This window comes from Acomys russatus, chromosome 10 (genome assembly GCF_903995435.1).
Source record: "Acomys russatus chromosome 10, mAcoRus1.1, whole genome shotgun sequence".
In the NCBI taxonomy this organism is placed as follows: domain Eukaryota; kingdom Metazoa; phylum Chordata; class Mammalia; order Rodentia; family Muridae; genus Acomys; species Acomys russatus.
Genome location: NC_067146.1, coordinates 17,461,607 through 17,605,785, shown reverse-complemented (window position 1 = coordinate 17,605,785; position 144,179 = coordinate 17,461,607). Strand labels below are relative to the sequence as shown.

General features: G+C 41.5%; 3 protein-coding genes and 1 long non-coding RNA gene across 30 annotated transcripts; 3 read left to right on the top strand and 1 right to left on the bottom strand.

Moving 5' to 3' along the window:
- The first annotated feature begins 454 nt into the window (after positions 1-454).
- Positions 455-16,537, top strand: Asb15 (ankyrin repeat and SOCS box containing 15). The gene is made up of 9 exons (XM_051151857.1): positions 455-564; positions 2,196-2,248; positions 2,337-2,468; positions 3,914-4,072; positions 7,541-7,786; positions 9,285-9,456; positions 10,950-11,520; positions 12,298-12,451; positions 15,919-16,537. The coding sequence occupies exons 1-9, from the start codon at positions 458-460 to the stop codon at positions 16,089-16,091; spliced, it is 1,767 nt and encodes a 588-aa protein (XP_051007814.1). The 5' UTR covers positions 455-457; the 3' UTR covers positions 16,092-16,537.
- A 14,324-nt stretch (positions 16,538-30,861) lies between these two features.
- On the top strand, positions 30,862-39,243 carry Lmod2 (leiomodin 2). Its single transcript, XM_051151856.1, has 3 exons — positions 30,862-31,284; positions 36,802-38,157; positions 38,677-39,243. The coding sequence occupies exons 1-3, from the start codon at positions 31,012-31,014 to the stop codon at positions 38,701-38,703; spliced, it is 1,656 nt and encodes a 551-aa protein (XP_051007813.1). The 5' UTR covers positions 30,862-31,011; the 3' UTR covers positions 38,704-39,243.
- An 11,726-nt stretch (positions 39,244-50,969) lies between these two features.
- On the bottom strand, positions 50,970-103,147 carry Wasl (WASP like actin nucleation promoting factor). The gene is made up of 11 exons (XM_051151854.1): positions 102,774-103,147; positions 72,851-72,985; positions 71,096-71,182; positions 70,226-70,322; positions 66,469-66,492; positions 61,026-61,194; positions 59,953-59,995; positions 59,077-59,230; positions 54,411-54,928; positions 53,542-53,650; positions 50,970-51,618 (listed from the first exon to the last, which is right to left on the bottom strand). Exons 1-11 carry the CDS (start codon positions 102,879-102,881, stop codon positions 51,557-51,559), a joined length of 1,506 nt encoding a protein of 501 aa, XP_051007811.1. The 5' UTR covers positions 102,882-103,147; the 3' UTR covers positions 50,970-51,556.
- LOC127194460 (uncharacterized) lies at positions 93,443-94,577 on the top strand. 27 transcript variants are annotated; one of them, XR_007831279.1, is made up of 6 exons: positions 93,443-93,674; positions 93,715-93,834; positions 93,875-93,954; positions 93,995-94,054; positions 94,155-94,194; positions 94,452-94,541. It is a non-coding gene; the product is annotated as an uncharacterized LOC127194460 (long non-coding RNA). The 27 variants fall into 27 exon arrangements; XR_007831276.1 differs by lacking the exon at positions 94,155-94,194 and having other exon boundaries at positions 93,443-93,714; positions 93,755-93,834; positions 93,875-93,894; positions 93,935-94,054; positions 94,452-94,577; XR_007831277.1 differs by lacking the exon at positions 93,995-94,054 and having other exon boundaries at positions 93,875-93,974.
- Positions 103,148-144,179: the final 41,032 nt, after the last annotated feature.

Below are 144,179 nucleotides of genomic sequence, written 5' to 3'. Positions count from 1 at the left end.
GGTGATCCTCATCTCAAATGTGCAAACGATGTTACTCTGAGAGCAGCAGGCGCTGGCTGGTGAGGACTGTAGAGAGCAGGAGAGGGCCGCTGCTGACTGAGCCCTCTGCCTCTAGCTGAGTTCTAATGTTCTGGTGGGCTGTGTAAGATGATTGGCCCGAGATAGTAGTCGTCAGAAGCCCAACGAGAGGCAAGTGTCCTTCTGTAGCCAGTGCCGGGAAGTCCGAGTTAAACAGACACTGAAGGAGCAGGTAATCAGAGTTTCAACAGAACAGCTGAAGTTAACAGGATGACGCCTACATACACATGGGTTAAGATCGCAAGTGTTTGTCCGTATTTACCAAGGAAAGGTAAATATATCCCGGTTTTCGTTTTGCATTTGTTATGTTAATTGCACCTATTGTTCTGAATTCCTTGTGGAGAATAAGAAGTCACCTCTTTCAAAATTATTTGCAGGTATGGATATTCATGCTGACCCTAATGACGACCATCTTGCAAGTTACGGCATTCAGCTGTGCATTCAGGAATCCATTGAAGCGAGCCAGGCTGTATTCCATCCCGAAAGGTAGCAGTTGGACCAACTACCCTCAACGCTTACTTCCCCCACAACACGCGTACTCTTTTCTGGTCTAACAACTTTAAAATGTCAACTTTGCAGATATTTTAATAATCTGATCTACAAATACTCACCGTGTGTAGGAAATGGAAATTTCCCAAGTGGAAAATCCCCAGCTGAACTTGTTTGGAGATTGCTTTTATTCTAAATTAATGTTGAGTTAAGAAGGACAATGAATAGAGTTGGAAGACATTTGTGAGAGCAGTATAAAATAGACAGATTGACAGGGGGCTGTGCGTAACACATCCTGCTACCTTGTCAGCCAACCTTTGTGAGTAGACACACTAAAACATACATACAAATTACAAGCATAGTATCAATAGAATCTAAAACCACAAAAATAAATATGTTATATATGACACAATAAAAAAATAGACCTTGTTTTACCTTTACATTACATTCTCATGTTTAGAAATTTATAGTCTGGAACTTACTAGTGATTGTGAGTATACTCATTGCTATGAGATTATTGCTTTTGAGCTGTGTGCACAGTGCCCGTGTGTGTGTGTGTGTGTGTGTGTGTGTGTGTGTGTATACACATGTGCACCTGTGAGTGGATGGGTGGTTCTGTGTGTGGGGTGTTTGTACAGACACATGGGCATGTGTGCACATGACTCTAGGGAGGCCAGAGATCGATACTGACTGGCTTCTCTTGCTTTTCTGTTTATAGCAGGGTCTCTCACCGAGCTTGGAGTCTAGCTAGGTTGCCTAGCTGGGCAGGTCCCAGGCATCTGCCTGTCCCCACCTCCCAGTGCTGGGATTACAGGCGTGTGCTGGGATCTGAACTCGGATCCCTCCGCCTGTGCAGCCAGTCCTTTATGAGGAGACATCTCTCCAACTTTCCTCCTCTTGAACTTTTGAGACATATAATACTCTGGATTCTCTTCAGAGCACATAAATCTTTTAACTTTTAAAAGGGCACATGCTACATACAATGTATGGTCTTTGAACTTTTTCATAGCACTGAAGCCCGTGACAGATCCTCAGACCTGAGCACTCCCAACAGAGCACTCCGAACCCTGTAATGTTGGCAGGTGCTCCTGCCTAACACTGCTAATGCCTGCATTACACGTGCCTGTTGCCATTCAAGAAGCACAGGTGCCACATAATCGCTCTGTGAGCTTAACCCCTGACCTGCTGGGCCACTGAAATGGAGTACATTCAGTACATGTTCTGCCTGTTAATCGATTTTTGGTTAAATACTTGTAACATGCATGTGTGCCATAAACTCCCAAGTGCCTCTCAGCAGTTACTAGGACCCAGGTAACATTTACTGAACACATAGTTTTGAAAGTTGGAGGAGTCTTCCTACTGAACCTAGATGAAGAAACCACCACCCAGGAAGGCTAACACACTTACTTACCCCATTTGTATTTCTTAGAGGGACCCTCAAACCTTCTCAACCTTGTGATTTGCTCACTTCACTAGTAAACTCTGTGTCTGGCTCCTGAAAATTTTTGAAGTGAAGAAAATCTTCTATATGTTTTTTTTTTGTAATTTTATTATTACAGATATTTATAAAAACTCCTTAAACTACACCTCGAGTACAAATACGGCTTGTTTTTCTTCTTCTCTGCTAGGTTCGTGCCACTAAGTGATCAAAACAGAAAGCTTGTAGAGGCCATAAGGCGAGGTGAGTGGGCATCTGTTCCACAGTGGGGTGGAGCCGAGCACGCCCTGCGTCACGACCAGTGTGTAATGGGTCCACGTGTTTCCTGTAGGTCGCGTTCTTGAGCTCCAGAAGTGTGTGCAACATCAGTCTGCTCTGGATGAAGCCGATGAGAAAGGGTGGTTCCCGTTGCATGAGGCCGTTGTCCAACCCATTCAACAGATCCTTGAGACTGTTCTGGATGGTAAGAAAACTTAAAAAAAGAAAAAAGAAGAAAAAATACTAGAGCAAAAATGTAGACGTTATGGTGGTCCAAATGGGCATAAGACGCCAAAATAAAAGACAGAATAAAAGGCTAGCACAATCCGAGGCATCGGCAAGTTGGCTGTTGTACCCGTTCACCTAGGACTGCTGTGCAGGGTGGGAGAGAGGCACTGCTACCACATGGAACCGATAAGTGTTTCATAGGTCACAGCTTAGTTGATTCAAATAGGAAGTTTTTTGTTTTTGTTTTTTGTTTTTTTTTTCCTTTTAAAGGTTAATTTGAGGTGCTGGAGAGATGGCTCATCAGTTAAGAGCACTTGCCACTCTTACAAATGGTGTGAGTTTGGTTCCCAGAAACCACATCAGGCAGCTCACCAACACCTGTAGCTCCAGCTCTGGGGGATCTGACACCTTCTCCTGGCCTGAGGGGGCACCTGCTCACGTGTGGCATACATTCACATAGGCTCCCACATGTGCATAAGTAGAGAAATAAAAATAAAGGATTTCTAAATGTTAATTTAGAAAATGTTTATCTTTGACTATTCTTGATCTAGTTTCCAAGAGGATATATGTCATTATATATACATTATTTATATTTATTTATTACAATAAATAATGATTATCCTTATACTACGTTACTTTTTTATACTGTAAACATCACTGTCAACATGGTGTTATCTTACGTATTTTTCACATCTCCATATTTTATAGAACATATAAGAATGTCTTACCTTTTAAGCTTCAGTGTTACTTCCTACTTTTTAAAAGAAGATTTATTTATTTACTATTGTGTATATAGTGCTCTGCCTGCATATATACCTGCGGGCCAGAAGAGGGTGTCAGATCACATTATTGATGGTTGTGAGCCATCATGTGGTTGCTGGGATTTGAACTCAGGACCTCTGGAAGAGCAGCCACTGCTCTTGACCTCTGAGCCATCTCTCCAGCCCAGCTTCCTACTTTTTTTGCTTTGGGAGATGAGAAATACTTGATAAGTAGCTAGCCAATTAGAGAATTAAGTGGCCAGACTGACATATATAGGATGGCACTGATAGTTTTTCTTCTGTATCATAAGATATGCCTTATTTGACAAAACCAATCTCATATATAATTTATGTATTTAAAAGGGTTGGAAAGCAACTTCCAATGTATTTAGAAACGAGAACTAGTAACTCATTTTAAGGAAAACAAGTTCATGCGTAGGTGTTGGCTCTCCGGCTGTCAACTGGATTAGCAGGTCTATGTGTCTGCTAAGCATCACTGTCCTTTTGTAATCTTTTTATTGTATCTTCTCTTATTAATCAACTTAATATTAATCACTTTGCTCAATACTATGTGTATAATGTTAGGCGATTCTGATTTACATAAAATCACCTAAGCAGATAATGGTTTTTAACTTCTCAATAAAATGCCTTCACATCTCAGCATCCTATAAAAGACTCTGGGGATTCAAAACCAGTGATGGAGAGACACCCTTGACTCTGGCTGTCAAAGCTGGTCTGGTGGAAAATGTCAAGACGTTGCTGGAAAAGGGGGTCTGTCCAAACACCAAAAATGACAAAGGAGAGACACCTCTTCTGATTGGTAAATAATTTTTTTCTAGAACTTTTATAATTTTTAACAAACATAAATATCTAATAAGGATTTATTAGAAACTGCAGTGCAATGGCTAAAATTTTGCTACCTGAACATGTTCCCTTCCCCACCCTTTTCATGTTCCCAGCCCTATCCTACCCACCCATGAATTTCATTATCCTGTCCCACAAGGAGCATCATGAAAGAAGGCCGCATAGTTTAACTCTCAAATACAGAGTGCAGATAACTGGGAGGGACGTAAGTTAGTTCAGTGACACCAAAGGTGTCAACTCTAAAGAAATACCCTTGAGGTAGGGTCAAGTGGAAAGGGAGGGTTGTGTGTGTAACACTGTCAGAAGAAAGAGGAAGAAAGGGGAGACAGAAAGAAATACACGAATTTCACATCGGAATAGTCAAACAAGACTGAAGGCAAGAGAAAGGAGATCCCTTGGGAGGCACTGAGCTTGGTCCCCGTGAGGGCTTAGAGCAGTGACATTGTCCAGAAAGGACGGCAGATACAACTTGCTGTGCATCAACTTCTCAATCTTACATCCTCTGCTAGTGTTGAGTAAGAATCTGATGATGGGCCCTGTGATGGTAGTGGTGGTGGTGGTGATGGTGGCGGTGGTGGTGGCAGTGATGGTGGCAGTGGTGGTGGTGGTGGTGGTGAAGGCAGCTTCAGCCAAACATGCCTTTAACCCCACCACTTGAGAGGCAGAGGCAGGAGGATCTCTGAGTTCAAGGCCAGTCTACAGAGCAAGTTCCGGGACATTTAGGGTTACCCAAAGAAACCCTGTCTTGAAAAACTGAAAACAAACGAACAAACAAAAAGACTGAAGAAAAAAAAAGAGATGAGACTGACTGTATATAACCTAAAATAATCATTGCTTTTTTGAGGGATACAGGGGTGGAATAAGAATTTGAGGTTTGGTACCTGATTTATCTTGGCTGCGAGTCTGCACTAATAAGCTTCACATCCACACATAGGATAGTTGCCCAGGGACAGAGATGTCATGTGAAGCCAGATGCTTCGCTGGACATTTCGGGTACAAAGACATTGATTAATCTTTTGCTTCAAGATTGTAGGAGAGCTCGATAAACCTAAGTGGAAAATTAATGTAAATGCTACCATGACGGCACATACGTAACATAAATGAAGGAAATAAAAGAATTCATTGCATCTGTCAAAACTCTACAGGGACTTGATTCCCTGAACTGTCTTGAGCACTATGGCGACACCACCAACAGGACTTTTAAGTTTTACAAGAAATTGGTTCAGTCATATGAGTTTATCAAGTTTGCTCTTGGGCTACCTTGAAATTGCTACCCAAGGCTCATTTACTTGCAAAACAGAGATAAGAGGGGGAATATCCTTGGTCCATGTCACTCCCTCTTTAACATTTTTCTTGACTTAATTCTTCATCTTTGCGTGTGTTCATGAAGTATGTTCAGATGGCAAAAGTAAAATAACGCTAAATCTACCCAGGGCTCTTACTCTTGCTTGGCCATCTGGCTCTAACTTGCAATGCTTGAATTATCACAGCCATGTTAGCATTCCTTGATGAGTAGTGGGTATCAGATTTGTGGTCATCTGACACTTATTTTGGTGTTTTGATCTTGGATGGACCCCCTGCTCACCTTTCTTCTGCTGGGAAGGTATGTTTGCCCCAGGCAGCACAGTTAGTTGTGGAAGAAGCTCTGAGACCTGTTTCCCTTGGGGTCTCAGGTCCCATTTTCAGACATCTGTTTTCCATGACTGTAGAGGAATTTTAATTCAGAACAAGGCTGCTCTGGCAAGAGATCACATCCAAAGACCTTCTAGGTCTGCGTGATCCCAGTGGAACACAACTCATGTGTGCTTCATGAGTCAGAAAATCACTCTGCTGCTGCTATGTAAATTACTAATGAGACTCCTGTATTAAGAAAAAGAGAGAAAATGTCAAGATAGAAGTAAAAAGGGAAAGCAAGACAACCACAGATCTCCAAAGAAATCCTAAATAACACTAATCAATTCTAATTGAAATCTGAACTTCAGATTCATATGCTTTACATATAAATTCTAATAAAGCAATTGAAATCTGATTTTCAAATTATATAGAATTTATGTAAACCATACACAAAAGACTATGTATAACTGTATACATACATTTATATTTTATTATCAACTATAATAAACTAATAATACGCCTTATGGATTTAATTATTTTGGTTGATTATTGGTTTAGACTGTCTTCACAGGTTATCTGTAAAGAATGAGTCCCTACCATTGCTATTTTAACATTATTACATTATTACAAATTATTACATAGGTGAATTACAAATGTTAAGTAATTAAGTTGTAGATTCCCTGTGCACACTGTTGTTTTCATGAAGAATGGTTACTCTGGCCAATAGCAAGTTACAGAGGGAAGCAGAAAGGCAGTGTCTTAAAGGGAAGTGCCTCGTTGCATGAGATTGTTCTCCCCTAAAATTTAAAAACCTGAAACGGCAGCAGTTAAGATAAAAATCCAGCTCACTCGTCTCTGCCGTGACAGAAGCAAGGATGAGGTAACGCAGCACAATTAGTGCCACAGTGGCAGGCGAACAGTTCAGGGAGAGACATTTTTCAAGTAGAGGAGGAGAAGGAGGAAGAGGAGGAGGAAGAGGGGAGGAGGAGGAAGAGGAGGAGGGAAGGGGGAGAAGGAGGAGGAGGAAGAGGAGGAAGAAGAGGAGGAGGAGGAGATGGACTTCCCTGTGAGGCAGGGTCTAGTTCTTCCTCTGTCCATTGTCTGAAGCACAATCTGTTGACAAATACTATCTTTGGTGGGGGAAAATGATACTTGCCCTATAAAGGGCAGAAACCTGATGAATATTTATATGGGGCACCAGAGTCCTAGAAATGACACCAGTACTTAGAATAATTTATTGTACTCATATTTTACACTGGGCACTATACTAAATGGTTGACATACGTTATTTAATTTGTACGACCCTCTAGTACACTGTTCCCATATTTTGGAAAAGAGGTTGAAGTTTGGAATGACTACACACAAAATTATTTCTTTTTTTCCCGTTTTTTTTTTTTTTTGTTGTTGTTTTTTGTTTTTTGTTTTTTTTTTTAAGACAGGGTTTCTCTATTTAGCCCTGGCTGTCCTGGAACTCACTCTATAGACCAGGCCAGTCTTGAACTCAAGGAGATCTGCCTGCCTTTGCCTCCTGGGTACTGAGATTAAAGGCATGCGCCGCCACTGCCTGGCAGCAAAATTCTACCTTGATGATGAACATTTGTTGTGAAATCCTTACCCACTCTGAGTCCTAAAGACTTAGGCTCCACAAACAGAAATTTGAGCACAAGAAAGAGAGAGAAAGCACATGTGTAATACAATATCCTTTTATAGAAGAAATGGGATAGTTTTTTACCTATTTGGATATTCATCTAATTGCATGTAAAGTACTCAAGTTGACAAGGCAAACTTTGTGTTACCATTCCTGTTCAAGCTATAAAAAGGGGCTCCTATGACATAGTGTCTGCACTGATTAAGTACAACACCAGCCTTGACCAGCCCTGTGTCAAGCGATGGTCAGCAATGCATGAAGCCGCGAAGCAAGGCCGCAAAGACATCATAGCCCTGCTCCTGCACCACAGAGGCAATGTCCACCTGCGAGACGGCTTTGGAGTGACACCCTTAGGAGTTGCTGCTGAGTTCGGCCACTGTGATGTGTTAGAACATCTTATTCACAAAGGTATGTGAAGTGAGGTAATCTGTCCCGCTCTTTATCGCTTATGGGCATCCCCTTCTCTCCTAGATACCAGTGGGTGAGGCTTTATCCCAGCCCCACATCAAACCCCCGTCTCACCACCGAAGCTCTGTTCATTGTGACCCACAGAGATCTGCAGGACCAGCCCTGATTGCTTTCTCTGGAGACAGCATAGTTCCTGACAGATTTTGTGGGAAGGTTTTTGCTGTCATCTTTGCTGAATTTCCTCCACTTTTTCCACCTGTTGGTGTGTCAATCTCTCTTAACTGGGACCGAGAGAGGTCAGATTTACCTCTGTGTCTTCTGTCGCTTTCTTTCCCAAATCCAGCTGGCTGCAAAGTACTGAAGTCTCTCTTGTCTTCATGTTGCTGTCTGCCTACCTCCCTGGCCAGGTCCTTCCCACCTTCCCTGGACCAGTGTGATCATTTGCCAACTGTTCTTTAGGTTCCCGCTCGGCCTGTCAGCAAAGCCATACTATGCACCACAACTTAGTTCCTCTCACGCAAGTGCAACATCAATGACTCATTCTACTCAAAGCACTGCCGCAACTGCTTTTGATAATTAGAGCTGTTTTTCCAGGCTTACATTTCACTATTCTAACCCTCGGTATCTTACTCCGGGCAAGAGACAATATGGGTGTTCTCAGTCTTAATTTAGGTCGGATCCTTGCTCTCATTTGGAATAATACTCAGCAAAACTGAAAGTCAGTCTCTTGAGACAGTCTCATAAGTCCTTTCCTAAGTCTCTCCAACAGACGGTGCCTTTCCCCAGTCCTGAGACCTCAGAATGCTTCAACTATACAACGAGGGATAAAGAAACTAACTCAATTCCCAGCTCCTAGCTCCTACCTCCACCTACTTTTTATGAGGCACTTGTCTACTTACATGCTTAGGCCCCATAAGTGAACCACACGATCCCCAAAGGATCTTGTATGGATAAAAATTAGCATTTTTTGTGTTTCCCAATGTAACTTCATTGAATTGTCACATAACCCCTGGAAAACATGCTACATTAGTTTACAGATAAAGAAACAGAGACACATGAAAACCCTATTGCAGCGGATCAAAGATGGCTCTCTCCCCTCTATAGTGTGATTGCACTCAAGCCTCCACGCCAGTGCCCTGCATTATATGTTCTCTAGTTATAGCCCATCTCTTCTTTTCCACCTTTAGTTGGGCCTGTTCAGCTTAGGGCCACACACAGTGTCTACACCTCATAGATGTCCATTAACATTTGTTGAATTGAACGAATGCTACCTGTTATCATCAAATAAAAAAGACACATTTTGTGACTCCCTCTCCCTGAAACTTTGATAAAATGAAGCATGTTGCCTAGCTGTTAATGAAGCTATTAAAATGAAAAAACAAACAACTCAAAATTCTATACTGTTAAACTTTAATCAGAAAGGAAAATGACAGATTACTTTCACAGGCTCTCTTAACACTGCTCAGCCAGCTAAGCCACGTGTTTTACACACCGCCAGGTGGTGATGTGTTTGCTTTGGCGGATGACGGGGCATCTGTGCTATTCGAGGCAGCAGGAGGTGGAAACCCTGACTGCATTTCCCTCCTGCTGAAATACGGAGGAAGCGGCAATGTGCCTAACAGAGCAGGGCACCTTCCAATACACCGAGCTGCCTATGAGGGACATTACCTGTAAGTAAGATATTGAGGTGATTGCTTTAAAATTTTTTTAAAAAGCTAAGTTGTGTGTACAGTATAATCTCTCAATATGTGATACTTCCCAAATCTCAAAGGGAAATATTCACACATTTTGTATTTCAATGCTTGGAATTGATTTTGTAGCTTTTCCTCTTTCATTGTATAATGTTGATTTTCACAGAGTGAATTTATACTATAAAGTATTCCTTGTAGAGGAATAAAGTTGTAATTGAAAAATCTTCACCAACTGGCAAGTATATCTTTCTGTTTTAAAATAAAAATGGTTCAACAAATGGCTACAAAGTTTCTGAACACTTTGCCACTGCTGGAGGACTATAGTTTGAAATAATACTGTATTTTATTCCAGTTTTTTCCTAGCACTGCCAGGGTGTACACAATACTATAATGGTGAATATATTATTGAATAGAAAATATTCATTGTAACTTAAACTGAGCAGAATTTTCAACCACAGAATATGTTACAACCAACACGGTAATAGGAGTCTAGAGTCACAACATTAAACTATCCACCCAGAAAAGATGGTTTCAAGAAATTAAAAATGTCTTACAAGTTCAAAACCTTTGAGGTAACTAGGCCTTATTATTTCTGGTAGCCATATTGGCAAAGTTAAGGGACCAATGACGCATAATTGATGTGAAGTGACATGTTGTTAAAGTTTACCTGGATTTACTCCCAGCGTTCATAAATTCACACATGATAGCTCTGAATTAGGCCCAGGAGATCAAGTTATCCTTGCCTGTGGCTCTCGTGGGTGTCTAAACGGTGAGTGAAGTGTGAAATTGACAGGAATGTCTTTAGAAACATGAGCTAGGGACAGTTCTTTCATTTGGATGGATGCACATTGGTGGGACACTGAAGACCCCTCTTTTCCCTAAGAATTCACTTGTGAGCAGCAGAGGAGACAAGATGTACAGCAACAATATGAACACGTGGCTTAAGAGTCCGTGAAAAAGAAAGAATTAATAAGAATCAGAAGATTAAAGCTCTATCCCTCCCTTTCACAGGGAGCTTAGGACCTTGGACAAGTTATATTCCTTCTTAAGCCCTTATATTGTTCATCCTTAAGCGAGGAGGTTATTTAAGCTGTCCAAGGTCATTTGCCAAGCTCGCATGGTTTCTAGTGGTCAGGACTGTGCAGTGTATTTCTATGCCATCAGAGGCGCTTAACTGTCTTTGGCATTTTTGCAATTGCACCTGTTGAATATATATATATATATACCTTATTGTTGAGAGACAGAACTGTGTAAAGGCGGCAGAGTCCTGAGGACTCAATCCTAGAAGCAAACATGTAAGACCCAGGATGGTCCTTGGGAATTTTTAGAATGGGAAACTAAATTAAAACTCAATTAAACTATATTAAACAAAGTTAATTCATTTGTCTGAAGAGAACGTGTTATTCAATTATTGATATGTCTTTATAGAATGGGATATTTAAGGAGGTTTTGTTTGGTTGGTTTTGCTCTAGTGCTCTGAAATACCTTATCCCAGTAACATCCAAACACGCAATCCGGAAAAGCGGCCTCACTCCAGTTCACTCAGCAGCAGATGGACAGAACGCCCAGTGCCTGGAGCTGCTCATTGAGAACGGTTTTGACGTCAACGCCCTGCTTGCTGACCACATTTCCCAGAGCTACGACGACGAGAGAAAGACTGCGCTGTATTTCGCTGTCTCTAACAATGATATCCACTGCACGGAAGTCCTCCTGGCTGCAGGGGCGGACCCCAACCTAGATCCCCTCAACTGTCTACTTGTGGCAGTGAGGGCCAATAGACACGAAATCGTCCGGCTGCTTCTCTCCTACGGGGCTAACGTCAACTGCTATTTCATGCACGTGAATGACACTCGTTTCCCCAGCGCCATTCAGTACGCCCTGAACGATGAGCTTATGCTGAGGCTCCTGCTGAATAACGGCTACCAAGTGGAGCTGTGCTTCGACTGCATGCACGGTGACGTCTTTGGAAATTCATTCGCATGGCCCGAGACAGAGGAGGAGGGACTGCCGGGATGGACATCTTGCATAATAAAAGATAACCCGGTGAGTTGCATCCTTTTCCTTCTTCATTTTGGATCAGCACCCTAACTCATAATTGTCTCAAGTGCCTTTCAGTTTTTTTTTTTTTCAACCCTTTTGGTTTATTCATTGCCTGGCAAAATTCATCAAGAGTATGTTGTTTATCTTTTATTAATTTATAAAATGTCCACACTTCTTCCTGTTACTGATTCTTAGACATATACCATTGTAGTCATAAAATATCGTCAAAATGGCTTTAGTATTAAAGACATTAAGTCTTGTTTGATAGCTGAATCTATTCTGGAGGATATACCATGTTTAAGTAAAATACAGAATCTCCAGTTTAACTCATAAAATGTCACTCATTTAAGGATAGCACAGCAGGGGAAAATCTATTTTAATTTATGTGCTTCTTTTTTTTTTTTTTTTTTTTTAATTTTACTACGTATTACTATAGACAGATAAGCATAAAATGAACCAGGAAACAAGGATGTTTCTTTTCTTGGATTGGAAACAGAGCATCAAATAATGTAAAAATGCAGTTACTTGCCTGGTGAAATAGAGGGGCTAGTGAGAGGAGGGGCCTTCCGTATCATGTCCACTCTGATGGCAACAGAAGCATGACTGTGCCTGTGGTACTGTCAGCTCACACTGATAATTATGGCATCTCCTTTTCCTTTGTGTTCATCATAATCAGGAATATTTTCTTTAATGAAAAAATACTAAGAGTAACTTCTCACAGAAGTGCTGACTGTGTGCGCGCTATGTCAGAACACCACTGAGCTAACTCCTCTCCCTCAGTTCTGTGAGTTTATTACAGTTCCATGGATGAAGCACCTGGTGGGCAGCACGGTCCGGACACTCGTAGATTACATGGATTATGTCCCTCTGTGTGCTAAGCTGAAGTCGGTGCTAGAAGTACAGAGAGAATGGCCGGAAATCCGCCAAATAATAGGTAAGAACAAACACTTTCTTTACTTCCGGGTTTTGTTTATTTTGCTTGTGGGTATGTGCTGTGAGTGTGGTTACGAGTGTGTTTCTATCTTTAGGAAAACGTAACTGTTAGCAATGACCATAGCACTTCTCAGCATCCTCCTCACACGGAATTCGGGGTGGAAAAGCTAATTCCTACAAAAAATAAATAGTAAATGATGGCTGCAGGCCTGAGGAAGGGCGTGCCCGAGGAAGGGCATGCCTGAGAACGAACCTGGAGCACCAGCTCAGAGCAGGCGGGCAGCCAAGGGACACAGGGGCTCCCAGCACTGAGTCAGAAGACTCCATGAGCCAACTTGAAGAGACTCTCAGTGGCCAAACAGAACCACTCAAGTTTCAAAACCACAGTTGTTTCAATGAGTAACATAAATATGTCCAAAATGTTTACACATGTGACACCTTAAAACCTGATTGTAGGCAGAGGCAGGCGATCGCCATGAGTTCAAGGCCAGCCTGGTCTACATTAAAAAATAAATAAATAAATAAATAAAGGGTTTATAGAAAATCAACTTATTTTGAAATTTACTAAAAACATTTAAGCCACTTTTCTGCCTTGTTTATATGATTCATGTCTCAAGAAACCAAAAATAGATGAGGACACTCTCTTCATGAATGTCTCAAGTAATAAATGGCAATTTACATAACTGTCATTTTACACCCCAAATAAATGAATTTGTTTGTTACACCTTAGCCACTGCGGTTGCATATTATGGAGGTCCTACATGAGAGAAAATCATTTGCCAAAGAGATGAGGCATAAGTGTGATTGGTCTCTGGATTCTACTGCCACTTTCAAAGGGGAGAGGGGACAATGGGACATGGAGCTACACTCTGGCAATACATTCCAACCATGGGGAAACAGGCATCAGGGTTCTCCAATGATCATGTGACATGACAAAAATGAATAGAAAAAGAACTTGTAGATCATAAGGCACCTAAAGGGTATTAACTCTTTAATAACCTTTTAATCCCACAGCAGTAGCAAAGCCCCAAGGAAAGACATCTGAAGATGACTTCCGGCCTACATATGCACATATATGTTCACTTGAGCCGCCACAGGCAGGCAGGCGTGCACACACACACACACACACACACACACACACACTCACACTCACACTCACACACACACTCACACACACTCACACTCACACACTCACACACACACTCACACACACTCACACACACTCACACACACACACACACACACACCACAAAAGAAACATGAGGGATCAGTCACTTCAACGTTATATTTTATTATAAAACTTCAAATTACATTCTTTAAATATGAAAACAAAGTTAGCCTTGGTGGCATATACCTGAAATCCCAGCATTTGGAGGCCGAGGCAGGAAGGCCACCGTTTGTGTCAACCCTGTAGTTAGTGTAGGGACAGGTCACTTAGGTGAAGAAACTTCAAATGGGGTGATGGCTATACAAGTGTGAGTCGTGGTGGTTTGTGGGAGAAGGAGGAACGAAGGTCGCCAAGGCTGACGAAGTTCCGTTTTATAACCTGAGAGGCAAGTCAAGAGGCTCGTCTGCCTGATGCTTCTGATTCATGCGCCTAGGCGTGTCCGGAGTTAGTCTCACATTTAAGCTTTTCGAAGGCGAAATGCTTACGTGGTTTGGCAAATGAAAACACCAGCATAAATAAATTAATTTCCCCAAGTTGTAGGCACAGGGGATAACAGAGCCAGGGGCTGAGCCTTGTTTGTTCTACATGGTAACTCTGGCTTTTTCTGCAACAGTTTCTGTTGTTTCTGTCAGAAGTAGCACAGGCTTCTCTGGGAAATGAGAATAAACGGTCTGTGTATTTTTATGCAAATGAACTCCTAGTTGTAATGATTTTAGAAAGATATTCCAGGTAAGAGGGAAGTCAGGATGCCTTTCTGTTGTTTCAGTGGCTTATTTGCAGCCTGTCAGCTCATTGCTGTGAGCCTGGTAACCCACTGGATGTCAGAGTGTCTCCAGCTGTAGCGAAGGAGGTTTGACTGTCAAGGAACACAATAAAATTGTCATTTCATTAAAACATGGGAGGATGGCTGTTTTGAGCATAATATTTTTGCCTCATTTGTAGAAAATGTCCTAATTTATTTTTGAGATGGGATTTTTCTATGCATCCCAGTCTAGTCTGAAACTCTCTCTGTATCCCAGGCTGACCTCACACCTGTGACCTTCCTGCCTTGGCCTTCAAATCCTGGATTATAGGTATATGCCAGCAAAGCTAACTTTGTTTTAATATTTAAAGAATGTAATTTGAAATTTTATAATCAAATATAACAAAAATTTGGTCACTTTCAGCAAAGAAGTGACTGATCCCTCCCGTTCCTTTTTGTGGAGTGTGTGTGTGTGTGTGTGTGTGTGTGTGTGTGTGTACCCACCTGACTGTGGCAGCTCAAGTGAACATGTTTGTACATATTGTAGGCCAGAAGTTGACATCGGATGTCATTCCTCTGGGGTTTTCTGATTAGGTAGCTTAGCTGGCCAGTGAGCTTCCGGTATCTACCTGTTTAACCTCCCTAGTAGACTCAGGTCTTAATGCTTGCACAGCAAACATATTACTATGGAGCCGTTCCACTCCCCCTTCCCGCCCCCCCCTCAACATTTATTGAATGCTACAGTCCAGTGTATTAGAGATATTTTTGTAGTAGTTTATATGAGCCATTTAGCCTTCAGACAATCCTATGAAGTAGGTACTATTGTTGTCCCCCTTACATAAATGAGAATACTAATTATAGGGTAAAGCCACTGTGCAAGGTCACACAAAGTAACAGACAGGATCTTAATCCCAGCAGACAGAGTCTAGCGCCAACATTTACTTGTGTACTTGTATTGGGCTGCCCTCCAGTGGTTCTTTTTGTTGGCATAAAAACCATCCATGTTATATATACTTCTAATATAAAGTAATAATTTGAAAGATATATTTACATATCACCAGATACGTATATGTTAGTATCTTGTGTATCAGACACTGGAAACAGGCCTCAGATTGAATCATAAATGATTTGTGGAACCATCTAGCGATATTTCACTGATAATTTTATTCATCAGAAAAACTAGTAGAAAAGAGAGGAAATAAATATGTCTGTATAATATTTAGTTCCTTAAAAAAGAGAGAGAGAAATATGTGACCATTTGCTTTTTTTAAAATCAAATCAATTTGTTTATTTAACAAGCTGTTGCTGGACACTGATCAGGGGCCAGAGCAGGCGCTCCTGGCACGGATGCAGGTGGAGTCCCTGCCCTTGTGGGGCTGAGATCATGAGGAAAGGGCTGGACCGTTTAACTGAAGTGTGAACTGAGGTCAAAGCCTTCAGCTGCTAGTGGCTGTATTTTCAGAAAAACACTCTGCATGCTACTCTGAAACACTCTGTATCTCAGATGTGAAGCCAATAGGATCCTTCAATTTTGTGTTTGTTTCCCCATTTGTTTTAGAGAATCCTTGCTCACTAAAGCACCTGTGTCGGCTAAAAATTCGACGAGTTATGGGACTGCAGCGGCTCTGCCAGCCAGCCTCCGTGGAGAAGCTTCCTCTCCCAGCAGCGATTCAAAGATACTTATTATTTAAAGAATATGATCTCTATGGACAACAGCTAAAGTTAATATAACTTTAAAATTATATTTTAAAATGTGATTCCCTAGAGATGTCTTTGGAATCATTTTATATTCTTACGTGTACTTAAATCCACTGAGAATTTTGCAGTTGTGTCATGTCCCTATGGGAAGAGCATGCACACTCTTAAAGACTTTTGCATTTCTAAGATAAGTAATATCCTGTATATTAATTTCTATTGATTGTCTTCAGTTGTTACAAGTCTTCAAATTCTCCCTATCAACTGACTATCAATGATTGAGAGTCTATCCTTAAGCCAGGCACAGTGGCGTACACCTTTAATCCCAGCACTTTGGGAGGTACAGCCAGGCGGATCTCTGTGAGTTCAAGGCCAGCCTGGTCTACAAAGTGAGTCCAGGGCAGCCAAGTCTACACAGAGAAACCCTGTCTTGAAAAACCAAAAACTAAAAGTAGTCTAGGATTAGAAGGTAAATAACCACTCCTGCCTTGGCCCCGCACCCCCCTACACACACACACACACACACACACACACACACACACACACACACACACACACACCAGCTGCTGTCCTGTTCTGTTGTTAGGACCACTGCCTTAGAAGCGTTCATTTGTACTTGTAGATTCTCCCTGTAACCTGACCGCTCCTGCGCTCACAATCCCTGACTTCCTTGCCTCTAGGTTCTTCTAGAAACAACTTCCACCCCACCTTCCTATTGATTCTTGCAGCAACTGACTCCATTTCCTGTTCCATCCTTGGCTTTCTCCATACTGATCTCTCGATGTTGACCTCCTCCCTGGCCTCTCCGCCTCTGCTTCCTTATGCTGCTGTTCCTCTTCCTCCATCTTCTAAGGGATGTCCTCTGTCCTTTCCTGAGACACCGTGCTGTCTAGGAAGCTCCTCCATTCAGTTTGCTGGGGGCTGCAGCACTTCCAGCTGAGGTTCAACCTTTTGTCTCCTCTGCTTCTGACATTGACCTAATATTTGTAATTTAGCAGGTTCTCACGTGCTTCCTTCACCACACACTTTTCTCTTTAGTTGTGCAATTCAGTATTAACAGTCAATCCAGTTTCCAAATGAAAAAGCATCGACACCCCGCCCCCCTATTTTCTCACCCAGCATGCCGCTAACTCACCAAATGCCACTGGATTTCTTTCTTCAATGCATTTCCTCCTACTCCATCCCAGAAAGTTCACTATGCGTGTGACCCTATTCTTCCTCTTCCTGAAACACTACAGGGCTGCTCACCGGCTCCTCTGCCTTTCGTCTTCCCTGTCCTCTACTGAGTCTCTAACCGCAGCTCAGAATGGTCTTTCAGAGACTTTAATGTAGCTCATTTCCTTGCTGAAAATCACTCCCATTATTTTGCGATTAAAAATCCCCCGAGTTCTCACGTGACCTCTGTGCTTTAATTACCCCCTTCCCGTGTAGCCTGCCTGCATACCCCCATGCCCCCTGAGTTCTCACATGACTGCTGTGCTGTAACTGCCCCCTTCCTGTGTAGCCTGCCTGCACACCCCCATGCCGTGTAGCCTTCCTGCACACCCCATGCCGTTTTCAGCAGTGTCGGTGTTGAACCTCTTCTACAGTGATTCCCTAGGCTTTGTGGTTTTAGAAGACCAGAGGCTTTCATTTTACTAATTTTTAAAAAATGGCCATCTTTTTAAAGGATACCATCTATTATCCCCACCTCATTGTTAAAAGGGGTTATTCCTTAGAATGCTAGAATACAAGATGGTGGTGAGCTCACTCGTTACAATGGATTGATGCTAGCCTTGAAAAGACAGACCATGCTGGTGTCTGCTCCTCACTGAAAACCGGCATCTCACTGTGGTCCCCAGGCACATGGGCATCTTTGATGTGGCGACCACTGAGAACCAGGGCCTGTGTGCTTCCTTTGCCCTTTAACCTGAGGCTTTCTCTCCTCTCCTCCCTGCCCCTCCCCCACTGACTAACTGACCCTGACACAGCAGATCTTGGTTCAAGCTGTCCTTCCTCCGCATAGAGGCCACTCACTGCCCAGAGCTGTGCTGTTGTCGCAGTCTGTGCTGCACTAACTGGAAGTTCCGTGAGGGCAGGATCAGGTCTGCTTTATCTCCCTGTGTGTCCTCAGAGCCAAACACATTTCCTGGAATGTGAATGTTACACAAGAACCAGACTAAAATAATCAGTGACTTCATGGGGACATGATAGGCTTGAATTTCCGACTGGGTGTATAAACTTAGTAATTTAATTATTTAGATTGATTATTCTTTCATTTTAATAGTTATTTTTTATATTTATTTTATCATAAGAGTGATTTTTGGTAGTAAAATCTCACTAGTTTGCAAATTTTCTGAATTGTGTTTACTTTCAGTTATCTTTGAAAGATAAGTAAGTCTGGAAAAAAACTGTATAATTAAGGTTATAGTTTTAATGTATTTGGTTTCCTTGAGTATGTTTTTAATATAAATTATACCATAATGCATTTAATTTGAACTGTGATGTTTTATGTACAATGTTTCATAATTCCTGTGTTGCTTTCTTTATTGTGCTTAAAATTCATTGTTTCTTAAAATTTTACTCCAAATAAATGAGAAGTAGAATTGAAGGTGTAAGTCTGCTGTTTGATACTTCAGATATTAAATGTATTTGGGGTAAATAAGTACAAGAACTACTTGGATATAAAGATGTGAACCTGGTGCACGTGGTAAATGTCTTTAAAGTTGTTGCCTTCACTTTTTGAAAGGATAACATTTTTCTTAATTGGAATGATGCTCTATCTGAAACACATTGCGGTGCGGATTTTCCAACAATGTTTTTGCTGGATGGAAAGAGGAGTGAATTCCTGTCTAACTAGAGCTGTGTGTCTCCTCCTCTGTCACTTAATCTGGAAGAGGGCAACAGCTGTCCCCCACAGTCAGGCTAAGAAGCCAAGAACTCTACAGTGGTGCCAGTGTCTCCACTGTGACTGACAAGACGAGGCGTGCATGCCATCGCCCCATGATGCCCAGCGGTGTGTGGCTGCTTTAGTCACTGTAGCTCTTGCTTAGTGCCATTCAGAGAACCTGAGTGAGGAAGAGTGAAATGGTCTCTTATCTGAGTGGGTTCAGGGTTAGTATTTCTATAGACTGTAATCGATTCAACTTTCATTTCTGGTTAAACATATTCAACAGCTGCACTGATGCCATTTTCTTGAAGAATATGCTTTAATAATTTTAACTGATTATAGGACATATTTTCAGGCAAAAAAAGACAATATAGGAAATGAGAAAACCATTATTTAAATGTGAAATACTCCCTTCAACTGCAGGCTTTAAAAAAGGTTAATATGTGATCAGACAGCATGAAAATACGAGAGATTCATGACACAGAGAAAACAACCATTTAAAAAGTCATTGACCTTTTATTAGCTATTTTTATCCAAATTTGGGTTTTGAGCCCCATTATTTTTTCATATCCATCTACCTCCCAAATCATACGTTATTTAGAATATATAAAGTTTATATATGCTTCAACTTATTCATTAAAAATTAACATTACACATAAATATACATACAATACATGTATGGTGTATGAGCACCTAAGGCAACACTTCTGTACACATACACATTCTAATAAATCATACTGTTATAGTGCCATATTGTCATCAAACACAATCAGAAGCAAACTTGGGGAGGAAATGGTTTATTTTATCTTATAGCTTAAATCCCATTACCCAGGGAGTCAGGGAAGGAATTCAAGACAGGAACTTGAGGCAGAAGCCCTGAAAGAATGCTGCTTACTCGATTGCTCCTCATGGGCTGCTTAGCCTGAATTCTTATGTCATCCAGGACCACTTGCTCAGGGCTGACACCGCCCCCCAGACTGGGCCACATCAATCTGTAATCAAGTAAATGACTGACAGGCTCGCCTACAGGCTAATCTTTTTTTTTTTTTTTTCTTTTTTTTTTAATTAATTTTTTATTAATTTATTCTTGTTACATCTCAATGGTTATCCCATCCCTTGTATCCTCCCATTCTTCCCTCCCTCCCATTTCCCCCTTATTCTCCTCCCCTATGACTATTCCTGAGAGGGATCTCCTCCCCCTGTATATGCTCATAGGGTATCCTTACAGGAACATTTTGTTAATTGAGAGTTCCTCTTCCCAAGTGCCTCTAGTATGCATCAAGTTTACCAAAAGCTAACCAGTACATGGATATAATCCAGGAACATGTGCTTTGTATTAAGCAGTCATTTATTTAAGTGGACTAAGTCAAGCACAGAAAGACAAGAAGCACAGGGTCTCACCTAAATGCAGAATGTGAAACAGCAAAGCAGAAGCAGAAAGTAGTGATTACCAGAAATTGGTGGGTAAGAAAGCAGGTTGGGGATATCTCAAGTGATACCAAATATCAGTTAGACATGAAAAATGTGGGCTGGAGAGATGGCTTGGAAGTTAAGAGCATTGTCTATTCTTCCAAAGGTCGTGAGTTCAATTCCCAGCAACCACAAGGTGGCTCATACCATCCATAAGGAGATCTGGTGCCCTCTTCTGGTGGGCAAAATGCTGCATAAATATATAAATCTTAAAAATAAATAAATAAATCTTTAAATAATTTGAAAAAAAAAGAAAAATGTAAAATGCTTACTGTGCAGCACGGTAGTTGTCATTAGTGACAATGTGGTGAATACCTCTGTGTTAGCCATTTTCTCCTGTCTATAATGGGATATTTGAAAGTAGGCAAGTGAGGGAGGGAATGGCTTACTTTGGCTTATGGCTTGAGAGGGTTCCGTTCATCATGATGGAAGAGGCGTAGCCTCAGGAGCCCGAGGTTGCTTCCACATGTCTGTCTGAAGGAAGACAGAGGTGAGGGTTGAGAAGGCCGTTTGAACTCATCTACCTCCCTTTTGGCTTGTTTATTCACTCTGAACCCTGTCCCACGGGATAGAATCACAAATATTAGGGTGGGTCTTCCCTCCCTTGTTAATCTTCACTAGAAATACCCTTACAGTCAAGCCCTGAGGTGTATCTTCTGAGTGATTCTAAACCCAGACAAGTTGGCAAACAAAGATTACCCATCACCATGTAAAAGCTACCCAAAGAATCCTGGTGCTTATTCTGCCAAGATATGAGGAGAGAAGCGTCCCCCCTGCACCTGCACACTCATCTTCCAGGAAGCCATCCACTTCTCTACCACGACAGACTGTGGGAGAGTCCCAGATTCACGCTCACCTCCCACGAGGCAACCTGCCACCATGCCTGAATGTAGGAATACCTCTGAAAACCTGAAACTAAACTGCTTTAAACTTATTTCAATGCATCAATACTTCTACCCACTTTTGATGTGAGGATGCTAACATCTGCCTAGGCTTCTCTTTGACTCGCTGGGACCCCTCAACCTGGTGTTCTAGCACCGCACAGGGAGCGCTTGAGAAGCTGAAAGGGACTGCAGGCTGAAGGGTGTCCTAACAAAACCTAAATATCACTTATCTGAACGGTGTACATCTATGATCATCAGATATCTGCTCACAAGTACAAAAAAAAACCTTCTTACTCTGCAGCCAAAATGACAGCTTAAAGCAGGAGTGATGGTCCTCACTCGTAACTTCAGAACTTGTAAGGAGAGTTGTGAGTTTGAGATAAGCTAGGCTTGCTAAGTTCCAGGCTATCCTAAGTGATTGTGCTGTCTCTAAAATCCTAATTAAAACAATAAAATATTTAAAAATATATTTTAAAAATATATAAAAATAAAAAGTTAGCTAGGTGTGGTGGCGCACGCCTTTAATGCCAGCACTTGGGAGGCAGAGGCAGGTGGATCCCTGTGAGTTTGAGGCCAGGCTGGTCTACAAGAGTTGAGTCCAGGAAAGCCAGGGCTACACAGAGGAAACATCTCTTGAAAAACAAACAAAGAAGAAAAAGGGAGAAAAAAATGTTAGGGAAAAAATAAAGATAGTTTGAAAAATAACCAGTTCTTTTAAAGTAAATAATTTCAAAACATCTAAAATAACAGCTTTGCTAAGGGAGAACGAGAGCCCAAAGGTTACAGAAGATCGTGGTTTGTTTGTTTTACCGCCTCAGAGACATCATCATTTGTTCCATGAATGGGAATTAGACCTGGAGAAATACTCAACCCATTCTAGTACACCGAGAAAGACCGCCTCTGTCCAACACCCTTGTCTTCCTCTGTAGGTCACAGTTCACAGGGCACACCACATCACCTTTCCGTGCATGAATATCACAACTCTAAAAGCTGAGCAGGACAAGAGCCAGCTACCTCCACTCTATAGGATGAACTGGACCCTACAACTAGATAATGTTGTGAGGACCAGAAGTAAACCTACAGCCTAGAGCCTAGGCGCCCAGTGTACCACGCTTCCCCCGCAGCACAACGTTTAGCTCATCAAGAACAGGAGGCTCTCCATGAAGGATTCCCAAGCAGCAACAGCTCAAGGTCCTTCAGCAGGAAATACACAAAGTGGTGAAGAAAGTCCTCCGCCAGCATGCCCCCAGTGGGTGAATGCCCCGAACATAGGTGGAATGAAAAAAACAGGTCGTCACAGACTGTATGGTCATTTAAAATATTCAAATGTGTGTGACATACACAGGCAGAAAACATGTTAGTGGGTGTCTGGGTCTGTGTGCTATGAAGAGGGTTAATTGCAAATGGACATAAAGAATATTTGGGGATGAAAAGATATGTTCAGCACTTGTTTTTTGATGATGGTGACATAACTCAGTAAATTCATTTATTTCTTTCTTTAAAAGACAGTTAAGTTTAAACTTAGATGAGTTTTATAGTCCATACATCGCAACTGACAAAGTCACTTTAGGAGAAAGAACAGGAGGAACACATCTCCGACAGAGAAGGACTATTCACAGCCTGCTCGGGTGCCCCCGGGGAAACAGTGGAATCCTCTGCCTCGGACAGAGTGTTTGGCCCTTGCCTTGGCAGTGCATGATTTATTTGTTTTGTTGCTGCTCTACTGATAAGACCATGAGGGGCAGATGATGAGAGCCCTCAAGGGCAGCACGTGCCAGCTGCTCTGACCAATCCCATTAGTCCCCAGTCCCAGATCAACAGAGCCGGCTTTGCCAGCCTCTGGTCTTTTCATACTGGTTCTCAGAGGGCACTTACACACACACACACACACACACACACACACACACACACCAATATCCAAACATGTACAAATTGATGAGCTAAAAGGGTGGGTTTCCAGTCCTGTAAAGGATGTGAATTGGCAAAGAATTAAATAATAACCTTGAAAAACAGCTCCAGATAGGAAACCAGGGGAAATGGGCTTACATAAATGAGTGTTGCAGAGAAGAAGCAAAGACGTCAGAAGAACGTTGGAAAGAAAGGTCAGTCACAGCTGGGTCTGAAAATGCAGTGCTTTAGATTTTCCTGACAGAACTGCCAAAGAAAGAGCCCCAGTGTTTTTGAGGTGCATTCCCTTCGTGCCTGCACTTTGCTCTGAGCCTCCACCGCGCCCCCTCCTCTCTTGACAGCAGGCCCTAAGCACTTGAGCTGCTGTTTCTGGCAGGACTAGCTTCTAAAGGGAGGCTGTCCTGAAGTTGAGGAGGGAGATGCTTACGTATTTATGGTGTGGATAAACATTCCTAACATCACAAGGGAGCAAAGCTGCCTCTAATGGTCACACAATGCTCCAGGTTTCCCACCCGGGTGGCTGGGAAATCAACGAAAGTGCTTCTGCATTAGTGCTTCAGAGGGTGAGTATAAAACCTACTTCCTGTCTCGTAAGTGGAATCTCACACTCAAGGTCTGTGGTGGTGCACGCCTGTAATCCCAGCCCTCGGCAGGCAGAGTTCAGCCTGGTCTGCAAAGGGAGTCCAGGACAGCCATGGCTACCATTTTTGGATTTTTCTCCCCTCAATTTTATATTTTTATCGTCCTGGTTTTAACAGTTAGTTCATCTTTTCATTTGCATACATTACAATTATTTATGTATGTGTAAGTCAGATAAACACAGGATCAGCTATATGTGACCAACAACCACAGAGGCTCCATTGCAAAGTACATACTTTCATATTATGTGTCTTTCCTTTTGATACATTTTTAAATGTCGTACTAGTATCACTGGTGTGAGACGCAGTTTAAGAGTTATAGAACATAGTCATAGCTATCGCTTGCTAGCCGGATGAATGTAAAGATATTTTTAAATTCTCAGAACCGAACCAATTTTATCTTTTTGTTTTGGGTTTTGATTTTTTTTTTTTTTTTTTTTTTTTTTTTGGTTTGGTTTTTTTGTTTGTTTGGTTTGGTTTGGTTTGGTTTTGAGTTTTTTTTTTTTTTTTTTTTTTTTGGTTTTTCGAGACAGGGTCTCTCTGTGTAGCCTTGGCTGTCCTAGACTCGAGTTGTAGACTAGGCTGGCCTCGAACTCACAGCGATCCGCCTGCCTCTGCCTCTGGAGTGTTGGGTTTAAAGGCGTGCACCACCACACACGGCCCCAATTTTATCTTTTGTAAAACGGAATAAATCATATTTACCTCATCAAATGTTACCTCACACAGTGTTCGAATGCGCATTAGTAGAGCGAGATCATATACTGCCTGGCACACTGGCTGTATAAAGACCACTTTGTGAACTACAAATGTTATACAATCGTGAGATGTTATTATAAATAGCCCTAATAATTTTAAATTTGACTCACACTCTCCGCCACAAGTTGGCATAGCTGGAAGATTTGCTTGTCTGCCAAGCCTGAGAGGGCAGGCTCGATAAGGGAATCGCCGGTTCTCATCTGCTCCCTAGGGCCTGTCATTTGCTGTCTGTCCAGAGCTTGTCCAGTCCCTGACCTTCTCCCCTGGGAACCTCTCTCTAGTCTTCTGAGAGGCCTCAGTAAACAGACTGAGCAAATGAGCTTCTTGAGGAAGCTTAACTTCCTTAGGCGCTACCCCACTTGAGCCTTGTTACAAATGAGCTGCAACAAGTAAGGAAAGACAAGCCCCTCTGTGCCAGCTTCCTTTCAGGAGGTAGCTTTGCATCTACACATGGAAGGATTAGGTAAAACTTAAAATAATTAGAAAGCAGGCAAAACATCCTTGGCATTTGCGAGAGTTAAAGAATTTCCCATTTCCCCATGCGGACAAATGGCAATATAACATGATTTCTGTTCTTCTCAGTAACTTAGGAACAATTAAAAAAAAAAGATAGCCTGGCCTGGTGGCAGTTGCCTATACTCCCAGCTACATTGGAGGGTAATGCATAAGGCTCACAAGTTCAGAAGTTCAGAGTCCAGTGAGGCTGCAGAGTGATTTCAAGTCCAATATAGGAATCTTACTGAGATCCTATCTCAAAAAAAAAAAAAAAAAAGAAAGAAAGAAAGAAAAAAGACTGGTGTGTAGCTCTGGGGTAGGGTGGTTCTCGATGAACAGGGTCCTGGGCCTCAATTCACAGTATCATGATAGATAGATACATAGATACATAGGTAGAATTCACAGTATCACAATAGATAGAATTTACAGTATCATTAAAAATAAATAAGCACATTATCTAAGTTAATAAATCGATAAATAAATAAATAAATAATAAGGCATTCACGAAATGAACAAAAACTATTGTCCTGAGGTCAGACTGCCTCCTGGTCAGTTGGGCTGATTCTTAGCTGCGAATGACACACAGATGAAGGAACAGTGAGCCAAAAGCACAGCTTGTGGTGTGTGGTGGGCAGGTGGTCACTGTGCTGTGAGTGGGAAAGCTTCCTCTGAAGGCAGCTCTGGCAAACAAGCAGAGCCTAGGGCTGGGATGCAGCTCAGCGCAGCAGCGTTTGTCTGTCTAGCGTGCAAGAAGCCTTGGCTTTGATCACAGTTCAACAAAAAATAGTTCAGAAAAAAACAAAAAACCTTGAGTCATCTCGCATCTAGTAATTGTCATGATTTCTGTCATTTCTAAAAATCCATTTTCCCTTTCATGACAAATCACTCCTGTCCCACTGCTTTGTGGTGCTTGTTTAAAAATACTCCCTGAACACTTAATAACTGTGCAAAGCCTCGGAGACAGCCGGACACCATTCCTGCCTTCAGAGAAGCATTCTCTCTGCTAAAACCCAATTAAAACAAGGAACCCCCAAGTGCAATGCGCCTAGGAACCACTTTGTGGGACAGAGAGAATTCACCTGGCCTTACGCCTCCCCGCACACATGGGCCTGCGTGCAGCTCAAGAGGCAAAGGCAGAGGGGAGCGGTGCAGTGCTTAAAAAGCAGAGCAGCCCAGAGTGGCTCAAGGTCACCCCAGCGTGGCACAAGTGATCCAAGTGAGGCAGGAAAGGTGAGCAGCACACCTGGCTAAAGGTTCTGTCTGAAGAACAGTGGAAGGCACTCAGGGGTTTTAGGTAGAGAACGACCTGGTGAGCTTCGCATTCTTTTTTTGTTTTGTTTTATTTTTGTTTGTTTGGTTGGTTCGTTTTTCGAAACAGGGTTTCTCTGTGTAACAGTCCAGGCTATTCTGGACTCGCTTTGTAGACCAGGCTGGCCTCGAACTCACAGCGATCCTTCTGCCTCTGCCTCCCAAGTGCTGGGATTAAAGGCGTGCGCCACCACGCCCGGCTGAGACTCGTGTTCTTAAAAGGTCCCTCTGGCTTAAAAGGTCCCTGTGGAAGATGGAGACCAGAGGCAAAGGCGCGGGCAACAAGCAAAACGTGAAAGAGACTTTGTCCAGTGCTATCTCCAGGCAAGAGAATGAAAACAGCGTAGCCTCAAGTTTGAGACAAAGGGGTTGCCAAAATTAGAGCAGGGATTCGGAGGCCGTTAGAGCAGAGGGCCAAGACCTCGGCTGCACACCGCGACCCTGTGCGAGGAGCAGCTGGAGCACCCAGGCCCTAGCGAGCGGTGCCTGAGGACGTGTGAGCCGAACACTGGGGTGAAGAAGCTGCAAAGAGAGAAAAAACAAGAGGCTGGTTTGAGGCAGTTTGAGACCCTCAGAGACTGTACGGGTGTTTTCACAGGCTGTCCTTCACCTCAAAAGATTTTAGCTGAGCAGGATGACACATTGGTGTCCGTCTTGGACTTACGGGATTCCCCTGCACTTACTGAAATTCAGTGCTGTCTACATAGAAATGGGTCTTAGTTAGTAAACAGATATTTTATGTCATATAACACAAATAGTAAGTATAATTTAAAATTAAATTCACATAATGCATATCTTGAGCTGTTAGACATGTCTGTACCAACATTTTGAAATATGAACGGTTCCTGAAGTATTCCCTGAAAGCTGAGCTTAAAGTAGAGAGACAAATAAATTATACAGCATTTTAATACCTCTAAATAGTAGTCATCAATAGTACAGAAACCATCATCAAAATAGTCCTTCCATGAGGGGCTTTACCCTTCTGTGTTGTTAGGTGGAGGTAGGTCTATGCACAGGGATACTCAGAAGAGCACTGTTACTACCCTTTATGTGAGGAGTTCACACTGAAAAACAAAGAAAAGCGTAGAAGGAATATTTGTAAAGAGGAGGGGACTGGTGTGTTAAAAGTTTTTTTTTTTTAAATAAAACTGTGTTTGTTTCTCAGTTTCTATCTTAACCCAGCTTGCATTAAAATAATTGAGACTCTATCATATTTTTTATTTAATAATAAACTTCACAACACAATAACTGAGCAGTTATCACTCTATTCCTCACCCTCTAAGCTAATCTGGTTTCCTCCCAGCTTACATCCCAGAGATACCCGCACTTTGTAGCTTCCTTGATCCAGCTCCTCTCCTGATGTCACCTTGAGCCCTCCCATAGCTCATTTCCCCATTTCTTTTTCTAACTCCTCCTCCTCTGGCTGGCAGGAAGTACAGCCCTATTCTCTCTCCTGCTCAGTGACTGTAAACTGCTTTACCGGCAGCGGGCAGTGGCTGGGAATGACTGGGGAGCAGGTGAGACAAGAGATTCTCAGAACAAGAATTACAACCAGATATGGGGAAGCACAGAAATCAGCATCTGAATCACACAATAACCTTATGCCTACACTAGTGGTCAGGGGAGAGAAGAATACAAACAAAGCATAGTATATACATAGATGAAAATGTTAAACTGGGGGCTGGAGAGATGGCTCAGTGGTTAAGAGCACTCACTGCTCTTGCAAAGGACCTAGGTTCAGTTCCCGGTACCACATGGTGGCTCACAACTATATTTAAAAAAAGAGAGAGAGAGAGAGAGAATGTCATAATAAACTCCACCATGTGTATAATATATTGAAATAGAACACAACAAGCAAAGAAACAAAACCAGTTTGTGCTACAATGTATACACATTTTCTTCTCTTAAAAGCACTTTTTAAAAAGCACACTTGTGACTGTTTTTACGTAAAATGTCATTGTTAAACCAAGTAACTCATTTCACTTATCAGATTTAGATACCTATCATAGCTCAATGTCACTACCAAAACTCAAATCTATCCTTTACTTAACAAACTACCATGTGTTCCACAAAAGCATATACTACTGTCTCAAGATCACAACCAAACCAAACCCAGTGATGCTAATGCCCAACTTGCTCATCGCTCGACATGTTAATAAACCACAGGCACACTGAGCCTCAGGAATAGGAACACATAGTCTGTAGCTTCAAAACACAAATGTAATTTTAAAAAATTAATTAATCATTTATAGTTTCATTATTCTCTCTCTGGATGTCGTTTCTGGAAAGGGTTTGATTCTGAAGGTAGAACACTGAGTTAAAACACATTTAGCTGAACTATTCATGCAAGAGAGTGAAACAAGATAACCCACACTCCCTAGCTGCAGCTGCGCTACAAAGCTATAGGAAGTGAGATTACAGAATTATGGCAGACAGACAGACAGACACCAACATACCAGAATCTTCCAGACGTCTATCCTTACACCAATGTCAGTTACTTTTCCACAAAGATGCCAAGTAGTTTTCCAGAAAAGAACATCTTCTTGACAAATAGTGTTAAGAGTAGATATCTGTATATAGGAAGTGAAAACCTTACTTTCCACATGTACAAAAAGTTAGTCAAAATGAGCCATAAGCCTAAACCTAAAAAGCAAAATCTTATAAACTTTTGAGCAAAACACCGGAGTGAATCTCTATAGCCTGGGATTAGGAAATTGCTTTTTAATACAGACACCAAGAAACAACCAGCAGAATAAGAAATAATAAGGTGAACCTCATCAAAAAAACTTTTAAAAATCACTCCTCTAAAAACACTAAAAGACAAACCAAAGAATAAGAGAAAAAATATATAAATCATTTGTCTCATTGAAGTATTTGTTTCTCAAATATGCAGCCAACTCATAACTCGGTTAAAAAATTCAATAAGCACAAAACTTGGATATTTTCCCTAAGGCCATAAACACATGAAACTCAACATCATTAGTAACCAGAGAACCGAAGAGCACCATCTTGTTCTTATTAAAATGGCTGTGAGGAAAAATAAATAAACAAATAAAATGGCTGTGAGCAGGGAAACAAACAACAAAACAGGCGCTGTTAAGGAATCTGGAGCACATGCCACTGTTGGGAAGGTACAGGTGAGCCATTTTAGAATATGTTGCAAATTTCATCAAAAGTGAGTTTGCCCTGTAACCTATTGTTTCTACACAGAGCCGTAAAAACTGTGTGAGAATTCAAAGTATTTCAGGTAAGTGCTTGCAGCAGCTTCATGCATAGCCTGAGCCTAGAAATAACCCAAATAGTCCAGCAGCTGAATGCACGGCTATAATGCTGTGCATGTATTGAGATTACTACACTTTTATATATCTGCATTCTAAAATTAGTATGAAATTCTACAAACTCCATAAATATTAAAACAACTTCACAAGAATGGATGCATATGTATAACTGAAAATTAATATCTTGTCAGGCACAGAATGGCACACTTCTATGATCCCAGCACTTTGGGAGGCAGAGACAAGCAGATCTCTGTGAGTTTGAGGCCAGCCTGGTCTACAAAATGAGTTCCAGGATAGCCAAGGCTACACACAGAGAGAAACCCTGTCTCAAAAAACCAAACCAAAACAAAAATTAATGTCTTTCTAATTTTCAGCTCAGAAGCCACATGGCTTAAAATTACAGATCTTCTATTTCTTGGCTTGGTTTTTCCAGGCTAGTTACTTAACCTGTCAGGGGCCTGTGCTTGTCAGATATGAGCAATGATAATACTCCTCATAAGATTATAGGATTAAATAATATAAAACATGCAGCGTGCTTAGCGTTGGACTGTCGCAGTGGCAGTCTCAAAAGAATTGTAATAACCAGGTTTCTACTCACATACAGGAAGAAGGCAGCCATCTGGTGACGTGGGGGAAGACTCCTTGCACTCTTCCAGCATGCAGCCTTCAACACTTAATCTCTCAATCTTGACTGCCAAAATCTGTGAGGGCTGAACTGTTAGTCCAAAGCACAGACAGCTAGGGAGTTGTGTGGCAATGTACTACAAAGAACAGTAAATTATAAAATCTTGTTCTTATCAGAGCTCCTGTCCCCATCATATCACCCAGGATATGTTCACAGAAGAACCACACTAACTACCCACAGATATTGAGGGGTTGTTTCTCAACCTCTAAATTCATAATGAAAGAGTCCACTCACAGCCCCAGTGTCTGTGTGGCAAGACATTTTCAAAACAAAGCTTGCTTTCCTTTGTTTGAACACAAATTTGGGAGAACCATGTTGCCTCCTATCTGAAACACTCTGCCTGTCCTCACCAGCTATCTGGCTCGGCTAAATATGGCTCTGGCCACTGTGAGAATAATCCCCGCTGGTTCTGAGACCTCCATCCACCACCGATGTGACATTCTTTGTGTTCAAATGTCTAGCTGACGTCTGATGCTTAAAACAGCCCATGCTTTCACCCTCTCCACATTGTCACAGGCCTGCATCACCACTCTTAAAAGGCTCCCAGGGCCACTCCTCACAGCAGCTGCCGACCAGCCGTACGCTTGCCTCCCTCCCTGTCTGCCTCGGCTTGCCTTTAATGCCTGGCTCTTCAAGCTCTTGGAGTGTGTGACAAGGCCGGGACCATGTCTACCTTCGGCTACAGAAGGGGACTTAGTAAATATGAATCGATTGATGAGGATGAACTTCTGGCCTCCCTGTCAGCTGAGGAGTTGAAGGAGCTGGAGAGAGAGCTGGAAGACATTGAACCTGACCGAAATCTCCCTGTGGGGCTAAGGCAAAAGAGTCTGACGGAGAAAACCCCCACAGGGAACTTCAGCAGAGAGGCGCTGATGGCTTATTGGGAAAAGGAGTCTCAGAAACTTCTTGAGAAGGAACGCCTCGGGGAATGTGGAAAGGTAGGCTCTGAGGACTGTGCCCCAACTGTGCCCAGCATCCTTATCCCCACCCCAACTCCAATGTCTGCACCCCTCTTTTCTGTAGATTTCAAGCTTCATCGCTTTTGATTGTCTTATAACCCAACTGTATCCATTGAAATATTGTACCCAATTGAAATATTTCCCAGGCCAAGATAGGCTCACCAGTTTTGTAAGGAAAGAAAGAAAGAAAGAAACATCTCCATGAGGGTGGTTTTGTTTTTGTTTTTATTAAGATGGGAACCTGGAGAGGAAAATGTTTCACAACCAGAGTTTGGGTTTGAATGGGCTATCAAATTCTCAAATTGATGTTGCATAGCATGATCCTGATACATCTCTCTCTCTCTCTCTCTCTCTCTCTCTCTCTCTCTCTCTCTTTTCCCCCTTCAGCTAAATACATTTAGTCCCTGATTCTTTGATGGCAATAATGGCAGCAGTAAAATTGGTTTCATGTTTCCAATGCCCACACACCCAGGGCTGCAGGAAGAGTGTGGCCATGAGCTTCAAGGGCCCTTGAGTTGTTGCAGCCAAACATTTCTTCAGGGTCCTCTTTCCTTCTGTCTAGTCAGGGAGTTCAATCTCTTGTTTCCTTTGTGAGTCAAGAGCTCCCTCTCTTTGAGATTTATTTTTAACGAGTTCTAGAGTTTCCCCCAAAGAAAATGCGTGCTTCCGCATAGAATCCTAAACGATAAAACCCACCAAGGATCCAGCTAAGCCCGCATTTGCAGATCCATCTCTGAGAATCCTCCTACCTCTTGTTGGGAATTCTGAAGCTAGGAAACACACTTGTACTGCAGAACTCGGATCTAGGAAGCCTTTGTGTGCTGCCCAAGGAAGAGTCATTTTGAATTTCCTAATGAGTCATCACTGAAAGGAAGTTCAGAAGACTTTTCTCTGGGAAAGCCGTTACAGCTGTAGAATGTTAGTATAGGAAAGAAACCCCGAGTTCACGGAAGAAAACAGGCTGGGAACAGCTGTTTAGAATCCCATGAGCTCTGCTCAAATCACTTATAATCAGGAAGACTCGGGGTGGCCAGCTTTCTACAACACTAATCTGGGTGCTGTGGCGATGTTGGTGATAGCTGCCTGCACCACATTCGTAGCAAGACATGTGTGAGCCTTGTCCATGTCAGTCATTTCGGGAAGGGCCACTGGGGCCAAGCCAGGATCCTTCAAGGACACTATGGCTGCAGAAGTGAGGAACTAGAAAGGAGATGAGGAGAGGACACCCGTGACCAGTCAAGATTTGAGCTGGCCACTTCTTGCATGGCCATCAACTTAAGAGTTGGATTTGCTTTGCTTGGTTTTGGGTTTGGAGTGGAAATGAGAGTCGGAAGTCTGACGGAATTGAATCACATCTTACTAAAGAATTTTCTTCAAAATAAGGACACGACTGTCTGTAAGAAGCCAGGACATAGAGGCCCCTGCAACAGTAACAGGGCAAAGGCATTTTAATGTCATAATGTTATGATAGCAGAGGGGACCAAAGGGCAAAGCCCGTTGTCAGCTGTTGCGGAACCCCACCTCCCGCTGCCAAAGGCTTTGCTGACCCTGCCAGGAGCTTATCGGTCCAATTAGAGTGGCTGCCTTCTTTAGCAACTTTGATTCCCTTCTCGTCTGGTTAACTTTTCTCCCACGTCATTGTCCCAGCCAGCTGCCTCTGGGGTCACAAGGGTGCTGCTGAGCAGCAGCGGCTGACAGAGGGAGTAAATCCAGTGTTACTATTGGGGAAGACTCCCAAGCAGACAAAGGGAGAGGGGAGCAGGTGCTGTCTCAGTGATAATGGCACAGAGCGGTCCCATGAGGAGGAGCTTGGGGCTGGATGAGGGTGGTGGTGGGGCCAGGCTACTGGCTTTGTGAAGGTTTTAGAATATTCCATGTAGCACCTTGTGAGTGACAGCCTTTTTTTTCCCCCTCTCTGTCCATTCAGGTTGACACAGTGTGTACTGTCTCAGCTCTAGGTATCCTGGACATGTTCTCCTTACTAGTCCAGTTCTCCTTACTAGAATAGCTGCTGGGTCTATCTAAGGCACAGGTGCCAATGACTTTTCTCACATTATCTCATTTCATCTTACCTTTCGTCACTTGGGAGCTGAGACTAGGAGAACTAAGGAAATTATGTGAGGATAGCAGCTTGCCAGTCAAGCTGGAATTGAAGCTGGAGATGCTCGGCACAAAGGCCGTTTCTCAGACTTGCAGGTGCCTGGCCAGCAGGATGAGCGTCACCTGGTACTTCAGAAAGCACACACGCTAAGCCTCCCCAATGTCTGCAGATGAGAAACTCTTGGGATAGGGCCCAGCCAGCTGTGGCCTATGAGCTCCACCCGTCGATGAGGGCACATGTTAACATTAGAACTATAAGAATCCCTCAATCCCTTGAGACCCAGAAAGGTGTAGTGATTTATCTACAGACCAGGCCAGGGCCTGAAAGCCAAGCCTCTTGTTTCCTCTTAGATGCGATGGTGTTGCAGAGGTGGAAGAGGCTAGTTGTTGCTCTATTTACTCTCCCTAGTCACAAGCATTTGCCTTCTGTCTGCTTAGTGCCTCCCACCTCACCCTCTGTGCACACCTTTCCACCTCCAGTCCCCAAAGGATCGGCCCTAACTCCAAACCAGCCGGTATAGGAAGCATTGCCTACCCCCTCTCCGGCATAGGACTGATTCATAAAGGAGAAGGGATTGTCCCGGGGATCGTCCTACCTTCCTCCTCACCCCTGCTGTGATCTTTCTTCCGTGTGTTCCCCTCTTGAGGTGGCCAACAATCTTAGATTGTCCTGGACTCCTTTAGAAAATTCTTGCATCCTGGTAAGCCACCCAGACTCAGGCAAACATCCCGGGACACTTGGTCGGCCTTATCAGTATTTTCCTCTAGATATTGTCCTCACTAAGATGCTGTGAACCACTGTCAGTTTAGAGTATCTATCCAGTCAATAGTGTTTCCTGAGCCTCTATAACGTGCTAAGCGCTGTGCTAGGTGGAAAAAACAGATGCAGGCCAACACCCATTGTATAGTTATTGAGAAAATGGCAAACCAGCAGTTAAGGCGAAGAGCAGTAGCTTCTTGGGAGAAGTGTCATCGGACAGCATCTCAGGGACAAAGTCAGGAAGTGCTAAAGAAGGCCGCCAGGAAAAGGCATTGTCAGGTGTCACAGATGTATTTTGAAGGGGAACAGGCTTTGCAGAGAGATCCTGAAGATCTTCATACACTATAGGAGATGAGATTCCATGGCTATATAAAAGGCAGTATACCCTGGATTTGGAGGCAGGCTAGTACACACTCTCAGGTAGCTGATGGGAACTCCACTTATAAGAACTTACACAAAGCAGAGGGCCTTGGGGTGGGGGTGTCAGAACTCTGTCTTGCTGATCTATTTATCTCTTTGCAGGCTGTTTTGTAAAATTGAGTTATAACTCCCGTCCCTCCACCAACCCTTTGCCAGACAAACAGGCAGGCAGACAGACAGACAGACAGACACACACACACACACACACACACACACACTCTACCTTCCTCTCCTAATACATCAAGTAAACTGAGACTGGGCAGGTCACCCCAGGAGAGGGTGACCCTTTCCCAGGCCATCACTTGGTGCCTGCCACTCCAAACAAGTGAAGACTATTTTGTGACAGCAACTGGGCAGACAAACCTGGAGCCCAACATAGTGTTTTCCAAAGTTCCATCTGTCCACACGCCACAGACAACACCCCTTGAAGTTTAAAAAAAAAAAAAAAAAGTGCTTCTAATGCAGAGGAAAGAATTCAGGCTGTGGGGGCAGCAGCATCCACGGGACCTCAAAAAAGACAGTGAGAAAGGCTCACAAGAGAGAAAGGAAAATCAGACACACGCAGAGCTTCTAAGACCTTTTCTAATAAAAGATAACATGGAGATTAAGATGGAGATGAGAAAGCAGTCTTTTGGAAGTCTGAGCAGAGGGACTAGTGAACAGAAGTGACAAATGTAGAATCAAGTCTCATTTTGTTCTGTTGTTTTTTAGTTTTTTGTTTTGTTTTGTTTTGTTTTGTTTTTGTTTTTTTTTTAGACAGGGTTTCTCTGTGCAGCCTTGGCTGTCCTGGACTCCATTTTTAGGCCAGGCTGGCCTTGAACTCACAGAGATCCACCTGCCTCTGCCTCCCTGAGTGCTGGGATTAAAAGCCTGGCTTCGAATTCCATTTACCTGAAAGCCTTTTTGCAGTGGGTGCATGGTAAATAAGTTTAAGGCGCTGGACTGGGCAGGACTTGCAGCGAGCGTCTCTACCACTGTCTGCTAACGCGCACCGCTGGTTGGCATCTAGGGAGGTTGCCGTTCTGCAGGCCATGGCACTTTACCATGGCTTCCCTGGCGGTTCTGTTTGTTGTTTTTCCGGAAGGCACGTTTTGATCTGCTCTGGTCGGCAGCTCTCTGGGACTGTGCAGTTTCCACATTCTTGTGTTGGGTGTCATCCTACAACAAATGCCAGAGCAGCAAACCGAACCTGGTTCTCTACGTGGAGACAAACAGGACAGAGGGCACTTGGCTTGGCCACATCTAAAATTGACTTAAAACTCTGTTGCTCAGCTGTGTCCCCAGCGCTGGCTCTGCTCTTTGATAGAGTCTAAGTTGTCTAGGCTGACCTCGAACTCTCTATCCTAGACAAGCCTTGAACCCTCTTTCTCAACTTTCCAATTAGCCAGGATAGCAAGTGTGTACCAACAGGCCTGGTTAAATTTTGAGCATTAAGAAAAAGGAATTCACTGGCATATTGTTTATTTTTTGTTGTACGTATTTGGCTTGAAGAAATAGGAAAGATTGGTACATGGATTCTAGAAAGAGGCATGGATTTGCAAACAAAATGAGTCAAGAAGTCAACATGATAAAATTTTCTTGTTTTATTTTATTTTATTTATGAGGGCTCATACAGAGGTCAAAGGGTAACTTTGAGCAGTTAGTTCTTTCCTTTTACCTGTTTGTCGGACTGAGGGATTGGACTCCATCGGGCTTATGCCATTAGCACCTTTATCTGTCGAGACATCCTGCTAGGCCTACAATGTTGAAAAATTTATCCAGCATTTCCCAAAGCTGACACTCTGACTTACGTGTTCAAACTAGAAAAATGATCGCATATATTTTATTCAATAAATTTGGTAGAAGACAAATGCTTACAGAAAAACTGCTAGTAGTCATGTAACAAAATGTTGGCTTTGGTCACTTGAACTAGAGAGTCAGAAACAAGGGCTTGTGAGTTGTGTTCACGATAGACCTCTGTGGTACATGTGTTACTTTTATTTATTTATTACTGGTTATTTATTTTGAGTCAGGGTTTCTCTGTGTAGCCTTGGATGTCGTGGATTCACTTTGTAGACCAGGCTGGCCTCGAACTCACAGTGATCCACCTGCCTCTGTCTCCCGAGTGCTGGGATTACAGGTGTGCGCTACCATGCCCTGCTCATGTGTTACTTACTTTTGTACACTGATAAATGTGCTTCAGGTAAAAACCATAATGATGTCACTACACTCCTTAGGTTGCAGACGAAGACAAGGAAGAGAGTGAGGAAGAGCTAATCTTTACTGAGAGCAACAGTGAAGTCTCTGAGGAAGTGTGTACAGAGGAGGAAGAGGAGGAGGAGGAGGAAGAACAGGGATCTCAAGAGGAGGAGGAAGAGGACAGTGAGGAAGAGGAAACTACATCTGAAGCTACAAAGCATATGAATGGAACTGTAAGTTACAACAATGTTAATTCTGATAACTCAAAGCCAAAGACATTTAAAAGCCAAATAGAAAATATAAATTTGAGCAATGGCAACAGCGGAGGGACACATAGGAACACAGAGTCGCCAGCCGCCGCCATTCACCCTTGTGGAAATCCCACTGTTATTGAGGATGCTCTGGAAAAGATTAGAAGCAATGACCCCGACACCACAGAAGTTAATCTGAACAACATCGAGAACATCACCACCCAGACCCTGTCTCGGTTTGCCGAGGCTCTCAAGGAGAACACCGTAGTGAAGACGTTCAGCCTGGCCAACACGCGTGCTGACGACGCTGCCGCGACTGCCATTGCAGAGATGCTCAAGGCCAACGAGCACATCACCAGTGTGAACGTGGAGTCCAACTTCATCACGGGCAAGGGGATCCTGGCCATCATGAGAGCCCTGCAGCACAACACAGTGCTCACGGAGCTGCGCTTCCACAACCAGAGGCACATCATGGGCTCCCAGGTGGAGATGGAGATTGTCAAGCTGCTCAAGGAGAACACCACGCTGCTGCGGCTGGGCTACCATTTTGAGCTCCCAGGACCAAGAATGAGTATGACGAGTATCTTAACAAGGAATATGGATAAACAGAGGCAAAAACGCATGCAGGAGCAAAAACAGCAAGAGGGGTATGATGGAGGAGCTACGCTTAGGACCAAAGTCTGGCAAAGAGGGACGCCTGGTTCTTCTCCATACGCGTCCCCGAGGCAATCTCCCTGGTCGTCACCCAAAGTCTCCAAGAAAGTCCACACTGCGAGGAGCCGACCTCCATCTCCTGTGGCCCCGCCCCCACCCCCTCCCCCTCTTCCTCCCCATCTGCTGCCTCCTCCTCCTCCTCCCCCTGCTCCTCCACTCCCGGAGAAAAAGCTCATCACCAGAAACATTGCAGAAGTCATTAAACAACAGGAAAGTGCCCAGCGGGCTCTACAAAACGGACAGCGAAAGAAAAAAGGGAAAAAGGTTAAGAAACAGCCAAACAATATCCTAAAGGAAATAAAGAATTCTCTGAGGTCAGTGCAAGAGAAGAAAATGGAGGACAGCTCCCGGCCCTCCACCCCACAGAGGTCAGCGCATGAGAACCTCATGGAAGCCATTCGGGGGAGCAGCATAAGACAGCTACGGAGGGTAAGTCACCACAGGCCAGACTGTAAGGTCACACTTATTCAGTGAGTCAGCCTCCATTGATGGCGGCCATCAAAGTTGCCTCTCCAAATTCCTACTAATCTTGTAAATATTTGTGCATGTGACAGGAAGCATGCCAAGTATAAGCATTAGGGGTGGTTACACTGAGGTGAACAAACCCATTCCCAGTTGGGTCAGTACATTTGCACTTATTGCCTCAGCCAGGATCGTTTTACGATACTCCAACATATAAACATTCAGCTTTCCGTAATTAAAAAGCAACACAGGGTGTGTTATCTGCAGTCTAAAGGAATACATCACTTGTCAGAATTTTCACCACAGAACTGAAAGTGATTCACCACCAAATAGGCAACGTGGATGCCACACGGTGCTCATAACCTACGTTCATGTTCTTCTTAGGGGATGCTGCTAATGGCAACCCGATAGGGGCTGGTGATGATGACGGTGACGTACTTTAACATGCCAGCCGCGTCACTGAAAGGCAATTCCCTGTCTTTGTAGGTGGAAGTTCCTGATGCCCTGAGATAGAACGCCTTGTAGAAGAGGACCTGGAACTGTTTAGTGGTGTGACCTGAGGTGCATCGTGAGCTGCTTCCGAACTGCCTTCTTTAATTTGAAATATTCCCCCACTTCAAAGATAGTATCACTATGAAATTCCAATGGGAATTTTAAGAAGCAATCAGCATATTTCTTCTGTAAATATGAAAATAAACTTCTTTTTTTTATGTCGTGAGATTCATATGGGCAGAAGCCTCGCAAGATCTCTTTGCATCTCTGGTGTCTCAATTACTGAGCTTGAATCACTTAAAGAAATGTGGTATTATTTTTGTAATCCAAATAACCTTAAGGTTCTTTTTTCTTTTTTAAAGAGAAACTAATATTTTTCTGTGAGTTATTACATCTGCTGGGTATGTGTAATATTGCTAAATATTAAAGTCATTATGTTCTCACACCAAAAGGGTTCATGCCCTTAGCATTTGCTTGCTTTCTTCATACCCAAGAAAGTCTGGCCAAATCTCTCTCTGCAAGATTAAATTAAAGAGGCTGTTTGGGAAGTCTGGGACAGGTTTGGGAACAGATTCCCATGTGGCCATCTCCCTGGCTTCACTGATATGCAAACCAGATGGCAGCACCAACTCCTGCGTTTTCCTAAATCCAATGGACAGCCAGAAGTCTAATCATGTTGCTAATCAAGATTTTCAGGAGAGGACAATGTGGGATGCCAGGAAGTTTTGTAGTTGGAAAAAAAAAAGAATGCTCAGGCCACACTGGAAGGTAAAGACGGTGTCCGGGTGTGGTTGATGAAGAAGTGGCCGCTGTCCCCTGGGCGCTCCTCTAGGACATCCCGGCTTCTTATTCTTACCTGTTTCTTGCTCTCCCTCCTAGCCTTTGCTTTCTCCCTTCCTTTCCTTCCCCCATCCCATCTCTTCCTTTCTTTCCTCCTATATCCTTCCTTTGCTTCTTTCACTTCTTTTCATGCCCAAGACAAATGTGAGTGATGGTAACATCCACAGAAGTACGCTGTCCTAGGCTCATGTGTTCACAATCCCACCTCTCCCCTTATCACTCAAGAGGCATCTGAATCCAGTGAAGAGAAACACGCTTCCTGGCTCTCCTGCCCTCCATTCTCCTGATCCTCAAATTAACTCTGACTTGCGGTGTCACTAGTGTCCGGCAGGTTCTCCGAGACATCTGGTCAATCATGTTTTGCCCATCATGGGCAGAGCTTTTAACTCTTTCCAATCAAGAGGATTGTGCTGTGCTTAAGAACATCTCCAGCAATTGTTAGGATTACTTCTGTTTGAGGTGTTCTCTTAGCAGGAACAGCTGGAATCAGAATTTTCCAGAGGCTATGCACTTTGCCAGTGCGTGGGACTCAGATTAGAAGGCAGTAGATGAAGGTCATTTTCTGAACTAAGTTATTTTACGTGGACATTTCACAGCTTTAAGAGGTGCTGTCCCCGTCTGATAGGCGAGAAACAGGAGCAGAGGTGTGAAGCGGGGCATCGCCGACCGACCGCAGAGCGTGGGCTCCTGCACGCTGCTCCTCACTGCTTCCACGCAGAGGCTAGCCTCCTGATGGTCCTCACTCCCAGACGCTCCGTGCAAACTGCTGTTCCCTCTACTGGTGGCTTCACTATTTTTACCCTTTCTACTAGTGTGCAAAATCATGTTTTATTTAAGGTTAAAGGTGTGTGTATGTTTGTGTTGCTGTGCATATAAGTTCAGAAGAGAAAAACCAGACCTTTGTTTTTCCTGACCTTTGCTTGCAGAGACAGGCTCTAGTGCATCTAAGGTGAGGAGTGAGAGGGACAAGAGGAAAGGGTCCTAATTAACCATTTAACTAGCAAGACCACACACAGGACTCCCTAAAGGAGACGTGGAGAGCTGATAGTGTTTGTATTGCCAGAAGGTACTGACACTCTGAAGGCTGGATAACTCTTCTCCCCAGAAGCAGGAGTCTAGAAGACACGTTTCCTCTCTGCATTGCAAAAGGCTGCCTTGCTAGGTCTCTGTGAACCTTAGGAGGGTGCAGAGTGACTTACAAGGACTGTCACAAAAGCAGAATATAGACAGGGACGCTCATGGCTCAGCATCAAAGTTCAGAATAAAGACAAATGGCTGCACGGAGGTGGCACATGCCTTTAACCACAGCACTTGGGAGGCAGAGGCAGGCAGATTGGAGTTCAAGGCCAGCCTGGTCTAGACTGTGAGTCCGAGGACAGCCAAGGCTACACAGAGAAATCCTGTCTCAAAAAAAAAAAAAACAAAAACAAAAAAGCCAAGTATGGTAGTCAAGTATCCAGTGAGCACATTAGTAATGAAAAACAGTTGTAGAACATGTTCCATCAGGGTCCAGGCTGAGCGTTAGGACAACATCACACAACAGCCTGAAAACTCACAAAGCTGGTATGAAACCTAATTAGTTCATCATCTATAAAAAGCAATCCGCTCACTGAGGGAAAGACTGCCCAAGACCAGATGAAGGGTTTAGGTGATTTATGTGTGCACACTGATCTCTGAAAATACATCTAATCCTGATTTGAAATATGGCCCCAAACTCCAAGTCCTACTCTGCCTCTCAAGCAGCGCTCCGTGGCCGTAGGTGTTTAATAACTCTAGGTCAGCAAGATCTTGACTTAGCACCTCCCCTGAGATCTTTACTAGCAAGGAGAGAGAGGAGGCAGGAGGAACCCCCAGAGGTTCAAGTCCTCTTCCTAATAGTGCCCCTAATTAATATTATAACACTCCTTATCCCTGTCTTAATCGCTATAGCCTTTTTAACTTCAATTGAACGAAAAATTTTAGGATATATGCAACTACGAAAAGGGCCATGTCTACAGAGATGCCTCAAAGACCAGAGTAAGTCAGTATGTTCTCGTAAAGACTTCTTAAGGACTTCCTTTGTGAATAGGCCTTTCAGGTGCTGTGGGGGTGGGGGTTGGGGTGGGGTAGTAAAGTTAACAGTCTCTTCTTTCTGTGAGGGTCTCAATGCTTAAGATAGACTTTTATTTCTGTTAATCACCAAATAACATGGTATGAAAGGCTGAAGATTGCTCTGAAACTCAGAAATGGCGCCGACATCGATATTGACGCGCTTAAATTCCTCAAGTTATTTTTCAAGCACATCCAGACATTTTTCAAACACTGGGGTTAGGAACCAAGAAGTGAGAACCTGTGTGCCAGAGGCAGGAAGTGCTTACAGCATTCTTCACACTTAATACCCAATGGTTCTACACATGAGGTACTCCGCTCTGTGCTGGGGATAGCGCTGAGTCAGGAAGACCCTCTACAGCAAAGCTGTGAGAATCCCAAGGAAACCAGCTTTCAGGAGGGTCAAGCCCTTCTTTAGTTGACAAGTTGTTAAAAACAGGCGCTGGATGGCTTTTGTTGGTGAGGCACATTTTACCACAGACCCTTTGCCTAAAGCAGATATGCATGAAGGAGAGCTTCTCAGCCAGGATGGCAATTTGGATTTTTAAATATAGATGTTGCCAGGCTTAAAGCAAACAAACAAGCAAGCAAGCATACATCCAAAAGTCCAATGATGTGGGATGACATTTCAGTTTGAGGGTGGTATAGAAAAGTGGCCAGATATCAAGATTTAATGTTATTTATCCTGTCAAACAACAATTTGATGAAAAGTCATAGAGTTTAAGTGGATTTTCCCCACTTAAAGCTTTTCAGGGGTAGGGGGATAGTTCAGTTGGGAATGTGGTTTAGTACTCAGAGCCCACATCATAAGCCTGTTGTGGCCATCCCAGCACCAAGGGCAGGAAACAGGGAGACTCCTGAGCCTTGCCGGCCACCCATACCATCTGAACCAGCTAGTCCCAGGTCCCAGTGTGCTTCTAGGAAGACATTCACAACCGATGTGGGCATGCACAGATGACACCCAGAGCAAAAGAACCTGTCAGTGTTTGGGTTGTTCAAGAGCAAGTATCTTTGAGCTCCTTGTAGTATTTTGGTTCCTCGCCGTGGAAATGAGTACTGAAGAACGCCGTGAAAGGGAAGGAGGACAGCCACATCTCGGCACATTGTGTACCAGCTGAAAACAGGCCAGCTGTGTTCAACTCACCAACACAAAGTTGTCACGCTGGTGGAAAAGGATAACGGTTGAGGTGTAAGCTTAAAGGATTGGTCTCTAGTCCAAAACAGGGTAAAGCCTATGGGTGAGAGTGCCAGCAGGGACTCTGTATACACGTCACAGCCCTTCTCAGGGACTCCACCATGTGTGGCCAAGGGCGATGGTCAGGGAACTCGCAAGGAAGCTGTGCAGGCTCCACTAGTAGAGACAGGCTAGTACTTACAATTGGGAAATGAAAATCTTGTTCTCAAATGGCTAAGATCAAAAACTCAAGGGGCAGCACATGATGTAAGGGATGTGGAGAAAGGGAACCCTCCTCCATTGCTGGTGGGGGTGCAAACTTGTACTACCACTTTGGAAAAGTGGTGCTTCCTCAGAAAATTGGGAATATTGTTCTACCTCAAGACCCAGCTATACCACTCCTGGGAATATACTCAGAAGATGTTCCACCATACGAGGATTTATAATAGCCAGAATCTGGAAACAACTTAGATGTTCCTCAACCAAAGAATGGATAAAGAAACTGTGGTACATTTACACAATGGACTACTACTCAGCTATTAAAAACAAGGAAATCTTGAAACTTACAGGCAAATGGATGGAACTAGAAACGATCATCCTGAGTGACATAACCCTGACCCAGAAAGGCAGGTACAGTGTATACTAACTTATAAGCAGATATTAGCCACTAATACAGGATAACCACACTACAATCCACAGACTAAAGAAGCTAAATAACAAGGAGGACCCTAGGGAGGATGCTTAATTCTCACTCAGAAGGGCAAATAGAACAGACACTGGAAGCAGTTGAAGAGAAGGAACAGGACGGAAGCCTGTTATAGACGTTCTCTGAAGGACTCCACCCAGCAGGGGATCCAAGCAGATGCTGAGACTCACAGACAAACTTTGGGGTGGGGTGCAGAGTATTATGGAAGAGTTGGGGGACAGAAGGACCTGGAGGGGACAGGAGCTCCACAAGGAGACCAGTGGAGTTAACAAACCTGGGCAGAGGAGGGGGATGCTGCAGAGACTGATGCACCAACCAAGGACCATGCATGGTGAGGACCCAGACCCCCTGCGCAGATGTAGTAGGTAGGCACAGTCTCCTTGTGGGTCCTATAATATGGGAGTAGGGGCTACTTCGGACATGGACTCTGGTGCCCACTTGTTGATCACCTCCCCCTGGCAGGGAGCCCTGTCAGGCCGCAGAGGAAGAGGATGCAGGCAGTCCAGATGAGACTTGATAGGCTGAGGTCAGATGGTAGGGGAGGAGGGCTCCCGGTTTCTGAGGACTAGGGGAGGGAGGGAGCGGGTATGAGGGAGGAAGGGTGGGGCTGGGAACCAACAAGGGGGGCTACAATCAGGATGTAAAGTAAACAAATTAAAAAATTTTTATAAATTAAAAAAGAAGAGAAGCCATCCTGTGATAAACTACCTAATCTTTAAAGCCTTGAGGCTATTAAACAAATTTGCACTTGGGCTGGGCGTGGTGGCCCATGCCCTTAATCCCAGCACCCAGGAGGCAGAGGCTGGTGGATCGCTGTGAGTTCGAGGCCAGCCTGGTCTACAAAGTGAGTCTAGGACAGCCAAAGCTACACAGAGGGACCCTGTCTCAAAAAACCAAAACCAAAACCAAAAAACAAATTTGCACCTAAGGCAGAGGCTTTTGAGACTGGCTCTTCTGCACCAGTTTTTAGAAAATAACTTTGTTTCCAACTGAAACACTGTAATTACCTATAGGGTAATTACCCTAAGTAAATGCTTGGCAACAACATAAAAACTTTGTAGTCATATATTTAACTTTTAAAAATTAGGCTCCCAATTGAGAAGCATTCCAATCTAATTTCATCAGAGTAAGAGTAAGTCCTCACTGGCATGAGTACTAAATTTCTCTTCCTGAATGAAATCTGATGACCCATTACTCACTGTTACATAAACAGCAACAAATGGTCTAGAGTATAGAGTCACTTTAGGTTACAATTTTGCAAGTTGCCGTTTGTAAATTCACCCTAAAATAGTCCTCACTCAAGATAGGGTTTAGAGTGCCATTACCCAAGATTAAAAAGCAAAATAAATAAATAACAACAACAACAACAACAAAAATTAATGAAGCAAGAAGATTCAACTAGCAGCCAAAAGTTGTCCTTGGCCTAGATGCAGAGTTGGAAAATAAATTATACTAAAAGAAAGTCAGAAGAAAACCACATTTGTTTACACCTATTTGTGAACGTCTTCCAGGAAGTTACTTTAGCCTTCTACAGCTTCTGCTTTTCCAATACACCCCTAGTTCAGAGATGTCAGGCTACAAGAGACCAGTGGGCAGCAGAATACATCACTATAGGAGAATCTAGGCATATCAACATTTCTTCTCTGAGTGCTACCAAGAAGCTCCGGTGACTCTTCAGACACTCATAACACCTGACTGCAATCTCAAGCAGCTAAAACTTGGGATGGATTAGTCACTTTCCTACAGAGAATGTCCCTAGTAAAAACTGCTAAAAACAAAACAAACAAAAAACAAAACAAAAACAGGGCATGGTGGTGCATGCCTATAATCCCAGCACTCGGGAGGCAGAAGCAGGTGGATCTTTGTGAGTTCAAGGCTAGCCTGGTCTACAAAGTAAGCCCAGGACAGCCAGGACTACACAAAAACAAACACACACAAAAACAAAAACCAATCCAAAACAAACCCTACAAAACCCAAAATGAAACAAACCAAGATCACAGTCAAATTAAGTAACCGTTGGTTGAAACACAAAACCAAGCATCTCTGTAAAAACTGGTATTTAATTGCTAAAAAATATGAAATGAGTAAGAAATTCTTAAGATATACTGTCAGGGTTTACTTTAAATTCACAAGGAGGACTCTGAGGTGATTGCAAATAAATTCTTACGTAATCAATTATTAGGCATTTGGGATTACTCACACATGGCAGTTATCTAATCAGATACTTCAAATGGAAAAATGTTTAACTGTGATAGCGGAGTGAATGGGGGTCAGGGATGATCAGATCAAAGATCAAAATATTTAGAAAGGATAATTAAAAAATTAAAACACTATCCAGTCTAACCGTCTGGGTCCTTGTAACCTCGGAACTCGTGTTTGTCTGTGTCAGAGGCTTTGGTTTGGCTACGTGGCTAGGACATATTTTCCTTTCTGTTGAATTGTTTTGTTTTGAAAACAGAACATGGTGGCCTTTCCCTCAGATATTTCTGTCTACAAGAGCTCTGCAAACCTGGAAGCGTCTTCGTCTAGAGGTACTGAAGTAACAGGTTAGCCTCTTGCCTGGATCCTTACTGATAGTTAATGTCACTCGTGTCAAGGTCCCAAAGTGCTCAAGACCCAGCTATGCCCTCATCATTATTTAACTTTTGCAAATTTCGTTCACTTCGGCTAAAAACAGGACAATCTATAGCAAGAATGATCTTTGTTAATGTGAAACCAACCTATCAATGTGTATCTAATATTCAGGGTTAGTCATCTGGTTCTGACTTCACTAATGGATGTCTCTTTGTTGTTCTTGATCATGAGCCCACCTCCAGTCCTGGGTCAAGGCAATTCCCTAAATTACAAAAACCTGCTAAGAACCAGAAGCAATTAAAAAAAGGCTCCTCAGTAGACCTTTAATCCTAGCATTTGGAGGCTGGAGGCAGGAGGATCTCTGTGAGTTCAAGGGTGGCCTAGTCTATACAGGAGTTCCAGGACAGCTATCAAGAAGACTTAGTCTCACCTCCTTCGCATGCCACCTCCCCCACCCCCACTCCATGCACACAAAGGTCCACAGTGGGGGATTAGTATTATATATGGGCATATGATTTTCATCTATTATCGTATTATGGAGCAGTGGTTCTCAGCTCTGTAGGTCCCAACCCCTTCGGAGGGAAGGAGGATGTCAAATGACCTTTTCACAGGGCTTGTGTATCAAATATTTAATTATGATTCATAACAGTAGCAAAAGTATAGTTATTAAGTAGCAGCAAAATAATTTTATGGTTAGAGGCCACCACACGAGGAACTGTACTAAAGGGTCACAGCATTAGGAAGGTAGAGAACCACTACTGAAGAGGTTAGCTCATAAAGTGAGAGATTTTTATTCTTGTGTTTGTTTATAGTAACAGTAATCATTTTTAATAGCTTGCTTTATTGTAGGACATTAGGATACTAACACATGAATTTAAGAACATTTGTTGCTGGGTGGTGGTGCGCATGCCTTTAATCGGAGGCGGAGGCAGGTGGATCCCTATGAGTTCGAGGCCAGCCTGGTCCACAATGTGAGTCCAGGACAGGCAATGCTACGCAGAGAAACTCTCAAACATTTGTCTTTGATTTAAAAGACATTTCAGACACCTGTTAACTTATGAAGACACAGGAATGCGTTCTCATGTCTATTTCTTCCTATGTGTTATAAAGGGGGAAGGGGAAATGGAACACGAAGTAGATGGAGGAACTGTGCAGAGGGATAATGCAACACTAAAGGCCCTTTCAGAAAGGAAACCAACTACTACAGAAGCTTCCTTAAAAATACACATATGTAAAAGTAATTTAAATGGAGGTTATAAAGTGGGGGGCAGTACCCCAAGTAGATACCATATGCTGCTCCAAAACCAAATCCTACTACCAGTGTTAGTGCTTTTGAGTTGTTAACTAGGCTGCACAGACCTCCAAACATGATCAGCACTGCTCCCAGTGAACACTTTCCATGAGAGTAGTCCCTTTCACCTCATGCGTTTCTTTCAACATGATAAATACAATGCATGTCTTACTTCCCTGCTTCTCCTAACACACTTGAAGTGCACACAAGCAAATCACAATGTCCCTTCTCTCAGTAAAATAGGACATTGGGTTTAAATGTCCATGCTGTTCCTGGGCTCCTTGGAAGAACTCCCAGTCTTTGACAGTGCCTCTGTTGATTAAAAATTATTCAGATACTCTCTTTGCGAACTATTTTTCTTTCAGGTAAGTTGTGTAAGAGTTTACAGAATACTTACATTTAAGCAAAAACACTGCGTGTTAATGTGTACAAAGAAGCTAATGAAGCAATTTGGATGTACAATCAAAACTCAACTCACGTCAACCTCTAAGCACCGTGTGGTGACTACATGTCTGGGCAATGCAGGGTGACTGTCATCACTGAGCCAAAACACCACATGTTCCAGGCAAAGGCTGACTCCTCCAGCTTTTTTGAGCAGAGATAGGCACAGATGCTGGTAGCTTCTATCAACACTCAGTAGATGAGGTGAAATTTGTAGCCACAAACTTCTACAAATCTATAGAGTATTTGTCCCATCGTATTGGTAATGAGCTGCTACCAAATCTTTTTCTACTGACTTCTCAAACTTAAATTTCTTAAAAAAAAAAAATTAGTTTGATGAGTATGGTGTTTTCCTGCATGTATGTTTGTGCACCACATAAGAACCGGGTGCCTGAGGAGGCCAGAAAAGTTTGTCAGATCCCTTAGAACTAGAAATACAGATAGCTGTAAGCCTCCAAATGGGTGCTGGGAATTGAACCTGGTCTGTTAGAGCCAGTGCTCTAAACCTCTGCCATCTCTTCAGCCTCAACAATTTTTCTTTCTTTCTCTTTGTCTTTCTTTCTTTTTTAAGGCCTGAATTAAGTGACAAGAGATAAGGAGAGAAAACTGCTGTACAGTGTGTGAGATGTATGTCAAACAATGTAAAAGTTTTCAACTTTTCTGTAGAGGATTTCCTGTGCACTGTTCCTTATGGATATACTTGTCCTTCAAGAATCCCGTCCCTAAAGCAAGTCATTTAGGAATCTTCATCTACTTAGATACAACACAACAGGACAATTCTAAGGCACACTGCTCTTGTAACAATTATTTTAACAGTTTAATGCGTTAGTGTTCCCACTCGTATAACAAAAATGTCTTCCTACCACGAAGCCCTTGAGAGGCGTCCTACTGCATCCTGAGCTCCGGATTCCAAGCACAGCACAGCTGCGTCTTCAGACTCCCACTCCGGCCAGGTTCAGGGAAACAAAGTATTTTATTTATCAAAAACTAAGCTTCCGGTTTAAATGGGCATCACCTCTAATACCGTCTATTAAATGTCCCGCACTGTGAATGTTCTGTATATGCACTGTACCGCACACAGCAGGTGCTGAGCGGCCACCAGGTTTCCCAGACAACAGGCTGGATGAAGCACTCTTTTACTCACCACGCTTCCTTCACGGCACACTCTACCTCTCAGGGCATGCAGCGCTGGAAACCTCAGCCATCAGCCGGCACTGCTCCGCACTCGTGGCTAGCTAGACTCAATGATGAAAATTTTCAACTTGTTTTAATGTCTTAATAAACAAATAAGACACACTATTTTATACTATTTGGGTCAAATTAATTTTTATTATGTTCCATGATGAATTGCCACCAGTGCAATATCCTACTTACTATACATTTCAAAAAAATTCACATACTAAGCAAAATTTCAGTTGATAAATGGAACTGAATGATTGAGAATCTTAATGAATTTCATAATACAGTATGTGGCTAGCTGAAATTGTCTATCACATAGCACTTAGATGTAAAAGGCCTCATGCTAGTTTGTTAAATGCAAAGGCTAGCAGACAAGCATGCAGCAGGGTGTGTCCACGAGGCTTCCAGATGACACACAGGAATAGTGACACCCGTAATGCAAGGCGGAGGAGGGCGGAGACGCACAACTGACACCTTACTCAGTAGAATGGATTTAGTCTTCATGCCTGGACTGAATCCCACTGCTCCTGTAGTTTAGACTTCACACAAAAATAAAAAGCAAAGCGAACAAACAAAAACCCTTTTCTGTATGAAAAAGAATAAACTCAATTACCTTTGGCAAATAATATACCCACGTATATCCAACTCAAAGAACTAAGACGCTCTCTAAATGAACTCCTGGTCCAACATCAAATGGCCAAAATGTATGGGGCATTAGAATTGGCATTATCTCAAAGACATTTTTAGGAATTGAAAACATTTTAATAATGTCAAAGAGAAAAAGAATACAAAAGCCTGGTGTTATTTACGTAAAATAATTACTATTTACACATCTCCGAATTTTATGGGTAGTAGTTGTCCAGCCTCGTCCACCCCAATCTCACAAGAGCTCAAGGCACATGAAAATGACAGTAAGCAGAAAAGGGTTCCTAGCAGCAGAGAGCTCTGTTTCTACAGGAAACACCAAGCTGAGGATTTTTCCGATGTGCTTGAGTTACTCTTACAAGGAGGACAGCGTTCTCTGAATAACTTAACTGTCTCACTAGACCATTTAACTGCTTCGAGCGACTAAATCTTTTAAATTACTCCTGATGATAACTTGCATGGTCACTAGAGGTTATGTGATAAACTGGTTAAAATTCAAACCATATCTCGCAGGTCCAGCCTGTCAAGATCATGTCAATACTAGATTTTGGTCGGTATACTTCTAGATAGCATAATTTTTAGTTGGATAGTGTGACTATAATGAATACATTTGAAGCTACATTCTGCATACAACTCAATGTGAGAAAAATAGGTCTGTATTTAAATCAGATAATTGTCTACCTAAAATTTATTTAAAGAAGGTAGGTAAGATAATTTTCACTGTAAATAAGAAATGGCCACCTTTAGGCAAATTAGTGTACTATAAAGTGTCAAGGAAGCCCTAATTTTAACATACCATGTAGTATGCATAACAACTGTTCAGGCTGTAAAGTTTTATTTAAAAAAGTCTATCAAATCAGTTATGTATTCTAAGAAATTTGCCACTGGGGTGATCGATCTTTTAAGAAAAACGCAACTCTACACTTGATATCTGACAAAAATGTGGAAAAACCATCAAAGTAAAAACACAGCATATCTAAGTGTTTAGCATTTGTGCATACTTTTGCCAAAAAATCTGACTCTTGGTATTTCTGAATACAGCAATGCAAACAAACAGCAGCAAACACAGGTACCTGTGTTCCATTTTCGCACTGTTCTGGTATCTCTTTAAGTATGGGCTTGACAGCATTTGTTCAGCATGCACGAAACTACATCCAAAATGTTAACTTAAACTGTTTCGGGGAATGATTCCAAGTGTATAATTCCTTACTAACAGAGCCTGTCACATTTGCTATAGCATAAAAGTAACCTTGGTCAAGTACAGGTATGTGGGGGCTCATGAAGATGCCTGCCTGCAGAGGCCACTGCTTACCGATAGCAGGCAGCTCTGCAGCAGACGTGTGCTGCTGCTGTTTCTCCTCACTAGTGTCTCTGTAGTGAGTCTAAGCAAAACATATGAGCAGTATTTGAAAAACTGCGTCAGTGTAGTGGTGTCTAGAGAATTGTGCAATGTATCAGCTCCAACATTCATATGTGGCGTCATATTCAAAAGGAAGGGATAAAGAAACTAAAGCTTACATCACTTGAAAAAGAATGTAGTGCTATACTAAATTTTATTAAGAAAATTTAGGTACAGAAAAAGTAGGGTATGAAAATAGTGTTCTCCTTCTGGCATTCTAACTAAATTACATTAAGGTTTGTGTCAGTCTCACACATAATTAAACTCCCTTGTTGATGGAATCAAAATATTCACAAATCACGTGAGCATCCTGCTGTAAACTTGCACACAGTAACAGGGAGTAGCTTTGTATAGAATTATAACAAACCTTTACAGATTAAATGAGGTATTGCACAGATTAATTTAAAAAAAAAAAGCAAAAAAGGCAACAAAAATATACAGCAAATTGGTAGAACATTTACATGATAATTTTACAGATCAATAGACAGAAAGTAGTGTTTAGTATTTCACCTTAAAAATATATATATAATATATAGATTAGTCTTCCCACTCATCATCATCCTCAAAATCTTCTTCTTCATCATCATCTTCATCTTCATCTAAAGATAAACCCAAAACCAAAAGTTAAGCATAATAAATAAGATGGAAGTAATTCTTGAGTCATGTCTCCAACTAGCTAACTCCTGAAACAAACATTTAATTTCTAAAATACAGTTACTAAGATTGTATAAAATTAATCCAATAAAATCAATCTATAGACTTTGGATGGTGACCAAAGATGAGACCAGAAGATCCAAGATTTGGGTTTTAGCCCCTTAGTACCTATATAAAAGAGATTTCTTTCTTTCTTTTATTAATTTATTTAGATCATATCTCAACTGTTGTCCACTCACTTGTATCCTCCTGTTCCTCCCCCCCCCTAGGTCTGTGACAGAAGGTTATCTCCTTCCCCACGATATGGTCACAGCCTATCAAGTCTCACCCTGGTAGCCTGCTTATTCTTTCTCTGAGTGCCACAAGGCCTCCCCACCAACGGGACGTGGTCAAACATGGAGCACCAGAATTCATGTCTGAGTCCGTCCCCACTCTCCATTCAGCTGTGGAGAATGTCCTGACCATTGGCTAGATATGAATATGGGTTTAATGTTTACTGCATGCATTGTCTTTGGTTGGTGCAGTAGGTTGAGCAGACCCCCTAGGTCCAGAACTGCCTGTCATGATGATCTTCTTGTGGGTTTCTAGGACCCTCTGGATCCTTCTATTTCCCCACTCTCCCATGTAAAAGAGATTTCAATCAGTTTGTTTTTAATGAGGCAGATGAAGCTTGGGTTAGTTTTCTGAATTTCAGATTCTCGTGGTGCTTTCAAATTCTTTACAGAAATTGCAAACCTAGAACATTCTTTTCTCTTCCCACAATCTGCTTTTCTCCCTGGACTTTAGGTGCCCCATCTTAAAGACATCATCATTCTTTCAGGTGAGCAGGCACAAGCGTCATTCACGATTCCTTTTTCCTCTCCCTCCATCAGTCAAGTCTCTTCCTTTCTACCACAGTCCATGCCTCCAGGATTGCTGTTCTCCAGTAGACTCACCTCAGTGCAGATGAAGGAATACCCAAACTCTAACTTTAAGAGGCCTCTGTGACTGGATACTGCTGTCTGGACACATTCTGCACTCCCTCTGAAGCACCACACAGGGCGTGTTCAGACCCCTCTCTCCTGCTCTAAGTCCCCCTCCTTCCCTGTCTCTAGGACAATCATTTCCCTGTCTCGACCTCACACTTTTCCTCCATATTTCTGCATTTGAAGTAGCTCTTTGCTGTTCTGGGCTGGCTGTCTTATCAATTAGATCCCATTTAGAAACGCCTCTTGAAAGAGGCTTTTCCTGAACATTCTGTGTAACCCTTCCCCAGAATTGGTAACTGTCTGTTCCATTTCCCTTTCCTCATAATTCTACTATCTCAGTTTCTTAGACTGTCTATGAATTTATGTCTTCATACTAAAACACAAGCTCCACGAAAACTTGGTCTGTTGTGTACCAGAGGATCCTGAACAGCAGAGGAGTACTGCACAGTGTTCACTCGTCATTCTTTTAATGAATTCAGATTTTGGTATCATTCAATTCTTTTTTTTTTTTTTTTAAAGACACGGTTTCTCTGTGTATCCTTGGCTGTCCTAGACTCCCTTTGTAGACCAGGCTGGCCTTGAACTCAAAGAGATCCATATATCTTTGTTTCTGTGAGTGCTGAGATTACAGGTATGTACCACCACGCCTGGTTGAATTTATCTTTTTTTTTTTTTTTTAACAGTTTTTCTTCTAGTTTATGTATGGATATGGTGTCCTGATATCTATCAAGCTTTAGGCAGACCATTGGGAAAACAATGACTTAATATGCTGTAAAGCTCATACCAGTGAGCTACTCAATTAGCAGACAAAATGCTAACAAAGGAAAGCATAAAAATAGAAACTGCAGAGCTTCACATACAAAGGCACCCATACTCCCATTCCGACCATGCGAAGAGTACCTGAGGAATGAATGGCTTTGCTCCTTTTCTGCATGACTTCCATCAGTGCACCCACAATTCCTGAAGTGGGTGCAGGGGTTGGTGGTGTGGACTCTTGGCCATCAGACACCTTGGTGAAGAAAATTATCAAACTCAATTCTCTGGGGCTGGGGAGATGGCTCAGCAGGCAGAGTACTGCCAGGTAAGCACTGGGACCTGAGCTCCGGTCTCCTGCCCACACGGCAAGGTGAGATGCCTCCTTTCCATCTGAAGTGCACGGTGGGGAGTGTTCTCAACCGTTAGACAATGTACTTTCTCTACCAGAGAATCCAAACTTATACAACATCACTGTCGTAAATTCTAGAGTTGGAACCTCTTTCAGTTTTCTGTGGAGTCTGTTTTTTAAAATTATTTTTAATTTCAAAACATAAAGCTTTCGTGTTTAAGAGTATGCTTTCATCTTCATGCAGTTACTTGCTTGAACTTACCAAGATTACTGAAACTGCTTCCAAACAGGGCCATTTTAAGTTCCCCTTAGTTAAGTAGGTAGTTTATTTAAAGTATCTTTTATTTAAAGTCTGGCTTCTATCTATATGAAATTTAGACTAGACAAAGCTACCACAGAGTAATCAGATCAGTGCCTACTACTGAGAGGAAGCATAAGGTAGCTTTCTATGGTGACATATTTTACATTTTCATATTAAGTAAGGATTACACAACTACAAATGTTCATCCAAAATGTGAGCATTTCATTGTACACAGACAAACAATTAAAAAATCATAAAAAGCAAAAGAATAAGCTTCTAAAACAGACACCTTATAATGAGTTATGGCAAAACCCACAGTACTTAAAAAAAAAAAAATCAAGATAAAAAGGACACACTACGTACAGATTTCAGCTGAATGCCCTGTCGGATCTGGTCTAACAGCGCATCCCTCCCTGAGCAGGACACCGGCCGGCTATTCTGCTCCACCTTCTTTAGCTGAGCACCCTCTCTAATTTGATCCAAAAGGGCCGCTTTGTTTCCTGAAGGAGCTGGCACTTGATGTTCACCATCCGAAGGGAGGCCAGGGGGAGGTGGCGGCCCTGGGGGAGGTGGCGGTGGAGGAGGAGGTGGTGGTGCTGTGGACCCTGGCACACACAGAGGTGGAGGTGGTGGTGGGCCTGAAGGTGCGGAAGAGGGCAGCGCAGGGGGTGGAGGAGGGTACATCCTGTTTGGAGGGGGTGGAGGAACCGCAGCACCCGGCCTGGAAGGAGGTGGGGGTGGAGGTGCAGCAGTGGGAGCTCTTGAAGGGGGTGGGGGAGGAGCCCCTCTTCCACGGGCAGGGGGGGGAGGAGGGCCTGAGCTATGAGGAGGGGGAGGAGGCGGCGGAGGCCCTCCCCTTGAGGGTGGAGGAGGTGGTGGTGCTGAAATAAGAGCAGAGAAAAAAAAAATCAAAGCATAAACACATTAATAAAGCAATTTACTTTAACATACATAAACCCAGTACAAAGAGCAAAACTCTGCAACTGATTTTACAAAGAGCTGATATCTTACTATTTTCTTTAGAAAAATATTTAAAGATCACTTTCTGTTGTATTGACAGGAAACAACAGAATCTAGTTATGAAGACAAGGCTGGAGAGACAGACCAGGAGCTATATACACTGTGCTCACTCTTGCTGAGGATCCCAGTTGAGCCCCCAGCACCCACATCAGGCAGCTTACACTGCCTGTAACTTCAGCTCAGAGGCTCTGATTTCTTCAGGTCTCTGTAGGTGCCCACATGCAATTACAGGAAGGTTAAAAGCAAAATGATAGGACTCCTTGGTAAAACACCTTGCCTAACATGCCCTGGAGTTGATCTCCAGCATACACACACCACAGCATGCGCGTGCGCGCACACACACACACACAAACAACATACACAAATGTTTAAGAAAATCTGCTTCTACGTTACATAACAATGTAATTAAACACTTTGCCTATAAGCATTATCTTACATTTGACAATAATTAATTACATTTTGATAGTAATTGAGTACCTTCCCTTTAGAATGAAATACATTTATTTAGATTTTGTATAAAATAAATTTAGAAACAAATAAAATTTGTTAGCATAATTAAGAGTTAAGCCCAAACATAATGTATTCTTTTTCGAATGTAAAGTTTACATGTGTCCTTTTACTTTGTAAAATAGTGTTTACTGCTCAGCAGTTCTAGACACAGGATAAAGAGAGGGTGGTTGTTAGTTAAATGTTTAATTACTTATTTAAATTGGAATTGATTATTAAGAAACATATTTTTTTAACAAACTACAAAATTATACTGCAGTTATTAATAAAAAGTTATCACTACTCCAGTAGTGATATTTCCACTCAGTCTAGTTAAGTGAAGATGTAAGCTTTATTAGGAAAAAAAAAATCCAAAAGTACAGTAATATCAGAATATATTGGGGAATATGAGTAAATTCTTTAATGATTAAATCTTGTGTTTCTGAAGACTGATTTTACCAATGTCATACAATTCCACGTAACATTAGGCACCACATTGTTTCTCCATTTGTTTAAGGACTGATAAGAAAAGCTGACCTTCAGAGGTGCAGAGAGCTTAGAAGCCATGATAGCTGGGCACTTTGTCATGAAAAATGTACACAATATTGAGTAACATCACTCAGCCCACTGCTGCCAGCACCTGGCTCATTGCAATGCTGTAAGAGGAAAGGAGCTGGCACTTCTATTTTCTTTCGTTTTTTTACATTTTTATTTATTTTGTTTTATGTGTAAAGTGTTCTGCCTACATGGATGTTGTACACCACGCATGCCCGTGGAAACCAGAAGAGAGTGCTGGACCCTTGGAGCTGGAGTTAAGAGCTGTGAGCTGCCATGAGGGTGCTGGGCTCAAGCCTGAATCCTCTGGATGAGCAGGCAGTGTTCTTGCCTACTGAACCTGAAACTTCACTGCATTTCTAAAAATAAATAATCTATTATCAACCCTTACTTTGTATCATCTGTATTCAATCTAACACAGAAACACAGCACATCACACGGACAAATGTGACAGAATAACACAGAGAGTAGAGACCGCTGATGCACTGTTAGGACAGATGCACCAAGATGCTGGCCAAACAGGCACCAGTGTGAAGAACTTCAAGAGTCATCACAAACACCAGGAGGAAAATGGCAATTGTTATTTTTCAATTAGCAAAAGAGAAAAGTAATGAAGAAGAAATTATGATAGTTATAAAATGGATACTTTCAATATAGATTTAATATAATATATATATATATAAACATCCTTGATTAATCTACTAGAATACTGAATCTTACAGGAGAGAGAAAAAAAAACCTTGTGTTCATGGCACAGAAAAAAGCTCTGACATATTTGAAAATTATTTTTCAGGCTAGGTAACGGTGGTGCACATCTTTAATCCAGCACTCTGGAGGCAGAGCAGGCAGATTTTTGTGAGCCTGAGGCCAGCCTGGTGTACGAAGTTCCAGGCCAGCCAAGACTACAGTGAAATCCTGTCTTGAAAGACCAAAAAGAAAGAAAAAGAAAAAAAAAAAAGAAACAAACAAAAATCTTTATGCTGAAAACGTTAGTTGTCAAAGGCAGGACATATGAACTCTAGCTTCTCCAAGGTCAACACAGCAAATCATGCAGAACACCAAGCAGTGGCTCAGATGTGCTCCACGTACATACCACTCCACTGCGGTGGACCTGAAGAACAGACTGTTGTAAATTAACGGACTTAATGCTTAAGAGTTACGCACAGAGATACGATAGAAATCACAAATTTGTTTGTCTTCGTAAGTCTGATTCCATGACTTTATAAAATAAATAACAAAAGACTTAATCAAGTAGGCCAAGACAAATTTCATTAACTTCTCCATTTCTGTGTTCCATACTTCTGAATGTTATTTTTTGTATGTGTTCTGTCTAGAAAAAAATTGTTAGTTAGAAAAAAGTAAACCATTAATTTATCTTTTTTCTCTTAATTAAAAAAAAATTTTCCCCTCTGGGCTGGAGAGCCGGCTCACTGGCTGAGAGCCGGAGCTGCCTCAGGGGACCAGGCTCAGCTCCGAGCCTGTGTTTGGCAGCTCACAACTGGCTGATCAAACGTTGGTTCTCAGGGATCCAGTGCTCTCTTCTGGCTTCTACAAGCACTGCACTTACCACCAAAACCACTGCTACCCTTACCATACATAAGGACATAATTGCAAATAAATACAAACAAAATCTTTTAAAAATATTTTTTTTAACATAAATTTGGTGTATAACAGGTTCCACACTGAAAAAGTTTGGTTCTTGAGATAGAAAAATCTTTTATCTTGAAATTTGGTGACAATATCATTTTCAGTGTTTGTGACTTTTTGTTTTGGGGTTAACTCAATTAAAGAGAGGACTTGCCTAACTGTCTTTAAAATAGCTATTATAAAGTGAAAAATCACAGCAACCACAACCACAACAGCAAAACCAACAAAACCAATCCAGTTAGTATGATCAACTTTTCTTTAGGCATGAAAAACACAAGATAGCAATTCAGATGGTCCGATAAAGCTGAGTGAATTACACACTACCACAGAGCTGAGTAACCCTGAGCAGCGCCAGCAGGCATGGCAGAGAGACTTCCCTCACCTGGACAGAATAGTCATCAGGACTGTACAGCTTGTAAAATGGCATTGTATTCATAGTATGTTTTAAAATCTACACCATTTAAAGTGCAATTTTCTGCTAGTAAGACCAATTAGCACAATACTAGTTTCTATTGAACTAGCTGTGGAAGACAGCAGCAATATGACCTCTGAGTTGTTTGCTTCCACAGCTGGCTCTAAAGACGCTGAGACCTTACTATGAACAGGAGGAACATTTTCAACCAAAGATCAAATGAGCTTCAGCAGTTAAAAAGGAGACAAGTTTAAGTTAAATAACCATTTTCAAGTGACAATCAGATTCAAGAGCACAGGAGCTGGAGCTTTAACTCCGCTGCACTCGTGTGAGCACAAAGTGTAGAGAAACTGGGTTCCAAATGCAGATGGTGCTCCAGTGCTGACTGACTGCAAAGAACACCTGTCATCTCTGCACATGACTGTCCTAAGTGTTGGGAAGCAACCAGATCACAAAGTTCTTTAAAGTACCCAACTTCAAGGTTGTAAAACTATGAGCTCAGGAGCCAAGAGAAAGAATTATACTGTAGCCAAGACAAAGCAAAAATTATATTCTGAAAATGTTTTTATTACAGATTACATGGTGACTTTATACCAACAACTACGTCAAGTTTTTGCCTGTTTGTTTTAAAGATAGCTATGTGTCCCTTGAACTCCAGGGAGACTCAGAAATCTGCCTGCTGGGGTTAAAGGTCATCCTGCTATGTCTAGCATTTTGTTTTGTTGTTGTTGGTTTTGTTGTTTGTTAACATGAAAAATGATCAAAGATGTAGTGACACTGGGTCAAATTTGTCATTCGTAAATTCAAATACTCTGCCCAAGAAGGAGTGCATATTTGTCCATCATAAAGCTAATCTTAGAAAACCCAAAAGGAAAAAACAGTCAAGTACCAAAATAGACTAAAAGTTACCTTGCCTTCGGAGCTCATTTTTAACAGCTTCTACACCTCCTGTTTTTTCTATAAAGTCATAAATAACTTTTGATGTTTCTCTGTCTTTAAGCTGAGCCTCAGAGATCCCACACATATCAAAAAGATTCTTCAATTCTGGATCCAAATTATTTAGCTACAACAGAAAAGACAACTCCTAAATAGGCAATTCTGTTCCAAAAAGACATGGTAAAACTTATAATTTTTCTGTCCTTCTGAAGTTAGAGTCATAGACTTTTAGAATGGTTATGTAATTTAAATGTTAACAATAAATCTTCTTTTAATGGAAAGATAAAAACAAGAGGTTTTCTCTTCCGTGTCTTCAAAGAGGGCCTTCTGTTCACATTTTTACTAACATACTCAACACTAGAGCTTGTGCTCACCTCTTCCAATTTGTCCTAAGTAAGATGTAGCTTTAATCTTGAACTACCACACACAGTTTGAAAATATGAGGGCAAGGACCTATTGGTGCTATCACAGTACTAATCAACTGAGCGATGGTAATGCCTAAAAGAATAATAACCAGTTTAGAAACTGATTACATCTGTAACTAGATACTCAGAATTTGATTATACTATTTTTAAATAATTTGATAGTCTCCTGAAATTATTACTTAACAAAATTATTTTTTTCCTCTTTCATTCAAATCACATAAGGAATACAAACATTTTGTCTTAATGGGCTTGGCAACTGTGACAGAACGGTACTATGAATCCAAACCTCAGCAGCACTCATGAATAGCACATTCAAATTGTAATACATACTAGGTTTAAAAACTGTAAATAAATATCCAAGGATAAGCCACAGCATACCTATGTATTTTGAGTAACAGGAAATACAGCTTTAAAAGATACTTACATCAAAACCCGTGTTTGGATCCCATCCAACATGTCCAATGTGCCTAAAGTAGAAAAACAGAAAAAAAATTAGAAAAGTAGTGCATATGAGGGCTTGTGAAATATGCATAAAAATACTTGAAGTCTGTCATAGACAGCCCACATTCTTTTGCTTCTAAATAACTCTTGCAGGCATCTTCCATGCTATTCATACATCAAAGTGAAAAAAATGTTATGCTCAACAACTAGTTGAATAAAAAAAATTATATTTAATTTTTCTTTTCAGATGGGTAGAAAAATAACTGTCAGATTCATGGTCCAAGCCTGGCTTGGTAGTACATGCATGCCTAGACACTTGGAATTCCAGCCCAGCTTGGGCAACACAGAAGAGCCATACTGTCTCAAGAAACAAATAACATAAATACTCCTGAGGTATCTCTATTAAAAAGGGATGAACGTAGGTATTTCTCCCTGGAAGCCTGCTCCTTCGGAGCTCCTTCTCACTTTTTCCTAATCTACTCATTCTCTGTGTGCAAAACAGAAATTAAAAAACAAAGAAACAAAGCCCTGGTGGACATACGTGTCATTCCTGCTGTATTTTGAGCATTATGTGTCCCCTACAGGCTCACGTATCTGAACACGGTGTGCCCAGCTGGTGATGCCATGTTTGAGGAGTTTCTCACGGTGACAGGCTGAGGTTCACAGCCTGGCCTGGTCCTCTCTCCACCCCAAAGGCCAGGCTGGCCTCACTCCTGTGGCCATGCTTCTCCACCATGATGGCTGACCTCCCCTCTGGAAAAGTAAACCATAATAAGCTCTGTCTCCTCTAAGTTGATTTTTGTTGTAATATTCTAGCACAGAAACAGAAAAGTAACTATTACATAGAACCTCCCAAATTAAAATTTTAAAACAAGTTAAAATCAAGGATAGCACAGATTACATAAAAGGAATAAAGATCAACTTAGGTGTAGTAGTGGGGAGTCCCAGGGACTGCTCTGGAAGCTGAGGTGGAGGGGCCTAAATTTAAGGCCAGCCTAAGCAACACAGCAAGATCAGTTTGTTTGAAAGGACTAGAGTGCAGAAGAAGAGCCTTACTGGAAATTACTTGGCGTTCCAATGTCTGCCTTGGTTAATCTCTTCTTTTTAGCTTTTCCTTTCTTCTTTTCTTTGGTGTGGGAGATGTTGTTGACTTGTGAACCATAAAACCTATTTGTTGTGATTTCTGGATTTTTTATGTCAACTGTAGCCATGGGTAGATTGGGACCTACAAAGAGAGCCAAAATAGTTTAACAGACATACAATTTAAGAAACTAATTTTATAGAATAATAATTTATAATTTGCTGCATTTTATACAACTTATGCCTGCTTACTTTATCTTAAATCACATGAAGTACATTAATGTCTATAAAATTTAATTAACCTGGTCCTTTCAATTTCTTTTTTACTAAAATTCTGGTTAAATGATCTGTATCACAAAACAAAGGACATCCTTAATCTTCCCCCCCGCCCATCCCCCCAACCCCCCCACGACAAGGCTTCTTTGTATAGCCTTGGCTGTCCTTGAACTCACAGAGATCTGCCTGACTCTGCCTCCCCCAGTACTGGGATTACAGGCATGTACCACCATACCCAGTTGAAATCCTTAATCTTGTCTTCTTTGTTTCAACCTTATTTATCCATTTAAAAAAACACTTAAAAAAAAAAAACAGAAAGCATTTCTTACTGCCATCTCCTCCACGCTAGCGATTCAAGTGCCCGGGTCTGTTCCTACTAGTACATGTGTATGTTGGCTATCAAAAGGCACAAAGCCCTTCTGCAAAGATGTCATGGTAAAAATACCCAGGGCCGTCAGACATATCATTAGGAGTGGCACTAAGTGATGCATCCCACAACTTATAACTCACAAAGATTCTCTGAAGACATGAAAGTCTCAATGCGACACATTCAACTGAAGAGTTCTTATGAACTCCCAAACCTAAAGCCAACACACGTTCTCTGAACAGCCCATCTTAATACGCAATTCTCGGACAAAACCAAACTTCTTGAGTTCATTACATTAAAGACAATTTTTAAAATGTATTAAAATTTCACTAGTGCGGGTTTGAATGAAAATGGTCCCCACAGGCTCCTTTGTCTGAATACTTAGGCCTCCAGTTGGTGGAACTCTTTGGGAAGGATTAGAAGTTGTGTCGCTGACGGAAGGAGGAAGGAAGGCTTTGAGCGTTGAGAAGCCCCCGTCATGCCCAGTGAGCTCTCTCTCTGCCTGTTGCTTCAGGATCAAGGTGTACGCTCTCACTGCTGCTCCAGCATTGTGCTGGCCCACCTGCTGCCACACTCCTCACTGCGGTGTCACGGACACTAACCCTTTCTCTACAGTCATGAGCCCTGAATTAAAGAAATACCTTTTATATGCTGCCTGGGACGTGGTGTTTTATCACAGCGATAAAAATGTAATTAAGACAGAAAGCATCTTACCTGCCTAGTGGGGGCATAAACTTTGAAAGAGCTCTCACCATTCCCTGAATGTGCGCTCACTGTACCCAAACTTCATGCCAACAACAATTACACTGCATATAGCTTTTTTCATGGAGGGAGGGTCTGGACTCATGCTATAGGACATGTGCAAACACTGTGCACTGAATGTCTAATGAGGTTTTCTAACGAGCCTTTCCTTTAGACACCATGTACACAATCAGCCACCAGCAGATGCTGTCCACTGCTCATGGCACCAGCAGATGCTGCCCACTGCTCATGGCACCAGCAGATGCTGTCCACTGCTCAGGGCACCAGCAGATGCTGTCCACTGCTCAGGGCACCAGCAGATGCTGCCCACTGCTCAGGGCACCAGCAGATGCTGTCCACTGCTCAGGGCACCAGCAGATGCTGTCCACTGCTCATGGCACCAGCAGATGCTGTCCACTGCTCAGGGCACCAGCAGATGCTGCCCACTGCTCAGGGCACCAGCAGATGCTGTCCACTGCTCAGGGCACCAGACAGAGACCTACAGACTTCATCCCACGGGGTTATCTTGCTCGCCATCTCTTCACTGCATAGACATTTTTAAAAAGAAAACCTCTATGTTGCATCTCATGAGTTCTCCTAGTGAGTACCTAACCATGGAGGAAACCCCAACACAATCACAAAGCATCAAATAGAAATCCTAATAAATTATAGCAGTGGTCTTAACCTTCCCGAGGCTGCAGTCCTTCAGTACATACAGTTCCTCATGCTGTGGCGACCCCGACCATAAATTTATCTTCATTGCTATTTCATAACTATAAATTTGCCAGTTATAAATTGCAATGTAAATATTTTTGGAGACTGAGGTTTGCCAACAGGGTTGTGACCTACAGGCTAAGAACTGCAAAATTATAGACAAATACACAACAAATGATCATTTAATACCATTTAACTAAAATTCTTCAATTATGTAAAAAATCTCAACTGTAATGGAGTCATTAAAGCTATCTGAAAGCCTAGTTTACATCATATTTGGAAAAACAATTCATGTATTTTGAAGAAGGTTTAAGAATGAACACGAAGCCAGGAAGCCCAAACTTGGCTACATCTTAAGTTGAAGATCAAACTCGTCCAACAAGAACAACAACAACAAACAGACAGACAGACAGAAATGAGTGAGGAGGACAGGAAGACACAAGCTACACCTTCCTAATGCAAGACAACAAGGAAGTGGTTTTAAACATTCTCATGAACAACAGACATTCCATTTTCAGTTTAATCTTAATTTCAAAGCCAAAGGAACTCAAATTTCCATTTAATTATAATGAAAACAGAACTATACTAAGGTAAGAGGTGAAGAAGAGCTGGCACAGAGGCCTACCAGATCACACTTTAGGAATATATGTAATTTCTACATAAAGTTACACTTTGAAAAGGTGTGCTAGCTAACACATGAGGATCTGAGACCGCCAGCAGACAGAGCAAAGCACGGTTAAGGTAGTCACTGCCACCTAGCGGTGCCACATCAAAATGCAGTAAAGCTGTAACGTCAACGCTGCTGTCCACACAGCGCAAAGAGCAGAACTTGTGGGACTGAAAACAACAACAACAACAACACAGAAAGAAAGAAAGAAAGAAAGAAAGAAAGAAAGAAAGAAAGAAAAAAAGAAAAAGCCAGGCGTGGTGGCGCACGCCTTTAATCCCAGCACTCGGGAGGCAGAGGCAGGCGGATCGCTGTGTGTTTGAGGCCAACCTGGTCTACAAAGCGAGTCCAGGATAGCCAAGGCTACACAGAGAAGCCTTGTCTCAAAAACAAAACAAAACAAAAAAAATTTAAAATTCCCATACTATATCTCATTACTCACTACTATATATGTAATATATTAGCATACTCATATATTTTTATAAATTTAGAAGTATGAATATATTGGCAATATTGGCAGCATAATTTTGCCCTTTAACAATACCATAAAAAGCAATCAGGTTTCATGTGGGTCCCTAGTAAGAGGGGTGGGGGCTCTCTCTGACATGGACTCTCTTGTCAGCTTTTCAAACACTTCTCCCTGGTGGGACTGCCTTCCCACGCCACAATGAAAGAGGACATACTAGTCCTGATACGACTTGATGAGCAGGGTGGATGGGAAAGGGGGGGGGGCGGTGTCCCCTCTTCTGAGGAATAGGAGAGGAGGATGTGGGAGTGGGAGGGAGGGTAGAATTGGGAGGTGAGGCGGGATGGGGCTATGACCAAAGAGGCTAAAACTATAAAACTAAGGACTTAAAGCTAAGAGCATACTTAACCGCAGCACTCAGGCAGCAGAGGCTGGAGGGTCTCTCTGAGTTCAAGACCAGCCTGGTCTAGACTGTGAGGTCAAGAGCAGTCAGGCCTGTGCAGAAAGATTTGATCTAAAAATGCCACCCACCTACCCACCCACCCACCAAAAACAAGAACAATCCAATAAAGATGAGAAAGTTATGAGCAACTCAGTAGGAATATTAAAATTGTAGCCACTCACAGCAATTAGGGGCCTGACCACAAATACATGTTATATATATTGAAATAAATGTTTCCAAAATTTTTAAAATTCTGATTCATGTATCTATTATTTTAATATTTCAAGTGACTTTCTCCAAAATTAGATGGTACCCCTAGAAAGTCTTTACAACTAGTACTCAATATATGCTCAGCAAACACAACATAATAAGTACTCCAAACATTAAAACACTGGCACCTACCAGGAAAACACTCTCAACTACATTAAAGGTTCACAGATGAACAACCCAAGATCTAGGTGTTTCTTTGCCTCTGCTGCATGCCAGCTTCCCTGCCCTGAGATGTGTTCTTTACTCTCTTCTAGGCCTGGGTTTCCTCTCTCAAAGTCATTTTAACATAATAGTGATTAAGGATAACTCTTGAGTCAGGTCACTTGTGGAAGAATTTTCCCCCAATCTTAATAGTGTAAGTTACTTATATATTCCTATTTTCCATTTATTACAGGGAGTAAAACAGGAGCTACTTCAGAAGACTACTGAACAATACCTGGCAGGTGGTACATGACAGTTAACTGGGCCCTGCTTTATTATTGTTGTCATTATCTTTATGATGATTATCATTTATTTATAATTACGCTAAGTATTCTGGTTACCTTTTATGTGCCACAGCAGCCCTGTAAGTTATTATTAGCAATATTCACATGCAAAAGGCAAACTATATCAAACTCTGGTGCAGAGTAAACAATACTAAAGGCAATTGCCCATTAAAAGTTTTAAAAGGTTAAATAATGTTTTATATCTAGGAAGTAGATTTAAGGACAAAATTAAAAGGCAATCTAACATATAAAGGACACCGACCTCAACAGTCACCAGTGGTCATACTATACTATACTATACTAGGAACGCGGCAGCTTTCAAATTTCCCTGAATAATCCAAGTGCTGAAGGGAGGATTTAGGATGCATTTAAAAACCAGTGGCTGCGTCACCTATGATAACTAAGGTTCTTGGAGCAATAGGGTTTTACTTTTAAGGTTCCCGTTCAAATGGGATGAAAGTAATGGAGCCTCTCTCCAGAGAAAAGGATGATGAGGAAGAGGAGGATGAAGTAGAAGAGGAGGAGGAGGAGGAGGAGTGGTTCACTGCAAACTCAAAAGCTGTCTATATGACAACAGCACAAGTAAACGCTCACTAACAAAGTACATTAAATAACATAAAAAATACTAAATATTATGTTGTAAAGGACGTGTTTAAAAAAAAAGAAAAAGAAAGAAAATGAAAAGAAATGAGCATATATACCAATAAGTGCAATAGCTTTAAGAAAGCCTCAAAAGTACACAGTCCCTAAACAATGAATTTGGGGTACAGAATACAATAATAACCACTTTCACACTGTGCTTTCACTTTATGTTAGGAAAGAAGTTAAGAACAGCAAATTTCTAAATTTTGCTTATCATTCTATAACTGAAAATAATGACTCAGACTATGGTATTTGATCATAACTATTAAGTATCAACCCATGGTACACATTTCTACAATAATTAAACTGTAATTTAAAACTTTTCTGACAATAATAATCAAAAGCTTACCATTTTGACCATCTCGTCTTTTTTCTGTTAAAAAAAAAAAATCAGCATTAATTATACATAAAACACACATCAAAACAACCATATATACCTAATAAAAGTAAAAGTTTGTAACAGACTTCATTTAACCCCTTACTCTTGAAGTGATGTGCAGATGGTTAAAGAACTTTCTGAAGATCAGATAATAATGTAGATATCCAAGTAAAAGAGAAAACCTATCCAAAAGTTTAAGATCACAGTGTGAGGGGATGCCATGAAGATCGGACGGGAGTGCACAGGGAAAGAAGCCAGTCAGCAACGCAGGGACTCACCACAGTGACTCTCACGGTGGAAAGCTGTGAGCTGCAGCTTACTCGGCATAGGTGTGTGTGTGTGTGCGCGCGCGCGTGCATGCAATCTACAATAAAATCACCAAATAACGGAGAAGACAGAGCCTCCTGCTCCCCTCCTAAAAAAGCACACTCCCAACAATTTTCTGTTTGTTGGAGGCAGGGTCTTGCAATGTAGCACTGGCTGACCTAGAAATTGCTATGTAAGCCAGATTGGCCAAAAATTCATGGATAATTATCCTGCATCTGCCTCCCAAGTGCTGAGGCTACAGGCACACAACACCATGACCGACTGTGTTTAAAAGAATTTTGAACAAACATAATGTCTACATATTTTGTAATATAAACTTTCCTGAAATTACAAGAGAAGTATTTATGATTAATGTAGTAAAAAAATTAGCTTATGATTTGATTACTGCCCCTTGCAGCAGTGGCCTTGCGGGCACACAGAGGAAGGAGATAAAGGCTATCCTGATGGACTGTGATCAGACAGTGGGAGAAGAGGGCCCCCTCCCCAGTCAGAGGTCTAGGGGGAGGGAATAGAGCGAAGAGGGAAGGAGGGTGGGAGCTGGAAGATAACAGGGACGGGATAACAAATGGGATACTATATTAATAAGTTATAATAAATAAATTCAATAATTAAAAAAGAAAATCCCAAGGAAATAAAAAAAATTAGCTTATAAACAATAGCAAGCCCAGTCAGTAAGAATCAATTGGTAAACAAATTAAAAGTCCTATCAACAGGAAACATGTAATATTCCATCTTGTGATCAGATGGAACAACAAATTTGATTATTTAAAGGAAACAATTTCTATACGTGAATCTTTAGTTTTCATAGTGATACTAATCTCTGCATGCAGATTGGTAATCACTTAAATATAAAGGATACTGAGATAAATAAAAGGTTTAAAATGCAAGTTTTAAGGGCAATTTCTGAAGACATATATCCTTGGTTGGAAGCCATTTAAATGGGGGGAAAAGCAGGAAAGTTTGGTTGAAGAAGACAGACTGTGAGGCTCATGTGAGACACTTGCTAATAATATTAAGGCAGCAGTGTGTAATGGGTGCAGGGTGTTCTAGTGTCACAGGGCTACGCATAGTAGAGTGGGCAGTGCTATGTTCACACCCTAACACACACAGAAAAGGACCACAGAATAGTGAATTGTAAGCACAGCACTCAGGACAAGAAAATGTAAAAAGTGTATCATAGAGCTAATTCGAAAACTTGGACCCAGTTAAAGAGGAAGCCTTAGAGAGCACGTGACAAAGAGGAAGCCTTAGAGAGCACGTGATAAAGAGGAAGCCTTAGAGAGCACGTGATAAAGAGGAAGCCTTAGAGAGCACGTGACAAAGAGGAAGCCTTAGAGAGCACGTGACAAAGAGGAAGCCTTAGAGAGCACGTGACAAAGAGGAAGCCTTAGAGAGCACGTGACAAAGAGGAAGCCTTAGAGAGCACGTGACAAAGAGGAAGCCTTAGAGAGCACGTGACAAAGAGGAAGCCTTAGAGAGCACGTGACAAAGAGGAAGGCTTAGAGAGCACGTGACAAAGAGGAAGCCTTAGAGAGCACGTGACAAAGAGGAAGCCTTAGAGAGCACGTGACAAAGAGGAAGGCTTAGAGAGCACGTGACAAAGAGGAAGCCTTAGAGAGCACGTGACAAAGAGGAAGCCTTAGAGAGCACGTGACAAAGAGGAAGCCTTAGAGAGCACGTGACAAAGAGGAAGCCTTAGAGAGCACGTGACAAAGGGCTACAGGCGTGTGTATACAGTGAAGGAGAGAAAGCAGACTGACCGACTGTTACTAGCTAGGCCCATGTGACCAAGGTGAAAACAAAGACAGGGTTTGATCTAGCAGGAAGAGGCGGCCAGTGACCAAGTGAACTGTGCCCTTAACGCGATGCTCCCCGAACAATCCAAGCACTGTAACTGAAGGTTAGGCGGCCACTGCATGCAGGAGAAGTCCTACATGAGGTAAGAGGCATCCTCAACTTACTAGTCCATTTCAAATAAATTACTTCTAACAAGTGCTTCTGATTTTTTTTTTTTTAACTTCAAAAACGTCACTTATTCTTGATATAGGTTTTCCCAACGGTCCATGAGATGACCATCACAAAATGTCACTAAAAACGACATTGAAGGCCCGGAGAGATGGCTCATTAGATAACATGCTTGTCTGACAAGTGTGAGGCCTAGAATTAGGATTCCAGAATTCATGAAAAGGCCTTGCAGGTGGCAGACAACAGGGGCACCTCAGAATAAGATGGCTAGCTGGACTAGTCTGCTCCAGGGTTAGCCACAGACCCTGACGCAATAAACTAGAAAGTGATGAAGGAAAAACCCCAAGACAAATACACCATTTTCATGCCTCTACACACTAGGTGCACCTGGGCGCAAATATACAGACAGACAGACAGACAGACAGACAGACACACACACACACACACACACACACACACACAGAGTTGGGGAGGGTGTGTGTATATACATATGACAACAAAGACACCAAGCCACATGATACCTAAAGGTTAGGTTTTCAGTATCAAGAACATCAAATACTTTCTGAACTGGGAGACAAGAAATAAAGTGCCCTTGACTCTACAACAGTAAGGCCCTACCTATCCTCCACCCTCCATTCATCATAAATAGGAGATATAGTGAAGGAAGAACTTGATTTACTTTATCTCAGTGTGTGTGTGTGTGTGTGTGTGTGTGTGTGTGTGTGTGTGCGCGCGAGAGGGGTGGGGGGAGATGGTGAAGATCCAGTATTGACACTGTAGCAGAAGGCAGGCCAGACCAATGACTCATTGCAATGAACATCTTCAAGTAAAGCTGTCTGGAGAAAAGGGTATCTGTGTGACACACTACAGTTTCTATGTGACACACTTCAGCCAAGATTTTGTTTTGTCTAATTTTATTTCTCATTCTTTGTTTTCATTGGGTGGAGGCTGCAAGGATGGAAGGAAGGATGAGGAGACGAGTGGGATTAGGATGCATGATATAAAATTCATAAAGAATCAATAGAAAGATAAGGGCTGCGGAGATGGCGTAGAGGTTAAGAACACTGGCTGCTCCTCCAGAGGTCCTGAGTTCAATTCCCAGCAACCACACGGTGGCTCACAACCATTTACAATGTGATCTGATGCCTCCTCTGGCCTGTAGGAGTACAAGCAGGCAGAGCACTGTATACATAATAAATAAACAAATCTTTAGAATAAAATAAAATAAAAAGTTAAAAAAAGACATTAATATATTTGGATATCTGAACACTGGCTATCTGGCAATGTTAAATAATTATTAATTTTTTCTTATAATGATGAAGCCAGATTTCTACAGTGGGCATAGTAACAGCCAATGAACCACATGTATTTGACAACCAGTGTGCTGGCTCATTTTATGTACAATATAGAAAAGGAAAAGCAAGGAGGTACTTACCAGACTTCCGCTGTCGTCGGCCCAGCAGGTCTGTAACTGCTTTTCGGAATTTTTTTGCTTCTTCTTCATTGGCAAAATTAAGAGCAACTTGACAAGTCTGAAGTATTTCCATCAAAAAGAACAACAAAGTACATGAATTTTAGCTTTATATAACAAAAATAATGACTCCACAGAAACACAGTTTGAAAGGAGGACAGTTATGTTTTAAGTAACTATCAGGCAAAAAGCACAGAAAAGGTAAAGTAAAACTATCAGAAAAGCTTCCTCACATGGTAAAAACTTAACTGAATACACTGTCTTCAGAAAAAGAAAATCATTAAGTTTGACTTCAACAGAGCTTTATAAGTAATGTAGATTGAAACAAGGCAACTGTGATGATCTGAATGAAAATAGCCCCATAAGCTCATCTGTTCAATGCCTGGTCCCCAGGTGGTACAACTGTTTGGGAAGAGTTAAAGAAGTGTGGACTAGCTGGAAAGGCTGTGATACTGTGGGTGTGTTTTGGACTAGCTGGAGTGGCTGTGACACTGTGGGTGGGCTTTGGACTAGCTGGAGTGGCTGTGATACTGTGGGTGGGTTTTGGACTAGCTGGAGTGGCTGTGACACTGTGGGTGGGCTTTGAGTTTTCAAAGCACTTGTGTCATTCCAGTTAGCGCTCTCAGCTACTGCTCCAGAGCCACGCCTGCTTGGTGCTGGCTGTGTGATCACTGCCATGACGGTCATGGACTCACCCTCTGAAACTGTAAGCTCCAAATAAACTCTCTCCTCGATAAGTTGCCTTAGTCATGGTGTCTCTTCACAGCAACAGAAAAGTAACTAAGATAGTAGCCAACAGAATAGTTATCAAAACAAAAAGAAAATAGGACTTACATCTCCAGCAAAGGTATGAAAATATCCTCTAGGACTATTATATACAAAGTTATTGTATAGCTCTTGTTCCCACAGTAATTTCCCATCCTAGGAAAAAGGGGAAAAGTTAAAAATCTACTTAAAAAATGCCTCTAGGACTAAAAGCAGACAACTCATTAAACGAACTGCTTCTATAAATAAAAACTTTTAGGAACATATATTTGCCATATACACATAACAGAGAATACAGTATCATATAACTTAATGAAAGCTGTATATAAAGGGGTTTCATTCAAGAGGGCAAGCATTACCAAGTACGTAACTAGGCTCTCTAGAATACCAATATCACTCTGAGCAAGTGAGACCTTCCAGTGAGTAGCTCCGTTAGCCAATTTTAGGCTACGTTCTATCAAACGCTGCAATAGTATCTGTTGTCTCTTTCCTCAATTTACAGATGCAGAATAATCAAACATACTTTTTCTGGGCTGCACAATAATAACCATTGATTTCTAGACTTCTGCAGCGTGACCTAATGAAACACTAGTATAAGTACCATCAATCATGCGGCAGCAAGACGGCTGATTAAAACATACCAAGTTTAAACAAGAGATTTTAAGAGATCCATATAATAATGCCATATCTACAGCTACATTGTAAGAAATGTATTTATTTTCATGCCAAAGGTGGTTAACTATGAGTGGTAAGCAACAGCTATCTTCAATCAGAATTAAATAGTGAGAAAAATGTAATCATTGACAATTCTAAAATGCAAGACTCCACCTATGTCACAAATTTAAAATATAAAAAACTGACAGTCCAGGTTGGCCAGCAGTTTAAGAGCCCTGCCTATGTACACACATCACTGCTTATGGAGAAAAGTGCTGGTTTAACAGCTGTGAGGTCTGCCCAACCTGAGGCTAAGGAGGAGAAGCCACTTGAAGAAGGCAGGCAATGTGTACAGCGCTGGAAAACGAAGAACACCGTGGGCATCTCACTGAGGCCACAAGGACTGCATAAGAGCTCTGGGATTTAAGATACGACATGGCATCCTACTCTGTGAATGAATCCTAAGAATGAAAATTAAATATTTTCAAGTTCTTTCATGGACTCTGATAAGTAGATAAAGTATAATTTATTAAAAAGGAAAAGAAAAAATAAAGTATGATAAAACTGCTGTGAGCTAGGCACGGTGGTACACACCTGTTATCCCAGCACCGGGGAGGCAGAGGCCGAGGCAGACGATGCTGTGGCCTACAAAGTGAATCCAGGACAGCCAAGGGTACACAGAGAAACCCTACCTTGAAAAGCCAAATAAACAAAACAAACAAACAAAATCCAAAACAGCTTTCAGACTGACCTAACCAACAATTATAAAGTTCACAGATAATTTCCCTCATACTCTATATGTTCTTTTTTGTATGCTGAAGATCTAACTCAAAAGTAACACTGAAACGGTTATCCAGGTAGTAATTTTGCAATAATGCATAGTCTTATATTGAACACTAAAAACTGTTAAGGGGGGAAAAGAAAAAAAAAAAAAAAGACTGACGGCAAATGACTAAAGGACAGAAAACAAAGTTACAGGCAAGAGGGTGTCATAACATTTTATCTGGGTTCCCACTCAGTCCCAATATTTATACTCAAGTACTACAACCAACCTCATCCTTCTAATATATCAAATTTAAACACAGACAATAAGAACAGCTGGACTATATTATAATTAAGGTAGATAACTTAACCACCCACACGTTAAAATGAGCTAAGAACAAAACTTACCTTAATGTCAAATATTCTTAAAAAATATGATCTCTGAGGATTGTCCTTAACAAGACAAGCAACGCCACTGCACTTCTTTGACCACATGCAGTTCCGGTCAGCTGCATATAACTGCACCACCGCCGACGACATAGTCTGCGAAATGCAAGTGAACAGCCATTACCTTCAAAACAGCACAAGTCCTGCTGACACCCTGACTGCAGCGCCGGAAGCACCAGGCCAGGTCCATGAGAGGGCAGAATGAATACTCGTTACCCGAAGTCACCTCTTTTCAGAGTTATAACTAATTTAATAACCATACCAATAGTTATTGAAAAGTAACATCTACTGATGCTTAAAACATGCACTTACAAATACTAACTCTATGTAACCTTAACTGCCATTCTTATCTCTTGTTATACTCAAGAAACACACCACTGAAGTGGGTAAATAACATGTCTGATAGATAAACTGACAGGTGAGAAAGCTGAGGCGTGCAACTCCAGCTCCTATACTCTCACATCCCCTTAGTCACACTGAGCTTTGAGGACAAGGACATCTAAACAGTGCAACAGTCCTCGTCAGGAAAGCTGACTTCTACACAACAGTTATCACTTTATAGCAAAGGAACTAAATCAAACCTGAAGCAAGACTCAGGATTACTAGTAATAAACATATCATGGCAGATGATAACCCCCCCTTTAAAAAGATTTATTTATTATTTATATAGTATTCTGAATGCATATGAGCCAGCAGGCCAGAAGAGGACACCAGATCTCAGTTAGATGGTTATGAGCCACCATGTGGTTGCTGGGAATTGAACCTGGGAATCTTTGGAAGAACAGCCAGTGCTCTTCACCTCTGAGCCGTCTCTCCATCCCGATATCCCCTCTTTTACTTCTCAGTGTTCTTTTTGTATAGGACCCTGTTTTTGTTTCTTGTTTTATTTTGTTTTTGGAGACAGGGTTTCTCTGTGTAGCCTTGGCTGTCCTAGACTTACTTTTGTAAACCATGCTGGCCTCGAAGTCACAGTGATTCGCCTGCCTCTGCCTCCCAAGTGTGATACCCCCTCTTTTAAAACTGGTAAAACCATGACAAAGATTTACAGTGACTTGCACAGCTAGAATAGGGATTAAAAACCAAATGATGGCACAGAACCCTCTTAGATGACAGCAGATGTTATCTCACCACTTACCAGGGACATCCAGGACACCTGCTGCCACTTTTACTGTGAGTATGAAACAACACAAAATCCTACTTACCCTGAATTCATTTTTTCAATGTTTCTATTAGGCAGATATTTATTTCTCTTAAAGTGGCATTCATATACAGAGACAGCACTAACAAAACTGGAAATAACAATTATAGCTTCCAGACCACTAAAATTTAAGAAATTAGCTATGAAAAAAATTTTAAAGTAAATATAAAAGCAAATTATTTCATAAGTCATTTCCAGTTTTAATTAGCATATGTTATACATAATGACAGGTTTCATTCTGACATTTTTATAAGGCACAAGTGTATTTTGGTACTATTGACCTCCCATAACCCTTCCTTGTCCTCCTACTCCAGGATTCTCTTCTTCTTAACCAGTTGCCTTCCATTTCATGAATCATGAGATTTTAAACACATGCAATGCAAACAATCAAAAGTCGGATCTGATTAAGTAATTATGATGTCTAGGTTCAATTAAAAATGGGCACAGTATAAACAGGAGACAATGTCAAGACTTGGAGGTATAGTATTTTGGTATCACCTAATTACATCTAGGAATTGTCCTCTGGCAAAAGAATTCCTTTTAACTATCATATAGATGAATTTTTAATTATGTAAAAATCATAATTCATAACAAGAGCAAAATTATGGTTATAAAGTAACTAAGTAGTTTTATGATGGGGGGGGTCACCACAACATGAGGAACTGTATTAAAGGGCCGCAGCTTTAGGAAGGTTGAGAACCACTTGCACCCTCAGCAAAGAAAACTTTGACAAAGAAAGAGAGCACAAAGGACCACTCGGGGGCGGGAGAAACCAAAAAACACTACAATTTGTATTCTAGTGAAAATTTAGAGATTAAAACCCTTTGATGTAGTGCTGCCCAGGCATTTCTGAAGAGAAAAACAAAACAAAACAAACAACAAGATATCAAGGCATCTGACATTCTTATGGAATAATGGGGGAATAGAAGGACCCAGAGGGCTCAGGAGCCCCACAAGGAGACCACCCAGGCTGGGGATCTGGACCCATGGGGACCTGCACAAACTGTTGCACCAAGAAAGGACAATGCATGCAGTGAACCTAGATGTCCTGTCAGATCTGGCCAGCGGATAGCTCATTCTCCAAGCTTGTGGGGAGAATGGGACTGCCTCTGACATGAGCGCTGGGTGGCACCCAATTTCATCACTTCCCCTTGGTGGGGAGGCCCAGCGGGCACACAGAGGAAGGGATGCAGGCTATCTGGATGAGACCTGATAGGCTGTGGGGGGAGGAGGTCCCCTTCTGTCAGAGGTCTAGGGGAGGGGAATAAGGCAAAAGGGGTGGAGTGAAGGGGGGGGCAGGAAGATACAAGGGAGGGGAGAACAATCAGGATGTAATCTGAATAAATTAGAATACATTAAAAAAAAAGAATCTGCTTCCTAGAGGCTGAACCTCTATCGTTGGAATCCCCTTCCTAAAAGCATCAATACCAACACTGTAGAACATTATCCGATGTGTATGAAAACACAAAGAAATTAAAAACAAAAGTTTAAACATGGACAAAAATTTAATGCATCTGCTTATTCAATGAAGACTCTATGCTATAATTTTCTACACATACATAGTTTGACACTAAAAAAAAAGGAAACCCCAATGATAAGCAATTTTCAGAAATATTTTGAAATTTGCTATCAGTATAAACTTAAGACAATCCACTTTCTATTTAAGCTGTCAAAACCTGAAAATGGCACATTACAACATTTATAAAGCCTTTCTTGATTAATTCACGATAACTACAGAATATGCAAAGCCAGCTCACATAACATATAACATATAAGATCTAGGTAATAAAACAGCTAGGTCGCATAATATTTAATATATAAATTCATTCCAGGCAAAGTATCTATATCAAAACCAGAACATGCTATTTTTAATTAAATATTTGTTTGTTTGGGTACAGAGTATGGCTAGACTGTAAATACTGGTTTGCAAAAGTATTTCAAGTGCTGTGGGAATTTACAGTCTTTTACTGGGTAAGAAATCAGTGTGGAAAGTTACTCTACTTTGGAGAAAGATCCGTGACATAACAGAGTAGTGGAGACACAGGAAAGTTCTGGAGAAACAGACCGAAGAGCAGGCAGTCCGTCAGTGAGAGGGGACAGGCTTCACTTTCCAGGGCTCACCTCCCCACTCCTTGCCTCTTACAGTGACAAGGAAGGTTCTAAGCTGTAGGACTCAGCTGTCTGGGATGCATGAGGGCTGTAAACATGGCTGTAGCGTATTTGTCCCCTTCTGCTTAGCAAGCAGATTCACAGTTTTTATTGGACTGTAAAAAAATGGGTTTCTATCCCAAAGTACTTGTCCCTAGGTTGTTTTTCATTAATATCTTCTTGACTGTGAAAGGCTAGTAATAGAGACGATTAACTTCAGCTACTTCAAAGGAATGGAAGGAATGCTTGTACACATTTAATTAAGCCGCTGCTATTCTAATTTAAGGGACATCAAGTGTTCTGGCTTTGATATCGATACTGTGCCTGCCACCTCCACATGAGGTGCACTCACCATTACAGGGAATGACATTTTACCCTACAGAGTATAGAAAAGTAAAGAAATACAAAATATTTGGTTGAATTCTTGTAATCATGAAATGACCTCAATGAAGAAGTTATAAAAACTACTTTTGTTTAACATGAACCTCAAAACAGAATCCGGGTATTTAAAACATGAAAACAAACAAATAGCAAACTTAGAAAACACAGACTCTGCTTAACTCGATGGTTCTGACAGATAAAAGGCCATCAATAGTTTGGTAACTTGAAATAGTGTTCTGGTGATGGTCCCTGGTGCCTTACCAGTCAAGCTCCATCACTCTGGAAATGTGCTTTGATCAAAAGCACATCAGCAAATAAATGAACGTTTGGAAAGTACTTGTACATTGTGGTCTGTTTTCCTAGAAGGCAGAGTTGCTCTAAAAATCTGGGCTCAAAGACCCACCAATGATGAGCTTATTTGACAAACAATCAACGACAGTGTTTTGAGTCATAGTGAAGTAAGGTGGCTTGTTTGCCCAATGGGTAACAGAAACTGAAGACAGCTGATTCTACAGAACCTATCACCTGTAACAAATAGTTGTAGCTTTTTTTCTCTATTTTAGTTATAACAGACAGGTACTTTTAATTTGCATTAAATCACAAAAACTTTAGTCCTCACTACCTTATACGTACAGATTTGTGGGGAGAAGACATTTTTAAAGAAACACTTTATAGACAAAAAAGCCACATTGATAGGAGTATGCTAAGTTGACCAAGGTCACTCAAAATTTACAGCCCTTACTCTACCCTCAGGAGATGCCTAAAATGTAAATTCATAAAAACTGCAAATCATCCTGCACAGATTTTTAGAACTACCTGAACCTACAATGACAGTCACTATAACTACAAATAGCAACACTTGCTGTAGTCTCCTCTGCAGTCACACGTGAGGGGCATGCACCCATTAGACTGCAGGTCCCATATGCATAGTGGGTGAGGACCCTGCTAAAGAGCACAAGTGTGGGGTGTACCTCTCTTGCTCCCCCTTCCTAGAGCTTAAGTGGGCCTGTCTAAGACAAGCTTCTCATCTTCTTCTTTGCCTCCTCTTCCCTGCCTCCCTCTCAATGTGTGATGGATTATGGTAAACACTCGGTTGGACTGGAGTTTCAAGACATGAAGGTGGTCCCACCTCACCAAAGGCTAACATCACTAGTTAGTATTTACATCCTGATAACCAGGGGGCGGGAGCTGATGACATGTTAACTACTACTGTTCCTGCTATCCATTTCCTGTGGGAACAGTTTGGGACAACAAAGGTGGAAAGGCAGGCACTGTGGCTGCTGGTGAGATTTGGCTATTGCAGAATTCCAGAGTCAAACTGCTTTGTTTCATTTCATCATAAATATTATCAAGCATACAGTCCGCTGCCATTTAATAGGAACAGCAATATAACATTTTTTTCTAAATTTTGAATGTTTTTATTTGTTCTAATTGTTTCCTGTGCTAAATTAATGTTGAATTTATATTTAACTTTGATACCTTTTCTTGAGGGAAGTCCCTTATACATTGGCTTAAAACAAACAAACAAAAGCAATGTAATCAGAAAAATTGAATTTTGTATCTAAGGAAAATGAACAACTAAATCCATTTTCTTTCTTCTCTTTCTCTCCACCCCCCCACACCCCCTCATATAACTTCTACTTTATTTGTCCAAAGTGTTTTTTCTTCTGTCCTTCTGTCACCAAAGCTGCATGTCTTTCCATGGACTTGGGTGGGGTCTTGGCTCCTTCCGGGTTTCCCCACCTTGCTGGGGCACAGCTCACACAGTAGTGCACCTGACAGGGAGCTTGGGAAGCACAGAGGTGTTGCCGGCACTTGCTGTGGATATGTCTTTGATAGCGGTGGCTTCTAAAATGTTCCCAACGACCAATTCCTTAATGACCTTGTCCTTGGGCACACAACGGGTACAGTTCGTGCAGCGAATTGGCTACATATGGCTGCACCCTTTCTAGCATGACATTATTTCCTCTTTTTTTTTTTTTGGTCATCTTGGATCCAAGACCTGAAAGAGCCTAAATCCATTTTCCAAGTCTTACTTAATGAAGTAACTCTTAACACAGAGTAACCTCACCCTCTTAGGGCAACAGCAGCCAGCAATTTCAACATCAACTAGATAAAGACAGGCAGGAGCCATGATAAATGTTTGTAGGAAGGGACTCTTCCCTACATGTGTAAGAATCTTTCAGATGACATAGTAATTATACAGCATTTATTTTAAATGCTTCATTTGTATTGGAGGTTAAAAATTCAAAATGTCTTTATGTTACAACAATAAGAGTACTTTGCTATTCAGCAGTTAGAAAAGACTCATTATTTACCTGTTTTCTTGGCAATTCACACAGGCCTCCCCTTACAGCATGCTTCTTACTGTGCAGGGGCAATAACACATTGACATTTACAAAGGTGTACTCCAAGGAAGTTTACTTATTAGGTCAGCTCAAACTATTTAGCCACTCCGAATTTAACTTATGTATGAATCCTCTACCAATCTGGTGGCACTTTGTGCCCATTGGAAGCAACACTTTTAGGAGATATGGCCTTGTTGGAGTGAGAATTTTGGTTTCTTAAAAAGCCCAGTTGTTATGTGAATTATGTTTTTGGTTTAATCTCAGGTGTGGGATATGGGGCTATTTCATATTGTCCATAGCTGTTAAATATGAATTGTCTCGTGCTAGGAGGGATGTGGGTTTTGCCAGCTGCAGATAGTTTATGTCTGTAATTCTGGGGATTCTAGAGAGGGTATAAATGGGAGAGGCCCAGAGGGCCTGCAGCAGGGGCTGGTCCTCCCTACTGCTGCTTTTGCTGTTTGCTGGATTGCTGCTTGGAGACACCCTGAAGATTGGACTTGCAGGAAGTAGTCTAAAGAGATTCATACCCCATTTTCCCCTCTAACCTTCCTTGTCGCCTGCCTAGTGTTAGGAGATTGACAGGGACTGAGATGGAGAAGGGTTGTAGCCACAGGAACCCCATAAGTCAAAAAGTCCTACTCCGGGCTGGGCAGACGGTTCAGAGGTTAAGAGCACTGTCTGCTCCTCCAGAGGTCCTGAGTTCAATTCCCAGCAACTACATAGTGGCTCACAGCCATTTGTAATGTGATCTGATGCCCTCTTCTGGCCTGCAAGTGTACATGCAGGCAGAGCACTGTTCACATAATAAAAAATAAATGTTAAAAACAAAACAAAACAAAACAAAACAAAAAACCGGCTCCATCCGTAGGGCTTTTGATGGAGAAGATCTATCACTAGCCGGTGTATTTTGAGATCTCAGAAGCTCAAGCTAGTTCACTTCCTGCTTTCTTTGGTTCAACTCCTCCGGCATCATGTCTGGCTGCATGCTGCCATGTTGATAATGGGATAAACCTCTGAAACCCTAAGCCAGCCTCAGCTCTTTTGTAAGAGTTGCCATGGTCATGCTGTCTCTTCACAGCAATAAAGCCCTAAGTAAGACATCCCTATTAAAATGAATTTCCATGTCTAATCAGTACAGAATATGAGCGAATGATCAAGGAAATAGTTTCTAATCATAAAAAAAAATTTGTATGTTGCAGCTCCACTCTCACAGGGCTTCAGATACAAGAAATTCTATCAGGGGTCAGGGTCCTCTCTCACATCCTGATCCTTCCTCTTGAGACGTGTACTCCCAAATGTGAGACACTAGTGTAGTCTGGGAGAGAGTTATTCTCTATGCTCCTGCAATGTCCAGCATCATCTTTATGACTTTATCTGTTCACTTAGGAGGTCTTACATCAGATTGTCTCTCCTGGAAGAGGGGGTCCTAAAGTCACGTGGCATGCAGTTATACAAAGGCTAAAAGCAAAATGATAGTCTCGGTTGGTAAAACACTTTTCCTAGAATACCCTGGGGCTGATCTCCAATACCGCACACATGCCACACACACAGATTAATACTTAACCTAATGAAAAGATACACAATATAAGCCTGCTTATCAAGACAATTTAATCAGCTTTAATCAAAGAAATGAGGAAGTTCCTCTGCTACAGCCCTTGGCTGTCACTTCCTCTCGTGAATCCTGAGAGGTGAGCGATCTGGTCTCCTCTAGGGAATGTCTTCTCTACCTGGAGATTTTGAGGTGATTTCCCCCAAGGCTGGGTGCCAGAGTAACTTAATTCTAAGCTTCCCTGTTTCACAGGTAACTCCTGTAGCCCCGGGACAAGGTCTTTTTGTGGAAGGGCACTCTCCGGTGGTTTGAATGGGGAATGTCCCCCACTGGCTTGGATACTTGAATACTTAGCCCCGAGTTTAGTGGCACTGGGAGATATAAATGGCGCAGCCCTGCTTGGAAATATGGCACTGCTGACGGGTTTTGAGAGGATAAAGCCCCATCTTGCTTCTCATTTGCTCTGCTTCATGCTTGCAGCTAAGGCTGTGAGCGCTCAGCTCCATGTTCTGGCCACCAGGCTGCTGCCGTCTACTATGCTTCCCTGACTAAATACAAGGCCCTCTTCCTTAAGTTGCTTCTGGTCATGATGTTCTATCACAGCAACAGAAAACTAATACAAGCAGTAGCCCAGGATCTCTGGCCATGGCAAATCTGTGGTGGAAAAGGAAGGCCTCAAACAGGGGGCCCTGCTGCTCTTAACCTATACAGGAGGCTGACCTCTTTTTCTCCGTCAATCTTTGTTCTCACTGTGCACCTAGCAGCAGGGCAGACACTTTTCCCACACCTGTTCTAGCTTCATTCCTTCTTCTGTGACAAACACCACGACCAAAAGCAATTTAGGGAAATGTTTACTTGGCTTACACACAGTCACTGGTCACACCACTGAGAAGTCAAGGCAGAATCTCCAGCAAGACCATGAGCAGAAGCCATGGAGGAGCACTGCTTGCTGACTTGGCCGCAGGCTCATGCGAGCTGTCCTACACCCTTCACTTACCAGAGAGGGTACTCCTACATTAATTACCAACCACACAGCCATGCTGACAGGTCAAGCTGATCTAGGCAGCCCTTTCAGATGACTCTGGACTATGACAAGTTGACAAAACTAATTAGGACAACACCTTACAATGCAGTGTACCCAGGTATGAATGAACATCCAGGACACGAGCACTGTCACGTCAAGGATGTCAGTATCTCATATGGGAATGGCAAGGCCTTCCCTGGCTGCAGTACAGCTGTTGACAAACAACTGACCTTTAGCTAAACCCAATATGTGATAGGAAGCACAGCGTCCATGGTCTGGATGACTGCACGGTCATGGCCCCTTAAAGCAATTCCCGACTGAGAACCCCACTAAGATTATCTCACCTGCTTTCCTCAGTCTTGTAAATGCGCTGAATCTCCATCCACCACATCACAACTGTAGTTACTTGCGTCTTTCTTAATCTCCTACCACTCCCAGAAAGGTTTCTAGGATTCTGCCAAATAGGCTGGAGCTCTGTCTTTTTTTTCTTTCTCTGGCCAGCCCGCTAGAGACAGATCTTGTTCATTCAAGAACTTGCCCAGGACAGACATCATGCCAAGCTCAACAGTTCCATCTCCAGATAAGACTTTGGCAAGGCTATTAAACCCTATCAGAGAGCCTTTTAGCTTCCTGGGCCAGCTAAGAAGACATTCTCCTAACCTACAGTTTTTTTATGGTTCCCCACAGAGTCCTTGCCAGGGTTAACAAATGATAGGTAGGGATGTCCCTGTGCTGCCCCTGCTCAGTTCCAAGAAACTACTGAAGAAAACACTTCCAATGAGCTTCCCCAAATTGAGTTGAATATTCTGTTGGAGGAATGTAGAATGACAGCTGTAACTACAAAACAGAACAAGCCCCTATCCGGAAGTTTCCACAGTACATGTTTGTCCACAAAGAATCCCCCAAAACAAAACAGAAGCTTCTCTGCCACCGACTCTGAGAAAATGAATGACAGAACTGAGTGCTGTCGGTCAAAAGCAAGCACAACCCATTAGCACAGAGTTTCTGCCTTGTAAATTCAGTCTCTGTTGCAAAACCAATGTCCACTTATCAAGAATGCCCGCCTTTGCTCGGCAGGGACTGTGCTAAGGAGTTTCACAGTGTATATATGTATATCTGTGTGTATATGTATATATGTGTGTGTGTATATATATACCTGTGTATATGTGTATACCTGTGTATGTGCGTGTATATATACCTATGTGTATGTATATATGTGTATATATATTTACACACACACACACACACCTATCTGTGACTATAAGGACTTGCATTATAGAGTTACAGAACATAAAATGCAAATGTATAATTCGAATGCAAAGCCAGTTAGTTTTAACTGTGCTGGCTAATGATGTTTAAGAATCTAAAAGATGTGGCTTTCATTGTAGACAGGCATTTCCCTGTAGAAGACAAAGCTTGCTTGTCACTGGAAGCCTCTGTGGCTATGTACTATGATATTAAGCAATCCTCACTTTCACCATGTTTAATTTGCTGGACTTCCATATAAACAACGGAAGCAGAAGGATTTAAAAGATTTAAGGCTAAACTGAGAGAAAATAACAAAATAAGAGCATCTTTAATGGCACTGACAAAAGGGCTTGCTTTCTTCACTTCCCTGCCTTCAATCCCACTGGGTTCACCTCCCTGTAGTTTAATTCTAGCAGTGGTAGGCGATCCCACTGATTCCTACAGTCTTGTTCAGAGCAGCCCGGCTTCCTGCTGTTGCTGGAAATTTACTGTTACTCTGTTTTGGGTTCCATGAGTGTCTCTGGTGGTCAATAAATTCCTTTTTGATTAAGCCAGTCAAAGTCAGCTTCATTATTTGCTTAAAAAAATACCTTACCTAATACTACAGTTCTTCAAGACTTTCTAAAGTACACACATTCTTGTATACTTCTCAACTATGGAAAGAAACCAAAGATAAACAAGGTGCCTTTCCATCCGCTGTATATGCTGCTTAACTTTACTGGTATTTTGTATTTAATTAGCAGGCCTAGAAAGAGCAAGCTTCATGTAAGAGGAAATTAAGACATGTTTAGTGATTTGCTTGTTGTCACAGAAGTACCAACAAACAAAAGGAGTGGCTCCGACATTCACTTTGCCTCATGATGGAGGGCCCAGTGCTGATCACACTCTACCAACAGAGCACATCTGCTGTCCTACTCCTTTCTAAAGGGGGTGAGGAGGGAACTTCCGGTCTCCCCTAAGCTGTATCAACCACTGTATCAACAAGACCGGAAATTTACACTTCCTTTTGCCAGGGGTATTGTAACAGCCCCTTCAGAGCCCCTCTGCCTCCAGCTTATTCTGCTTCATGAATTCCTCCTGCGTGATATTTAACATACAGATTCATGTTTAAAATCACGACAGGTTGTGCGTGGTGGTGCACACCTTTAATTCCAGCACTTGGGAGGAAGAGGCCAGTAGATCGGAATTCAAGGCTAGCCTGATCTACAGAGCGAGTCCAGGGCAGCCAAGACTACACAGAGAAACCCTGTGTCAAAAAAACAAAACAAACAAACAAAGCAAAACAAACAAACAAACAAAAACCATAATGGGTATTTTTTTTAAAGATTTATTTATTTATATATATGAGTGTTCTATTTGCATGTATGCCTGCAGGCCAGAAGAGGGCATCAGATCCCAGTATAGATGGTTGTGAGCCATCATGTGGTTGCTGGGAATTGAACTCAAGACCTCTGAAAGAGCAGCCAGTGCTCTTAACCTCTGAGCCATCTCTCCAGCCCCGACAATGGGCATTATATCTGATAAAATGGAAGAAGGAAAGGAATTAACATGTAACTTTTATTTTCTCCCTGTGCTAGGCATTGCACCTAGGGTATAGGCCTGCTAGCAGGTGTGCAGCCACTGCGGATGCATACCCAGGCACAGAACATGTAAATACAGACATGAGATGCACGTTCAGTTTACATTTACGAAGCACTGCTTTTGATTTACTTTTGGATATTTTTAAAACAGAAATGAAACTTCTTCTTTGAAATATCTTAACACTTTGTCTACAGAATATAAACAAAACTGTTAACTACTATTTAGGATGGAATACTTGTATCAAGTAGTGCTGAGAAGCTTACTTGTATTTCTTAATTATTATCCCTAGAAGGAACTGCTTTTATACAAGAGGAAATTAAACATGTTTACTAATCTGCTCGGTCACAAACAGAGTACCAACTGAAGGGAGTGGGCCTAAAAACCAAATTGCCTCACAATGCAGCTGCTAATTCTGTACCAACACAGAAAAACAGTAATAATCATGGCCACATAGGCTTTATTTACCCAGGAATACAAGCTGGCTGAATATTTTAAAGTCAGCTTATTTCTCCACATTAACAACAACAACAAACGGACAAAGAAAAACTAGTATAGTCACCTCAGTAACAAGAAAATGTGACAAAATTTAACACCTACTCATGACGAGAGCTTCCTCAGCTATCAGACACACGCTGCTTTGCCCATTTCTATCAGGAGAGTGTGCACTCCTACCACTTATGCTCTTATTACAAGTCCAGTAAGAACAATAAATGAAGGTCATAAAAATTAGAAAAGAAAGAAGTAAAACTGCATTGTTCATAGAAGACATTGTTATGTGGATTAAAATTACAAAATCTACTAAAAGGTTTCTTTTAAGAGAGAGGGAGGAGGAAGGGGGAAGGGAGGGAGGGAGGGGGAGAGAGAGAGAGAGAGAGAGAGAGAGAGAGAGAGAGAGAGAGAGAGAGAGAGAGAGAGAGAATGAATATGAATGTGTGCTTTTGTAGTCCAGAAGAGGAAATTGGATCCCCTGATGCTAGGAACCAAACTCAGCTCTTCAAGAGCTGCAAGCACTCTTAACCACTGAACTATTTCTGTATCCCCTAGAACTAATTATTGAATTTAGTTAGGTTGAAGGATACAAGGTTGAAGGATAGTGTGTAATACAATATATTAGTGAACAAAAAAGAAATAAATGCCACCTACACCAACAATGAACTCCCCGCCCCCCAAAAAACAGGGAGGTTCTCTCTGTAGCCTTGGATATCCTAGACTCACTTTGTAGACCAGACTAGCCTCAAACTTAAGAGATCCTCTGCTTCTACCTCCCAGAGTGCTGGGGTTACATGCTACCATACATGGCTTCAACAATGAATTTTGAAAAGTAAATACTGAGATGTTCTGTTCATAACCAAAAGACTCTGCATTGTTGTAACAGCTGTTCTCCTTGGCTGATGAGCAGATTATCACAATGCCAATCAAACTTCTGAAAAGGCCTGAGAGACAAATTATACAATTTAGATGGATGTTCAAAAAGCCTTAACTAGAAAAAAAAAAAAAAAAAAAAAAAGAAAGAAAGAAAGAAAGAAAGAAAAGAAAGGAAAGAAAGAAAGAAAAAAAGCTGACTTATAACTGATTTTAAGATTTAGGATAAGTATGCAATAATCAAATCAATGTTATACTAAACAGTAAAAATCTAAAAGCACAAATTAATAGGACAAATTAAGTCCATCAAACAAGTGAAAAGGCTCCAATTCAATGAAGCTTAATTAACTGTGCTGTATTTGCATTAGCAAATAGAAAAAACTTGAACCTGAAATGAAAATTTCCAACAATCACCCCATAGGATTCTTTTACTGTACTCTGTATGAAAGGGAAAAGGTGAGTAAGATTAAACAGAGAAACTTAAAATCACAAAACTTGTAGTGAGAGACTGTCATTGTGAGTTCAGCATAGGCCATGTTCTCTAGAAATTAAAAAAAACAAAACAAAACAAAACATTTTTTAAAAAAGAAAAAAGTAGTCTTTATGATAATTAAAATGAGTAGCCAGCCAAAAGAAATCACTGGAACAACCTAGGTGACACACTGTTAGAAGCACATATTTCTTGAGACAGGACTTTCTTTTTCTTTTTTATTCACATATTTTCTGTATGTGAGTTCTCTGTCCTCATGTACACCAGAAGAGGGCATCAGAACAAACAGTTGTGAGACCATGTGGTTGCTGGGAATTGAACTCAGGACCTCTGGAAGAAAAGTCAAGTGCTCTTAACCAGTGAGCCATGCTGCCATATGATCAAATACACAAAAAATGACTATACAGCATTACAAACAGCAGACAAGCCAATGTGTGTGCACATGGACACCAGAAGTCGACGCTGAGTGCCTTCTCCAATGCCTTTCCTGTGAGCTTACTGACTAAGAGTTTGCTGCGGGGATCCTGTTTCTCTTGTTTCCATCTCTCTCTTTTATTGCCCCCACCACCACCCCTTAGCACTGGGATTAGTGACAGGCCAGCTCAGCTTTTATGTGAGCAGTGGGGATCCAAAACTGAACTCCAGCCCTTATCCTGACTCATCTTCCTGGGTCTGCCTGCTCGCTTTTCTTTCTTTCTTTCTTTCTTTCTTTCTTTCCTTCCTTCCTTCTTTCTAGACAACATCTTTCTACATAGTTCTTTCAGGCTGCCCTGGAACTTGCTAGGTGAGACAAGGATGGCCTCACACTCACAGATCTGCCTGCCTGATTCATATGGCAAATTACAGAACATGAATTTCTTCTTTGTTTGATACATCCTACCTCAAAGTAACTAAGTGATGCTCATTTTTACCAATTATTTTTAAGGAAAGAAACAAGAAAAGGGCACAAACTTTACTGAAAGTATATTGCTATATCCATCTGATTTGTCCATTTTAATTTAAAAATTATATATCTCTAAGAATGCTCAAAAGACCATCTCCAGTATTTAGTAAAATGTGAATATTTCCATAGAATAAAAGAATCTTGGTCCTTATATTTGCTTGCTACTACATGGGATTTAGGAACTATCAAGAACTACAAAGGACACACCAGGATATCATTACAAGAGGCACAACCTATCATGTAATACATTTGGCAATGCTAAGTCAAGTGAGGTAGAAGAGTTACAGGTTCAAAAGCAGGTTGGACTAATACATACATACACACACACACACACACACACACACACACACACACACACACAAATTGAATAAACCCACCTCCCTATAACACAACACTGTGTTGGAATGTATGGAACTTAATGTTGCCCCAGGAAGCATTAAACCCACATATTAATTATGTCCTTTGACAACGACATGCTCACTGACAGGATACAATGCCCATAAAAAGTGGATGCGCGTGCCTACTGGTGTGTGGCTGACAACAAGTGTACGTGTGGGAGCCATTTACTTAACTAACTCCTGTAAAACAAAATCTGTTAAGATTTGGACAAAATTTTGGTTACTATTTCTGCATATGAATTCACAGGTTATTACTACTTTAATCTTGACTTTACTGTGCAACCCGCCTAAGTATGCACTGCTAAGTAGAAATGACAGATTTTAGTAAGATATTTCAAATATTTAACTACTCATTATGTAAACAAAGTAAGTGAAATGAGTTTTAGCCAACTTTATTTAGATAAAAACAAAGTTTGTGCATGTTGGTATTAATCAAGTGTAATGATGTAGCATGGTGCATTCTTTCTATACTCAGTCGTGAAGGCCAGAGCACACCTGATTCTACTCAACACCTCAGTTTGAATTAATCACCTTTCAACTGTCTAACAGTTACATAGTGAGTGTCTACCACAATAGTGAATCTTTAAAAATGAGCACTATTTTTAATGAGAAAGAAGTAATTTTTAAAAATAAGTCCTTGAGAGCTGAACGTGGTGGTGCACGCCTTTAATCCCAGCACTTGGGAGGCAGAGGCAAATAGATCTCTGTGAGTTCGCAGCCAGCCTCATCTAAAAAGTAAGTCCAGGACAACGAGGGCTACATGGAGCAACCCTGTCTCGAAAAACCAAAAAAAAACCCAAAAACCCAAAAAAACAAAAAAAACAAAAACAAAAACAAAAAAGAAAGGAAGGAAGGAAGGAAAGAAGGAAAAAAAAAAGTCACTTGACTGCTATGAGAGCCTTTCCAAAAGCTCACAGCTGTGTCTTACATAACTTTCTGGATTACTTTAAGCTGTTTCCTAGCACTCTGTGAAGACACTTGTTTTTAGAAGCGAACAGGTTGAACTGAGAGAGCTTCTGGGATAGCAAAAGTCAGCATAATGCTACACTAGCACGAGTCCTCTGGTAATGTGTATGTATATGCACAAGATCTCCACATAGTTCAACAGCAGGTTCCACACAGCCAAATCCAACAGCCACTGGCTGGCACGTATTATGAGCAGAGCTTTGAGTCACAAATGAAGTTATAGTAATAATACAATTAACCAAAGAGATTAAAAGCCTCATAAATTTCCCTGTATCTTTCTCAAAAACTAAGAAAAAAATATAATAATTATTAGATAGGTTCAAAAGTTACGAACTCACTAAATGCTCTTCAAATAATTGTAAGAGTTCATACTGAAGAATGCTTTTCACTCGTGCAGGATAAGGACAAGAATTACAATGAACTGTCTTCAGAAATCATGCAACCATGAGGAATAACAAAGTACTTATGTTAGGAAAAACTTCCTCAATCTAGAATTCTATACCCAGCAAACTCTCTCAAAAGTAAAAGAGAACAGTTTCCTAACACAAATTAACGGAATTTGCTATCAATAAGACTGACTTAGCAGAAATGTTAAGAGTTCTTCAGAGTAGGAAAATAATAGGGCTACTGTGATCATTAATTTTGATTGTCAACTTGCTGGGATTTAGAATGGCCACAAAGGGCTGCCTAGCTGGCTCAATGGGTTAAAGGCTCCTGCTGCCAAGCCTGAGGACAAGAATTCATTCCTGGGGCTCATAAAGAATTAACAGACTCCCTTACATCGTCCTTTGACCTCCACACCCACTGTGCCCTTCCCATCCCCAACACAAATAAGTAAAAAATTAGAATTCCCACAGAACCTCATCTCTAGGCATGCCTGTCAAGTATTTTCTAGATCAGAGTAACTAGGTGCTATCTACCCAACACAGGGGGCTTTGTCTTACGGGTTGGGTCTCCAACTACCTAACAAGAAGAAAGACGAGCAGCTGCATTTATAGTGCTGCTTTCTGACTGAGATGTAACATGGCCAGCAGCCTTGAGTTCCTGCTGGCATGACACCTCCCTCCAATTATCCCTAATGGAGTGAGCCAAAATAAACTCTTATGCCGATGGCTTATGACCACAGACACAAGAAAAGGAGCTAAAGTTGAGATGTATAGATTTTGGGTCTGGGCAAGCAGTTGTTTGAGTAGCTACATTAATATAGCTATATGATTTTTTTTATTTTTTAATTACTTACATTAATGTGACTTTTATTTTTTAAAAAAGAAAAGGAACCAAGACAGGTAGAAGTTCAAATATGTACAAAGAGTGCTAAATGGAAAATATATCTTTTATTTTTAATTGATGTAACAAAGGATAGTAATTTGATTAGTAACATTCAATGACAACAGCTTTTAAACTATGATTATAGCTTTTTAAATAAGTAAAAACAGTGGCAGCTGGGGCAATGTGAGTGAGAATGGGCCCCACAGGCTCATATATTTGACTGCTTAGACCCCAGCTGGTGGAGCTGTTTTAAGAAGGATTAGGTGTGGCCTTATTGGAGGTGTGTCACTGGGGAGTGGGCTTTGAGGTTTCAAAGGCCAATCAATGCCAGTCTCCATCTCTCTGCCTTCAACTGTCTGTAAGATGTAAGCTCTCGGCGGCTGCTCCAGCACCATGCCTGCCTGCCTGCTGCCATTTCCCACCATGATGGTTGGTCATGGACTGTGAAACTGTAAGCGAGGCCTCAATTAAAAGCTTTCTTTTATAAGTTGCCTTGGTCATGGTCATGGTCTTGGTGTGTCTTCACAATAACAGAACCATAACTAAGACAGCAGCAAATTTATATGGGGGTGATAGATGACACATGCAACACTTGGCATTAATTAAAGACTCAAGAATACAAAACAACAACAGCAAAAACAAAACAACAAAACAAGAACATAGCTCCACAGTGAAGGCAAGAGTCAGTCAAGAAAAACTAGCCTTAAGATACAATTAGTAAAGGACGATCTAGCATTCCACACATTAGATTAGACATGTTAGGCAGGTGTGGTGGCACACACCTTTAATCCCAGCACTCAGGAAGCAGAGGCAGGTGGATCTCTGTGAGTCTGAGGCCAGGCCGTTCTATCTACGGCCAGCACTGTTACACAGAGAAACACTGTCTCCAAAAACAAAACAAACACAAATTATACATGATATAGAAACATGGAATAAGAATCACAAAAATTAAGCTTCCAGATATAAAAACATAATGCCCGAAATGGCAAGCTAAACACTTCAGATGAAGTATTTATTACATAATAACAGATTATACATAAAGTGGGGGGGGGGGGAAGGAACAGAGCAACAGTAAGATAAAGCATAATTTTTAAGCAGTTTATGTCATGTATAACTGAAGTTCATGAGGGAAGCGTGTCACTTAAAAACAAATCCTGAAAAACCTCCTAAGTTGACAAAGTAGTATAAACCCATATGGTCAAGAAAAAAACAGCAACAAAACCCAGCACAAAAACATCAAACTACACGAAGGCAAATATAACTACAAATACAACTAGTAACAGAAAAAACTGAAAAGCAGTCAGAAAAGCAGATATTATGTGTGGAGGGAAAAATCACTTCCACAGATATTAAAGACACCTACTAGTACGTCTGCAAGTAATGCGAGGAATAAAGACACTGAGACTAAGAAAGGAAAGATGCAAAAAGACTGCAACTATGCTAAAGGAAGCTCCAGTGGTGATATAAATTTCAGACAAAGTTGATTTGAGAGAAAAGTACTCTGAGGTACAAAGGAGGTCACTTCACAATGCCAAAAGGGCCAATTTCAACAAGACATAACTTTAAGTACTTATACACCTAATAATTTAAGATTTTTGAGGAAAAAAATACAAGAAGCCACATTATTCATAAGTAGAGTCAAAGAGCAAAGCAAACTTAAGCACAACTGGTCAATTTGATACACTACAGCGTGACTAGTATGCGAGACCCCACGATAACAGTACTTAGAAGAAAATATGTAGCAATAAATTCTTACTTTAAAAAAAATCTTGTTTTATTATATTTGTATTTGCCTGCATGTATGTATGTGCACCATTGCTTGCAAAAGCCCAGGGCACTGGATCCACTAGAACTAGAGATTTAGGTAGTTGTCAGCTGCCATGTGGGTGCTAGGAATTGAACCCAGGTCTTCTGCAGGAGTAGCAAGTACTCTTAACTGCTAAGCCAGTTTTCCAGCCCCATACTTACTTTCTAAAAACAAGAATATAGGTAGTAAATTAATTAATTTTATAAGGAAACCCAGAAAATGCAAATTAAGCACAAGAAAGTAGCAGGACAAGAATAGAAATCAATAAAATAGAAAACAAAACAGTAGAATCAATGAAACTAAAATCTAATTATTTCAAAAGCAGATGATTTTAAAAGTTAATAATCTTGATAAATCTTCATCAGAATGACTGGATAACAGACAGGATGCTGAAGAATCACTCCCTTTCAAGCAATGCAGGAAAGGGTTAGTGAGGGGAGACAGAGCAATCACGACAAGCTGGCTGTCTGCTGATGGCCATGGTGCGTGTTACATTTTTTACTCCGCTCTTCTTTTCATCCATTTAAGACTCCATAATAAAAAAGTACTTTAAAAAAAGCATGAGATAGGTATATCTGTACTTCACAAAACTGCCTTTAAAATGCAGACATACATACACATATGCAGATATGCATAAAAAAGGATGCAAGTCAAGCCACTAAGAAGCAGCTTCATGTGGAGCCTAGTCACACTGGGGAAACCAGGCAGTGACCTCTGTTAACTCTGGGCAGCACAGTATCTATATGAAATATACATATGAAATACACATACATATGAAATATTACTTACACAAGTGCATCTGTCCAATACTTTTATACTTAAAAGAAATGGCTAGTACCTAAGAAAAATACAAAATGGTAAAGGAAATTCTGAATTTTAATTACCAACTTGGTACAATCTACAGTCCCTTGAGAATCAAGATGAGTGATCTGACAGACAGACCGGCCTGTGGGCACGTCTGCTGGGACAATCTTAGTTATGCTAGCTGGCGTGAAAAGACCAACCTCAACGTAGGTAGCACAGTCTCTGTTATGGATCCTGAATTAAGATAGAAAAGGCAAGCTGAGCAGTTAGCATACATGTATTGATTCTTTCTGCCTTTGACTGTGGCTCTGTGACTAGCTCTTTGAAATATCTGCTGACTTGACTTCTCTGGTATGATAGACTATAATCTAAATGGAGTTCAAATAAATGTGTTCTTCCTAAAGTGCTTTTTGTAAAGGTCTTTTCTTTTATCACAGTAACAAGAAACAAAACCAACAGGAAGCCTCAGTGCATTGATTCTTTCGCATTAACCTAAAATCCAATGCTATTATAAACCAAACAACTATTTTTCTGGTGAAGGATACGAAAGCATAGTTCCACGGAGGACTAAGTACAAGCAGAATACAGTAACAGGAAACACTGAAGTGTAATAAAACCTTACTCTAATCGAGCTGTATCATCACTGTAAAGCTATACTCACTTAAGACAAGAAGGCAAATTAAAGAAACAGAAGAGAATATAAAATTAGCTTGAAGTACACCTGAGAACCAAGTACCATTTTCAAAAAGGGAAAATATAAGCTAGTAAATATATTACATAAAAAATCTTGACATAACAAAGCACTTCCCCCAAGGTCCTACCTAGCTCTGTGTCTTGCTTCAACAGTGTGTCTGCAGAACAGACCTGGGGGCTCCCTCCTTTTAAACTTTCCAATCTCTCCAGCTTCGTCTTCTTACTAGTCCCAGAAGTGGTCACCATCATCTAGTTGTGGTATCTCCCATACGGCTGATCACTTGTAATAGAGGCGGAGGCTACAGTAAATTGGCTGGTTATTTTGTACTTTCAGGAACCCCACAACTGCATCTCTCTAGGCTATAATTTTTTTCAGGCAATGTGGTTCTACATCAAGGGGTCACTTCTTATTAAACTCCTCAGGAGTCTATACAAGATGCAAAACCAGCTCAGTAGCTAGCTAGACTGCTGAGGAGGTACATAGACTGCACAGGAGGTACATAGACTGCACAGGAGGTATATAGACTGCTCAGGAGGTACATAGACTGCACAGGAGGTACATAGACTGCACAGGAGGTATATAGACTGCTCAGGAGGTACATAGACTGCACAGGAGGTACATAGACTGCACAGGAGGTACATAGACTGCACAGGAGGTATATAGACTGCACAGGAGGTACATAGACTGCACAGGAGGTACATAGACTGCACAGGAGGTACATAGACTGCTCAGGAGGTACATAGACTGCACAGGAGGTACATAGACTGCACAGGAGGTATATAGACTGCACAGGAGGTACATAGACTGCACAGGAGGTACATAGACTGCTCAGGAGGTACATAGACTGCTCAGGAGGTACATAGACTGCTCAGGAGGTACATAGACTGCACAGGAGGTATATAGACTGCACAGGAGGTACATAGACTGCTCAGGAGGTACATAGACTGCTCAGGAGGTACACAGACTGCTCAGGAGGTACATAGACTGCACAGGAGGTACATAGACTGCACAGGAGGTACATAGACTGCTCAGGAGGTACACAGACTGCTCAGGAGGTATATAGACTGCTCAGGAGGTACATAGACTGCTCAGAAGGTACATAGACTACACAGGAGGTATACAGACTACACAGGAGGTATACAGACTGCACAGGAGGTACATAGACTGCACAGGAGGCACATAGACTGCTCAGGAGGCACATAGACTGCTCAGGAGGTATACAGATTGCACAGGAGGTATATAGACTGCACAGGAGGTACATAGACTACACAGGAGGTATAAAGACTACACAGGAGGTACATAGACTGCAAGAGGTACATAGACTGCACAGGAGGTACATAGATTCTCAGAAGGTATATAGACTGCTCAGGAGGTACATAGACTGCACAGGAGGTATATAGACTGCTCAGGAGGTACACAGACTGCTCAGGAGGTATATAGACTGCACAGGAGGTACATAGACTGCACAGGAGGTACATTAGTCTTCTCCATACCCATCAGGAGATCCTCCAAATCATTAAGATAAAATAAACAGCCTAAGAAGAATACGCTCGCTCAACAGATAGGAAAGCTGTTCATTTTCACTAAAACTAAAAATCAAATCTGATAATTCTTTACCAGTAAGATAATTTTTAAATATCCAGTGCTGATGAAAAGGTTTGTAACAACGGTTTTGAGGGCAGTTTGGCAGTTATCTACCCACGTGGTACTTTTAATGTTTGCGTCCTAGCTTTACTTCTTACAACTTACTCCATATAAATGCTGGAGAGGACACATTTGAATGTTTATTACATTACTGAAAATTCCTTTTGAAAGTCAAAATACAGGGCAGGAGAGAAGACTCAGAGGTTAAGAGCACTATCTGTTCTTCTCAAGATCCTGAGTTAATTCCCAGCAGCTACATGGTGGCTCACAACCATCTATAATAAGCTATGGCACCCTCTTCTGGCATGCAGGCTCACATGCAAGCAGAAAAATAAATAAATAAATTAATTAATTAATTCTCTCGCTCTTTCCTTTTTTTTTTTTTTTCCGAGACAGGGCTGTCCTGGAATTCTCTTTGTAAACCAGGCTGGTCTAGGACTCACAGCAATCTGCCTGCCTCTGCCTCCTGAGTGCTGAGATTAAAGGTGTGCACCACCACACCTGGCAAAATAAATAAATAAATCTTAAGTTTAAAAAAAAAAAGGCCAAAATACATACTGATATTAAGCTGAACTGTGTCCTCCAGAAAGCTACCTTGAAATTCTTTCACACCTGTGAACTTAATCCTACTTGGAAAGGGGGTCTTTACAAATATAACCAAGTTAACACGAGTCATGAAGGCTGACCGTAATGCAGTACGGCTGGGGTCTCTATGGAGAAGAGAGAATGAGCACACCACGCCACAGCATTTGTAAAGGCGGAGACTGGATGGAGTCAAAGATCCCTAAGGATTCCCGGGGCTGCTAAAGCTGGAGACAGGGACGAAACAGGTTCACTCTCTGATTCTTCAGAGGGAACACACTCTGTAGCACTTCTGTTTTAGGTCTGTAGCTCAAGAGCAATGAGAGAACGCACTGTGCTATAAACTTCTGGTTTGTGGTACTTTGTCATAGCACCTGCATTATCATCAACAGAGGCTAATAGACTGCATATAACCATAACTTCATATAATGTAGTAATATAGCATTAAATACAATAATAAAAGGAACGCAATAGGTATAAATGGACATGGAAGCATACATCTAACATAAAAAAGGTAATTTGTACAATATGTAAAATACTGGGTTTTGCTTTTGTTTTTCGTTTGTTTTTGTAAATTAGGCATCTCTCTAGTCCTTCAACTCCTTAAGAAAACCACTTCTGTTTGTTAATGTTCCCTGAAAACGTCACTGGGATTGACCCTGACATTCTGCAAGAACCTGTGAGAAAATTTCCAGACAGCTTTAATGGAAAAGGAGAAAACCCTCCTAAAAGAACAGCAACATCCAAGGGGTTGGGGCTTCCCAAGCTAAATAAACATGGCAAGAAGGTAGCGCCCCGTCCCCCTCCTACTGACTTACTGGTCACACTGAACCTGCTCTGACTGCCAGGGTGAACTCTACCTTCAAAGTGGGAGCCAAAATAAACCTTGTGTTTTGCAAGTTGCTCTTGTCAGGCATTTTGTCACAGAACTGGAAAGTGATCTGCCAAGCCACCCGATGCTGGCCACGTCAAACCAGGGCTAGACTGACCTCCTCTGTAACTTTGAAAGCTTCTATACTTCAATAGCAATAGTGTGTAATGGGTTTACTTCCTTATTTTTTAAATTTGGAACTATTTTCTCTGTAAGTATTTTCTCTGTAAATAATTCTAGCTTTTTAAAACCTAAAATAAATGTTTAACTTTGTAAAAAAAGAGACTTTTAAACTGTTACTGAGCATATAGCTTTGTGATACCCCCCCCCATACATTATCATGTGTTCCTGGGCTTCTTTTTCATTCTCCCTTGACTTTAATCTAGCAACTGTTTAATAAGCATCGCTGTTATAGGTGTGACTCCCTTAGTAAATCTTCAATGACAAGTTAAAAGTAAGTGTAAACAAATTGCTACTACAAAGGAACCCTGGAGTCGAGGACACCGAGTCAAACGGCAATTATAATTAACGTGTGACCTCACGACATATCTTTCACTTGACCCAACTTTGCAAAGGAAGTTTTCCTGACAATTTTTGGCCATCCTGAGAACCCAAACCTGCCATATGCTAGCCAAGTTACCACTGTGTCACACACCTACACCTAAAAAGTGAGGTTGGAGTTTTCTATTTGCTTTTTTTCACTATCATTTTTTACAATTAAAATGATGAGATCATCTACTATTTCTATAAGGATTGACAGTGACACAGTACATAAACATGAGATTTTTCTTGTTATACAGCATTTATGAATACAGTTGAAGAAACCAGCTTCTAATTAATAATTACTAGCAGTTAGATTATTAGTAAGCAAGTAAGAATTACACTTACAAATAATAGTGCACACCTTATAAAGGTGAGTAGGAATACACTAGTGTTGCTTTACAGTAAAAATGAAACTGCACTTATAATACTACGCTGGTACACGCAGGAAGCAAGCTGTGGCTTTTACACCTACAAAATAACATAAAACAAAGCTTGACACTATCGCTCTTTTAAAATTAATTTTTCTACTTATAATTGAAAAGACTAGCACCATACTTCCATTAAAATCATTTATTTAAAATCTGTGGCATATGGACTAAAATCAAACAAATGAGATACTATCAGCATGTGTTTAATCTGAATCTTAGTCTTCCCAGGCTTTATAGACTTGAAATATATCATCATGCTTTATACCCAAAAGGTTGGGCTGTGATGGCACATGTGTGCAATCCCTTCACTCTGGAGCGGGAGGCAAAAGACAGGAAATTAAAGTTCAGCCACACCTACACTACAAGTCTGAAGCTAGTCTCAATAAATGACATGCACTCGTCACTTCTGAAGGCTCCAGTACTGGTTACATGGCAGAAAGTGCTCAGCACTACAGCACTGCAGGTGGGATTCAGCACTTCAGGGTTTCTGCCAACAGATTCTAACACTGGCGATAATGAAGGTCTTGGCCACATCTGCTATATTACTCTAGTAGATTTTAATTCCAGACTGGATAAGTTGGTATTAATTTGTAAGTAGTATTTTAACACTAAATAAAGGATAACTTTTTCAATTGTGGATTTTAAATAAAATATCTAACACTGTCGTAACAGAAAGAGACCTGGCCAGCCAGTGGCAGAAACAGTGGGCATGATGGGCTTAAGAGGGACAAGGACAGAGCTCCGCAGCGAGGTACACCCAAACGTTCACCTTCATAGACTTCATACTTAACTAAATTGAAACAAAATTGTTAGAAATGATTTACCCAACTCAAAGCAGTTTTACTCTAAAATCTCCTTGCTGTCAATGGAAATTGTAAACAAACACTGGATAGTTTCAATAATAACTTTTTTTTAACGTTTCTACAGATTACTAAAATTGCTTCACAGGTAGCAGCCACTCTTAAATGGTTTACCCAACTATGAAATTCTTTACCATCCTTTAGGAAGAGCTCTTAATAGGTGCAGGTGCTAAGGTTGAGAAATGTGCCCACTCCGCAGAACTAAGAACGGCCGTGACTTACAAGGTAGGCTACCTTCTTCCTGTCTCCTCTGCTCATCTGGTCCCCATGAGCATACTTTACTGCTCACCTTCTTTCTACACCAGAGGAGTGTACTTTTCATGGTTGTATACTCCAAATCCAGTGAACTTTAGTGTTTTTTCTCCTCACTGCTCAAGGTGAAAGATTATTTCCCACTTTCATTCTCCCACTCCTGCCTTAATTTAGGCCACCACCAGGAAGATGCCCTTTAAGTACATCTTTCTCTATATACTTATTCAAGAAGCGCTACACTCGGGCTGTGACCTCATCGCTGTTGGACAGCTACTTCTACCACTTCTGTTAGCTTAGCAGGGGAAAGAAACCATTTTGCTTAATGAAAAAACTTAAGACTGAACTCCAGACAGTATCTGCCAAGAACTGAAGTTCTTTACAATTTGATTAGGCAGTAAAAAATGCTGGCTAATTTCCTAAGTCTGAATCAAATGACAACTATTATTCAACCAAGATGTATTCACTCACCTGTGATATGAAAATTATAGAAAAGTACCAAGGCATTAGGTCCATCTCTCAGAACTGTACACAAAATGAAGAAACACTATCTAACTAATGAAGATAAATAATAAAAATGAGGGCTGAGAAAGTAATGGAAATGAAGGTAAAATAATAATTTAAAAAATTCTAATAGTCACAAATAGCAAAAACAAGACAAAACAGAACAACAGACAAAACAAAACAATGAAAACAAACAGGTGAGACTGACAGGAAAAAGTAACGGCCAATCCTCAGCAGCCTCAATCCATTTAGAACAACAAAGGCTAGACAGGACTAGCTACAGGTCTTATTTTCCCCACGTGGGACTACACATATCAAACTCCACATGGCAAGAAGGTACATGCTCCTTACACAAGCTATCACTCAACTTGAAAGTCAACAGTATTTCACTAGAAGTGAATCTTGCTCTTAAAGGTTGAGATAACACTCCCAGGTAACAGTATCATTAGAACTATTAACTCCATGTAAGTTATAACACATACTCACATATTACATTTAACTTTAAATGAAACCATTAAAACTATACCATAACAGACTTCTAAGATTCACTTCCTCCATAAAACCAATCATTTCCAGAAAATGAAAATATATGTTTCTACACACGTTTCTGCTCTCCTTTGCTATCTGCCTTTATTGCAAGTCCTTACCTTACCTTCTACATCTAAGTGGGACTTAGTCTTTCGGGGAGTCTTTTGAATCCTCTACCTATAAACTGTTTGAAGCTCAGGCCCCCTTAGTATTTAATGGGGTATCCACAAACACCAATGGGATCTCCTTTGTCACCTCTCTCACCATCCATAGTCCGTAGCCTTCACCTTACTGCAAATATAGGGTAAAAGTGAGCCTGATCGGCATGCAGCTCTCCACCAACAGTGCTTCCTCAACTGCACCGCCTATTAGTTATGAAATGTGCCCTGACATCTTAGAGGACAAAGAAATGTTGTAGTACAAACTCAAAATCAAAAGAAAGCCCATTATCCCCAATATGATATCCAATGTTTTTAATGACATTTCTAGAACTACCCATCAGAAATGGACTTCTACTTTCTAACATTAATGCACATTCAAATCTGCCCACTAAACTTGATAAAAACAGAAATGATTGACCTCTACCTCAGACCCAGGAAATGGATTATTAAGGAATTGAACCTATCCATACACATCTAATAATTTCTACAATGATTCCAACACATATGTAAAACCTCTGTTCCCTAACAAGCTGTGCTAATTTCCCAAGTACTTTCATATCCTTCTTCAACCTGTTAGTAGCTGCGTACTCAGGCGCCAGCCATGCCAGAAAGCCTTTCCTTGCCTGCTCTCCCATGGTCCTCTCCTGTAGCTCTCCATCCTTCTGTAATAAGGTTTCAGGATTTACTTACACTCCTACTCAACACAACCATTCTCTGAGATAGCATTCTAATATGACACGTAGGAAAAGCAAATGCAGACCAGGAAAGCTAAGGGGCTTGTTCACAGTGACTCTGAGCTTAAACCCTCATTTTCTGACTACAAATCTATAGTCTTTCTTGTGACAGGCACCTCTTTCATATTATTCTTACTCATCACTTTATAAGTTGTTTTCCTCTTCAGACACGAAGTTCCCTGACGGCAAGCATCAATCTTGATTTTTTTTTTTTTTTGCCTCAACATTTAATTACTCAATACATGTTTGCTCAATAAAGAGAATGAAAAACTTGCTTAAAATCTGGCGCCATATTACTTAGTTTCATTTCTTGACTTTGTAGATAGAGCTCTGAATGTATCTGCTTACTATATTTGGTCTGAACTGTAAATTTATTGCTCCATTTATGAGACAATTAATTTTACTGTCCTTTTAAACTGAAAAAAAAAAAAAAAAAAAAACAAAACCTATAAAGAATATTCCAAAACGTCAATCTTACATTGTTCTCTATTAAACCAAAGGCTCCAAATTTTACAGTTAATTTTCACAAGAGAAGGCAACAACAACAATGTGGTTTTAAATTACTGCAATTCAAAAGGCAAAGTTGATTAATAATATATGATGTGAAGAAATTGAGCACTGACTACCTGTAACCGATTCAGCAACCCACCTATGCTTACAGGGAGCCAAGCTATCTTAGTTTATGGAAATATATTCCCACATCTGTCATTTCCTTGAAACCCTGGGTAAACATCACAGCTAAGCTCTGAGAAATCAGTACACTAGCACATAGGTGCAATGTCTGCCATGCCTGAAGTTCACGGGCCTGGTATGTGAACACAGTAAGCTACTTACTTAATGTCTGGTAGACTACATACTAAATGTAATAAACAGCAAAGCTGACCTCTCTCCCGTTTGCAGGCAACTCACATTAAAGAACTGGAAAACATCGAAAATTAATGCTGCTGTAAGAAATTTATATTTTAATTAGTTTTAGATAAAAACAAAATATCTATTCCTTTAACATTGTTTTGAGAGCCAAATCATTAAGAGAAAAAAAAAAAAATCCTCACAACACAACATGATGTAGAGGAAAGGACAATGGGACCGGGCACACAGTTCCAGTTACATTCCTAAATTACTGTGTGACTTGGGGCCAAAGGCTCCATTTCCTCGTTTATTTAAAGAACTATCAAGGGGGAAGAACTTCATTTATCTTTAAAGTTGTCTACAGAATTCTTTTTTTTTTTTTTTTTTTTTTTTTTTTAGGCCACTGTTTTCCATTTCTAGTCAGTGGAAGAAGTGTTGTTCTTTAACGGCTAAGTTTTAGGACAAGAAACGCATCTTCAGTCCAGTGGAATGATTTAGTCTTCAAAAGCAGACACAAAGGGTAAACTCGTAAGGTTAACAATTAATCTGGTAACTTTCCAGAAACTGTCTACTCTTAACTTCTTCAGCAGGTGTACTATGATTTGACATCACTAATAGTGCTAAGGGAAAACATAAAATGGTTCTGCTCAGCTGAAACTTCTCTGGGTGTTTCCTGGGTTCCAGGGGCACCTGCTCTGCGGGTGCTAGCATTTCAACAATCCCCCTTTCAACTCAGAGTCACCTCAGTAAGATCAAGATAAGGCTCCACAAGAGAGAACCTCCCCACCCCCAGAAAGGCCCGCAGCCAATGTAATGAATGCTTCCGTCAACATCAACAGGCATTCCCCTTCCCACAGAACTGCTCGCTCCCAATCCGCCATCTGGGCTTGGGGTGGGCCCCACAGCACCAAACTCAGAACCACTTTTGATCCCAAAGGCCAAGAACTTCTAGAAATTGCTGCTTCCCCACGTCTATGTCCGCGGAGCGAGCAGCACCCTCTCCTACCAATGCAAGGGGAGAAAAAGAAAAAGAAAAACAGTGGGGCGGAGAGCAGAAAGCAGGCCTAGTTTCTGCCGGAGAAATAAACCCCATTTCTTTGCAATGGGGAGCAGGCGCATTTCCTGCCCTTGGCTCTGATCCTTAGTGTCCATGAACCCACTCCGCTGTATCCTCTCCTGGAATCCTACGGGGGGATGGCGGGGGGGGGCGCGGAAAATCCGATTCGCTTATTTCCCCGTCTAGTCCACTCCTAAAACCGTCTAGCATTGTTAAGGAGGACAATCCAGATCGAGAAGTAGGAAGTGAAGCAAACGGCCAGTGCTGGGATCCTGCTCTGAGATTAAACTGCTAAAGCACTAAGGGGAAAAAAAAAATTCCCTCGTGGTCCAGAGTAAAGTTTGAACCTGCAGCAAGGGCACCGACCCGGTCCCGGCGACCTGGGCAGGCCTAAAGAGGTGACACTCCCTTGTCCTCCAGCAGCTCGGGGAGGCGGCTCCTGGCCCGGGCGGCCTGCACCAGGGGAGCAGGGCGAGGGCAGCACCGGGGGGGGGGGGGGGGGGTCAGGGAGGCTGGAGGCCTGGCCCGCAGCAGCACCCCAGCCGCGCCGCGCCCGCCCCCTTCTCCCACCTACTCTCCAGCCCCCCAACCCCGCAAGCCCGAACCCGCCAGGGGAACGTGGGGAGGGGGGGCGGGACGACGACAGGGGTTCTCGGCCACTGACCACACATTTCTTGCCGAGGAAGGAGAAGAGCGACTCGTTCTCCTGCGGGGTGAGCAGCAGGGAGCCCACATTGGTGACCCTCCGCGGAGGCTGCTGGCCGGAGCTCATGGTGTGGCCGCTGAGGTGGACCGTCCGGGGCCGTCTCCTCTTGGAGGTGGGGGCGAGCACTCGGTTCCACTCGGGGTGACAGGGGCGCGGGCCGGCAATCACAGGCGCAGCATCCCGCCGCCCCTCCGGCGCGCCGAGGCCGAGGGAAGGAGCTGCCGGCGGGCGCCCTCGAGCCGCGCGCCGACAGGGAAGCTCCCGGCTCCCGCCCCGCTGGGTGGGTCGTTGTCCTCGCACTCCGGCGCGGCGCTAAACTCGCAACTGCTCCAGTCCTCTGACGGCGGTGGCGGCGGCGGCGGCCGCACAATCCAACATGGCAGCGGGGGCGGACGAGACCACAGGACGCGGGACGCGGGGGGAAGCGCGCCGGAAACGCGGCGCGGCCGGACACGCCCTCGCTTGCTGTGCGCGGGGGCGTGGCCTCCCAGGCCCCGCCCTCTTCCGGGAGCGGCGCGGCGCGGCTCGAACGGGTTGAGGGTCTTGTTATAGTCTGGCCCCGCCCACCCCGCCGCGGCCGCGGTACCTCGCTTGTGCGCAGGCGCAGACGGAGGCGGGGTTGGGGGGTTGGTCCAGCACACCGCCGAGCCGGACGGGCCCCCTCGCCGCCACGCATACCGCTGCAGATTGTCGGGTCCCAGGAGCCGGTGTTTGTGCGGCACCGAAGTGGGACTCTCAGGCTTCCTGTCAGGGAGGTGTAGGTTTGCCGAGGAGCGAGGCCGGCCGGCGTGGTTTCGGTCAGAGCCGCAGGTGCCTCGGCTTTTTCGAACTTGATGGCTGCCACCAGGGCCATGGAGGAACAGACCTCTGCCGGGGTCAGGAAAGATTTTGCCTTTCATAGATGTCAAACACCCTCCTGGCCGGTCTTGTGGGATAACTGTGTGTAGTATTTACGCTCGAATTCTCCGACAAGCCTTGAGTACCATGTTTCCCCCTTGTCTTGTGAATTGGAAACTACCCCCTCTTCATCTTTTTCTGTCTCACATTCTAAAGACCTCGTTGTCTTTTTACTCACAATGTTTATGTGCATTTAGGAATGTCGTATGGGAATGTACCTTACCTCTTTTATCCTTACGAGTTAATTTCATGGTTCTGTTTTCTGTGTGCTTGGACCTAGGGCCTGGAGTGTACTCAGCCAGCTGATCTATCCTCCCAGCACAAGTAAATATTGAAAATTCTTCATTACAGTGTTTCAGAATATTAAGGGTTAATATAAAATAATATGGTTGAATTAAAGACTAAAAAGCTTTAGTAAAAAATTGGAATATAGAAATGGTAAGTCAGATTACGTTGAATTCTATAAAATGTACATCTCACCCACCATTTTTAACATTAAGCATACAATTTATCTCAAATTGTGCTAGCGTTTGACAATTATTAGGTTTCAATTAAACAGTTGCATGTTAAACTTTGTGACAAACTCTGGTAGATCTCTGATAGCTTTGGTAACCCATTACCAGTCAACTGAAAACATGAAGTTCTAAAGATGCCCATTACAGCCCTAATGACGCTGGGTGAGGAGGATCAACTCCACGGAGGAAGATGAGTGCATATACTCTTAGGAGTCCTCACATTATATAAGGGAATTTGAAATTAAACAAACCTTAATTTTAAGAGGGAAATTAATCTTTAAAAGGGGCAAGACTTCATTAAAATAATTAGGTTTTTTAAAGGTACCAGTAGATGTTCAGAGCACCTTTGAATCACGGAGCTAACAAACCTGGAAGATAGGTCAGTTTATGTTTTATTAAAAGTGAATCCCCACATTAGCAAAAAGCATGGTGATGTCCAAGCTCTCAGAAGTTCTTGATTCAGCCCTGACATTTCCAAACATGTGAGCTTTAGTTTTCAAAAGCAGGCTGAAAAGGTTAAGTTCCCGTCAGAGCATTGGAGCACATTCGGGAACTGCTTCTCTGTCTCAGGCTTCTCATCTGTGAAATGAAACCACCTTTTCATGAAGATAGTGTCCTGGAAGTTGGGCCAGTTACACCTACTGTTAAAAGGTAAAGTAGCTGGGCATGGTGGCACACGCCTTTAATCCCAGCACTCAGGGAGGCAGAGGCAGGAAGATCATTGTGAGTTCGAGGCCAGCCTGGTCTATAAAGAGAGTCCAGGACAGCCAAAGCTACACAGAGAAACCCTGCCTCAAAAAACAAAAACAAACAAACAACAACAAAAAAAAAAAAAAAAAAGAAAACCATGTGAAGAGCCTTACATAGTACTTACTCAGTCCTGTCTGCCATTTTACCGTCTTTGCTTATTATCTGTTACATATTTCTTTGTTTAAAGAATCAAAAATTGAAGGATGTATTTTTACATTCATTTTATCTAAGCTTGATTCTTCAAAGCTCTCAGTTAAGCCTTAAACAATTCTGAAATCTATGTCAGTGAGTTCAGAGCATATTCTCTTCCTTAGTGATAAGGCTACAAATTCTGCCCAGCAGGTTGTTTTATCCCATTATGCTAAAATATGCAAACTTTTACTACAGTACTTTAAAACAGGTCTGTTATTTAGCAAAATCCAAGAAGCTAGCTAGGACCTAGACCAGAGAATGCCTGCTTAATGTGTGCAAAGTCCTGGATTCAATCTCTAAAAAACAAAAAAAAAACAAACAAACAAACAAAAAAACCCAAAATAAAAAAGCTGGAAAAAGCAATTAAAAAAATGTTTTTGAGCTGGGCGTGGTGGCGCACGCCTTTAATCCCAGCACTCAGAGAGGCAGAGGCAAGCGGATCGCTGTGAGTTCGAGGCCAGCCTGGTCTACAAAGTGAGTCCAGGATAGCCAAGGCTACACAGAGAAACCCTGTCTCGAAAAAAACCAAAAAAAAAAAAAAATATTTTTTTTTTGAGAGTGTGTGTAGGGGGTGGCATGAGAGGCACTGGGAAGAGGACAGCTGGGCGGGGCAGAAGGGAGGGAAGGGGAAAGTGATGTAATTCTATTTTAATTTTAAAATGTACACAAAATTAGAACATTTTTTGAACTCAAAATACCCACTCTCATAGACCACTGAACTGCTTTGAAAACAGATGTGAGAAACGCTGTGGAAATAAACAAACAAACAAAAGCTGTGGGATAGTAAGTGAATGGGAGGAGGCCTGCTTCCCAGAACCTGTTATGAGACACTTAAATCGCGTTCCAATCATTTCACACGCTTTAGCCTGCGGTTCTCTCCCTACCCGCCTCCCCCTCCCCCTCCCCCTTCCCTTTCCTCTCCCCCTCCCTCTCCCCCTCCCCTCCTCCTCCCCCTCTCCCTTCCCTTCCCTTTCCTCTCCCCTCCCTCTCCCCCCCTCCCTCTCCCCCTCCCTCTCCCCCTCCCTCTCCCCCTCCCCTCCTCCTCCCCCTCTCCCTTCCCTTCCCTTTCCTCTCCTCCTCTCCCTCCCCCTTCTTGTCCCCCTCCCCCACTCCCTCCCTCTATTAGTTTATCAAGACAAGATTTCTCTGTGTGTAGCCATTGGCCGACTGGACCTGACTCTGTAGACCAGTTTAGCCTGGACCTCACAGAGATTCTTCTGCCTCTGCCTCCTAAGCACTGGGATTAAAGGTGTGCGCCAGAGCCTGTGTTTCCTGTTTGAATTGTCTGCTATTTTTCCTTCTCAGGAAATCTTTTAAATCTTATGTAAGGACAGCTTTCATTCAGTGTTGTCTGTTTGCTTTAGACTTGAAGATTAAAAATTATCATTATCATAATGCTTTTTTCTCAATCCCAAATTATTTCTCTATATCTTCTGCAAAATTTTAAATAGAGTACTTTGTCCACAAAATTGAAACTTCAATTCGTATTTCCACCCCTCCACACCCAAATCAGGACTTTCCTCAATACCTTGATAGTCATAAAGCATGAACGCTTAAGCATGAACATTTGGTTGGAAATAAGACTTCCTTACGCATTTGAGCATGTGAATGAAGTATCAGGGAAGTTCCTCATTACAATACACAAAAAGTACTATTTCCTACATTCATCCCGAGATCAAGACGTATTAGCAATATTTGTTTCCAAAAGCCTGGCCAGCCCTCTGACTTTTACTCTTGATCCATAACCTCTCTTGCGCAGCACAAGACAGCTCTCATTGTTTTCTTTGGCAAGTCATTTCCTTATCTCAAATTCTTTTTGCCCAGTTTGAGAGGTTGGATTTGGGCCAGGAAGTAAGCATTTGATTCCCTTTCAACTGAAGTTGAAGTTTGTTAGCTAGGCTAAAATGAGTGGGGTTGGTGGTATTTGTTTGTTTGTTTGTTTTTAATCTTCATATAAAATACATTTGTCACATTAAAATGTATAGAAACAGAGCAAGTGCAAAAGTACTACTGCATTTAACTTCTCTCATGTGCTTTTCCTTCCCTAAACTAAAATGTCTCCCACTACTTTGTTTTCTGATGCTTCGTTTGCTATGATCCTTCACTGTGACAGAAAAGCCTGTAGTAACACATGTGTGGAAGTGAGGGGATATTTTCAGCTGTCTCCCATGTTACTGTAACTACACTTTGCATATTTTTCTTCTGTTCTTTGATTATCCTTTTTTTTTTCTTTACAGTAGTCACTGTGCATGTACTGTTACAAGTTCTCTGAAACACACTACTGCCCTGGTTAATGCTAATAATTTAAGATGTAGTGACAGCCTTCTCTGTGGGAGAATGTGATAATAGTAGCCATAATTGCTTGCACTGACATATTGCCAAGCCGTGGAAGAACTGATTTATAGAGACAAAACAGTAGATCTGGATGCTGTGGAGATGAAGAGTCCCCTTTCTTTCACTGCCACCTCCGAGTGTCACAATGTACCACTGTGAAGTATCCGTGCACACTTTTATGTAAGTATTGTTTAAGTGGGAAAACAAGAGAATTTGTTCTAGTACATATCTTTTCCAGTTAAATCTGGAATGTATTATTTGTTATCAAAAATAAAACTGGCAAACTATTTTTTTTCTCCTGCTCAAATTCATTTTAAGTACAACTCACTTTGTGGATTATTATTTTTAGTGAACGGATAGATTATCCTCCACCCCTCACTTTCCTCATTGATTTGAGTGGGAAGTTGAGCTTTTGCTCAGTGTCAGAGAGTTACCTGTGATAGCTACTGCTACTCTGCGGCCTAGTCCCAGATAGCTAATACGCACTTTCACTCAAGAAATGATTTGAAGTCAGTGCTAAGGGTGCCATCGCTCCCAGGGTGCGGCCTAGTTCTGTTCCAGCTGCTGGTCTTTAACTTTAATGAATATCTCGTAGCTGTTACTTTAATTATTCTAAGTGAGAGAGGGGAGACATTAGTTCTTTGTTATAATGTGCTCAAGGTCAATTTATAGCTGAATTAGCAAATGGGTTCTTAGATAACTTGAAGATGCCAGTTGTTCACTTATAGAGAAAGCTTTATGATCTTATCTACATAAAAATGAAATTTTAATTTGTAGTTTTACAATTTTTATTATTTCTTTGAGACTTTCACACAATGTGTTTTGATTGATATCCACCCCCTTCCATGCCCACCCAACTCTGTGTCCTTTTTTAAATTATTATTTTTTAAACCCATCAAGACCAAATTTTGCTGCCCACGTATTCTGGGATGTGTGGTTTTTCCACTGGTGCATAGTCAACTTACCAGGGGCTACAGTCATAAAAGAAATCCTCCTCCCAGCAGCTAACAGTTGCCAATAGCTCAGAGGTTAGGGGTGGGGTTTGACGCCTCACACTCATCCTCATGCTGAGATTTGGCATGCCCTAAGCTTGCACAGATTTCATCCTGTGAGTTCACATGTGCAGGTGCCCTGCTGTGGAAACATACAGTATTCTTGTAGTCATCTACCATCGCTTACTCTTACACTCTTCCCATCCTCTCTACCAAGTGATAGCTGAGCATTGGGAGGACAGGATGGGTGAGGCCTGAGTGTTTCATACTCTCTTATTTCCTGCACTTTGACAAGTTGTAGGTCTCTGTCGTCACTATCTACTGTAAATAGAAGCTTCTTAGATCAGGGTTGAGAGATAAAATATCTACGGGTATAAAGATAAGTCACTGGGAGTTGTTCAATCCTACATCTACTTGGCAAAATAATAATAGTAGATTTACCCCTAGTGCCTATGGCCTTGTTTTAGCCATAGGCTCTTGGTCCAGTGAAGGTGTCAGATATGTAGCGTGGGTTTTAAACAGAAGCACAAAATGGTTGGTTACTCCCATGGTTTGGTGCCACCATTACACTATCTAATGGGAAGGCTTTGCCAGGCCAGCCATTGCAGCTCACTAGATTCACACCTGCATATGATGGATGATTATTTTTCTCCGGCAGTAGCATGCATACAACTATGAGAACTAGCCAGGACTGATGAATCAGGTCACTGCCAACTTGATCTAGCCATGTCCCATGTCTTAACTATGTGGTGTCTTCAGCAGTAAGCTCTTACTGTTGAGTTCTGAAGAGTAACGAAAAAGAATGGCAGTATCCTATCATGTTTGGGTGTCTATGGGATCACACGGCCAACAATTTCAAAAGAAGTAACTGGTTTCTTGGCACTGTTGATCTATTAGCCTCTGGTGTCCAGTAGGGACATTATTGCTGTTATAGGGTGGTGGTGTTTGAATAAGAATGGGCCCCATATGCTCACATATTTGGATGCTTAGTAGCTCTATTTGACAAGAATTAGGAGGTGTGGCCTTGTTGGAGTAGGAGTGGCCTCACTGGAGGAAGTGTGTCACTGACGGTAGGCTTTGAGGTGTCAAAAGCCCAAGCTAAGCCCAGTGTTGCCTCTTCCTGTTGCCCACAGATACAAATGTAGAACTCTCAACTATTTCTCCAGCACCATGTCTGCTTGCATGCTGCCATGCTCCCGGCCATGATGATAATGGACTAACCTCTGAAACTGTAAGCAAGTGTCAACTAAATACTGCCTTTTATTAGAATTGCCTTGGTCATGGTGCCTCTTCACTGCACTAAAACACTAAGACAACACCACCATAGTCACACACAAAATAATATTGGAATAAATCTAACAAATCTACAGCAAAATCTTAAGACACTGAAAAAAGAAATAGAATATGGTTCTCATGGGTTGACAGAAATGTGAAAATGACCTTTCTATCAAAAGCAATCTATAGATTCAACACTATTCCCACCAAAATTCCAGTGCAGTTCTTTGCACAAAACTCAACTCCAGTGGATCAAAAATCTCAATATAAGACCCTCTGTTAGACTCTAATAGAGAGAAAAAGGGAATACATTTGAATTCATAGCATAGGAAAGTATTTTCCTCATAGGAATCCAATATCATAGCATTAAAACCAACAAAAAATGATCTTATAAAACTAAAAATATTTTGCCGGACAGTGGTGGCACATGCCTTTAATCCTGGCACTTGGGAGGTAGAGGCAGGTGGATCACTGTGAATTCAAGGCCAGCCTGGTCTACAAAAGTGAGTCCAGGAAACCCAGAACTGTTAAACAGAGAAACCCCTTCTCAAAAAAAAACTAAAAAAAAAAAAAAAAACTTAAAAATTTTTGTACAGAAAAAGACACCATCACTCAAGTAAAGAGACAGCCAACAAAATGGGAATTTTGTTTTTAACCAGCTGTACATATGACAGAGAACTACTATCTGGACTATATAAAGAACTAAAGTAAATAAACATAAAAAACAAACCCAACACAGAATTAAAGTGTTCTCAAAAGATGAAATAGAAATGACTGGAAAACATTTTTAAAAATAATTTATTTTTATTTTATGTACATCGGTGTTTTGACTGTAGGTATCTCTGTGTAAGGGTGTCAGATCTAGAACTAGAGTTACAGACAGTAGAGAGCTGCCATGTGTGTGCTAGGGAATTGAACCCAGGTTCTTCTGAAGAGCAGCCGGTGCTCTTAACCGCTGAGCCATTTTCCAGCCCCTGGAAAACAGTTAGTTAGTTAGTTAGTTAGTTAGTTAGTTAGTTAGTTAGTTTGTCTGTTTTTACTGGTCACCATCCTTAGCCATCAGGGCAACACACTAAGTACCAGCATAGGCAAAGGGGAGCACTTACCCACTGCTGGTGGGAGTGCCAACTTGTCCAGCCTCTACAGAGGTCATTACGGAGGTTCCTCAAGCAGCTAACCTTCACGTAGCACATGATCCAGCTATTCCACTCATGGCATCCATACCTGCTCACTCAGCCTCAAAGCTTCTCTGTTCATAATATCCAGGAAATGGAAACAGCCTCGATGTCTATCAAGCGATGAATGAATAATGAAAATGCGTACATTCACACAGGGCGATGTGACTCAGCTATTTAAAATGAAGTGATCAAATAGGCAGGCAGATAGATGAAGCAGGAAAAGTCACTCTGAGGTAACCCAGACACAGAAAGACAAACATCACATGTTTTCTCTTCTGTGTGGATGGTAACTCTGAATCCTCACTTCAGATAATGTGTGTTTCATATGAAATTCTAATAGCAGCCAAGAGACCTCCACAGGGAAGGAGATTCATGTATGAAGGACTAAAGGGGGATAATAGAGCAGCGTGCATTATTTTGAGGTAGGGGATCTGAGGGTACGGTAGAGGGGGGAGTGTGTCGTGGGGAAGGATAAGTTACACTACCTTTGGAAAAAATCAATCTCTATTTTTATAACTTGAGATGCTTACATATTTCTATAAGACTATGGTAACAACACAAAGCCTGTGCTTTGAGCTTCACGAAGCTTCTGGTATTTATAGATGTACTTATTAACAGTATTTTCCCGTGATGTGCGTTGCCTAGTCAATGTACAGAGTTATCTGTGAGGTTGCTGTTAGCAGCGATGTGGTTCAGCTTCATGCACGTTTCACCATTTATGTCCTTTCAGTAGACTTTTGCTAGAGTTTCTGTTTCAGCACCATCCCTCAGAAGATTATTATTCTCTCAAATGTCAGGCCTTGCACTGATCGCCTGCTCGTAAATTGTGTTGTTCCCTCCCAGTCATATCTTCAACTTTTCTTTTTCATTTCTACTTATTTAAAAGCTGCATAAGTCCATTTCCAAATTATTTCTCAATTATCCCACAGTTTATCCCCCACCATCCCATCCTAGTCTTTATTGGCTGCATGGCCGCTGTTTGTATTCTTAGCTGTTGTCTGGGCTCCTTCACTGGCCTCTGTGGCAGATGCTGTTTCCTGGGTCTTATATTATCTGCCTTGTTTTTCTTCCTTGTATCACCTTAGAGGGGTTACAAGGCTCCTAGGTCCCGCACTCTCTCCTGTCACCAGGAGATGAGCAATGTTGTTTGCAATACGGTCCCCTTCACTGTCCTGTGCTATTCAGGTCCAAGACAACAGTGCAAAGTAACCATGGACAGCAACCCCCAAAGCCATGAACCAAAATAATCATTTTCACGTATTCTGTTACAGTGACAGAAGTTTATCTAGCATGTTACCTACTAAAGTTTTTAGCATTGCCATTGAATTCTGAAATTTGATAATGTACCCAGCCTGACATCTTTTGCATTAATTTTATTAGGTCCTTTTTATCTAGAAACTCACATCACTTAGAACAAAAAAAAAATTTTTTTTTTTTAATTGTTTTCTCTCCATTTTTTTCCCCTTTTCTATCTGGGACTCTTGGTGGCAAAAATTCAGACTTACAGATTCATCCTTTTTGCATCTAGAAATTACAGCTAAATGTCATTGTTCCAACAAGGTCTCAACTGTTGTCATGTTTGCACTTGGACACTACAAATCCACTAGTAATAGGAGCTGGAAATGGGGAAATGAGTAAACTTAATAAGACAAACCAACCACAGCCTGTGGGAAGACAGATGACTAGTTATGAAATAAGATTTCCTAGAACCATTAGGATCACCTAAGACCTTGCTAGAAATGCACATTCACATGCCCAGACTGGATGGGAATCAGTAGCTCCCGTACAGGACTCACTAATCTACGCACAACAAGGCCCCTGCAGTTTTTGATGGTGTCCTGCCGGAGGATGCCTCAGGGCCTCCCTCTCTCCACAAGCATGGCAAGCGCGTGGCTATATATTGGCCGGGTCTGAATCTCAGTTCTTTTGTGGATGGGTCTTCATGATAAATACCTGGAGTTCTTGTTTAGTTTAAGACTCAGATAGGATAGAATATCCAGGCTGAGTGTCTTCTTTATTCACATCTGGCAAAACAGCTGCCAAAGTAAGCGGGAACTCATTGTTCTAAGTTCAGATAGTAACTAACCCGGCAGTCGTAATAAAGTGTCTGAGCCGGTGCATGATTCTATTCAATAATTCATGAGAGGAATGAATTAGTGATCGACCAGGATTTATTTTAAGCTCAAAACTCTGCCAACCCCATGGGTTTTGGCTTTAGAAAATACCCAACGTTTTGAATTAAAATGGGTGAAAGCAATGCGTGAGAGAATGTCAATGAGGTCACGTTGTTACTGTAAGCCCTTGAGGCACGCAAGCAGCCAGGCCCCACACCTGAGGACCTCCAACTGCCAGGCTCCGCCCACAGAACACCTTAACACCCCAAGCTCCTCCCTACAGAGCAAAAAGCCCGCCATCAGGCCACAAAACCCCACCAATCCCAGGCTACCCTGGAAAACTCTGTCTCCCCCCCCCCACAGCCCCCCTCCCCCGCAAGAAACCTTGTATAAAACTTTCTTCCCTTTCAGTTCTTTGCTGCTTCTCTCCAGAGCAGAGGCGGCCGCTCTCCTCTGTTTTTCTCCAATAAGTCTTCCGTGTGAAGGTTTGTTGTGTCCTGTGACTTTGTAGAATTCCTGGCCTCCTAACTGACAGGATATCTTCCCCCTCCGAGCTGTAACACTCGCAATTACAAACACTTTTTTGGCAGTATAAAAGTACTGTATGAGCCTTTCTTTTAGCTTGACTCTATTGTTGTATGGCATTGTAAAAATTACAGTCTGCCAAATTTAAATGCCCTCCATGTAATTACTTCAGAGCAGGAGTGACTGGGTATTTCCTGACTAAGATTTCATGGAACTCTTGATCTAGTGTGTCATGTGTATTCAGTATTATGTTTGTGCAGACCTATGCGCTAACTGCATGAGAGCCTGAGATTTAACTCTCAACATTAGGGACCTGCAGATTCCTGCGTCAGAAGTTCCCAAGGGAAAGAAAGGCTATTCAATAGGGACTCAAGGGCTAGTTAATTTAATTGCAAAGGATGGAGTTTCAAGATGCCGAGTGACTTAGGAGGAGGGCTCTTTTGTAGAGAAAGTGGTAGAGTAGCGAGCAGAAATGACACCCAATTTCTAGTTGTGTCTGTCCAGTGACATTTCTGTATGTCATCATACATGTATGATGTATGTATGTACTTACATGTATATTACATGCGTAACATTTTATAATTACTGAACCAGTGAAGATGAGTCAATTCCTTGTGGCTACAATTTTAACATTGTTCATTATTTTTGCAGTTAAGTATGTAAAAAAAAATGTTCAGCATTAATATAAGTTAGCCAGAGTCAATGATCTTGTTAGAGCAGCGTCCTTACTCTGGGTCAGTACTCACTTGACTCCGTATCTTTATTTGGAAACAATGCATTAGAGCAGGCAGGGCCTTAGCAATTAAACAGTCCAAACTCCTCATTCACCTGGGCCTAAAAGTGGAAGAGACAGGAACGTGGGTAGGAATGTGCAGATATATTTGGTTTGTTATGTAACAACAGCTGTTGATTACGTATACTTAAACTTTTCATTAAAAGGCAGCATAATATAGAGAAATGTGGACGGTGCAGCATAGCGGGCCTGGGTTGAAACTGGCTCTGTAGTGGTCACATTGCCAACATTCATTGTGCCTGAGTCTGCTCACTGGTAACATGGAGACAGGCATGTCTCACGAGGTTGCTGTAGGACATAAAGTCGCAATGCAATAGTCACAGCACCTGCCACAGAGCCTGCCTGGTCCTCAGCAACAAAACCCTAAGAGCTTCCACGAATAGAAGATGTTGTGCCATTCAACTATATGCGTTTGTGCTCTGAAGACCAACAGAGAGCAGAACAAGTTTGAAAACTTATTTCAGAGAGGGAGGGGGCTCGTTTTCTTCTATTTTATCTGCTGTTCATCTTTTGATAACTCCAGATTTCTGTCAGTGGTCTCAAATCTGAAATATTAGGATTAGACCTCTGAATCTTAAAGCTAGAGTACCAAGCATAACTGATCTGTTGATACTTCCTTTCTCTTTGTTCTTTTCTAGATTTTGAAAAGGACTAGAATTTAACATTTTTTAGATCAGATTCCTACGAGCAGTGGTACTCAACCTTCCTAATGCTGTGACCCTTTAACACAGTTCCGTCTTGAAGGAACCAGGCTGATGCCTTCAGGCCATGACACTGGCAGGGACAGGTGGACCGAGCACCTGTAGAACCGGAATTGAGGCAAGATCAGGCAGACCGCACCTTGGCCAGCAGTGCTCAGTCATGTATTTCCTCCCTCAGTTCTCTCTCTCCTTAACATGCCTCAAAGGTAGACTTGGGTTTTTCCTGCCCAAAGTGGCAACATTAAATAAATCTCCTTTTTTTTTTCTTTTCACCATTATGTGTCTCTTTATATTGGCATGTTGGGAACAGGTAGCCAAGCCTGGCTTTGGAGAGGCTTCTGGAGCCCCAGATTTTGTCCTAAAAACTCCAGTTACAACCTTAGAGAAACTCAGGCATCACAAAAAAAGGAAAGTAATTTGCAGTAGGAGTGACCAGGTTGCTACTGGAAAATCACAGACTCTTTTATGTAGCATAAAAAAATGAATGTAATCCAGAACTTTATTTTCAGGGGTGACAGGAATGAGGCCAGGTAGAGGCCATGCAGAGGCTCCTGCATCAGCAACAGCAGAAAGTCACCGCAGTGCTGACGCTGACGACTAGCTGCAACTGCCGCGCAAAAGGGAGATGCTTAGTGGTCTGTACAGTGGACTCGTGCAGGAATAAACACATCCAAACAAGAATAGAGAAACGTTCCCTGGCTTCATTCTCTCTCTGGTCCTCCAGGACCCTGCGGGAGCCTCTCCTGGGCTTACCCCAACTGGAGTGTGTCTTACTTACGAACTGGGAGATGTGCTCTGTAGGCATCAGGCCCTCTACAGTTCACATCAGAGCAGGAAGGTGGAAAACCATTCAACAGGAAAGAGTCAAGGACAGGTGCACTAGAAACTCCTAAAATAACAGAGGAAGGCTGCAGCTTGGTCCTCTGAGTTCCAAGTATCCAAATGTCATTCAGAGAGAGCAGCATATATCCTGTCTCTCAGTTCATTTCCTATAGCATCTTAGAGTTTCTGTTTAACTGGCTTTGTAAAGATTTATTATTTATTTATTATTATGTATTCTATGCATATGAGTGCTCTGTCTTCATCTACAGCAGAAGAGGGCATCAGATCCCATTGTATATGGTTGTAAGCCACGATGTGGTTGCTGGGAATTGAACTCATGACCTCTGGAAGAGCAGTTGAGTGCTCTTAACCACCAAGCCATCTGTCCAACTCTCAACTAGCTTTTAAAATCATTTGTTAGTATTAAGAGTTCATTTGTGATAGTCCTTGTACATTTCTTATAGTAGAGACCTACGTTTGTGGCCACTTCTATCTCTCATGGCTTTTCCTCTCTAGCCACAGAATACTGAAAGAGGGTGCACACCCAACCCTAAATGGGCCAATCAAATTTGTCTCTCTAGACCTGGAAGTCACATGCACTCTATATGTTATGTTGCCAGGTACTAATTACAGTAGGTTAAGATATGGAGACTCAGATAATATGCTCTATTTTCTGTGCACAAGAGTAAATGAAAAAGTAGGAGTTTGTTGTTGTTTTGGTTTTTTGAGACAGGGTTTCTCTGTGTAGCCTTGGATGTCCTGGACTCCTTCTGTAGACCAGGCTGGCTTCGAACTCACAGAAATCTGCCTGCCTCTGCCTCCCGAGTGCTGGGAATAGAGGTGTGCGCCACCACGCCCAGCTTTAAGGAAGTAGTTTTAACCTATAAACTGCAATGGAATAAACTTACGGAAAGAGGCAGAGAGGGAACTGAGATTTGAGTAGGTGCGTCCTGCAGTTCTCCAAGCTGCCCAGTTCCGGTCTGCAGCTCTGCAGAAGGCCTGGTTTCACTTTCTGCTCCTGATCATGAGGGGAAAAACCTACATAAAATACTACACTGCCTACACAAACCCCCTTTCTTTGCTTTAGTCTTTCCCTGAGGCTTTCCTATTACATATAAGTAAAAGAATCCTTACCAAGATAATGTTTCACAAACACTTTAAACACTAAGTTAATGGTTAGCAACGTGGCTCAGTGGAGAAAGGCACCTTCTACTAAGCCTGAAAACCCGAGTCCCATCTCTGGGACCCGCCTGGCACGTGGAGAGAATCAACCCCTGCAAGGCGTCCTTTGACCTCAACTTGTAGGCCTTGGCACGCATGCACCCCTCCGCCCCCCACACACATAAGTAAATGTCATAAAGAATTTTATTACAGTTAAATTACACTCACTTTTTTCACATTTCCTTTTTCCTGTAAGAGTGAAGAAGACAAGTGTTTATTACTGACCATTTTCCAAAGACCATTTTACTCCTATATTGAAATGATTTTGCATTTATATGTGGTTAGTTGGAGAAAATGGCTAACATGGCACCGGAGCGGACTTGACACGGTTTTGGTTTAGGTTTTGTTTTTTTTTGCAAATGATGGGATGGATACAGATACATATTATAATAGTTGATGCATATGAGAAGAATATCAGTCTTTCACACTTTCTTGTTTTAGGGGAAGCCTCTGCTACTGACCAAGCACCACAGGCCTACGACGTCTTAAGAGATCATCGACAGACTACTTTAATATGTGGCTTTCTTCTGCTCTTGCCTCCTCTCCTAAGCAATGGCTTTATGATAAATGGATAGAAAGGTTGGAGCATAACAACCTGTTGCCTTATCTATCAAAAGAGCTGCATGTATTTTTATGTACCCCAAACACTAGCCAGACAGAAGTGCCTACGGGGTACCCGAGTCCTGTGTCTGTTGCTATCTAATGTATACTCCTTATGAAGTCATTTGCCTGATCAAGAACCACTTCCTGCAGGTTGCTGCAGTGTGCTGTTATTGTAGCAGAGAACTAGGATGATGCCTGGGTGCTAGATGCGCTGAGAGAGATGACCTCGGCACAAACTGAGCGGATTGAGAGTCTTACAGCATCCTTCTAATAAACTCCCCTTTGCCCTAGTTTGCTTGGACCAGTTTCCATTGTCTTCAACTGTACTCTTTTTCACAGTGTCTGAAACAGTATATATCACTACGTCTTTTGCTTTCCCACTGCTGCATTGATTTATAGTTAGTGTAATGGCTAGTTGTGATTGTCAACTTGACTACATCTGGAATTAACTAAAACCCAAATGGCTGGGCAGCATCTGTGAGAGATGTTTTCTTAACTAAATCATTTGAAGTGGGAAGACTCACTGTTAGTCCAAACCTTTTAGGGTGGAAAGACACACTTTTAATACAGACCTTTAATCTGGGCCACACCTTCTGGTGGCAGCCTGTATAAAGGACACGGAAGAAGGAAGCTCTCTCTCTTTGACCTCTTGCTCTCACTAGCAAGTCTACTCCTTCATTGGCCTTAGAGGCTATACTTCTTCAGGCTTCTGGTGTATACTGAGACCGGCTGAGATACGCAGCCTCATGGACTGAGCAATGTTTGTAGTTCTTAGATTTTCTTTCTGTTGGTAGACAGCCATGTTGGACTAGCTAGACCATAGCCTATAAGCTACTCTAATAAATCAACCTCTCCATACTCCCTCCCTCCCCACTCTCATGTCTCGTGTGTGTGTGTGTGTGTGTGTGTGTGTGTGTGTGTGTGTGTTCTTTTCCTTTACAGAATCCTGACTAAAACAGTTAGTTTTCAAGCACATTTTATCTTCCGTATCAGGCTTTAAAAAGAACATTGCCAGGGTAGAACTCCAAAATTCTTTGAAATTCCCTGTGTTTCTTGACACGAATAAAAGAAATTTAAGCGCCCAGCTGGCCTGCCTTCTCCGTGCTTACTGGGACACACGCTGCATTTCTTTAAGCCTCCTGTTTTGTTTTGCCACACTCCAGATTTCTCTGTCTCTTCCTCCATCCGAAGTTCCAGGCCTCCCTCCTTTGCTTTCTGTCTTAAAAAGATCCATTGGTTCTTTATGACACATGTACTGTATGAATGTGTTCAAATACCTCTCACATTAAGATAAAACTGCTTTCCTTAAAATAATTCAGGGATGTGGATAAATAATGAATTACCTTGGTTAGTTACTACCTGTATTTTCCCATGGACAGCCAGTTTCTAAAGATGAAGCTACCTCTAGTCCATTTTCTTTCTTTCTTTTTTTTTTCCTTTAATCAATTAAATCCTATTTCCACCACCAATATTCCATTAACTAAGAGCACTAATGATAATTACTAGATCATTGAAAGTATTTGAGACTTCAGCCATGTGATATTGATAAATATAGCATTTTCGTGCCTGCCCTCTACCATCTATTAATATGACATCTGTCTCTGATAGTCACATGTTCACTCACTTTGTCATCTCTGTGGCTTTATATCTTAAATATTGATAACCATGGAGTTGTTCTTTTATTTGCTTTGAATATAAGAAGGCCACAAACTGTATTTAATGACATGTCAGTTTATTGATTCTAATTTACAGAACAATATAAGCAATTAATACTGAAAGTGTACTATGGACCAGACCCTAAGTCAAATGCCTTAGGTACATTCTCATTGAATTTATCTTTCTATGGCCTTCTATAGGCTTTATTAGTAACAGTTTCTAATAACTTGCACAATGTCAGTGAGAGAGCTGATTCAAGTATGGGTCTGTCGACAGCAGAACCCTTATCAGTAACCCGATTAGTGTCTTATTCCCAAATCTCTTTCCAGTTATCTCTCCCCAGAGGACTTGAGCAGCAGCCACAACCCGATAGGCTCCTCAGTGTCCTCACAGAAGGATATGGACTTTATCCCAAATCTTCCCTTTCTGATCTGTTGTATCTTATTGAATAACATATACCACCAAGCCTTACAACCAGGAGGTTTAAGGTCAACTTGTCTTGCTGTCCCTCACCCCATCCCTGCCCTATAATTACCAACTGCCACAGCATGCCAAACTTGCTTATTAGCTTTTTGCTGATACTGCTTTTAATTTACCTTTATACCCCAAGTCAAGCATCATTCAATGCTTAACTAGAATCCCTGTTTTCGGTCTCCATACATTGCCCCCAATTCATTTCGCAGTTTGCCATCTACCCTAACACCAATGTATGGGCTTTGTTTTGCTGTTGTTTTTGTTTGCTTGTTTGTTTTCCTAGAGGCAACACTTTTCTGCCTAGCACAGATTCTCAATATGAATTTTAACTAATAACCAAGGAAATATGCCAGAAAAGAGAGGAAGAGATGTGTGTGTGTGTGTGTGTGTGTGTGTGTGTGTGTGTGTGAAAGAGAGAGAGAGAGAGAGAGAGAGAGAGAGAGAGAGAGAGAGAGAGAGAGAGAGAGGCAGACAGAGACAGAGAGAGAGGCAGACAGAGACAGAGAGACAGAGGCAGAGAGACACAGAGAGAGAGAGAGATTCTGAGAACTACCCCACATTCCTTGTAGTGCCTTGTTTCCTTTTATGATAAATAATCCTGTATCACCCAGTGCTAAGCACTTGAGTCATGGCTGAGGTTACTGTTCCCACGTTTGGCAGTAAATGTCAAAGTTATTCCTACAGCCAGAAAAGTGACTTCTTAATTCTCCTTCTTTCCCTGGATCTTTTGTCAGCTACCACCTTCCGCCTTAACCTTTGCTTCTTTTCACTGGCTCTCCTGATATGCAGAGATCTTGTAAGCAAATATTTTTTTCTTTTGAAAGTAACAGTGACATTTAATGACAGATACACATTTAATAATAGTGCCACATTTCCCAGAAAAAAAAAATCCACAATATATTTAAATAGTTTGATCAATACACTACTCATTCAAAAGTATATTTATGTTAAGAATCTACATGTTTGAACATACTTTTCTTTTTAAAAAAAAAAAAGATTTATTTATTGCATTTGAGTGCTTTATCTGCAGAAGAGGGCATCAGATTACATTATAGATGGTCATAAGCCACCATGTGGTTGCTGGGAATTGAACTCAGGACCTCTGGAAGAGCTAGCGGCACTCTTAACCACTGAGCCATCTCTCCAGTCCTGAACATGCTTTTCTTAATTAAAGTTATTTAACTAAACTTTTAAAAAGTTGCCACTTTCCTTGGAAAAAATAAGTTCTTTTCTAGAGAATTTTGTTTTTATTTTCATGGATTATTGAAAGAGATGAATTATTACTCTGTGGATAATGAAAGATGATAACTAAAAGATGGTTTGTTTATGTAAATAAATCACTTTATTTTATAAGTAATTATGGCAGGTAGGAAAGAGGGACAATATCATTATAGTGAAAAATTGATAATATACAGGTATATATTAAAAGTTTTTGTAAGTCTAGTGTTTAAAATAAAACCATACATTACACAGACAATTCACTAGCATTCAGAACACCAGATGTGTATGGAGAAAGGAAATTATGGTCCATTATTCTAATATCTGCACCTTAATTCCCTTAGTCAGCACAAATTTCTCAGAAATAACATCTGCTAATAAGATGACCTATCCAATCAAAATTAAGACAATAGAAGGATAATGCTTGTTTAGGAAAAAGAATATGTGTTTAGATGTTTCATTTATCAAAAGCTTAGAACCAACGAGCAACTGCTTTCATGGTGGGCCCTGCTATAAGCAACAGGTTCTTCAGCCGTTTTGTAGCCCCAGCATTGCAGGCCTTCCCCTTGGTAAGTACATTTATTTAAGTCAAGACTATGAGTGAATCTACTTTATACCTAAAAGAAGCAAACAGTTCACTCCTGCTCCCTGCATAAGCAAACACTGCCTCAAGGGCATGTAGTCTCTACATGTGTTCACTCTAATACAGGCTGTCACGCTCTCATGCCAATTAGGTTTTATTTGCTCTTTCTCTTCCTTAACCTATTTTAATTTCCTTCCCAATATATACTTTACAAGGCCAACTCCTGGTTTCGCCCTCCATTGCCTCTTGCTGTGGTCCCCTCACACAACTTATTCTTTTCAAATAACTAGATCTCATTTTCCCTCTTTCCAATGGTTCCTATAATTCCTAGTTGAAAAGCTCTATTACACACAGCTTTTAACAATTTATGTTCTGTTCTAAAGGACATTTTGTTCATATTATACTTAATAGGAAAGGCTCATGACTACAGAAGTCTTTGAGCTGACCAAAAAAAAAAAAAAGCCTTTTTCTTATTTTCAATTACAGTTATTTTTGTTCTCTTGATTGTCAAAGCATGTATCTGTCCTCGATTATCAACACAGAATAGCAGCAGTCCAGGACCACCACAAACAGCAAAACCCCTAATTATACCCCACTTAGCTACTTTCTAAACCCAGTGAGAGATGAAGCTTTGCAAACGTTTTCAATGGACGCGCTCTCCACTGGATCCCTTAGGTAACCTAAGCTTGTGTTTTCACTGAAACTACACCCCGGGAAGGCGGCATGGTTATACCACATTAACTTACATCTCTTCTAGAACCAAATGCACTAAGGTACAATTTAAACACGCACTTGAATAGATGATTGCTGTAAGGCAAAAAAGGATTAGAAAAATTTTATAAAGCTATTGTGGAGGATATTCTAGAGTAATGCAAGTTAACAGTCTCTCTGTAAAAGTATGAAATAAGAGTCTTCTCTGAAATCTAGTTGCAGAAAGCAAGTGGACCTTTCAGAAGCATTGCAATAATTTTTTTCTGTTGTGGTTATAAAGTATCCTATCTCCCCCCTATTACTGTCTGCCAGGATGCTAACAGCAAAACCTGATACACAGTGACATGAGCATTTTCAAAGTCACCTTTATAATGCCTTCACAATGTTAGACCTATCTTTATATACACGAGAGAGCAAGTTGTTGTATAATAAAATCTTTTTTACACTAACAAATACCTTTGAAAAAGTCTTGGGTTTAGTATGCTAGATGTATTTAAAAATTTATGTTACAGTAACTTAAAAGCACCGATATTAGAAAGGTTTTATGTGTGCTCTAATTGTATTTCACATATTATCAATGGACCAACATCATGTGTTAGAAAACAGTCAGCTGTGCTAACTTCAGGATTGGTTCACAGTCATCTCCTGGACTTGCTTCTGACTTCCTTTGGTTGGACTGGGTGTAGGACTTAGTGCACGTGGGGCAAGTATTTTCACCATTAGGTACTCAATTTTTTTTTTTCCCTCTCTCTCTTTTCAGACAGGGTTTCTCTGTGTAGCCTTGGTTGGTCCGGACTCTCTTTGTAGGCCAGGTTGGCCTTGAACTCATAGAGATCCACTTACATCTGCCTCCTGAGTGCTGGTAAAAATTTTCTTTTTAATGCCATTATTGTATGTATTTTTAATTTATCAAAATATCTTTGCTGAGGGGACTGATGACTGTAGCTGGTAGGAATCCAAATACGAGTGTAGCTTTTTTTAAAAAAAGGGTAAGCCTAGTCTACTGGTTCTTATAACTGATTGTCAGTACATTTCTTTGTAGCTCGGATTCTTGAACAGGCTCTCCTCATATCCTAACTCCCACCAACTCCAGGATTTACATTTCTTCATCCAGCAATTATTTTATAAAACACAAAGGAACAAGATGACAAACATAAGCACTAAAAAACAAAACAAAAGAACCCCAAAACAACATTGATCTTACAGTGGACCCAAAATTCAGTTTTTAGAACCCATGACTAGAGGCTACAACATCCAGTAACCCAGCTTAAGAAGACTCCCTATCCCCACCCCCCCATTCGCCCTCTAGTAACAAATAAAAATGAAATCTTTAAGAAACAAAAATACTCTTCTTTTCTACTTTAGAGCAAGAGTCTGAACTCAGACTTCTGTTGTCCGTAGCATGCACATGCTAGTTACTGACCTAGTGACTGTTGCATGCCACCTGCATTGTTCTCATAGACAATGCTTGCTTAGGTCATGCATCTTGGGAGCTTGGTTGTTCTGCCCACACTGTACACATTTCTAAAGTAGCAGAGGGTTTTCTAAAGAGAAGGAAGGCTCTGGATTCCAGAAAGCAGAGAAATGAATGCTACACAATAACATGTGTCATGTGTGTATCATGAAACAGGGGTGCCAGAGTGAGGAGAAGAAGAAAGCAGGACACTTAATATGAATTTAAAATGGACAGTGGTATAGTCTTTAGTAGTAAGCATGTCTCCTGTAACTTTTGGGAGAGTTTATACTAAAATATCATTTTCTATTGATCTGTATATTTAATATTTAATTGCACTAATAAAGTAATTTAATCAACCTAATTAATAAATATATTAATATTTAATTGTATATTTTATATGACAGCTCCATCACCAAGTATATGAATAAATTTAGTAAGCAAGTTAGCATAGGCAATTGTATGTCAGGAAGCCACCTGATTCATGTAGAACTGTGAGGTCAAACAAATACTATATCCTTGCAATAAATATAAATGTTATGCTTACGATTAAAAATCCCCATTTTTCAAAACCAACTAGTCTAAACTCATTAATTTAAGTATGCATCTTTATGTTCTTTCTTGGGTTTGGTCGATAAAATTTAAGTATCTCTGTTTTCTATCTTTTAGTTTGCCTATCTGATAAAAACCTATTTTATGAAGACAGGCTCACTACGTTCACACTGGTGAATATGTGACACTGTGTAGTTGGTTACCTCTCCTGGGCAATGGCTCCTACAATGCTGCCTTGACTCATCCTGGGAGCAAGCATTGTGGGATGATGTTAAGAGTCTCAGGACATACTTTGCTCATGTCACCTGACAAACTTGTGAAAGGCAGGCAGATTCATCAGTGTGTACTTGCCCCACCCTGGCCTTATTAGAAACACTTCAACTTCCATTTGAGAAACCACAGTCTCTATTGCATGTAGTCTGGGTAAGAAATGTTTGTACGGTGGTACTTTCATGCTTAAACAGGTGGGCATGCGACCCAAGTCAGCCAAGGAGACAATTCTCTATGAAATTTGAGTTTTACAAGGAGACAATAGTCTGTGTCCAAAGGAGAAGATGAGTTACCCCTGTCGTGGTTTTCTGGGGATATTGGCCTAAGCTCCTGTGGTTATGATGCCAAGGACACAGAGGTGGCCTCATTTCTATTCTAAGATTTGTATAAATGTTCCATGTTTTCTGAGTTTCCTTTTTATATACTAGAGGCTCTTTTTTTTTTGTTTGTTTGCTTGTTTTGTTTTTATTTTAGGACTCATAAGCTTTTCTAAGTATATGCCATATCATTTTGACATTTTAAATTATATGTCAGTGTATAAACCCAACATAACAATCAAGCAATACTACAGCAAAATCGCTATGACACAGTCACAGTGAGGACACACAATCAAGTTTTAAACCTATGTTAGTTTAGTCTATTCTTTTTCCTTAAGGAAAACTGAGTTCAAGAGTATATTCTGCTCTTAAACTGTCTCACTAAATCAAGTGTCTACTATGTTCAAAATATAGTGTGATGGGAGTATATAATAATTAAGAACATGGTTTTAAATTTCAAAAAGTTCACACAGCGGGCTGTATGCCTTAGAAAGTCAATTCTGAGATGGCGTTTCATGGCAAGGCCATTACAAAAGAGTGACTGCAACATCTACTCTGTGGAAGAGAGGAGAGCGAAGCGGAGGAGGTCAGTGTCAGGCTTGAGTAATGAAGGAGGTCCAACAGTACTTTTGGTCCATCTACAGACCTCTCCGGGGACATAAAGGCCCTTAAGAGCATCCTCAGGATGGCAGTAATGAATACCAGGTGCCAGGAAGAGGGCCCAGCCTTGCCCAAACTGGCTGTCCGCAACAGAGGAGCCCTGAAGGAGCTGCCAACTGAAAGCTGTTTGTCAATGGCTCTTCAGTCAGCGGGGACAACATGTTCTCCTGGAAAAGGACCTGAGTGATGGATTCCTGTGTCCACTGCAGCTAGCACAAGGCATTCTGGGTGCACCCATCTGGACTGCACAGCAGTTTATAACAGCCCATTTGCAGATACTCTCCTAGGAAGAACAGCTGTTTCAAATGTGTCCAGGGAAGAAGTGTGAAAGCAAGCACTAAGGAGACAGGGCTTTGCTGGTGACGGGGCCAGTACTCGGGAGGCTGATGCCGGAGGACCCAGCCGAGGCTGTACGGTGAGACTCTGTTTTAAAAACAAATTAACAGCTTAGGAATTTTTAAAAATAAAGAAGTACAATTACATAACACAGAGCAAAGGCTAATTGTTTGAACTGCATAAACTATGCCTTTATTTTAATTAAAAACCCTGATACATTCTTTTCACCGATCTTATTTTACCATGGGCAAAAGAAAAATTTATCATCAACAGTTTGAGGGCTGGCATTTGCAAATCCCCGCCTTGTAAGAATATCTAAACAAACGAATACATCATCCTTGGCTACATCGTGAGTTCAATAGCAGCCTGGCCTCCATGAAACAAAACAACCCACAAAAAGGCTTTTTAGAAGAGATGGCTATCAGTCTAGAGTGTTCTGGGAAGAGAGGTGGCCAAGTGAGTCAGGGGTTTCTGGGTGAGGGAGGAATGTAGCTAAGGCTCGGGAGCGAGCAGGATGTAATGACACAGAAGTGTAGCAACCCTGCTCAGGAGGAACGTAAACCATGACAGGTGACTAATGACTAATTAAGAATTGACACTGGAGGTCAGTGGGGTCAGGTAACTCGGCATACAACTGAGTAGAAGCAGAGACTTTTGAGCAAGTGCCATTACACAATTACATTTTAATAAAAGTGGTCGGTCATTCATGAAATAAATCCACACTCATCCATCCATTCAGCGAACATTTGCTTCAGGCCTGCTGTGTGTGCCCATCGTCCACCAGCGGTGTGGTAAATGGAGGGTGAGCAGCACCCCTCACAAGCCCAGTTCTTGTGCTTACTCTGTGTACACGTGCTCCCTTGCCGGGCCCTCGGTACCTGCTTCTGACTCACCTCTTCTTCCTGGCTGCCAGTGAAGCCTTCTTTACCAAGACCCGGATCAAGATGCCTAACTTTTCTTATTGGAATAATGTGGCTGTTAATTATTGGACCTCTCCTCTTCCTCTGAATCACACTCAAGTCTGCCGTCAGGGGACCTCTCTGAGATGCCAGGCAGATTGGATCACAGGTACTGCAGTGTCTTCCACTCCTTTTGTGATGGAGCGCAGTTCAATGACATCCCTCAGGGCTTTTCCTGATCGGCCTCACACACACATCGCCGCATCCACACAAGGCTCTCTCCTCTCACGGTCCTCAGGTCTTTAACAAGCTTTCTTTCACTCCTGGGCCTTCTGAGGCCCTCTGCCTCTCCTTCTTCCCTCTTCACACTTTTCTCCAGCTGGTTCCAGTTAATATGCAACGTCTTCCCTTCTTCGGTGTCCTTCCTCCTAGGAAGCTTTCTCTGGGTTGGCTTTCTTCTCTTTGCACACACCTGCAGGGGACAGGTTTGAAAGGGCATCTCTTGCCGGTTCCGGTGCCCCACCTAGGGAAGTCTGTATCCCTGGAGTTTAGCTTCTTTTTTTGATACATTGTAGGTGCTAAGCAAGCACTGAATGATGTGATGACAGAATGAGAGAACAATTCATCAGCTCTTTTTAAAAAAGTACTGGCACACGGGCGTGGCGGCGTATAACTTTAATCCCAGCATTCGGGAGGCAGAAGTAGGCGGATCGCTGTGAGTTCGAGGCCAGCCTGGTCTACAAAGTGAGTCCAGGACAGCCAGAGCTACAGAGACAGCTACTCTGTCTCAAAAACAAAAAACAAAAAACAGACAAACAAACAAAAAAGTGCTGGCACAAAGCCGGGTGTGGTGGTGCATACCTGAAATCACAGTACCTGGAAGGTACTGGCAGGATGACCAGGAGCTCAAGGTTAACTGTAGCCAGATTTCCTTACAAGAATCCGTGTCTCAAAACAGAACAAAAACCCACTAAAAAAAAAAAAAAAAAAAAAGCCAAAATAGACAAAAATAAAGTGCTTATACATCTTTTTTAAATGCCACAAGAGACCATGTTCTTATATTTCAAAAGTAAAGATTCAAAATAGCAAAAGGTTTTGTATTTATTCTTCATCCATAGCTACAATACAAAATATGCCAGGCCCGTTCTGGGCTGTATGTATAATGCTGAGAGAATTCAATCTGTGTCAAGGGCTTTGATTTAGCTTCCTTTATTCAAATCTCTGGAGTGTGTGTGTGTGTGTGTGTGTGTGTGTGTGTGTGTGTGTGTGTGTGTGTCCTCTCTGCTAAATGAGAAACCGAAAGAACTCCGCTTACCTTTAAAACATACATTGTTCCAGATCAATCTGTAAACGTAGACTTTGCCAGCACTGCTGTCGTGGTAAGCATGCTAGAACAGACATCGAAAGATCTGCTGCTGCACGGAATCAGGCAGGCCGCTGAGTCTGTCTCGAAAATGGAGGAAATGGAATCAGAAGGATTCTCCCAGGCATATCCAGTACTTATTAGCCCATAAGGCATTTTCATAGGTATTGATTTAGAACCTTTCAATTTTTATAAAGTTTTGAAGAAAATGACACACAAAGTAATGTGCTGTTCTACTTGTCTCTGCATTCTTTGTTAACTTAACCTGACTATATTTCCCTCCTGAGCCTATTCATTTAGTTTGTTCTTTGGCAGTCTCAAATGTGTATATAATGAATCTTGGAAACCAGCCCCCACTTTTAAATATTACTCGCATCCTATAGATGCATGTGTGTGAACTCTTGGCCCACAGAGAGTGCCATTGTTAGGAGGTGGGGCCTTGTGAGATGAAGTGTGTCACTGTGGAGGTGGGCTGTGAGGCCGCCTGTGCTCAAGCTAAGCTCTGTGCAGTGGATAGCTCCAGTCCAACAGTCACGTAGATGTCCCCAGTTAAACAACTGGTAGGAAGCAGGATGGTCGATTGGTGTCTTAGTTAGGGTTTTATTGCTACGAAGGGGCACCAGGGCCACGGCAACTCTTATAAAGAAAAACCCTTAGTTGGGGCTGCTCACGTTCAGAGGTTTAGTCAGTCCGTAATCATCATGGCAGGAAGCTTGGCAGCATGCAGGCAGGTGCGGCACTTGTGGTGCCATGTTTGGTCCTTAGGGTGTTCAGGAGGCATAACTTTTGTTAGTGACCATGTGTACTTTCAAGGGGCTTTTCAACTATGGTTGGCCAGAGGGTTGGTTTTAGTCACAGGAAAGATCCACAGGAAACTATGAAAGTGTAATTTTGGTAAGGGGAAATTTTGCAACAGAAATTCCCATAAACTATATTTCTGATGAAATATAAAGGGGCTAAATAAATTTTAGCAACAGCTATTAACAGAAACTCATTTGTATGCTCAGGATTTTTCCTGTCACTATCCACACGCACTGTTTGTAGTAGACACTGTCACATTTACTTTTTGAAGGCTGGAGATGTGTTTCATCTGAATTAAGTATAAAGTACAGGTCAGAACTTTAAGACAGCATTAAATCACATCAAATAGTATTATTCCTATGTCTATTCAAATTTGAAATAATGTTTTTGACATATTAGTTTAAATAAAACATACTAATAAATTACTTCAGATTTTCTTTAATTTATTTCAATTTAACTATTAGAATATTGTGAATTACACATATGACCTGTGTTATACACTCCCATTGGATGAAGCTGATCAATACTCAGTACTTAGGCAGGAAATCATATGCATTTATTTTATTTTTAATTTGTTAATGAAAAGCTCTGACTTGATAATATTAAATATTTATTAAGGAAAGGTTCTATGCTTTTATTTTCAGGTGCTTAACTTATTGTTAGAACCTGCCAGGCTTCAGCATGTATATGTTGATTTGAATTTGCTCAGACTATTTTTTAATTTCTATACACCTGTGAGCAACTTTTAGATTGTGTTTAGCTCTGTTTATAAGCCAAGTTTATATTGTTATAAAAAGAATTTGATTCAGAAAAGATGCTAATAAATACCAGCGTTATTTCCATTCCACTCTGTGCTCATACATTTTTTTGTCTTTTTTTTTTATTCTCCAAGAGCTGAGGACTGAACCCAGGGCCTTGCTCTTGCTAGGCAAGCGCTCTAACACTGAGCTAAATCCTCAACCCCTGGCGTTACACATTTTTAAAATAAGATATTTTAGAAAGGCATTGGACAGATTTAGTCAATAATATTTATATTTATTTCTTTAAGTCTTTGTCATTTTAATAATAAGGAAAAATATTAGCTGATTACTAAAATCACCAATTATTACTTAGGTACTTTAAAAATATATAGGTTATATATTTTTAAAAATGCATGCATATATGTGTATTTAAATTAGAGGATCCCATTCTGGAACTCACATGTGGCAGGCTCCCTGTGTCAGCTTCCCAGGTAGAGGGATTAGTGGCATGAGCTACTACACCTGGCTTGTAGTAAAATTTCACTCAAGACTTATTTTTATTACATTACTGTGATAATGTCAAGAAACTCTTATAAATGTTTCAAGGAAAATTATCCATTAATCTCTTCTGGCCAAGATGCTTCTCTACTTCTTTTTACTCTGTTCCCTGCCTCTCTTCCTCTCTTCTTATTGATAGCTGCTTTCATATTAACGCTTTTGTGAACCACTTGATTTTTCTTTTTTTTTTTTTCTTTCCTTTTCTTTTCTTCCTTCTTTCCTTATTTATTTATTTATGTTTTTTCAAGACAGGGTTTCTTTGTTACATAGAGGCCTGGCTGTCTTGAACTCTTTTTTTAGACCAGGCTGGCCTCGAACTCACAGAGATTTACCTGCCTTTGACTCCTGAGGGCTGGGATTAAAGGCATGCACCACCACGCCCAGCTTATAAATGTAGTGAGACTTGTTTTTTGGGGTGGGGATGGGCAGGGTTTCTCTGTGTAGCCTTGGCTGCCCTGGGCTCACTTTGTAGACCAGGCTGGCCTCGAACTCACAGAGATCCATTTGTCTCTGTATCCTGGAGTGCTGGGATTAAAGGCGTGCACCTCTGCACTTGGCTTTGTGAAACATTTGAAAGATAGCTGTGGGTATTATGGTTCTTTACCTGAAAATCAACATTTGCTAAGAATCAGAATAGTCTCTTATAAAGTCATAATTCAATAACAAAGTTGACAAAATGTAATATTAACCCTGTGTAATTATTTGTTGTAGGCCATAGAGTCAACACTTACCAACTGTCTGGGCCTATTTCAGGACCATTCCTGGCAACTAATTTCCAGGTGTCTCCTAGCTTCCTTTAATCTAGAACGGCTTCTCGTCTTCCTTTTCTTTCATCCTTCACAATACTGCTGTTTTTACGTCTAGGACAGCTGTTTTGTATATCTGTTGAGGCCACTTTCCTAATGATAAGGTGGAGGTGTGGAGCCCTCTGCCAGAACCGCAGAAGCGATGTGGTGTCGTCAGCATGGAGGTCTCAGGAGTACAAGCTATGGACGGTTCTTTGGTCAATGTCTATTTTATGAAGGTGAAGTACACTAGGCTTTTGCATATAAAATCTGAACAATTTTTTCATTGTAATTAATCAACAATCAACGGAGAAAATCTGTTTATCTAATTCCTCATTAAACGTGTGCCAATAATTTTAGCTTGTATTGATATTTTCCTGAATTACTACTTCACATTTTTAAACCAAAATGACATATTCTAACAGACTTACTGCAGTGGATGCTAAAAATAAAATCTTACTAAGTAAACATTAATGACATTTGAAGAAGTCCAAACCAGTTATATTCAGGAGTTTATTCTTATATTAGCAACAAAGCTATTTTATGCAAATATATTGTTTATGTTAATTTGTATCTGATTTATGGAATGTTTTAGATTCTATATTTTAACTAGTCTGTTATTATTTCAAAGCAAAATAAAAACTGATAGAAAATACTGAGTATTAATTTTATTATATAAACATCAGTAGGTTTAAAACATGTAAACCTGATCCGTGAGCCTCTCAATAAGGCTGAGAGTTATGGTGGGTTGTGGATGTAGCTCTGTGGTAGAACATTTGCTTGCCACACCCACGGCCTAGGGTTTCAGATCCAGGACTGCAAAAAGAATTTGAGAACTATTTTTTAAGGTGAAGTGCAATGCTGACATTTTTACAACCTAGAAATATCTCCAGACAATGGTAATGAAGAAGAATTGAAACTGAGATTCACAAATTAAAATTACAAAAGCATCTTTTTTATAGGTTTGAGATTTTTCATGATAATTCCTACCTTTTAAAAAACAAAAATATAGCCGGCCCTGGTGGTGCACGCCTGTAATCTCAGCACTCAGGAAGCAGAGGCAGGTGGATCACTGTAAGTTGGAGGCCAGCCTGGTCTACAGTTCAGTCTAGGACAACTAAGGCTACACAGATAAACCCTGTCTCGAAAAAACAAAAAACAAAAACAAAACAATATATACATATATATATATGATATATATATGTGTATGTATATGTGTATGTATACATATATATATAATATAAAAAATAAAAGAATAAGAGAACTTAAATTTGTTTTAAAGTAACACAGTGGTAAATAGAAGTAAAAAATAAAATGCTGTTTTCCTTTTAATTTTGAAGTGACTGGTTCATAGCGATCCTTGTTTTGAGTATGTTTTACAGTTTTAAAGTAAAATTGTTTTTTAAAGTTGTGTCACTAAACTTTTTAATACTGTAGACTGAAAAGACAATTGAGCTTTTTTCTTTTTAATTAAAAATTTAAATTAGTATGTATTAGACATCATTATGGCATTTTAAAAGTGTGTTTTAGTGATGGCATTCAATCTTAATTGCCTAAAGTGTCATAGTTACCTAAAGCCTGTATTAATTACACCCTTTTATATTTTATGTAATATTCTTCTAAGGAGCTTGAACTCGTTTATCTCGGCTGACTTCTTGAAGCATGAATACCCATTATCTATTGATTTAGCCGTTGGGAGCATTTTAGAGAAGTTTGCAAAATAAAAAACCGAACCCAACAAAGCCGCTTATTTATTTAGGTCATTTGTGGCAAGCTTTATGGAGGATTGTCACATTAGCTTATTTACTGTGTTGTTACGCTAACGCGGTCGGTTGCTTTTGCTCAGCAAAGGAGGCTGCCAAGAGTGATTTCCAGCAGGGTTTGAGCCAGCCACTGGAGCTGTGCAGTCCCTGCTCTTACTGACAGCACAGCCTTGCTCTCTTGGCAGGTATTTGCTCAGGACAAGTTAGTATTCTTTTTTGTTGTTGTTGTTTTGTTTTTGTCTTTGTTTTTTGAGACAAGGTTTCTCTGTGTAGCCTTGGCCATCCTGGACTCACTTTGTAGACCAGGCCTCGAACTCACAGCAATCCGCCTGCCTCTGCCTTCCGAGTGCTGGGATTAAAGGCGTGTGCCACCACGCCCGGCTGTTAGTATTCTTTTTAAGCCTTAGGTTCCTATTTTCTAAAACAGGGGAGGGGATGTTCTCAAAAGCATGTGAGTCCTCTCAAAAGACGATTGAGCTAGTAGCTCCAAGGGACAGCCTTTACAGTTAAAGAAGTATATCAAATGATGTTTGGGAGACACTTGCTACAGTGGCTGTCACTTGGAAAATAAGAAACGTCAGCTGCTATTTTCACCTGTGTGTGTGTGTGTGTGTGTGTGTGTGTGTGTGTGTGTCTAAGTGACTAGTAAAAGTTTTTGAGACTATTGAGTAAGAACAAATCGTCTGGATGGGTAACAAAGTTTCAAAGGGGCTTTAGGCCTCTCTTTCTTCTTTTCTTTTTTTCCTTTCTTGTTTTTCCAGACAGGGTTTTTCTTTGTATCCTTGGCTGTTCTGAAGTCATTTTGTAGACCAGGCTGGCCTTGAACTCAAAGTGATCCTCCTGCCTCTGCCTCCCAAGTGCTGGGATTAAAGGCGTGTGCCACCACGCCCTGCTTAGACCTCTCTTTCTTCCTTTTCCTTTTTCTTTTCTTTTCTTTCTTTTTTTTTTTAGGGTTGTTTGAGACAGGGTTTCTTTGTGTAACAGTCCTGGCTATCCTGGACTCGCTTTTGTAGACCAGGCTGGCCTTGAACTCACAGTGATTTGCCTGCTCTGTCTCCCAAGTGCTAGGGTTAAGGGCGTGCGCCACCATGTCCCGCTAGACCTCTCTTTCTAATACAGTAGCCATGAGCCAGGCCACCAGAACTGTGTAAAGCACACACCAAATTTCACAAGCATTTCTGAAAAGCAACCTTCAAATAGCTCATTAATATGTTTGTGTTGTTTTATGTTGAAATAATAACACAGTGGCATGCTGAATGATTTATTATTAAAATCAGTTCTTATTATTTGAAGAAGTGAAGGTATCTGTTGAACACATACTGTTGGGTTGTGCCTCTCTTTGAGTGTCCAGGGGCAGGGCTAGTCTGGAACTTGGGTTGCTTTCTGCGACGAAGCTTCTTGTACTTCCTGTCAAAACTTGAGAGCTTTTACCATTCTACAGTTGGAATCATATACCATGTGGTCCCTCCTCCAAACATAAGAGGGGGGAAAAGCTATTGTTGATCTTGCAGTCTCAGTGTTTTGAGTGGGATGTTTCCCAGGCAAAGAGACAGCATTCCTTAATTATCATCTTAAGTGCTAACTGAGGAATTCCATTGTGTGCTATTCTCTACAGCGGGATAGTCTTATCACTCAGATTAAACAGTTGCAGAAAAGGGCTATATAAATGTTGAGGACGCTGGAGTTAAAAAAAAAAAGCACATGGTTATATTTATGGTTTTATGACCATCGCTGTTACTGTTATTATCAGCACAAATAAAAACACTGGGTATGGATTCGCATAAGTTTTATAACGTGACTACTTTAGTGTAGCTTTTCTCAGTATATAAACAGATGCCTTAAGAAGGGAGTTGTCTCACATCCTGGTTTCCCTCGCAGCCTTAGTCTTCGTCTGAAGCAGTTACGCTGGTGTAATTCATAACAGCTTTCCCTCTCTCTTAAAATTGTGCTAGTACGGACACTGAATTACACGAACACCCTTCACAGGAAGCTCCTAGATGAAAGGACACTGTTACAAAACACTGCGAAGCAAGTCATATTCCCTTCTCATCCTAGAAAGAAGTGATAGGCATGCTTAACTTAGGTTAACTCTACGTTTATTTCTTGGTGTGGTTCCCCTTTCATGTAACGTGTCCCAGTGCTGCACAGCACACACTTAAAGCAGCGAGGAATACGCAGAAGATTGTGATGTTCTCTGCCTAGTGCATTTCTAGCTTAGGGAAAGAAAAGTTACATGGGAGCTTTTTCCAGGCTGTGGCAATGAGATAAACAGTTATCTGCTTAAGTCATGATCATGAGCTTATCTCTGAAATTCAGATTCAAATTAATTCCAGTAAAAATTCATTTATTGCATCTTCTATAATGTGGTGGTTTGAATGAGAATGTCCCCCACCCCCATAGGCCCTTAGGGAGTTGCTACTATTAGGAGGTATGGCCTTGTTGAAAGAAATGTGCCATCAGGGGTGAACTATGAGGTTTCAGAGGCCCAAGTCAGGCCCAGTGTTGCTGTCTCTTACCTCTATCTGCCACTCTGGGTGCAGAACCCATGGCAACCTCTCCAGCTCATGTCCCTGGTGACCTCGCCAGCCCATGTCCCTGGTGACCTCTCCAGCCCAAGTCTGCCAGTTTCCCTCCATGCTTACCACCATGATGGTAATGGACTAAACTCCAGTTACATGTTTTCCTTTATAAGAGTTGCTTTGGTCATGGTTTCTCTTCATAGCCATAGAAACATCAACTAAGACATATACCAAACTGAGGGTTACAAGGAGTAACGTAAGATATATATATACACAATGACCTTTATCCTAACTTGGGAATTAATAAGTAGATTGGTTTGACTCTCTGTGTAATGTCTTTTTTCTATTTTTTTGACTGATCGTTTCTCATAGTCGCAATTCTAGATCTTGTCGGATTACTGAGTGGAGGAGTACAAACTAGTGGAACGGACTGACAAGGCACACCCCTGTGAGGACGCAGAGGCTTTCCCCACCTGCACCCACCCTCGGGTATAAAGATGCAGACATCAGAAGAAGCTTGCCTTCAGGGTCCTCTGGGGGGTATGAAAGAAAGGATCTCTATGAATCCCAGTGAGACTAATGAAATCCCCAGGGTCAACTCTGTCAGCACAGTTGGAAACCGATCCGAGATGCCCTATGCCTGTAAAAGCCTCTGGCTATCTACTGGCTTCCAAGAAAGTCGGGCTTAGATAAGTGAAAACATACAGTCAGTGCCCTAAGGCCAGTGAAAACAGCATGCCTGGGAGGAAGAAGCGGCTTCCGTGTGGGCCAATCAGAAGATACCAAAGGGCCACGATTTATCTCTACCTGTACCTGAAGGTGAAAGGGACCGTGTTCACAAACGAGAGGATTCTAATGTTGTACGGAACACATCCACACGTTGGAGGGACACAAGGAGGCTGGAGCTCCTGGCCAACCAGGCTCCAAGCTTCGTGGTGAAGCCTGTGTCAGTCAGTCAACTTTGCTTTACTGTGACTACCGCATACTTGAGATAAACGGCCTTCAAGGAAATAAAGCTTGCCGCCGCAGTTATTGTGGTCTCAGGTTGTCGTCACTGAGATCCACTGGTTTGAGGAACAAGGCAAAAAGAGAACATCACCAAGGGCACTCAAGATGGAGCAAAGCTGGTTTACCTAATAGTGGTGGATGGGGAAGAGTGGGGGAGGGGGGAGGAGAGGGGCAGGGCTTGGAACACTATTCCCCTCAAGGGAATGCCTCCGTGATCTCCTCTTTCATCTGGGTTCTACCTCGCCCCTGTAGCCCCCATTCAGCTATGAGTTCATTAATGTAATCAATGGATTGATTCATTGATGAAGTTAGCACTCTCATTCATGATCTAGTCACTTTGATTCTAACCCAGCTTTTTTTTTTTTTCTGAGACAGAGTTTCTCTGTAGAGCATTGGCTGTCCTGGACTAGCTTTGTAGACAGGCTGGCCTCGAACTCACAAAGATCTGCCTGCCTCTGCTTCCTAAGCTAGCTTTAAACACAGGAGCCTTTGGCAGTGATACGAATCCAGACCATAACAGAGGCCTTTCAGGTTAAGAAGGAGAGCATCAAAGCTCTGAGCAAGGAGGCAGAAAACAAGAAAGAAAACCTGACCTCTTGAGCGTGCACATCCTGGCCTCTGTGATTACATGAAGTCAACCATGAGAAACAGAATAAAACAACAAAAAATTAACATTTCCTCTGCTAAAGCACAACACCAAGGCACGGAGTAGGGATTTCTCTATTAGCTCCAGGATCACTGTAAAATAGTTCTAAGGATAGGAGAGTAAAGCCCTGAGGAAAAGTAAAATGCCAGCCAACTGTTTGTGTTTTCAAGAGAGCTGTGTAGAGCAGGATTCCTAGGTAAGTGTGCGTGCACCGTGTTGCACACTGCTGGGAATAGGCCAAGGAGACAGGGAAACAAACGTTTATAGATACAATTAGGATTACAATATAAAGACTTTATTATTTAAGGAGATTAACATCTGACCTCTGGTTTTAAGTGTCTGACTGTAAGACATCAGTCACTACACTGTGATATCACACAGAGGGACAGCAAACCCTTTAAGAGCTTGAAGAGAAACTTCCTCAGGTGAGCCATACCTGCACCTAAGAAGTTAAGTGATGACTCACCTCCGTGAGCAACAGCTGTGGGCACACCCTTTCAGTCAAAAAAGCAGGAGTCTCATAAACTATTTTAGTAAGAACTTCCTCAAGGAAGTTAGTGCTTGGCCACCCTGTGGAGGGAGGGAGAGAGAGAGAGAGAGAGAGAGAGAGAGAGAGAGAGAGAGAGAGAGAGAGAGAGAGAGAGAGAACGCACACAAGTGCATATGTGTTTACATAATAGCAACACGATATTTTTCTAAATAAGAATTTAATTCTGGGCTTTGAATATCCTTTAGTTTTTCTATCAGCAGAATAAGCAGTTGTCCTGTGTTTTTAGGTTTTTCTAGTTTACCTTTGGAAAATTCTTCAGTTTCATCTTATTCATGAAAATAAGTTGTCAGATGCCCTAGTCTAGGCTGACTTAGCCTCAAAGGCAGTCAGAGCTCCGGTGCAGGCGTTTTGGGCACAGCCAGCAGCGACATCACCATCAGCTTAAAAACCCTGCAGTGGGGATCATTAACAACCTCTCATTTTTCACCAGCTGGGAAGCTGCTCTGCTCAACTAGAAAATGTGCCCCAAGCCTAACTGTGACCTCACTGGAGGGCTGGTCAGGCAAAAACAGAAGTTTAGAGGTTTCACAGCTGCTGACAGCGTCCCTGGAAAGGATTACTATGGAATATTTCTATTTTGCTAAAGAAGGGAAAGAGAGAGGTCAGAAATAGGAAACCGACGAGAAAACAAGCCTGTCAGCATTCAAAACTGATTACTGTACAATTACTTTGTGGCAAGAAAAAACCCACAGGGTTCCAGAAGCCTCATTTAGTTATAAGCATCCCAAAGAGCCTTTGTTGAGTGTATTTTGCTACAAATAAACTTGCTTACCTTAACTCTGAAATGAGCTTTGATTTTCTTTTGCCAATCTTCATGATGGTAGGCAACTCCACAGAAAACAAGGAGCCTTCCAGGACGTGGGAAGCCCTGGCAATGGCAAGACCGGGTTATGTGGCCATCATTCTTATTACTGTAAATATTTTAGAATAAGTTTGGACATGGAGCTGTGACCTCCTCCAATCAGCAACCAGAAGGCTGTTAATCATACTAGACTTCCTGAGTTCAGGAAAGGAAACATGGTTCTCACTAGCTCAAACCAGTTGGTGCTTTACTCTCATTGTATTGTTTGCTTAAACAGTGGTGGCGTGAGCATCCATTAAATATTAAATGTGTTAGGCTGTTTTATTTTTTAATACACCAAAACCAAACCAAAACAAAAAACAAAACAAAACAAAAGCAAAAAAACCTCTCACTGGGATTAGATGGCCACAGTGCCTATTTTATGGTACAGTGGGCAGGCAATAAGTAAGTTGTAATTCGGAGGATTGGAACTCAATTTTCAACTTATTTAGCATTTGATTGCTAACTTGCCTTGGGCAAGATAAATCCCTCAGTCTCAGCTTTTCCATCTTTAAAATGGGGTGATGATACTTAATAATCCAAAGACTGCAAGAGATTGTGTGCCAAAGCATCTCACTGAAGCAATTAGGTGGTCCGCCACTGAATTGTCATTCCTTCCTGAAACACACCTCTGCTTTCCCTTTGTGTCTTGCAGGTCCTTGGCTTCCGAGCTAGATAAAAGAGTGGCGCACTGTGTTTTGCATGCTAAGCTACAAAAGTGCTGCACAGCAGATTATATTGAAAATATGTTGCCAGCACATGCAGCCATTGACAGCTGTCCTCCAGAAAGCAAAACAGATTCAGTCCATTGTTATCAAAAGAGTCCTTCTTATGCGGAAACAACAAGACAAAACAAAACTGTCCTTGCAAGAATCACTTACCTCAAAAAAAACAAAAACAAAAACAAACAAACAAAAAAAGAGCCGGGTGTGGTGGCGCACGCCTTTAATCCCAGCACTCGAGAGGCAGAGGCAGGCAGATCGCTGTGAGTTCGAGGCCAGCCTGGTCTACAAAGTGAGTCCAGGATGGCCAAGGCTACACAGAGAAACCTTGTCTCAAAAAACCAAAAAAAAAAAAAAAAAAAAAAAAAAAAAAAAAGAAAAAACCAAAAACAAAAAAACAAAAAAACAAAAACAAAAGAATCACTTACCTTCCCTAAGCTTTCTTGTACACAAGCAGTTACAGAATAGTTCAAATCCCACGATCTGAAATGCTGTCCCATAATACTCTTTAACAGGGACATGACTCATCTTTATTTTTTAAACTAACTTTTAACTTATTCCTTGACTTGCCACATATGTATACAGTGTATCTTGATAATATCCACCCACGTTCCTTCTTTCCCTCTTAACTTCCCTTGAGTATTCCAATTATCTCTTCCAAATTCATATCCTTTAAAAAAAATTAACACACCGAGTCCAGTCCATGCTGTCTATAGTCGTATGGGTGCAGACTCTCACATGGGGGCAAGGGCAGTATACCAGGATCTGAAACTTAATTTTGGAATATACTTCCCAGGCGTCAGATTCCCCGATCTGCAAACTGACCATGCAGTTTCCAAGCCGAGCCTTAATTATTTGCATTTTGGTTTGTATTTGGTAGTGTCTGTAGCCCATGCTCGTCCAGAAATTTCTGTGTTGCCAAGGGATACTTTGAACACCTGATCTTTTCCCTCTATTCCTGAGTGACGGGTTACAGGCATGCGTCAATAGGCCTGGTTGACGTGATATGGCCAAGCACTCTAACAACTGAGCTACATCCTCAACTCCTAAAAGTCTTGTCATGATTTTATCCTCTAAACGCCCAATAACTACTTGGGTTCGGAGCGGTGTCAGGCTGTGCTTACCAACCACGCTCAGGGTTCTTGCACTTGTTATGATTGCTTTCATGTGTTCACGATACTTTTAATACAGTTAAAAAAAAAACCCTAAGCTCTTCTATGACGTTACCTTTTCCTCCTAGTTCAATAAAATGAGTTATAAAAACGATCTCATTCTAGGAATCCAGCCATGCAAAATAAATATGATAGTAAACATAGCTGTTAGGTTTTAAGACATGTTACAATTAGGAAACACTAACATGACAAATACACCTCACTATGGGAGTAGGGTTGTTTTTTCTTGTGAGAAACTCTAGTACACAATAGATTCCCTACTAGTATTTATTAAAACAATATCCATATTTACAGATCTGTATCGAGCCTAAGTATAAAAGTTATATGTTTGGTACATTAGATAGAAGTGAAGCAGAAGCTAGTTTATATAGTGAGAGCATGCTGCTCTGAACTTCTTGGTCTGTTTTCTAAAAGTTACTTGATGGAGCAGGCATGGCACAGCACATTCTGTATGAGTTTTTTCCCTAGCCACCCAATGTCCATACCAACTGCTTGAGCCCATTGTAACCTATGTGGTGCCTGGCTACTGTACATCTGCACATTCAGCCCCGTTCTGGGGACCTTCTTCTGGCCTCAAAATCCAACACAATTGGGATTGAGTAATTACTACATTGCTTTCCGTCACTTTGCATGGGTTGGATCTCTTTCCCTTGAATTTTATTTATAATTAGTTTCCACAGTATTGAGTTTCCTTATGTCTTTTTCATATGTAGTTTGGCCGACCCTGTTCCTTTTTCCTCTTCTCTGCTACTTCCCTGTCTCCAGCCACTTAAACCTCAGAGTGGGAATAGGACTCACCCCTAACAATCCCAGGAAGTCAGCTCCAGGGCGAGTCAGAAGCTACCCAAATAGCAAGTTCTCTCTGCTCCTACATGAGGAAGTATATAATCTTCATTGGGGCTGAACAACAACTCTGTGTTTGTCGTTCAACTAGGTACTGAAGAGTAACTTTCAGAAAGACAGAAGAGCCAGGAAAAGAGACTGAACAGCAGGAGAAACCAAAATAGCACGTGGGAGACAGTGGTGACTTAACAGTTGCATTGATGCGTGTGCCCACTCCCAATAGACAGTCTTGAGGATGGAGGTGGATTTCTTTATGAGTCCCCAACACTTAACTCAGTACACAGCGTTTACATAGCGACTCCAAGGACTGAATGCACATGATTATTCTGACCTTCTCTAATGTTCCTGCTGCGTGAGTGTTTAGGTTAATTAAATGTGTAATTAGTTGAACTCAAGAGCACAACTGTTCTCCACCGAAAACATCTGAATGCGTTTACCCCCGGACGTATGAGGCAAACATTAAGTTACAACTTTAAAATTCTGAGGTCTGAAATAAATCTGGGTTCTGCTTTTTACCCTGAGAAGATGTTCTATCGTTTTGTGCCACCCGCTGTGAAGTGTTCTGAATTTAGATGAAAAGCACACACTGTTCACTCAGGGATAGCGCTGAAGTGAAATGTTTGGCGGGTACCCAGATCTCGTATTCTGCTTCTGTTACATAGTTAGCAGTCAGTTTCTATCACTGATTAATATCAAGAACATTTTGTGTGAGAACCAGGAAGTTCCCTGATTAGCGTGGAATCGTGAGTATACATTTCACAGACTGTACTTAAAACAAACAAAAAAACCCTACCGCTATTCATAAAGTCCCCTCACTTAAAGTATCATTTTATTTCAACAGTCAACTTCATTGCTTAGATAGACAGAGGCCTGAGCTACTGATTTCATCCTGTCAGCATCTAGTCAACATCACCTACCAGAGCATCACATATAGAAGGCGGCAGTCGCCATGACAGGGCTTTTGTGTGGGCTCTGCTGTAGCACCAGCTGAAGGCCACCGCTATTGTGTGGGCTCTGCTGTAGCACCAGCTGAAGGCCACCACTAAAACTCTGGAGACCAGAGCTTCCTTACTCAGCACATATTGATCTAGGCATCTTTAACAACGAGTGGTGGTGGGTTGCAGTGAAAACTATCATTGATTGGTAAGTCCTACCTTCCAAGAGATTCTTATTTCTGTGGGAGGAATAACACAAACACACACACATAACTATAATTAATCTGAGACAGGAAATGATGAGCAGTATTTCAGGAACATAGTTCAAACAAGGAAGGGACCATGTTCAGATAGAGGGATTGGGCACTTTAGTCTTGAGGGCCACTGGGCTGTGCCTTACAGAATGGACTGTAGCACATTTGGGCAAAGAGGTGACTAGAAGGGAAGGTATGGTGATTCATGAAATACCTAAAACAAACAAACACTCAGACTGTAACATGAAAATCAGCTACCCCCAACCACGGAAAAGAGCCCTATGCCATCATGTTGCTGCATCGGTGAGCTAGATGTGCATTTTTCTTTGGGATAATGGAAGATGTCATTATAAAACATATACTTTATTATATTCTGCTTTTTAAATGTTCAAAAATTAACCAACAAAAATATATAGACAATAAATCCTTACATTTTTAATAGTGTTTTATATTTTCTTATTAATTTAAATTCTTTCTTTAGGACAACCATTATATTAGATTTCTCTAGAGAAATAGAACCATATATATATAAACATACATATAATAGTATGCATGTATGTATACAAATAAATATATGTATAATTGTTATGAATTACGAAGACATAACACATAAGAGGAGGAGGAAATAGTCATTTTTTATTTAGGCAGTTCATTATATTTTATAAGCATTTCTGATGTACAATGTTAAAGAAAGAAACATATGACTATCAATGGCACTTAAGTAACTAATTTTAAGCACAGAGAAATTAGGAATCTTGAAGTTTATGGAGCTAGGTGAGCACAGATGGTAACAGAATCAGAAACACTGCCTTCACAGATCATCCAGTAATCTTCCTGTTGCACCTTCACCATTAAACCTTAAATCTCTGCAGCATTTATTGGTTTTGATTCTTTCTTGTGACTTCGTTCATGATGTGTTTGTTTACACATGTTGTATGTCCAACTAATTTGAAGGCATGTTTATTTATGAACAACTCTATAAAATTTATTTAATCAGTGTACACCTTGCTCACAGCCCCGTCCCTCCTCCTTTTCCAGTTCCACCCTCCCTCCCTATGCACATCCCCCCTGCCCTGTTCCTTAGAAAATGAGCACCTCTTCTCATCCAGCTCAGCTCATCAAGTCATATCAGCACTGAGTGAATCTCTTCCCCGTAGCCTGCCAAGTTAGTCTCGCTATGGTGGCACAGGCCTTTAATCCCAGCTATCAGAAGGCAGAGGTAGGTTTATCTCTGTGAGTTCAAAGCCAGCCTGGTCTACACAGTAAATTCTAGGACCGCCATAGCTGTTACAGAGAAACCCAGCCTACAAGTAAACCCCTAAAACAAACAAACACACACACAAACAAATAAAACTCTATTGTATCTTGCATACAATTGAATTATCAGTATGTTTATTTTAAAGAATAGATTCTAGTATACATTCTGTTTTTGTTACGTATGAATTTGTTTATCTGACAGACTTTTTGCATTAGTTTTTAAGGCATGTGGTTGAGCTGTATTGTTTCATGACACTGACAACTCAGAACATCCTACGTGGCTCATATTTATGAAGGCTTACAAGGCTTGTGTGAACATAAGCAAATAGCTCAACCCTAAGGGCTGATTTTATTTTCCATAGAAAGTAGATAGTAGAGCTTTAATAATGTGGGATGTGTCTGAGTTACTCTGTATGTTAATGCACGAAGCACTCCTTGGCACTCGAGATGAGAGGAATTTGTGTGTTTTTGTTTTCTACAGGAAGCCATCTCCACTTACACTGCATCAATCTCATTGGTACGTCCCACGTGAGTTACCAACTGGAGCTGTCTTCTTTGAAGATTGT

Bases quoted from the DNA above. Each gene is read 5' to 3' on its own strand.
- Lmod2 (XM_051151856.1), top strand. From the start codon at position 31,012: ATGTCTACCTTCGGCTACAGAAGGGGACTTAGTAAATATGAATCGATT. The intron at 31,285-36,801 runs GTAGGCTCTGAG...TACACTCCTTAG, and splicing joins GCCTCGGGGAATGTGGAAAG to GTTGCAGACGAAGACAAGGA. The intron at 38,158-38,676 runs GTAAGTCACCAC...CTGTCTTTGTAG, and splicing joins GCATAAGACAGCTACGGAGG to GTGGAAGTTCCTGATGCCCT.
- Asb15 (XM_051151857.1), top strand. From the start codon at position 458: ATGGATATTCATGCTGACCCTAATGACGACCATCTTGCAAGTTACGGC. The intron at 2,249-2,336 runs GTGAGTGGGCAT...TGTTTCCTGTAG, and splicing joins TGTAGAGGCCATAAGGCGAG to GTCGCGTTCTTGAGCTCCAG. The intron at 7,787-9,284 runs GTATGTGAAGTG...ACACACCGCCAG, and splicing joins AGAACATCTTATTCACAAAG to GTGGTGATGTGTTTGCTTTG.
- Wasl (XM_051151854.1), bottom strand. From the start codon at position 102,881: ATGAGCTCCGGCCAGCAGCCTCCGCGGAGGGTCACCAATGTGGGCTCC. The intron at 72,986-102,773 runs GTCAGTGGCCGA...TGCATTTCGCAG, and splicing joins TCCTCGGCAAGAAATGTGTG to ACTATGTCGTCGGCGGTGGT. The intron at 66,493-70,225 runs GTAAGTACCTCC...TTTTTTTAACAG, and splicing joins CCGACGACAGCGGAAGTCTG to AAAAAAGACGAGATGGTCAA.